The sequence below is a fragment of the Oryzias latipes genome, chromosome 1 (assembly GCF_053564925.1).
Source record: "Oryzias latipes strain Hd-rR chromosome 1, Olatipes_Hd-rR_3.1".
Lineage (NCBI taxonomy): Eukaryota > Metazoa > Chordata > Actinopteri > Beloniformes > Adrianichthyidae > Oryzias > Oryzias latipes.
Genome location: NC_136237.1, coordinates 13506451 through 13632372, shown reverse-complemented (window position 1 = coordinate 13632372; position 125922 = coordinate 13506451). Strand labels below are relative to the sequence as shown.

The following is a 125922-nucleotide window of genomic DNA, read 5'->3' as shown; positions in this document are numbered from 1 at the left end:
TGAATGCAGAAACATTCTAGCAGCTCCAAGTGTTATAAATGTTCGTATTTGTTTAAAATTATTCAAATTAAATTTTTACTGTATTCGATATTTTTTTAATATGGCTCTTGAAGCTTAGAGTTGAATCAAGAGTCACACCAAGATACTTAAATTTAGAGACAATTTCCAGTTCCTGTCCTTCCAAAAATATACCTGATTGCTTGATGTCCAATGGTTGCTTAGTGAACATAATACAAACAGTTTTAGTTGTATTTAACAATAAGCAAGATTTAGAAAGCCATTCATTTACAGGAACCAGAGCTGAGGTAAGAATAGAGGCTGCTTCTTGAATATTTTTTGCGCTAGTGAAGATGACAGCATCATCAGCATACATTTGAAATTCAACATTACCTCATGTGTTTGGCAGATCATTAATATACATAGAAAACAATAAAGGGCCAAGTATTGATCCCTGTGGTAGACCAACAGGGACATCTAAGAGAGTTGATTTGACACTGTTAATACAAACACACTGTTTTCTGAATTCTAGATACGATTTTATCCACTGAATTGCATCCATAGAAAAGTTAAAGTATGGTAATTTAGACAAAAGAATCTCATGATTCACTGTGTCAAATGCCTTTTTTAGATCGAGAAATACAGCGCCGACGCAAGGATTAGAATCCAACATGTGTTTGATCTTTTCTATAAATAGACAGTTTGCAAACTTTGTTGAATGATGTTCACGAAAACCAAATTCAATGGATGTAAAAGAGAATGGCCTTCATTTAAATGCTCATTTATCAGTTTTGTTACCCACTTCCCAGCAACTTTAGAGACCACAGGAAGGATACTGATCGGCCGATAATTGCCTATGTTTGAACTATCACCAGATTTAAAAATTGGGGTGACAGTAGCCATTTTCCAAGACAATGGCACACATTTTTGTTTAAATGATAAATTGACCATATGTGTTATTGGTAGAAGTAAGGATTCTTTGCATAGTTTGATGATATTTGTATCCAGCCCATGGACATCCTTGGCTTTAGATTTTTTTAATGAGCCAATAATTTAAATAATTTAAAATTAATTTAATTTAAACATCCTTATTAACACAGTTCAGTTAACACTGTTGAATTACAACTATTAAACACAAAAGAAGACTTAGATTTTACAGTTCTGTAAATCTATCAATGGGTTCTTCTGAGCACAACTGCTCTTGTCTTCTTCTTACTGCTGGACACTTGGCAGAATTTCCTCCCACACAGCTGAGACCCTCAATCTGGCGTCAAGATGATTGTCACTAAATCTGGACTGTACTTGGACTTATTGAAATTTAAGGTGGAGAAGTCAGAGAGTATGTGCTCCCAATTTTAAGTCTGTGTTGAATGTTGTTGTTTTTTTAAGTTTACTTTTTAAACCACAAATCAGTAAAGGAGAAACAAAATGCAGTAACCATTTTGGTATTTTCTTTCTTATGACTTTTTCCACATTTAAACCCTGGTCACAAGTTTTTTTAGAGCAGCTGGTCAGCCACTCCTATATTTTCATAGTTTAATTCAAACTGTCGTTCGTAAAAGAACGGGCGCTGTTCACTGGAGATCAGAAAAATCGTTACAGAAACCAGAGATCAGAGAAAAGCTAAAAAACTGATGGAAATTCATGTTGGCGACACCAAATAAGTGCAGCCAAGATGCATAATAAGCGTGTTTGAGTTCACCCAGGTGGACTGCGCTGCGAAGATCACCTGGTTTGTGACGTATGTTTTTGCTCCAACATCACCTGTCAATCATCACAAAAATATCACAAGAAAGGGGCGGGAGCAAGGCGCCAACGTATGCGGACACAGCTGGAAATTTAGTACTGCGCTGACTGCAAGCCACAAAATGACTACAAAACATTGTATTATGGGAAATGTGTCATGACGGTTTTTGTAGTTGAGTGACCTGGTTCATGTCAAACACGTCAATCGTTGCATTTTACCCACGTATTTTAGGTGTGTCTAAGACTACATGTTGTTGCTCGCACGTGTTTAACGTTAAAGCCCCGTTAGCTGTCACGCATGTAGGTGGGGGACATTTATTCTCCTCAGTGACCCATCTTCTCCTGCGGGAGCAGTGTGCTGCGGTGACAGCCGCGCACGAGAACCGTTTGGTCGGGGTTGATACGCCGCCGCGCGCCTAACCGTAACCATAACCTTAACCCTCCTCCGGGTCTGTGCGGCCCAGAGAAAAGTTCAGCACGGACTCCATGTATTTAGAAAATTATGAGCGAATAAATACGTTCTAAAAAGGAAAGTAAGTAAGTGCTTAATGTGGTCCGGGGAGGTCAGGTTTCCTGTCTTAAATGTTCTCCTGCTTTCAAGCCCGGTCAATGTCACGCCCCCAAGAGTCATATACCCCACTGTGATTGGTTGGTTTGTCAGCTCCGCGCACAAGACTGAAAAAGTGTCATTCATACAAATTGATGGCACGCATTAACATCAAACTTTCATATTAAGGCGGGGGCCGCAATAACCCGCGGGCCGCGAGTTTAAGACCCCTGGTTTAAATGTATACATCTCATTGCTTCTTGTCAGCTTATGGATATGACCCAGCAGAACATTTTTGTGAGCCATTTTCAACCGTGTATTGCCTCAATGATTCCCCAAATTTGTGTGGTGAAGGCCATTCAGAATGATCTTCTGAGTAATGCCTTTGCCCAGCCTTCTTCCTGCCCCTCTCTGTTCTTCTCCCTCTTCATCATCAGCTGATTGTCTCTCTTTCTCTCTGTCATTATCTTTATCTCAACCTCTCTCCTCGTTCTTCTCTGTTGGGACTGACTGGTCATGTTTGTCTGCACTTGTTTTCTCAAAATAAGTGAACAGGTGGTCAGCAGAAGTTTAAACCAGAATGAACATCAAGGTTTTTGTGACTTTAATGGTTTAATTATTCCTACCTGAAGTCATCTCTGCTCTCTTTTCTATCAGATCACCAACCTCATGTCTGTCTGCTTCACCTCTTGCCTGTGTTCTTCTCCACTAAATCATATGGCCAAACGACACTTATTTCAAGTTATAAATAAATCAAACATCTTGCTTATGCATATTTTTTTAAATGCAGAATACTTTTTGAAAATGACTGACTTGGTATGAACTGGCTTTGCCCTGAATGTCCACCATAAGACCAACCTGTTTCTTTCCTCCATCTGTCCTGATTCTTTTTCTCTCTTGTCGTCTTTCACTCCATCCTCACAGCTGTATGATATAAACTTTGTGTTAGGAAGATTTTTAAAGAATACAGAGACTAAACTATATGTAAAAATAGAAAACATTTTTAATTTTAAATTATATTTGTGTTGGATATCAAGAAGTGATTTAATAGAATAGAATAGATTTCTTTATTGTTGTTAAACATCTCCAAATGTTCAACTAAAATCCAAAGTGGTGTTCACCCAAAGTGATATTAAAAGCAAAAGGCTGTAAACTAAATAGTCACTCAAAAAAAATATCCAAACTTTTAACAATGTAAAAATAAACAAAAACACCATCTAACCCACATCACAAATATTTCTCCCTTCTGCCCATAGAAGCAGCTTTTATCATCATTTAGTGCTGTTTTAGTCAAAGGATAAAAACGTTTTCAGTGTTTTGGTACAGCTAGTTAAAGACATTTTTTTTTTTAAATCACAAACAAGCTCCTTTTTTCTCTTCATGATTATGGATACTGTAAATCCTGCTCAGTATAGCTGCAAGACACTTGTGACCATTTTACTGGTAGCTTTAACCTGATTGTTTTTAAACCTGTTTTTATGACGGCTATAACGTACCTGCTGTCTCTCAATCATTTAGAGAAGCTTTTCTAAATTCACACCACATCTTTGTCCCTTTTGCGTTTTTTGTTTAGATACCCCAATTGTTTTATCTTTTGCTTTTCCATTTAATCCTGTCATCAGATGACCACACAATTCAAATAAAAACAATCAACAGCGCGCCCTTGCGCTCGTCTCCTTGAGAGCGCACTCAAGCACGGACACGTTTTGGCTTGCGCTCTCTAATCAAGACCTGAGGGAGGGAGGAGCAGCTGCAGCGGGGGCACCCAATCAGTTACGATGTGTTTCTGTTACTGATCATAATGATGTAAATATATGTGCAAAAACAGCTGTGAAATTAAAAAATACAGGCTATAAATAATTTTCACGACTTCGGTTCCTATGCGACGTATATACTGCATACCCACTTTTTGCGCCACTGACCAGGGGTCGGGAACCCATGGCATGCGAGCCATATCTGGCTCTTTTGATGGCCACATCTGGCTTGCAAACAAATCTTTAATTATTAAAAAACATGGTTTCATCAGACCAGTCCTTCATGGGCGCAATGCGATGCCAAGGGGGTGCGCAGTAATGGCGGTGCTTGGAGAAAATAAATCTGCTCCACTATTGGTTTACTATTATCTGTTATTTTGTTATATCACTGTGTTTGTAACAGTCTGAAACCTGTGAATCGCCGTCTCTGAAGCTGCGCCCTCCTGTCTCTGAGAAGGAGCACCGTGTGTGAAGGAAAAGGGGAGGGGTACTGGGTGCAGGCAGCGAGGTGAAATGGCGCACCGATTATCAAAACTTAGAACACGCTGCCCATCACGTACCACACACTGCAACGTGTGAGTATTGCTTACAATGTTTGGCTCCACGTAGGCTTTTCTCACATCTAAAGAACATTAAGACCAACCTACGATCACGTTTAACGGATGAATGTCTTAATGCCTGCATGAAGCTAACACACACCACGTATGAGAGAGGTGACATGGAATGTGTCTGGGAGGGAAGGAGCCTGAGCTGGTGCGAGAGGTTGAGAGATACTATTTAGACATAGTCGGTCTCACCTCCATACATAGCCTGTTCTCTGAAACTTTATCCTTAGAGAGGGGTTGGACTCTCTACCACTCTGGAGTTGCTCAAAGTGAGAGACGGCGGGCTGGTGTAGGCTTACCCGTGAGCCCCCAGCGCAGCCGGCAAGTGTTGGAGTTCACCCCGGCGGACGAGAGGGTCATGTCCCTCCGCCTTCGGGTGGGGGACAGGTCTCTTACTGTGGTTTCGGCTTATGGGCCGAACAGCAGTTCAGAGTACCAGGTCTTCTTGGTGGCTCTCGAAGGGGTACTGGAAAGTGCCCCAACGGGGAACTCCATTGTCCTCCTGTGGCACCTGGAGGGGTGTGATTGGTAGGAATGCCCCCTTGATCTGAACCCGAGTGGTGTTTTTTTATTGGACTTCTGTGCTCGTCACAGTTTGTCCATAACGGACACCATGTTCGAGCACAAGGGTGTCCATCATACTTCAAGAGGTCCTCACCATCACAGTCACCGGTGAACATCCAGGGTTCAGACATTGAGGTCGTGGACACATTTAAATATCTGGGTGTTCACCTGAACAACAGACTTGACTGGTCCAACAACACGGATGCTCTGTACAGGAGGGGCCAGAGTCGCCTTCACCTGCTGAGGAGACTGAGGTCCTTTGGCGTGTGCAGACAGCTGCTGAGGACCTTTTACGACACTGTGGTGGCCTCAGTGGTCCTTTATGGAAATGTGTGCTGGGCGGGGAGCAGTGCAGGCAGAGACTTGAAGAGGCTTAACAAACTGGTTAGGAGGGCCAGCTCTGTCCTGGGCTGCACACTTGAGTCCATCGAGGAGGTGGCGGACAGGAGGATGTTAGCTAAGCTGACATCCATCATGGATAACCCCTCCCACCCCCTACACCAAACTGTAGAGGCGCTGACCAGCTCCTTCAGCACAAGACTGTTGCACCCTCAGTGTAAGAAGGAGCGCTACCGCAGGTCATTCCTCCCCACAGCCATCAGACTGTACAACACCGTGTCAAAGTGACACTCCACGGTCCCAGGGGTGTTTTTCTGTTTAGTCATTGATTCATTTACTTTTGTTGTAGTTGTTGTTTTTCAATTTTAAATTGTTTTTTGTTCCTGAACAGTTGTTTGTTTTTGTTCTTGGTTTGAACTTCATTAGTTATTTCTGTATTTTGAAAAAATTTGTAATGTTTTTTTACAGTTTACATGTTTTGCAGACCGCATGTTTTTTACACTTTTGCAGCTGTATTTATTTAATATTTATTTCTTTATTTAATAAGAATCTCATTTTTGATAATAATTTTTCATAATAATTTTAGTAATATTTTTAATTATCTAATATAAATGTAATTTGTGATGTCCTTTATTGATGTTATATTATATAGATTATTTCTGAATGTCGTGTTGCTGCCACAGATAAATGAAATTTCCCCATTGTGGGATTAATAAAGTCATCTATCTATCTATCTATCTATCTATCTATCAATACACCTGGCATCAGGACACCCTAGGCAGGAGGACAATGATCGACTTTGTAGTTGTTTCAGGCGACCTTCGCCCCTGTGTTTTGGACACTTGGATCAAGAGAGGGGCAGAGCTGTCCACCGATCACTACCTGGTGGTGAGTTGGATTCGCTGGCGGGGAAGGAGGCCGGAAGGACTTGGAAGACCCAAAGGTACTGTGAGGGTCTGCTGGGAACATCTGGCTGAGCCCTCCGTCAGGGAAGTCTTTAACTCCCACATCCAGGAGAACTTCAAACAGGTACCGAGGGAGATTGGGGACATTGAGTCCGAGTGGACCATGTTTTCCACTTCCATTGTCTCTGCTGCTGCTGCTCGGAGCTGTGGTCGCAAGGTCTCTGGTGCCTGTTGCGGCCCCTGAACCCGGTGGTGGACACCGGAAGTAAGGGATGCCGTCAAGCTGAAGAAGGAGTCCTACCAGGCCTGGCTGGCTTGCGGGACAATAGAGGCAGCTGACAGGTATCGGCAGTCTAAGCGAGCTGTGGCCCGGACTGTTGTGGAGGCAAAAACTCGGTCCTGGGAGGAGTTCGGTAAGGCCATGGAGAAGGACTATCAGTTGGCCTCAAAGAAATTCTGGCAAACCATCCGGCGCCTCAGGAAGGGAAAGCAGTTCTCCACAGGCACCGTCTTCAGTGCAGGTGGGGGGCTGTTGACTTCAACTGGGGACATTGTTGGGCAGTGGAAGGAATACTTTGAGGATCTCCTCAATCCCACTGACACGCCTTCTTTTGAAAAAGCAGAGAATGAGGAGGGGTGAGGCTGTCTATTACCCGGGCTGAAGTCACTGAGGTAGTCAATGAGCTCCTCAGTGGCAAGGCCCCAGGAGTGGATGAAGTCCGCCCTGAGTACCTCAAGTCTCTGGATGCTGTGGGAGTGTCTTGGCTGACACGTCTCTGCAGCAAAGCGTGGTAGTGGGGAACTGTATCACTGGACTAGCAGACATGGGTGGTGGTTCCCCTCTTTAACCCTTGTGCTATCCTAGGCGCTTTTAACATTGGGAGTTGGGTCATCTAGACCCACTAGACAGTGCTCTGAACCTTTGATTTGTGATCTTCACTGGTGTCCATGGATTACATGAAATCTTTCCACCTTTATCCACCTTTGTCATGGTAGGGAGAACACGTCAATGCAAGGGTGGGGTCATCTAAGATAGCACAAGGGTTACGAAGGGGGACCGGAGGGTGTGTTCCAACTACAGGGGAATTACACTCCTCAGCCTCCCTGGGAAAGTCCATGCCAGCGTACTGGAGGCGAGAGTTCGTCCGATAGTCGAACCTCGGATTCAGGAACAACAGTGCGGTTTCGGTCCTGGTCGTAGAACAGTGGACTAGCTCTATACCCTATCTAGGGTGCTGGAGGGATTGTGGGAGTTCGCTCATCCAGTCCATTTGTCTTTTGTGGATTTGGAGAAGGCGTTCGACATTTGCCGTGGTATCCTGTGGAGGCTGCTCTGGGAGTATGGGGTCCGGGGAGCCTTACTGAGGGCTGTCTGGTCTCTGTATGACCGGAGTAGGAGTTTGGTTCGCATAGCCGGCAGCAAGACAGATCTGTTCCCGGTCCACGTTGAACTCCGGCAGGGCTGCCCTTCATCACCAGTTCTGTTCATAGTTTTTATGGACAGAATTTTTAGGCACAGCCAGGGGCCGGAAGGGATCTGGTTTGGAGACCACAGGATTTCCTCTCTGCTTTTTGCAGATGATGTTGTCCTGTTGGCTTCATCGAGCCAGGACTTCCAAATCGAATAAAATCAAACTTTATTTATAAAATAGCGCTTCTCATGCATTTTGTGCAGCTCGAAGCGCTTTAACATTAAAAACAGAAAACACTCAATATTACATTAAAAACCCAACCCACCCTCCACCCTTCCCACTCCCCTCCATTAAAACATATGCCCCATGGCCCCCAGGTACAAAGAATAATGACTATGTAAATTTAAATAAATAAATAAATAAATATAAAAAATATAAAAAATAAAAAAAACAACTAGTATGGCTTGGCTCTGCTGTGAGGAAAAATATTTGGGAATCCCTTCATACCAGGAGCCAGCCCGGCCATGGGAGCATATCCATGGCGCCCACCCAGACTGGGACAACAACGGTGTCCACTTCACAGCCGTGAAGCTGCAAAGTTAGACTCTATCCGCCCCAGCAAGGGTGACAACCGTGGCAACAACCAACGACCAAGCCGGCAAGCCCTGGCAGAAAAGATCCCCACAAGAAACACTGGGGCTAAAATCATGATAAGATACTAAAATTAAAGACATAAGATGTATATAAAAACATAAAATTGAGAATAAGATGCATAAAATAAAAATAAATACATAAAATAGCCTATACTAAAACTAATAGAATAAATTCGCAGACTAAATCAACTAAAAGCTCAATTAAAAAGGTGGGTATTGAGCCTCTTCTTAAAAACCTCTACAGTCTCTGCGGCCATGAGGTTTTCCTGCAGGCTGTTCCAGAGGCGAGGACCGTAATGGCAGAACGAAGCCTCAACCTAAGTTTTGGTCCTCATCTTAGGAACAACTAAAAGGCCCGCATCGGAGGACCTCAGGGTCCGCGAGGGCTCATATTTTAAAAGAATATCATTTAAATAAGAAGGCCCAGGACCATAAAAACATTTATAAACCATTTAAAGAATCTTAAAATCAATCTTAAAACGCACAGGGAGCCAATGCAGCGATTTTAAAACCGGTGTAATGTGTTCCCGCCCTCTGGTCCTTGTCAGAACTCGTGCCGCTGAGTTCTGCAATAGTTGTAGATTTGTAATTTTTGGGTAAACCAGAGAGCAGGGGATTACAATAATCTAAACGACTGAAACTAAAAGCATGCATCAGCACCTCTGTGCTGGCAAGAGAGAGGAACGAGCGGACTCTGGCAATGATTTTAAGATGAGAAAATCCTGTCTTTTTTTTTTATTATTTATTTATGTTTTCAGTTTTACAGTACAAAACAGTACAATAAACATTATAATTTGAATTTGCATAGAAGTTCTTAATACACAAACATAGAAAAGTTTTTTTTTTAACAAAATATAAGAACATTGAACTATAGGGAGTGACCAGTGATTATCCATTTGTTTGTATTTTTGAAAAAATATGTGACATATTTGAATTGGTACATTGGACCCATTTTTTCCAGCATAACATAAACCAGTTTTCTCTATTGTTCAAGTGTGCCGTTAGTTCTTCCGTTTTATATATTTCTAATGTTAATTCCCACCATATCGTTAAAGTTGGTACATAATGGGAAAGCCAATTTTTAGTCAAGCACTTTTTGCTTGCAACCAACAGGGCTCCCATCAAGCATTTATCTTGTTTAGACCATTCCTGTGGCATACATCCAAAATAAACAGTCTTAATTTCAAAAGGAAATGTACATTTGAAAATCTTTTTCAGTGTTTTATGAACCTCAATCCAATATGATTTGATGGGAGGGCAGTCCCACATGATGTGAACATGATGTGCTCTTTGGTTTCCACATTTTCTCCAACATAACGGAGGGTTTCCATCGTAATGAGTCTTCTGAAGTGGTGTGATAAAGAATCTGATCAGACTTTTCCATCCATATTCTCTCCATCTTTGTGAAGCGGTACATTTCCATTGTTGTTTCCATATTGATGTCCATTCGTCCCGTGTTATGTTCACTCCGGCCTCTTTCTCCCACAATGTCTTCACATGTTCAGTCGAGTGAGGATTCTTGCTTATCAAAAACGCATACAGAGCAGAAATATGTTTTCTAATAACATCACCTTTATATGCCTTTGTAATTATGTCAACCAGATCTCCTTTGGTTTCAACCTTTACTCCAATCTTTGTGTTTATATAATGCCTTATCTGTAGGTATCTATAAAAGTCCTGCTTTTCCAAACTGTATTTTTCTTTCAACGTTTCAAAACTGATTACCTTGCCATCCTTAATCAAGCTTCCAAATGTTGATAGCCCTTTGGTGGACCAATATTTAAAACGTGAATCCAATTTGTTTGGGGCAAAATCAGAATCATAGGCATACCATTTGAATATTGAGAGGTCGTTTTCTAGTTTTAATTCTTTAACTACGTTTTTCCATATAGAGAGTGTACACTTAACCCACGGATTGCTAATATTGTCAATATGTTTTTGGATATTTGAGTCCACCAGAACTGCTTGTATGGGAATAGTGATCAAATTTTCCTCCATGTCTTTCCACTTAGCGTTACAGTTCACATCACACCAGTTAATCACCGTTTTCATTTGAGCTGCTCGAAAATAATCCTTTAGAGAAGGCAGGCCCCACCCTCCTTCATTTTTATGCAATTGTAGCGTTTTAAGGCGAACTCTGGGTCTTTTACCTCCCCATATGAAACGTGATATTATTTTATCCCATTCATGAAATTGGTTTTGAGGGATATTTATAGGTAGTGTCTGGAAAAGATAGAGTAATCTCGGTAAAATATTCATTTTGATGGATTCAATTCTTGAATATAAAGAAAGAAAAGGAATCAAGTTCCAACGTTTTACATCCTCCGCTATCTTCTTATGTAGTGGGATGTAATTTTCCTCATATAATTTATTCAGGTCTTTAGGTATGTTTACACCTAAATATTTTATTGATTTTGTCTGCCATCTCAGTGGGTATTGCGCCGCCAAAACGTCTGGAGGGCTGTAGTTGTGAGCAAGTATTTGAGTTTTGTCCATATTAATTTTATACCCTGATAAGTTTCCAAAATGTTTGCACAGATTCATCAACACGCGAGTTTGTGTTCCTTTCCTTGGATGTTTATTCCTTTAATGTCCTTGTTTTGTCTAATTGATTGTGCCAGTGGCTCTAAATATAAGGCAAATAAAAGTGGAGAGCAGGCGCAACCTTGTTTGTTTCCTCTCTGGATAGTAAAGCTATTTGAGAGGTAACCATTAACTTTAACTCTTGCCGTGGAATTGGCTTACAGAGCCTTCACTGTTTCAATAATTATGTTATGAAACCCAAATTTAGTCAATACTCTATACAGAAAGTCCCAATTTACTGAATCAAATGCTTTTTCCACATCTATACTCATGAGCATAGCTTTATTTTTAGATATTTGTATCTGCTCTATTATATGCAGGGTTCTGCGTATATTATCTTGTGTCTGCCGGTTTCTTATAAATCCAGTCTGGTCGTTACTTATCATATTGGGTAAGAATTCCTCCATTCGCCTGGCCATAATTGAGCTAAACAGTCTGTAGTCTATATTAAGGACGGAGATTGGTCTATATGAGCCACACTCAAATTTATCTTTACCGTCTTTGGTAATGGCAGAAATAATGGTATCGTTCCAACTTGGTGGTATTTGGGATTTCTTTAACACCCAGTTGAATGTCTGAAGCATTATAGGGATCAACTCGTCCTTAAATTCCTTGTACCACTCTGCGGTAAAGCCATCAGAGCCTGGCGATTTATTGGTTCTTAGACGACTTATGGCTTTCCTAAGTTCCATTTCTGTGACCTCTGCTGTCATTCTCTCATTTTGCTCTTCGTTCAGAGTTGGTAGGTTTATGGAGTTAAGAAAATGATCAATCTCGTCCTCCGTCCCACCAGTTACTTTGGACTATAAGTTTTTATAAAATGCTTCAAACGCCCCATCCATTTCACTTAATTTGGTCATGATATTTCCGGTTTCTGGATGTTTGATTATGCTTACAGTGCTGTCAGCGATTTTCTTTTTTAGTTTCCATGCTAAAATTTTCATTGATTTGGATCCACCTTCATAGTATTTCTGTTTCAGATACATTAATTTTTTCTTTATCTCTTGTGTACTCAGATTATTTATTTCGTTTCTAACTTCTTTTAACTGTTGCAGTGTGCTTGTTAAAGGGTTCTTTTTATGTTTGCTTTCTATTTGTGTTAATTTCTTTGTAATTCTTCAGCCTTTCTATTACACATTTTCTTCCTATAAGAGGCGATTGAGATAATTTTCCCTCTTATGACCGCCTTTAATGAGTCCCATAGAATTGGAAATGACACTTCTCCATTATCATTTATTTTAAGAAAATCGCTCATTTCTTTTGTTATTTCTTTTTTAATATTTGTGTCTTTAAGAAGGAGTGAATTTAATTTCCAAGAGAATAGTTTTGGACATGTGTTTAGATGAATAGTTAGATATAATGGTGCATGGTCGCTTATATCTATTGACCCCATTTCACATCTTTGGATTGTATCATTATCTTTACCAAAAGTTAGGAAATAATCTATTCTGGTATAAATTGAGTGTGGAGCCGAGTAGTGGGAGAAGTCTCTCCTTGTAGGGAAAAGTTCTCTCCATATGTCTATCAAACCCACCTCCTCCATGAGTGTATAGACTTTTTTATATAAAGTATTTGGCTCTTGTATTCTCCCACTAGAACTATCCAAGTCTGGCCTCAGTCTGATGTTTAGGTCTCCACCACAAATCAATAGACCTCGGGTTTCTGTTACCATTATATTAATAATTTTTTTGAAGAAACTCAAGTCGCTTCCTGGTGGTGCATATATATTCATGAATGTAATTAGATTACCATCTATCATTCCCCGGACTAAAACAAACCTACCTTCTTTATCCTTAATCTCAAAAGACTTTTCAAAATTCACATTTTTGGAGATTAAAATTGCCACGCCTCGCCTACGGCCAGATTTGTATGAGGAGAAAAACATATTTGTGAAGCCCATTTTCTTTAATTTTTCATGTTCCTCATCATTAAGATGAGTTTCTTGTAAGTACACCACTTGTGCTTGCTCTTTCTTCATCTTAGTCAAAACTCTGCTACGCTTAATAGGAGTTGTGAGTCCATTGACATTAAAAGAAATAACTTTAATACCTTTCGTCAATCTGGAAAAAAATTGCACATTTCAAAATATAGATAGATACCTTTTTGACTGGTCAACTCCCTTAATGAACAAGAACAAAGAACTGTAGTAACAAAAAAAACAAAAAAGTAAAAAACGTGATTCCAAGGTTGGGGTCGTTTCTGTCAGACCCTGACACGGATGTAGTTCAAGTACCAACAGGGGAAAACCCTTCTTCCTGGGAAAAGGGCCCCTGATTATGTTTTTAATACTCGTTTCTCCGTTGTCTCTCTTCTTGCATACATTCAGCTGTTAGGGGAAAAGTACTCACAGACTTTAACAGGAGGACTGTTCGTCCTCACTGATCCTCTGCACACTCTAAAGAAAAATACACTGGGCCAACTTAAAAAAATTGAGGTAACAATTTGCATTGATCTTTTTGAGTTATCCCAACTCTAGTCAGTATTGAGTAAATTAAATTTGACTTTTTGAGTTTGATTAACTCAATTTTATTTTGTACCACAAACACAAATTATTTTTTTATTTTTAAGTAAAAGCTTCTGGTGAATTTAAGTTAGCAAGTTATTGAATTTAAGCTAATTCAACTTATTTGTTTTCTTTTACTTTGACTCAAAAAAGTCCATGCAAATTGTTACCTTAATTCTTTCAGCATTGTAAACTTAATTCAATCAGTTGAGACAACTCCACCATTCTCGTTTTTGCTTCAATTGTTTATTATGAAAAGAAACAGTATTTTTCAAACATACACCATCCAATACTTCACAAAATTAAGAAACGATAATCCGCCTTTAATACTCATTTCTCGTTGCTTTTCAAAAATTAAAGATTCAAAAGAATGTAAAGATTGGTAGTGACTAACAATATTTAATCTCCTGCATTTTGTACAAAGTAAAAGAAATACTTCAGTGACAAACAAAACCTTCAAAAGTCAAACATAAAACATTTTTGTTAGGCTTACAATTGAAACTGCTTAAAGGTGTAGCTGCTACATGCATCTGCAAAAAAAAATTAGCAGCACAATAACAGATTTCAAAGCACAGGTGTAAATATTCCAGGCAAAAGGGCTGATGCCCTGCTGGTTTTCCAGGTTTCCTTGTTGTACTTCCTTTTAATCACCTGGTCACATGTGTTCAGCCAATCAGAGGCAGAAAAGAGGACGTTGGTGGAAACAAAGAAACTGAGGCTCTCACTTCCTCCAAATGTCCTCTTTTTTTCTCATTCTTGCTGGACACACCAGACTAGGTGAAAATGATGCAGAAAGATCTGTAAAACCAGCAGGACGTCGGCCCTCCAGGCATGAAGTTTGACACCACTGTTTTAGAACACTTACTGCCAAGTAGTTCTTCACCCTTTCAGGGCATTAAGCTCAAAGAAAACTTTCTGAAAGACCTGCAAAGTGTTCTTTAGACTTTTTGATTTACTGATGTTCAGGGCATATATCAGTCCCATAAGCAAGGCACAGGCTCTGGGTACATCCAGGTCTCCAAGGACTTCTGTTTCTTCGATCACCACTCCTGCATGAACTGGTGTAGTCCCTCTTGCGATGGAAATTTTCAAGACTTCCCTGGTGATGTCAGCATCTTCATCCTAAAAATAATTTTAAAATAAAAACAATGTTTGAAGTCCAAAGAAAAAGGGATCAAGTGTCTTATAAGTCCTCTACCTACCACCAGTTCTTTGAAAAGATCTCCTTCTTTTTCATTTAGGTAGACAACCAAGGAATGAATAGCAGCCCCCCTTTTCCTTTCAATGGAATGATCCTGTAGAGAGAAGAGGAAGACTTAATGTGTATGAACTGATTAAAACTTACAGTGTCAAGTGGCAACTAACATGTTTTTACCTCTTCCACCATAGTCTTAATATGCTGAAAGTCCATTTTTGTGGCTCCTCCTCTTGTAGAAACCAGGGACATTATTTTTGAAGAGTTATGGTCTACTTTTGACATGGATGTTGCCCCAATAGTGGTGATGCGTTTAAATCCTTCATTAATCTGTTTAGAAATAAGTAAAACATGAAAAGTTACAATTCACTTTTGTACATTCATCTACACAGTAAATGCTTTAAGTAAAATATTTCCATGAGCAGCACTAAAAAGAGCATGCCATATGTGTCTGACATCACTGACTGGTGGTTCTTATTCTTAAATTAATTTACATAAACAGCACTGTTGATAATTAGGATTACAGGTTAGACCTGAAAAACTATAAGAAAACTGTTTACAAAAATAAAAACGGTTAACATTTTATTTAAACTGGTTTACAAAGGAGACAAAAAACCTTAAAATAAAACTTGGAGCAGCTTTTTAAATGCTAAACTATAAGGTAAAAAATGTATTTCCAACTAAAGCTGGGGTGAAGAGTAAAAACAGAACAACAATTTTCCAACTGTTCAAGAATGATCCTTCCTTATTTTTCCTTTTTTCAAGTGAGTTAAGACCATAAACTTTCTTGCCAAATATATTCGTCTATGTTTTAAGATAAAATTAGGGTTTGCAGGAAAGGTGCGGATAAGGGATGAGCTGGACTTTCTCGATAAACGTTTTCTATCTGCTAAAAATGTATAATGTATCACTGATATAGCTGCCTTAGTTGGAGAACAAATAAACTGTAAATATTTAACCTACAGAAAAGCAATGTTCCAGATATGACTCATTATGCAGTTAATCTTAAGAGGAAACTAATTAACAGAGTGAAGTAAAACATTCAAACTTACAAAATGTCTCTCTCATACAGGCAAATAACACCAGAACTGGATAAATAACCCCACCGAGCTGTATTTGCGACACCTGACGCAGACAAAGCTGTTAGTGTTTCTCCCGCCAGGAATATTCAAATGCTAACGTTGTGTGTTTGCAACAGTGAGACATGTCAGAAAAACTCTGCGAGAAGGCAGTTTATTCTTGCCGTTTATTCAGTTGAACTTGAGACCAAAATGACACCGAATGCTTGGTTCTAGTCTTGTTAAAATATAACATAGTCCCCCCCCCCCAGCACCCTATGAATTCAGTTGCTAGCTAAAAGTCGACGTTTGCAAGAAAACAACATCATGGCAGGTGTAGTAAGGTGTTTTCTTCCTGCACCTCTCGCGACACAGTTGAAAGATAATATTTTATTTGAATTAGATTGGCCAAAAACAAATTTTAAAAATGAGAACTTACCAGAGAGGACAGTCCTTCATTGAGCTGCTTCGTGCTTGCTCCGTTTCTCCTCGAAGGCGTGGCCTGTCTTTCCGGTGTTGTTGCACTAGCTTTTTTAAGAATGCTCAACATAAAATCAAGTTTCACCAACTTAATATTTTGTTGTTGTTGAGTGAACACAAAATTGATGGTTAAAAATGTGCAATATATTAAGTTCTGACCACTTTAATACAATTTGAGTTCAACTCACTTCTTTAAATAAGTTAACAACTTACTATTATAACTTTATCGAGCAAACTTAAATATTTGTGCTTAAAATTTTGTTTTTTTTAAGTTCTACATACTAACCCCATGAATCATTTGTTAGAGTGCAGAAGCGGGGGAATGCCTCCTAAAAACTCGAAGCTTCTTGCGGATGATTTCCTCTCGGTGCTCCTCTGTGTCTCGCTGCTGCTGCTGCTGTGTTCCCATCATCTCCCAGGCTGTTCGGGACAGCTGCTCCGTCAGGGTTTCCCTTGGTGTAACATCGCTGACCTGTAAGCCTCTGGTTCTCATGTCTGTGGCCGCCTCCTCCGCAGTAGAGTAGAGCACAGTTCCATCCTGGTAGAAGACCCTAAGGTTTGGCTGGATATGGCGTCTGGACTCTGATGTTTTTTTGTTTTAAAGCCTTTTTTGCTTCTGCATAGTCCTTCCGTTTCCATAGAATGGCTTGGGCATAATCCTGGTCAAAATATATTTTTCTTCCGTTCAGAAGAACAGTCTTTTTTCCCCAGGCTTTGCGTAAAACATCTTCTTTGGTTGTGAAGCTGGCAAACCGTATCAGAATCGAGCGGGGAGTTTCTGTTCCGCTCCTCTTTGCACCGAGGGCCCGATGTGATCTTTCAATGCCCAGATTGGTGTCTTGAGAGAGATTTAAACAATCTTTTAAGGTTTTTTCCACAAATTCCTGCATGGAGGATCCCTCTGCTCCCTTAGGAACATTGTAGAGTCTTAAATTCTTTCTCCTGGCCCGACTCTCCTGGTCCACAATTTTCTCTTCCTGTTCGCTGACAATCTTTAGCATCTTTAACATTACATGCTCCATGTTTTGTACCCGGTCTTCCACTTTATCAATTTGTGTCTCCGCTTCAGCTATTTTGTTACTGATACTTGCCAAATCCGACTTGAAGTCTTGGAATTCTCTGCGGAAATCGCGTATTTCCCCGAGTATTGTGGCTAACACTGAGTGAGTCGGGCCCTTTCTACGGGTTAGCCATAGCATAAGCTTCTTGTTGTTGTTGTGTTGGTGGCGCCGCCGCGGCGTTTTCCTCATTTGTGCGTTCCCCTGTCGGCCCTTTCTGCTTTTCTTTTTTCCCCATGTTCACCCTGCTTATTCCTATGCTATTTTCCGACCTTTTCTTAGAAGAATCTGATGTTTTTACGGGGTGAAGACGATAAAATAGAGAGACCTACTGCGTTAAGCTGCCATTCGGTAGAGTGACGTCACCGGAACCCGAGAAAATCCTGTCTTAACGACGTTTTTAATGTGTTGGATAAAATTTAGCTCAGAGTCAAAAAGTACGCCCAGGTTTCTCACACATTGAGAAGGTTTAAAATTATGAAGATGTGGTAAAATCATCTCTCTCTTGTCTTCAGAACCGATGATTAAAACTTCTGTTTTGTCCTGGTTGAGCTGTAAGAAGTTTTCTGCCATCCATGAATTTATATTTAAAATACAGTTTAGATGAGTGTTAACAGGTTCAAGGTCATCAGGAGACACGGCGATGTAAAACTGTGTATCATCAGTATAGCTGTGAAAGTCAACGCCATGTCTTCTGATGACCTCACCAAGAGGCAACATATGTAAATTAAACAGTACTGGCCATAAAATCGACCCTTGAGGAAACCCACAACTTATTTCATGGATTCATGAAGAGCACGTATCCATACTTACATAAAAGTGTCGATCTATAAGGTAAGAGTAAAACCACAGAACATTTTCAGAGAGGCCTACCAGACTCCTAAGTCTTTTTAATAAAATCTGGTGATCTACTGTATCAAAAGCGGCACTAAGATCCAGTAGCACCAGAACAGAAAGTTTCTGTGAGGCCTAGGTTATTCTAAGATCATAAACGATCTTTAAAAGAGCCGTCTCTATACTATGGTTTGTCCTAAAACCAGACTGATATTTTTCTAAAATTGTGGCATTTAAAAACTCTTTTTATTTTATTTTACTTTTTTACTTTTTTTTTTTTTATTTTACTTAAAAATGGTAAATTGGATACGGGTCTATAGTTATCCAGATTTTTTGGATCTACACTGACCAAAAATATAAACAACACTTTTGTTATTGCTTCCATTTTTTATGGTATGAACTCAAAGATGTGAAACATTTTCAACACACAGAAAATAACCAGTTCTTTGAAATATTGTTCACAAATCTGTCTAAATCTGTGATAGTGAGCACTTCTCCTTTGCCAAGACAATCAATCCCACCTCGCAGGTGTGCCATATCAAGATGCTGATTAGACAGCATGATTATTGCACAGGTGTGCTTTAGACTGGCCACAAGAAAAGGCCGCTCTGAAATCTTCAGTTTTGTTTTACTGAGGGGGTCAAGGGACTAAGACAACCAGTCAGTATCTGGTCTGACCACCATTTGCCTTATGAAGTGCGACACATCTCCTTCGCATAGAGTTGATAAGGTTGTCTATTGTAGCCTGTGGAATGTTGGTCCACTCTTCTTAAATGGCTGTGCGAAGTTACTGGATATTGGCAGGAACTGGAACACGCTGTCGTATACGCCGATCCAGAGCATCCCAAACACGCTCAATGTCCATAAAAAATGGGAGCAATAACAAAAGTGTTGTGTTTATATTTTTGGTCAGTGTCATTGACTCTTCTTCAGAAGGGAAGTCTTACTGGCAGAGGGGAAGACCCCTGTCTGAAGAGAGCAGTTAACTGTGTCTAAAAGTTCTGACTCAAAGAATCCATAAAATGTTTTAAAAAGTGAAGTAGGAATGGGATCTAAAAGGCAGGTTGTAGTGTTTGCTTGGGATACAACTCGACCAAGCATCTCCGCAATAACCATGACGAAACTCCCCAGTGTTTCTTCTGGTAAAAACAATGCTGGTGGTCTGTTAAGATCAGTGTATTGCATAGATGAAATGTTTGATCTTATAGCATTGATTTTACCCATGAAGTGGTCTGCGAAGTCCTCACATGCAGCATTAGATGATGGCATGGAGGACTTATTGAAGTCTTTGTTTATTAAAATATAAATTGTTTTAAAAAGAAATTGGGGGTTGTTTTTATTTTCTGAAATGATTTTTGAAAAATAAGAGGTTCTGGCCTGTTTAACTGAGTTATTGTAGATTTTGAGTTGTTCTTTTAAAATGTCTTTATGGATTATTAATTTCGTCTTCCTGTATCTCCTCTCTGCTCTCCTGCAGTTCTGCTTCAGACCCTTAATGTCATCAGTTTTCCATGGGATTTTAGGAGTGGTTCTTAATGTTTTTGTTTTGAATGGAGCCACTGCGTCTATGGAAGACTGAAGTCGGTTATTAAAATGATCAACAATAAAATCACAGGGTGCAGGATAGATCTGAGCAAGAGTTTGCTTAAAAATATCAATAAAACTTCCAGCCACTTCAGGAGTTAATTACCGTTTCCTCACAGTTCTCACTGAGGCTTCCTGCTGGATTTCACTGGTGACATTAAAAAACACACAACCATGGTCTGATATGGCCAAGTCAACAACAGAGGACACCCCGGTGGACAGACCGTAGGTAATGACAAGGTCCAGGGTGTGTCCCCTGTTGTGAGTTGGCTGTGTGACATGCAGCTGAAAATCCATGCTGTTAAGAAGATTTTAAATTCACAGGTTTAGATATCGTCATTTTTGTCAACATGCAAATTAAAATCACCAGTTATTAAAATCTGATTGTACCTAATATGAAGAGATGATAAAATTCAGAAAATTCTTCGCTAAAACAGGAAGGAGGGGTTGGTGGTCTGTATACTGTGACAGTTAAAACAGGTGGGTCTCCAAAGAGAAAAGCATGATGCTCAAATGAACAATACTTACTAAGTAAAATATTTTCAGATAATATTGTTTTGTGAGCAATCGATGCAGTACCTCCACCTTTCTTTTCTCCCCTGATTGAAAATAAAAAGTTAAAATTAGGTGGAGAAGCCTCAGTGAGCCAGGTTTCAGTTAAAAACAAACAGGTTGAATCATGGTCTAAAATCAGATCATTCACGATAAAAGAATTATTGAAAAGTGATCTGACAGTTAAAAGAGCCATCTTCATCGTTGTGGGTAAAATCTGTTGTGAGCATGACATGGGTTTTGTGACTGATGTTTGAATTAGGCGGAGACATCTAACATGCGAGGCACGTGGATATGAATGGAAATTATTTGAATGTCTGTTGGTGATGTGGACTGGTATATGATGCTGTATGGCAGAAAATGATGAGTCAGGGGTGTGGGTGTCCTGGTTCAACCGTCAGCTTGGAGTAGTATTGAAAGAACAGAGGGTGAGATCAATGTTCATGCTGGGAAGACACTATTGCTAGGGTGTAAACCGTCTGATTTGAAGAGGTATGGTCTATTGTAAAAAGTTGTGAAATTATCAATGTATGGAATGCTCATGGAATGACAGTATGTTTTTAACCAAATGTGAAGCTGACAGATGCGTGAGAACATGATGTCTCCATAACGGGGTGCAGGTAGGTGTCCAGATATGATGCAGTTTATGTTTAACTGTTGGATGGTATGAATCAGATGGATGAAGTCCGTTTTCAGAGTCTCCGATTGCTGTAGTTTCAGGTTGTTGGTGCATGCATGTATGATGAAAGTCTCCGCACAGGGGGGGTGTTTAACAGAGAGTTGGTGGGCAGAGTTTTTAATGTCATTGACGACCGCTCCAGAGAGAGAGAGTGTGTGGCATCTTCTGACCCCATCACCCCGTGACAGCAGCGGGGTGATGAGCAGCGGCCTCCGCTCCACCAGGCTCAGGTGGAGAAAGGGGAGCTCCACAGCGATTTTACCGGGCAGACAGTACTCCAGCGTAAAGACCCGTTTTTTTTGTGGAGAGTGGATCCCCTGAAGCTGATGAAACTCAGGATGCGGCGCGCGAGCCCCGGGGAAGTTCGGCTGAGCGTCGGGCCACCGCATCTTTCAGCAGACGGCGGCATTTCCCTCTCGTGGCGGGCGCCAGCGGAACAGGAGGATCCGGGCGGCTGGGCCAGTGCCGCTGCTCCAGGAAGAAGCGTGAGCAGGTCAGGTTTCAGCAAAGCGGGCCCCGAAGCAGCAGACGCCATTGGACCCGTAGAGGTGGAAGCTGTCGCCTGGCTGAGACCAGCAGCAGAGTCGGATGCCACGGTAGGATGCCACGGTAGGAGATCCACCCGATGTCGGTCCCGGTGAGCCCGCTCAGGTCGTTGACGCCGCAGTGAGGTCTTCAGCCAGCGGGGCAAAGCACTTGGTCAGGGCTAGGTTCCCCGAGCTGGCAGTGTCGGGTCCACAGATCCTCCGGCCGCGACGTGTCACCTCAGCCCACGACTGCTTGGGCGTAGAGCAGAGGGCTGGAGCCCTGGGCCCAGCATCGGCCTGGTCTTCATGGAGGTCCTGTCAACTCCTGGGCCTCCACTGCAGAGCTTGGGTTGGTGGTGCCTGGAGCCCCGTCCGTCCGCTCCCACCCGTTGTTTTTACAGCCACACATTGGAATGATGTTGCTGTCCGTGGCGGTGGAATGGGCTTAAGCCGGAATTTCTCCAAACCACACAAGAGTTTGAGACAGGGAGCGGTTGGTGCTGATGGAATGCTGTAGCTGCTGGATGTACTTAGACTGGGATGTCGATACTGAGAGAATTGTCTCTATTAGAATAGATTTTTCTCTGAGCTCCAGTCTAAGCTTTTGAACGGTTTCCTTAAGTTGGCAATGTGAATGTCCTGGGTTACAGTCATCGGGAGTGCATGAAACTCCATCTGAACAAGCGGCAGCCATCTTGACAACGTGATACTGTGCATTGGGGCAGTTTGCAGCCGAGTGTGAAGCAGCTGGGATGAGGGTCAGCACCGCTAAATCTGGGGCCATGGTCCTCGACCGGAGAAGGGTAGTTTGCCATCTCTCGGTGGGTGGAGTGTCCCTGCCGCAGGTGGAGGAGTTTAAATACCTTGGGGTCTTGTTCACGAGCGAGGGAAGACCGGAGCATGAGATTGACAGGCGGATCAGAGGGGCGTCCCTAGTTATGCGGTCGCTGTATCTGTCCGTCGTGGTGAAGAGAGAGCTGAGCCAAAAAGCAAATCTCAATTTACTGGTCGATCTTCGTTCCATTACTCACCCATGGTTATGAGCTATGGGTCATGACCGAAAGAATGAGGTCCCGAATACAAGCGGCTGAAATGAGCTTCCTCAGTCCGCAGGGTGGCTGGGCGCTCCCTTAGAGATAGGGTGAGAAGCTTCTCCTCCACATCGAAAGGAGCCAGTTGAGGTGGCTCGGGCATTTAGTCCAGATGCCTCCTGGACGCCTCCCAGGAGAGGTGTTCCGGGCATGTCCCACTGGGCGGAGGCCCCGGGGAAGACCCAGGACACGCTGGAGAGACTACGTCTCTCGGCTGGCCTGGGAACACCTCGGGGTCCCCCCAGAGGAGCTGGAGGAAGTGCGAGGGAAGTCTGTGCATCTCTGCTTAGACTGCTGCCCCCACGACCCGGCCCCGGATAAGCAGTGGAAGATGGGTGGATGGTAAAAGACGTACTCAGAGACTTCCTCAATCGCTTTGTCTTCGTTTACCTGGATGATATTCTCATTTATTCCCAAAACCAAACATAACATGAAAACCATGTCTGTCAGGTTCTGGAAAGGCTTTTGGAAAACCAATTATTCGTCAAGTATGAAAAATGTGAATTCCACGTCAACACTGTTCAATTTCACTGGCTGGAGGGAGCGAAGCAACCCTTTACCGTATGGACCGACCAAAAGAACTCTGCCTATCTGCGGATGGCCAAAAGAATTAACTCCCGGCAAGCCCGTTGGTGCCTCTTCTTCGATCGTTTCCGCTTCACCATCACATACAGACCCGGGAGTCGCAATGTCAAGCCTGATGCCCTCTCCCGCAAGTACTGCCCCATAGAACGCACCACCACCACTGTCCTGCCTACTACCTGTATTGTGGGCAACCTCACCTGGGACATTGAAACCAGGGTACTCCAAGCTGAAGGTGAGGAACCCGATCACGCACCCTGTCCCAGGGATACTCTTTTTGTCCCATCCTCTCTCAGGTCAGATGTAATCTCTTGGGGACACGCCTCCCGGGTGTCCTGTCACGGCGAAGTGCACCAGACCCTTGACCTCATCCGTAGGCGGATCTTCTGACCCTCAATGGAATAAGACATCCGTGAGTATGTTGCTACCTGCACCAACTGTGCCCGCTCCAAATCATCTAACTCAGCCCCTGCTGGACTCCACCATCCCCTATCCACTCCCAGCCGACTCTGGTCACACCTCGCCGTTGATTTTGTTACCGGCCTGCCTCTCTCACAGGGTAATTCGGTCATATTCACTATTGTCGACCGATTCTCTAAAATGCCTCATTTCATCCCCTTACCTCAGTTACCCACCGCCTCTGAAACTTCTGACGTCCTAGTCAATTATTAGTTCCCGCTTAATGGGATACCCTCGGATATAGTGTCTGACCGTGGTCCTCAGTTTGTCTCTCAGGTTTGGAGGGCATTCTGTTCCGCCTTAGGTGCCATGGTCAGCCTCACCTTTTGGTACCACCCCAGTCTAATGGCCAAGCAGAGAGGGCCAACCAGGAATTGGAAGCGGCCCTCCGTTGCCTGGCGGCACAGAACGATAAGGACTGGTCTCAATTTCTTGTCTGGATCGAGTATGCTCATAATACTCATCCTTCTTCCGCTGCTGGGGTGTCTCCGTTCGAGGCCGCCCTTAGGTACTCACCACCTCTGTCTCCGTCCCAGGAATTCGATTTGGTGGTGCCCTCAGTCCAACACGTCTGGCGTCAAACCAGGGCTGCTCTCCTCCGCACCAAGGAGAGCAACTGCCACATCGGCAATCAACACAGGGTGGTGAGACCCACTTACCAGCCTGGGGGTACCAGAGGGTCTGGCTCTTGGCACGGAACATACTCATCCAAGTTACTTCCCGGAAACTGGCTCCCCGATATATTATATCTTACTTTATTGAAATGGTCATTAATCCCACCTGTTTCCTGCCACCGACTAACGGCTGCCCTCATGACCAGAGTTCTCCCAGGGGCAGCCCTTGGGGCAGGGGCCTGGGTTTACTCCGTGGAGCGGCGCTTCCTGGCTCCTCTCTCTTTGTGTGGGGTAGGGGGTGTGCTGCCGGGGGCGTCAGCGCTTCAGGGGATGGGACCCCTGGGCTGAGGAGACCCAGGCTGGGGTCCTGGGGGATGGCTGTTTCACCAACCGGGGGCCAGTCTACCAGCTTTCCCCGACTTACTCTCCTTCCTCTTACAACCACTTATTAAGGTGACTTGGGGGGGGGGGGGGGGGGGCAGCCTGCGATGCACCTTGGGGGGAAGAGATACTTGGCAGTGGCCCCCTTCCCATGGTTGCCGTGTGGTAACAGGCATATCCCCTCTCGGTTTTAATTGCACCATAGATATTTAGGACCCTTGGTAGGAGGGGTGCTTGGACATCACTGCTGGCAAGCAGAAGATGTCCTCTCAGTGCCCCACCCGCCAATTTTAACTGCACCGTAGACATTTGGAGCCCCTTGGTGGGGAGGGAGTTTGGACATCACCATGAGTATTCAGGATATGTCCTCCCAGTGCCCTACCCACCAATTTGAACTGCACCCTTTAGTACACACACCCTTTACCCCACAAACATACACACTCCAACACACACACATACACGCACACAAACATGCACACTCACAAACACACGCACATACATTGCACAAGGAAGGTGGGACCTCTGATCATCTGTCCCCTACCCCATCCCTGGCGGGGGGTACCAGGCCCTCGCCCCTTGGCAATGGGGGCCGTGTCCCTTGGGTGCCGGCTTCCGGGGCTGGGAAAAAGCCCCTGGCTGCAGCTTGTGGAACGACGGGGAGCTCAATGTTCAGTACGCTCTGTACAATGTTATGGGGGCCAAATGCGTTTTCAGTGAAGTGCGTCAACTGTGATCAGTTTGTGCCGAGTGAATTCATGGCACTTTTAGGTGCTGGCCAAACTGACCTACTGTGTATTTATTTCTTCAAAGAAAAACAGGCAGCAAATAAGAAGATAGTGGTGTCCTCTTTTGATAACCAGCTTTCCAATGCCGTAAGTGCTCTTTATATGATCACACTTCAAAAAGTCTTACATCCTACATGTTTTACTGAAACCTCTATGGATTGACTTTTACTAAAGTTTTAAAAGTGAACATTTATTGTCATTGATTCACCAAGGTCTGAAGAAGACAAAATCCAGGCGTCGGGAGGAGTGGAAACTACAGGTGAGAGGAGGTCATTGAATTAATTACGCACATATTTAACCACTTCTTTGAAGTATTGTTACTCCTTCTGCCACTTTTAGGAGGAAGAAGATGCTTCACTGAAAAAGATGTGTTTTGAATCCATCTCATCAGGTACTATTGAAGGTGGAGGTGTTGTACACATACATAAATAGTTTTTTCCTGCATGCTTTCATTCTCTGTTAGATTAGTTTGGTTGACCTGAGATGCCCCTTCAAACATAATATAAACTTGCATTTACTATAAAAGTTTAAGAGGTGGGATGTACAGGATCTTTTTTTAGTGTAATATATTTTCATTGTCATTCAATTCCCTTTGTAGGGGAAGATAACATGAAGACCAGCCGTGGGACAGGAAGGAATGTATGTAGCCATCTTAACTCACTCTTTTGTGGCACCTCCAGTATCTACTTTATATAATTACCATTTTTTTCTATGGAGGAAGAAGATGCTTTACTGCATGACACCATTGAGGCAGCCACATGGTGCCGAACTCAGTAATTTCAAGGAAGATATTCTCTGCCTGATGTTGTAAAGATGGACGAAAGAGAACAAAAGTAAACACTGAAAGAACTCCAAAACTTTGACCTGTGTTAAGGGCCCCTGCCCCCTGTGTTAAGAAATGACATTTTGTGCAGAAATTATGGATGTTCAGAAATGAAAGGTGTATGTGTGTTTTGAGGAGCAATAAATCCTAGTGTTTGTCGTTTCTTTCTTGAAATGTTTTTTGTCTATATTTGTAATGCTATATGACTGTAGCATCACAGAGCCTTTGTATTGTGCCTGTGGGACCATGGTTAGATGTATAGCATGGAGTAAGAGGTTTGACTTTTCACGTTTACCTGACCTGAGAAAAGCACAGCTTAAGTTATGTGTGAACTGAGCTGAAATACACAACAGTTATTACATACAAAATATCTTGGTGGAACCTGGGTGTAATATATTTCATATTGTGATATAATTTTACATATACCAGTAAACCATTGATCAATACATGACAGGTACATTTCATAAGTTAAACTTTATTTCCAAGAGACAACTAATGTCACAGTCAGCAGCTTGGTTCAGTCTGTCTTTTTTTTTTACTGTAGCCATATATCAAAGGGGGCATTTTTCTAAACAAAAAAGATAAATCTTAAAACACGATTGTATTTATCCTAAAGGCTGTTAATTACATTTATTTAGGTACAATCAACACAAAAACCGATGGAAATTCACATTGGCCAACGTACTAGATGCTGTAGCGGCTTCAAAACCAAACAGTCGCTGAGAGGCTGATGCTGGGTCATTGAATGACGCGCTCAAGCTAAAAAAAAATGGACCATGCATGATGAAGTTCGTTTCCTGAACTTTTAATCGTGAACAAAAAAAAGGGGAATTAAAGGTAAAATAAATAAAAATATATTCAAAGCGTGGAATGCGGTCAACAAAAAATAAGGCAATCCAGCTCAACCCCTCTTCCATCTTGCACAGGTAAAGCACCACAGGTGAGATAAAGTCAATTAAGGTCACTACCCACAACCATGTGACCCACAAGCTGAACACCAAGTCACCAGGGGTGGCGAACACGCGGCTCTCGAGCCGCATGGGGCTCTTAGCCAATGAGCGTGCGGCTTTCTGCGTCTCATCATATTGTAACGACCCTACCGGGACGTCACTTTAGTGGGGAAGCGTAAGCCAAGCTGCTAGCGCAGTGGCTTCATTAGAGAGCTGTCAGTGCCCCATACACCGCACAACCCCAAACAATCTCAGGTTGGAAGAAACAGGCAGAGAAGTCAAGTAGCCTTTTCAGCATCTTCTTCTTTCTCTTTCGGCTTTTCCCATCAGGGGTCGCCACAGCGAATCATCCTTTTCCACCTCACTCTATCATGGACATCTTCTACCCTAACATTAGCCAACTTCATGTCCTCTGTTAAGACATCCATGTATCTCCTCTTTGGCCGTCCTCTTGCCCTCCTGCCAGGCAGCTCCATCTCCAACATCCTTCTACCAATATATCCACTATCCCTCCTCTGAACATGTCCAAACCATCTCAGTCTGGCTTCTCTGACTTTGTCGCTAACACAGGCAACATGAGCCGTCCCTCTGATGTACTCGTTCCTTATCCTGTCTAACCTGGTCACTCCTAAGGAGAACCTCAACATCTTCATCTCCGCTACCTCCATCTCAGCCTCTTGTCTCTGTCTCACTGCTACCGTCTCTAACCCATAGAGCAGAGCTGGTCTCACCACTGTCTTGTACACCTTTCCTTTGAGTCTTGCTGACACTCTTCTGTCACACAACACTCCTGACACTTTCCTCCAACCGCTCCAACCTGCCTGCACTCGCCTCTTCACCTCTTTTCCACACTCCCCATCACACTGAACTGTTGACCCCAAGTACTTAAACTCCTGCACCTTCTTCACCTCAGCCCCCTGTAACCTAACGCTTCTACCTTGATCCCTCTCGTTCAGACACATGTATTCTGTCTTACTACGACTGACCTTCATGCCTCTTCTTTCCAGAGCAAACCTCCACCTCTCTAGCTGTTCCTCCACCTGCTCTCTACTCTCACTGCAAATTACAATGTCATCCGCAAACATCATTGTCCAGGGAGATTCAGCATCAAGCCCGTTTATTCAAGCACACATACAAGCCAAACAGCATGGAGGTCATTTCAGTTGCCAGTTCTCTCACCCTTGGTTTTCACCCCAAAACTCCCCACTTCCCATGAGCCTTAGGGGCTAAAGGCGGGGCTAGCCCCCAGGTCGCTACACTACCACCACCTAAGAGGGTTAAGTGTCCCCACAACCCTCACATAGCTGCAAAACACAACAACACTAATAGCAAAACACATGAACACACTGGCTGAAGACTGCTTCGCACAATCCTGGGTTCCAACCACCACCGTGTACAGTCTTCCTCCCAACTAGCCGGGTTAGCACATCTGCAACTGACACAGTCCCATGTCAGTATGTGCCCAGCCAGGAGAATCAGTCCCCGCCTCTGTGGAAGCACCACCATCAGGGTACACGTCACCTTGGGGGAGCAGACTCTCTCCGAGCGAAGAGCTGCACATCAGTAGCGAAAGTCCCCAGGCATTCCCAGGCGTTCGTCGTCATCCCTACTGCGACAAGACTCCAGCTGCTGTCAGTTCCGTCGAACCCTGCTCCCCAAAGAGTCTCTCTAATGCTGCTGTCCACGCCGACAGGTCTCGCAGCTCCGCAGAGGAGAGGTCCAGCAATGCCTGGAGTGTAGCGCCCTCCAACGCTAGGCCTGGGTGTGATACAAGTCTCCTTGGGACTCCAGCCCTCATGGCCGGTTGCCAGGTTGACCTGAGCCAGGTCTGGTTCCAGCGGTGTGAAGGCAGTGTGTCGTGAAGTTCAGCTGGGCTGCGCACCGTCATCACAGCCTGCTCCGGACGATCCATCGCTGGCGTGAAGACCTGACTCCAAAAGACAGGCTGCAGATGAAGGCGGGTGCTTCAACCGTCAGGAAGATGATTTCGCTTTTGCTCCTCCCTTGTCCCGATCTGCCTGCAGGATCTGTTGCTCCATCTCTCCATCCACGGCGTAGTTCTCAATGGCGTAGCAGCGGCTAAGCATCCCACTTCTGACACCATTGTAACGACCCCGCTGAAACGTCACTTTAGTGGAAAAGTGAAAGCCGTGCTGCTAAAGTAGTGGCTTCATTGGAGAACTGTCAGTCCCCCACACACCGCACGACCCCAGACAATCTCAGGTTGGAAGAAACAGGCAAAGCCGTCAAGTAACCTTTTCACCATGAAGCCTGTTTATTAAAGCACACATATAGCCCAAACAGCATGGATGTCAATTCAGTTGCCAGTTCTCTCACTCATGGTTTTGACCCCAAAACTCCCCACTTCCCATGAGCCTTAGGGGCTGAAGGCGGGGCTAACCCCCAGGTCGCTAAAATATTTTCTATATACTGCACTTTATTTCATAGTTTTTTCCCTCTCTAACCACACTCAAATCCATCAGAGGGTATTAAAATTAAATGATAACAAAGTAATTTGGCAGTGTGTGTGTTTGATGCTGCTACCGACACATACGTGATCCTTTACTGCAGAGACTGACTGGCTGAAATCCCCGCTTGTCACTGATGAGGCAGCAAGGGAACCGGACATGATTGAGCTGAAATCTCTTTTGAAAGAAGGCCTGTTGAGTTTTGGAGAACAGACAAATATCCGTCTGTAAAAGAGCTGCTCTCAATCTGCTGTTGATGTTCTCCTCAACATATCTGCCAGTTTATTACCTTGAAACACGTGAAATCAAGGCATTGGTCCGTTCTGACCGACACTCACGTAAAGGAACTGATCGGAGAGGAAACAACTGGCCCGAGGGTTAGCCCCGCCTTCAGCCCCTAAGGCTCATGGGAAGTGGAAATCTTGGGTGTAAAACCATGAGCCAGGGGGCTGTCAGCAGAAGTCAAATGCATGCTGTTTGGGTGTGTTCAAGTGAATGGGTTCTGAATTTGATCAGGAGGTGTCCAAATAGGTCAATAACGCAGCCAGTAAATCGGCGTATTGCTTCTTATCCTGCTACATTGATAAATAAGCAGAGTCTCTGCAATGTATAAATATTTAATCAATTATAAGTGTTTCATGCAAAAAAGTCAGTCATTAAATTTTAAATAAAAAAATTATAAAAGCAAGATTTTCTAATGATGGTTGAAATTAATTTATGCTGCACACAACTGAAATGTAATATATCAAAGGTGATTATTGTGAATATGAATGACTCAGACACCAGAAGGATGCTCTGTCCAGATGTTTGAGTATCTGTTGATGTAAGGGTCATTGAAAGAGAAATGTTGAGATACAAAGAATTACCAGTTAAATACTGTTGGATGAACGGTGAAAATATTCAATTGTTACAATCGTAAATCTGACTTCAGAGGAGTCAGTGGCTCACCAGCATCAACCTCACCACCCGTCACTGAGTAGTTGTGTGTGTCAGAGAGAGGCAGAGAAAAGAGTGAGAGAGAGAGAGAGAGTGTGGGTGTGTGTATGAGATGAGAGAGAGGTGCCTGTGTGTGTGGAGGGGGTATCTGACCTTTCAGGGTAGTCTCTGTGTTAACTCTGGCTAAGCTGCATTTGATGTGTGTGTTGAGGGTGGACACTTTCCTTGAAATAAACACAAGTACAATACTTGCTGTTGTGTTGTAGGGAGAGGAGTGTGTTATGGGAAATAATACAGCATTAATTGCGTGTTAGTGTGTGTACATCTTGGCAGGTCAGTGTGTGGTGTGGCTCTTTGACTCTCACAGTGAAAATATTCGGCTCTTGGTGACAAACTTGTTCACCACCCCTGGCCTATATTGAAAACATAAATAGAAGTTATATTCATTCATCATAACAAAAAACAAAAGTAAATCATGGCACCTACACACCAGCCCCTAATTATTAAGTAAAGATACATAATAATTACATACATTTAAATTACTAGGGGACATGAATCATTAAAAAAACTTAGCATATAAAGTCCATAATTGATGTCCCATCTTCTTTTCTTCTCATAAAGATGACCTATCAGTCCTTAAGTCACACTCAAGTCCATCAGTCAAAATGTTGCAGTGTGAAGCAGTTGCTCCTCATCCAGCTTCGTCTTCTTGTAGTAGGCAGATCTTTTTTATTGGGCGATCCAGTCAGCCGCTCTTGGTTTTAATCTTCACTTGAAGCACAAATCCTCTTCTGTCTGGAAAAGTCTGTAAAACCCTTTCCATGATCCAGGAATTTCTAGATGCTGTGCTGTCCATGATGATGAGAATGTCTCCTGGCATTATATTCCGCTTCACTCCAGACCATTTCTGACGCTCCTGTAGTAGAGGTAGATATTCTCTAATCCATCTTTTCCAAAATAAATCCGACCTTTTTTGCACTTGCTTCCATCTACGTCGAGCATATACATCAGCTTCCTGAAAGTTACCTGGTGGTAAGCATGGTATAGTTTTCATCAGCAGTAGGTGGTTTGGTGTTAGTGCTTCCAGGTCATTAGGATCTGTGGATGCTTTAGTTATTGGCCGGCTGTTGATTATTGATTCCACTTCACAAAGGACTGTGTTACGTCCATCTTAATCTAAATTTTGAACCTTCAAGGTGGAGTTCAAGACCTTCCATACAGATCTTATTAATCTCTCCCAGGAACCTCCATGATGTGAGCCAGCTGGTGGTTCGAAACTCCATTTGATTCCCTTTTGCAGAAGCACGTTGTTAACCCTTGTGCTATCCTAGGCACTTTAACATTGGGAGTTGGGTCATCTAGACCCACTAGACAGTGCGCTGAACCTTTTTTCTTCAATGATTTGTGATCTTCACTGGTGTCCATGGATTACATGAAATCTTTCCACCTTCATCCACCTTTGTCATGGTAGGAATAACACGTCAATGTAAGGGTGGCGTCATCTAAAATAGCACAAGGGTTAATCTAAAAATGGTTCCAATGTTCTATAGCATTTTTCAGCTCACGTTCTGCTCCAACAAAGTTTGTTCCGTTATCAGAGCAGAGTTCCAGTCCTTGACCTCGTCTTGCTATGAAGCGCCTGAGAGTATTTATAAAGGAGTCTGTGTCTAGTGAAGCTGCAACTTCAATATGTATTGCACGAATGGCCAAGCAGTTAAATATTACTCCATATCTCTTCACAACACTCCTCCTGCTCTTCACTTCAAATGGCCCAAAACAATCAACCCCAACTCGAGTAAATGGGTTCATCTGAAGTAACTCTTCCGATTGGTAAGTCTGCCATCTGTTGAGACACTGGCTGAGCATTCAGTTTACGACAGATGAGACACTTTGACAAAATTCTTCTTATTGCTGTACAAGCACCGGTAATCCAGTACTTCTCTCTTAGTCTGGCTAGCATATGGTTACGGCCACCATGCCCTACTTCATGATGAACATGCCTTAGAAGAATAACTGAGATGTGGTAACCGTTTGCCAATATCATGGGATGTTTAGACTCTGCTGGCAAACATGACCTACTTAGTCGACCTCCGACTCTCAGAACACCATCTTTGAATAGTGGGCACAGTTTATAAAGGGGACTGCAACCTTTCGCAGCTTTGCCACTTTGAAGCCTGGAGATTTCTTCTGGGAACATTTTCTTTTAGCAAAACTTGATTTCTAGCTCAGCCTTTTCAAGTTCTTTCACTTACAAACAACTTGAAACCGTCTTCTCTTTGAAAGCCTCTGTATCCTTTTCTGATGAACATGCTTGCTGCAAATTCAGACTAGACTGTATTGCATCCAGTTTTAACTCTCTCCACTTCTTACAGCGCTGCAAAAGCAATCTTTTCCATCTTAAGATCCAACCCATCGACCTTCTCAATCTTATTTGACAACGCCTTGGCCGCAGGTTTAATCAGTCTTTTATCACACTCCATTTTAATCAGTCCTGCAGTCCTTGTTCCTTTGGAACAAGAACAGTGGAGCGGCAACTTCACCAATAGAGCGCATTCACCCATCACAGCATTATATCAGTCAGCACAAAGTCACTCGGCATCAGAGCTCAAAAAATGGACCATGCATGATGAAGTTCGTTTCCTGAACTTTTAATCGTGACAAAAAAAATGGTAATCAAAGGTAAAATAAATAAATATATTCAAAGTGTAGAAAACGTAGAAACCGGTCAACAAAAAATACGGCAACCCAGCTCACCCCCCCTTCCATCTTTCACAGGTAAAGCACCACAGGTGAGATAAAGTCAACGGCCTATATTGAAAACATAAATAAAACTTACATTCATTCATCTTAACAAAAAACAAAATTAATTCATGGCACCTACAGATGCATTCAAGATGCACATTGATCCATTGGCCGCACGTATTTTAAGTGCGTACAAGGCTAAATGTTGTTGGCCACACATACTTTGTCCGGGTCCGTGTGACCAAGCTAAAAGTACAAAATTGCCAACATGTATTTAGAAAATTAATTGTGAATAGTCAATTTAACTTTTAACTTACCTCCCAAATAACAATGAAAAAAACGTACGTTGAGCCACAATTTAATTTACTCCCTGATCTGGTAGGGGGCAATATTGCACATGGACACTTTCTCCAAATTCTAATTGTGGGTGAGTCTGGTTGGGCCATGTTTACAACACTCCTTGTGGGCCCCCACTTCTCTTGGGCGTCCTCCGTTGCAGGGGTAGCTGGCGCCCACCTTGCTCTCTTCTGGACCAACTGTGGACTGGGTGAGTGGCTGCCTGGAGCATGGGGCAGCTGTCCCTTGGGGGGTCCTGGCTCGTGCCTGGGGTTGGGGGGGGGGGGGTGCTTAGAACTCCTGGGTGGTGGTGGGTTGCTCATCTGGGGCTGGGGGTGCTCTCCTCCTCTCTGCCCCCCTATGCCTCCCTGCTCTCTGGCATTGGCGACCTGTGGCGGTCCTACTGGCCCTTGTCCGGGTGGCGGATGTGATTACCCGGCAGGCAAAAAAACACTTTACAAATATAATTACAGTAATTTCCGGACTATAAGCCGCTACTTTTTTCCTGCGCTTACAGCCCTGCGGCTTATTCAGTGACGCGGTTAATTTATGGATTTAATTGGCGGCCGCCATGCACGTATTTTGAGTAAGCCCTGGTTGCAGCCTGCAGAACTGCACAACATAGTGGAATGCTGGAACGCTGAGGAATGTGAACACGCTGTGGAATGTTAACCCCGCCCACATTGAGCCCGTGCATTTGATTCACCTTCGTCAGTAAAGTTGTGATTGCAGGAAAGGGGAAGAATCAGTGGAGCACATTTTGTGTCATTGTGAATTGTATGAGGAAGAAAGAGAACAGAGGGGAGGAAAATTGTAATGGTGCAATGTTTTTTTTATCACTCAAAAAAATGATTCGAGCCCCTCTTTCATGTAACACAATAAAATTCTTTTTGTTTTATTTAAAAATATTTATTTTAAAAGAATGTATCTACATTTAATTGACCTAACACAAAATGTATTAATAGTTTCCCCTATAACTCCATTAATCCAAAATAATTGAGTTCAAGTAAGGGGCATGCTGTTGAATGCCGTTTTCCTGTTTCTCTTTGTTCTGTTTGCCGTCTCACGGCTACAATTTTTCACCTATAACAATTCAACTAATAAAATGTTCAACTCTTTCGTCTAATGCCTGGTATGACTTTTGGTCAAATCCTTCGACTTTTCAAAAATGAAAACTTTCGTCGTTTTTTCCACGTAAAAAACGAACTGTGGCATGAAATCGTTTCAGCTCGGCTTCTCCCAATAGGACGATACACGAGGAGCCTCATTTATGTAAATAATGAATCTATTTATTTATACCAGCGGCCCCACTTTGTCACAGGAATATTAGCTCAGTGGATTAGTTAGTGGGCTTCACATACAAAGGTCCTGAGTTTGAATCTTGCTGTAGACTTCTGCTGTGTGTTTTTTTTCCTTTGCCTTTCTTGATAAAATTGAGTTTGACTAACTCAATTATATTTCGTTACATGGAAGAATTTTCTTTGAGGTGGGGTTACTCATATTTATTGGATGGAAATCCTGCCCACAATTAAATTGAGTTCATCCAATGAGTTATTTTTTGAGTCTGTGAGGCCAGACTAAATGTATTTATTCCCTAATACATGCACATGGAAACTTGTAAAAGGCATAAGAAGACAGGAATCACTGTATTAATTTTTCTAATTCAATTAAATTTTTTTTTTTTATTTAGCGCAATGAAAAACAATGAAAAAGGGATCATGAATACAAAGAATGCATTAGGATAATACTAAACTTTAACAAAACAGACTAAACTAAACTGATATTCCTGCCCTTAGAACCCCCCTTCACGGTGAGGAAAAACTCCTTAAAAACCGGTAGGTGGCAATATTGCACATGGAAACTTGTAAAACCAAAGAAGAAGACAGGCTCAATGTGGGCGGGGTTAACATTCCACAGCGTGTTCACATTCCTCAGCGTTCCAGCATTCCACTATGTTTTGCAGTTCTGCAGGCTGCAGCCAGGGGTAGTTGCATATTTTTGGAGACAGTGAATGATTTTAATTCTCTAGCTAACACCAACAACAAGTCATTTGTTTTTCAACACACCTCTAAGCAGCCAAACAGCATGGACTTGACTTCAGGTCTTAGACACTTCAGTCATGGTTCAACAAAACGAAACACGCATTCCCGGCCGCATCCCAGAATCCTTTGGTGCCATTAGACCCAACGTGCACGTGATCGCCGCTACAATATGATGAAGCTTTCAAGTTAAAAGCAATCGTTAAAAGCAGCGTGAAAAAATCCACCATCACCAATGGGTTTGGAAAAGCCGGTCAGCTGCGTGACGGAGAGAACAGCACATGCTCAGGAGTGAATTTACCTCAGAGTCATAGTGACTCGGCTGGCTGCACGTAAATATGTGGGAATAACATCAGCCTTATTTTGTCGGGACACGACTGGAAACACAAATTGACGTGATCATTTGGACTGAGCAGAATTTTGCATTGAAAAGCTCACAGCCTCCGTGTGAGTTGGAGACATGTTCTCCTGCTACTCGTTCACATAGAGCTGCAGGGCCGATGGCAGTCCGATGGCTCCCACACGTAACAACGCATCCGCCCCTCATCCACAAAGCGTACAGTATTAAGTCCGATTGCTCTGCACAGACACGATTTGCTCCGTCCACCGGCGCAATGGGGACGAAGCGCTCCTCCTTGGAGGCCAGAGCTGTCGGAGAAGATAGGAAGGGGAGACAAGGAGCGCGCGGGAGCACAGAGCGCAGAGGCTGCTTTATTTTACTGGTGTTTTTTTAACCAGCCCTGTTACTCCCATAACGCTGCCGCGACACAAGCGGAAGGAGAGCTGTTCCCGTTCACTCCTCCATGCACTGCTGATACTTGCTCATTCTTAAACACGTACAACAGTGTGTCGAGCCGGGCGTTGGCCCCGCCTTTAGCCCCTAAGACTCATGGGAAATGGGGAATCGCAGATGTAAATTTCCTCATGATAACTGAGGGATGTAATGTTGATTATATGGTTACTGTTTGTAATTTTATGTATGATACCTAGATTGTCAATAAGTAAAAAAAACTAAAAAAAATTAAATAAAATAAAAAAAAACATAACTGAGGAACTTGTGAACAGAATAGAGGTCCATGCTGTTTGGCAAATGGTTGTGTACTCAAATACATGAGCCTGAGTCAAAGCTGACTCCACCCACTGAGTGCAAATGAATTACACTTACTCTGGGAGTCAGGATGGGATTTGTCTATGAGGTTCCATTTGTGCCAAAAATCTGTTTTTGTGTCCACTGTCTATGTCTTTGGTCGTCTCACTTTGTCGTCAGGACTTAGCAACCGTTGCTACTGTCGATAGCTACTGTCGATAGCTACTGTCGATAGCTACTGTCGATAGCTACTGTCGTTAGCTACTGTCGTTAGCTAGGGTGTTTGCTACTGTCGTTAGCTACGACGTTTCCCCGTGTTTTGTCGTTAGATGTTCTCGTTTTTCAAATTTTGCCAAAGTCGTCAGAAAAGTCCTTTGTAAGGCCGGTAAATTTTTTCCTGTACTACCACGGAACGAAAAAGAAATGTTTATCAAAGCAGACGTCAGGGTTAACCATGACAACACGTTTTTAAGATGAACTTTATTTTGATATTCCCTCAAACGCGTATTGCCAGAAAGGGGGGGGGGGGGCATGCATACAACGCTTGAAACGAAAACAAAGTGGCGCATTACCGCCACCACCTGATCTGGAGGCGAACTACTTCTATTTAACGCGGAGAATGACACATAATAAATATGAACATTTTACGAAGACTATTTATGAATGTGCTGTGTTCTGATCATGAAAAACGTGGTTGATTTATTAATAATAAAATTACAAACACATTGGTGTTGATTTAATGTATTTGTTCAGAAATAAACCCTCAAGTCATTAGTCCATGGCAATATTTATTTTTTTTGCCGCTGAACGATTTACGGGGGCCTTGCAAGGAGGCCTTTAAAATATCTTTGATGAGTTACCTTCTCAAATTTTAGTGGGTCGAGTCACTAATTATGAATATAACAGTCGAAAACTGACTGGTTTTTGAGCTTTTCTTTTTAATCTATTTATGTGACCATGAGATGGCGCACTCGGGACCACATAAGGCTCTTATTAGTCCGTCTGATCCTCGTTTATCCATCAGATTTGTAACAACATATTTTATAAAGATCAGTCATTTTTCAAAATAATTTGAAATAATAGTTTCATCACAAGATTAAATTAAAGCCATACTCTAAATAACTTTAAACGGGAACGTGAAACCGTTGTACGCTGTACCCCCCCCCCCCCCCTTTCTGGCAGTGCGCGTTTGCAGGATTGTCAATAAAGGTTTTTTTTTTTTTTTAAAGTGTTTTGTTCCGTGATAATACGGGAAACAATTTATCGACCGTACAAAAGACTTCTCTGACGACCTTTGCAAAATTTGAAATACAGCAAGATCTAAGGACACGACATGGTGAAAGAACGTAGCAAACGACACTAGCAACGGTTGCTAAGGATCTTCCTGACGACACGTGAAACGACGTAGCAGACGACACTAGCAACGGTTGCTAAGGATCTTCCTGACGACATGGCGAGACGACGTAGCAAACGACACTAGCAACGGTTGCTAAGGATCTTCCTGACGCCGTAGTTAGACGACATGGGATAAGGACAATGACAAAGATAAAGTTTAAGGATAAAGCAAGCATATACATCACAAAGTTAATACAAAGTAATAATCAAAGAATCATGGGCATGCAGAAGATATTGCTTAGTAATACATAGACATGAACCAATGTAAAATGAACTCGTTCAATAGACATAGACAATGAGCCCAAAGCATAGACAGTGGACGCAAAAACACGATCAGTGGACATAGACAATGGACCAAAGACATAACAGTAGACGCAAAAACACATTTTGATATTTTTGGCACAAATGGAACCTCATATTTGTCAGGACTAAAATGTTGCCTAATACATGCGGCTTGTGCTCTGATGTGGTTTGTGTATGTATGAAAGTAGTTCCTCACGTGAAAATGGGTGGGTGCAGCTTGTAATCAGGTGCGCTTTATAGTCTGGAATTTACGGTAATAAGAATAAACTTTGGTATAAATTAGAAAAGAGGTTTATTTAAATATACATCTTGTGTTTCAGAGGACTCATAATCCCCTGTTGTAAAAGTAACATATGTCCAACACAAAAGGCCTTCAGCTCTCATCTGTTTGCTCAGCTGTTGGAAAGGACAATTTAAAAAAAAAAGATGTCTTGAGTAGATTTTAGGTCAGGGAATTGGATTGTTCGAAATAAACCAATATCAACTATGAATCGTATCCTATCAGTAACCACAAACTATTATATAAATCCAATCTTTGTAAAAATGTTCCATTACACCTGCTAGTAAAATATGTTCGGGAAAAAAGCCTGTGGGGCAGCACTGAGTGCAATACCTATGAGGACGTTTAAGTGATTGACACAGCGGTATGACTCCTCCTCCTCCTCCTCCTCCTCCTCCTCCTCCTCCTCCTCCTCCTCCTCCTCCTCCTCCTCCTCCTCCTCCTCCTCACTAAAACTCAATCGAGATTTGTAAAGAGTCATTTCATGAGTGGAATCACACAAATGCGAAAGGCTCTCCGCCAGAATGGCTGTGGCGAACATCTCCGTGGCTGAAAGTCAGTTCAAGTGTCCTATCTGCCTGGACCTCCTGCAGGAGCCGGTGTCGATCCTGTGTGGACACACCTACTGCATGTTGTGCATCAACAACTACTGGGACCAGTCGGAACCTACCCGGTACCAGTGCCCCCAGTGCCGGGAGACCTTCAGCCCCCGGCCAGTGCTGCGGAGGAACACAGTGCTGGCGGAGGTTCTCGAGAAACTTAAGGCGCAGAGCGACTCGCCGGGAGCGCCGGAGCTCTTCCTGGGAGGAGCCGGAGAAGTTCCGTGCGACTTCTGCCCGCCGGAAAGCAAGGTGAGGGCCCGTGTGTCGTGCCTGGTCTGCCTGGCGTCCTTCTGCAACCTCCATGCGCTACCGCACCACCAGCTCGGTACTCTACGGCGGCACAAGCTCGTGGCCGCGGTGGAGAGTCTGGCGGACAGACTGTGCGCTGAACACCGGCTGGGTCTGGAGCCTCCGGGGAGAGGAACCGAGGAAAAACCCGCGGCTGCGTGGAGCGGGAGCTGCCCACTGTGTGAGGCAGACCAGGAGGAGGAACGCAGCGGCGAGGCGCTGAAGGCCCGGAGACAGGTACCGAGGACTTCGTTTGTTTACAAATAAATAACTTCAAAGAGTGACGGAAACCAATTCCCGCAATAGAAAACCCCCAAGATTTCAAAATTACTTCACATAAATGCGTACATGCATCAGTACTATATTAGTGACTAAAAGTTAAGGGCATTGGCTACTAAAACGTATCTCATTTTAAAATCTTAAAGACCAACTCAGACTAACATTGTGTTTTGATGATTTTAACATGTTCTTGTACCATTTCCACATGATGGAGAAGACATATAAAAACTTAATCCTAAAATTGCTTTTCTGGGTATCAGGAGCAAACGAAAAAACGCAGTTGGAAAAAGCTTTTTGTTTGTAATGTAGAAACTACAATCAGCAGACTAGATGTTTCCTGTTCTGCTCCATTCTGATGCATCTACTTGCAGACAAATAGATCAAAGTAGGTCTTTGTTTTTTTCCATCTGAGCTGGAATCTGGATCAAAACTGTGTGGCTGAATAGCTCCAGTATTGCTCCTTGCACCTTGGGTTGGGGGCTGTAAGCCAGTGGAGATTTTAAACCTTGTGTTATCCTAAGACCCCACCCTTACATTGACGTGTTCTCCCTACCACGACAAGGTGAAGAGGATTTCATGTAATCCATGGACACCAGTGAAGATCACAAATCATTGAAGAAAAAAGGTTCAGGGCACTGTCTAGTGGGTCTAGATGACCCAACTCCCAATGTTAAAGTGCCTAGGATAGCACAAGGGTTACACAGATGGATGAAGAGATCCAGGGCAGGCTTATTCAACGCCAACAGTCCCAACCATAACTCAAGGCTCCTTCAAGGTGCATTCGTCTTTCTCACGCACACACACAAACATCAAGACGATCACCAACCTTCTTTGTTAATTCAGTGGTTCTTTGAACCCACTATGTCATTGGGGAAAGGTTTCAAAGAACTCCCAATTCCTTTCACAGTGAGAAAGTTCCAGGAAGAAGATTTTGAAACCATTGTTTGTCTAATTAATGAGTCTGAGAAATCAACAAGTACACAAGGAATTTACCTGGAAAACAATTATCAAGGACCTTCATCAAACATCTTCACCCCCAGGAAAGAAGGAAACTCTGCCTCTGTTATGGTTTTGGCTGAGCTGACATGCAGCAGGTTTTATTATGAAACATTTGGTGAATGAGAAAAACAATAATTCCAAATCATTAATTTAATTTGAATAATTTATCCTTATTTGGCATAAGAAGTCATTCACCAATTTTGTTCACTAACTTTTGTCCTTATTTACGATCAAGATTGCAATTTATCATTTTTGTCATTTTGAGTTGGATTTAGGGCATCTAAAGTGCTGGCAGGCTGTTTTATGAAAACAAAATTATAAAGTGAATTCATAAAACAACATTTAAAAAGCTGGAGCATAAAGAGTTTCACCAAAGCTTTCCTTCTAGCAGCCTTTTACTTTATAAGAAAACTGGACTGAGTGACACCCCCCCACCACCACCACGTTCCAAATAGGGAGGACTGTATTTTATGGAGTATAAATCGCAGGAGCCAAAAGATGCATAATAAAGACAAAAAAACATGCAAGTCGCTCTGGAGTGTAAATTGACAGGTACCAAGGGCTTCGTTTGTTTACAAATAAATTCCTTTAAAGAGTGACGGAAACCATTTCCCGCAAAAAACCTCTGAAGATTTCGAAATTACTTCACATTAATACGTACATCAGTATATTAGTGACTAACAGTTAAGGGACCTTAAATGTTGTTGGGTTTTTTTTTTGCCGACATTGGCTGCTAAAGCTTTTATCTCCTTATTTTAAAATCTTAAAAACCCACTCAGACTAAAATTGTGTTTTGATGATTGTAAAGGCCCGTACACACCGGGACGAATTTCGCGTGCGATATTCGCTAACGTTTAACGCCTTGTGACTAAACAAAGGGCACCAATGTGAGTGTGCACACCGACGCGAAAAACGCCACGCGTCAAAGCGTCATTTTTTAGAAAACGCTTCGGGTTCGCTTTTTTGGTTTGACGCGCTGCGTCAAAAACTATACGACCAATGAGAATGGCGCTTTTGCACACGTGTCTGGAGCTTTTGAAGTTACAGTAAAACACAACTTGGGGGTGCTCAAACACAAACTGTCTTACTGAGCACACATACGTCACGGCGAAGAAGATATACGCCAAGTAGCGTCTACACTGCCGCGAAGAAATAAGACGAAGAAGATGCACTCACTGACGGAAAATCTAAAATATCCCCGAAAACGCTCATGACACATTTTCAACTCTTGTACCAGTCGATAAAACTCCCCCTGTTCTTCTCTTCTCGTAACTATGGGATGTACCCAAAATCGACGTCTTTTCCGGCGTCTTTCATCATTCAACAAAACAATAATTTCTTCATCGCTGGAACTGGAGCTAGAGCTACTGGTGCTGGAAATATTCATGTTTTCTTTTTTTGATTCTGACAAGCGTGTAAATACTTGCTCTCTCCTTCTGAGTGAAAAGTGACTTTAAGAAGCATAAAGTTGCGCAGCGCCACCTTGCGTACAGGGGGTATTTCTGATTTACTTACATTAAGCGCCATCCAATGTCAGGGAATGAAATTGCATGTTCGCTCGGCTCATCGTCAGCGAAAATCGCCTGGGTGTGAACACAAAAAACGTGGCGAAAAACGGCTGGCGAATATTCGTCCCAGTGTGTACGGGCCTTAACATGTTTTTGTATAATTTTTTTCATGATGGAGGAGACCTATAAAAAACTTAATCCTAAAATTGCATTTCTGGGTATCAGGATCAAACGAAAAAATGCAGTTGGAAAAGTTTGGCTGTAAGCCAGTGGAGAGAATGTAAACAGATGGATGAAGAGATCCAGGGCAAGCTTATTCAACGCAAACAGTCCCACCCATAACTCAAAGGCAAATTTCTAATGAACTACTGCTGCTCTTTAGAAACCATGTCCTAGAAAACAACCCTTTTTAATTTTAGCTACAAAAGATTATATGTATAGGAGCCTGGAAACACTTTTAAAATAGATCAAAAGATGATAGGAGTAAGACTTGAGTCATAACTTTGCTAGGAATCTAAATGGAAAAAAAAATTAAAGTCTTTGTCAGCATATGGTCAAACAAATATACTTTTTAATTGTTCCACTTCAAATAGTTAATTTAGATTCGGAATTCCCTCCCTCTTCCATTTTTTTAAATGTAAATCATAGGAATGGCTGATGTCAACATTTTCTGTTTGTCAGCTGCAGCTGCAGGAGAGTCAGAGGACGGTCAAAGGCCAGATCCGGACTGTGGAGAGAGAGCTGGAAGAGACTCAGCAGAGCTTGGACTCCTTTAAGGTGCATCTGTCCTCCATACACACACACACACACACACACACACACAAACATCAAGACGATCACCAACCTTCTTTGTTAATTGAGTGGTTCTTTGAACCCACTATGTCATTGGGGAAAGGTTTCCAAGAACTCCCAATTCCTTTCAAAGTGAGAAAGTTCCAGGAAGAAGATCATCTATTTTGTAACCATTGTTTGTCTAATTAATGAGTCTGAGAAATCAACAGGTACACAAGGAATTTACCTGGAAAACAATCATCAAGGACCTTCACCAAACATCTTCTCCCCCAGGAAAGAAGGAAACTCTGCCTCTGTTATGGTTTTGGCTGAGCTGACATGCAGCAGGTTTTATTATGAAAAATTTGGTGAATGAGAAAATCAATAATTCCAAATCATTAATTTGATTTGAATAATTTATCCTTATTTGGCATAAGAAGTCATTCACCAATTTTGTTCACTAACTTTTTTCCTTATTTACGATCAAGATTGCAATTTATCATTTTTGTCATTTTGAGTTGGATTTAGGGCATCTAAAGTGCTTGCAGGCTGTTTTATGAAAACAAAATTATAAAGTGAATTCATTAACAACATTTATAAAGCTGGAGCATAAAGAGTTTCACCAAAGCTTTCCTTCTAGCAGCCATTTACGTTATAAGAGAACTGGACTGAGTGACACCTCCCCCCTCATTTTCTAAATAGGGAGGACTGTATTTTCTGGAGTATAAATCGCAGGAGCCAAAAGATGCATATTAAAGACGAAAAAACATGCAAGTCGCTCTGGAGTATAGGTCGAACTTTTGGGGGAAAAGTGCAATGCTTATGAAATCATCCACCAAGCTTGGTGTAATGCTGTGTTTACACCAAACCAGATTCAGCTCTTTTGACGGTTGTCAAATTTGATGCTCAATGCTTGTCCAAAAATCTGTTCATAAACTTGACGCTCCAGACGGGTGTGGGAGAAGCTGTCGTCAAGTTTTTAGCCTTTATAGGCACATGGAAGCATGGACTCCGTTTTTCATTAACAATGCATGGAAGTCACAGATGGCATTGAGAGATCATGTAAAAAAAATTTTTGAAGAGCTCTTTAAAAGCATTGGTAAGCATGTCTCCATGTCTGGTTTGATGAGATCATTCAGTATTATATATTTTTTACTACGGTCTTTACCTTGTACTGCAGGAGCCAGCATCTGATTGACTGCACTTTCGGCTGTACTTCTGTGTCTTTGTAATCCCAGTTTTATGACTGAATAAGTCTGAGGACGGAGTATGTATGTATGTGTGTATGTATGTATGTATGGTATGTTATGGTATGTTATGGTATGTTATGGTATGTTATGTTATGTTATGAACGTTCGTTCGTTCAGAAGGAAAAAGATCAGGTGCTTCTTTGTTGCTGTCTGTAGCAGATACTGATACACACCCACAGTGCCCTGTAGTGGTGGTTAGCGGAAAACAACCACTAAAGGGCAACCAGTTAGTGGGAAAATATTTAATATATGAGCCAATATTTTTAAAAATCACATACAAGCCACTCCTGAGTACAAGTCACGCCCCCTGGCAAAACTAAGCAAAGAAACCACGACTTATAGTCTGAAAATACGGTACCGGCTGGCTCCAAGAAGCCAAAATCCAATTGTCTTCCATTGAGAAATAAACAGCTAGTTATTCAAGGTATAAACTGGCAAATCAGATGCCTCAATTAAAATTGTTCAATGTTTGAGAGATTTTCAAAGCCCGCTTTAAGTGATAGAGATGTGGACTAACAAGCTCACTCCTGACTGGCGAGAGTGGTTGCCATAGAATCAATGACTCAGACTGACTTGGAGCAATCACTGCTTACTGACATTGTCTGACTCCAACATGGTGATAACTGTATTGTAAAAAAAATGATGACAAAATTGACTTCATTTTGTTGAAACTGGAAGTAAGCCATTTTCTATTGGTGATGTCACATTTACTCTGTCCACTTCTTATATACAGTCAATGGTGGAAACATTAATGTATACATAGTTGTGTGTTTCATTGTTAAACAAAACACTCAATTTAACATGAAAATTCTGAATGCCGCCACACTGATGGATTTAATGAATTAAACATTTACATTTGACCTTTTAGGAGTTGTTATGGTCCCACTGTTAAAACTGCCATCAGTGCCCCCCTTTTTCTCCAAATCAGCCCATCTTTAATGAAAGCTTTACTTCTTTCCTGGATCATCATCTTCTTTGTTTCATCTAACCTGCAGCTCTTCTATTATATTAGAAATTCAGACTGACTTTTCCTTGTCCTTTGTAAATAAACCTTTTTTTATGTCTAGGAAATTATGCATCTATGCATGAATGAACCAAACTGAAATGACCTTGTTCTCATTCTCATACAATGAATACTAAAACACATCTAGAATAGGTTGTTGCACATGTCACACATGGGATCTGACTGTTTGGTTGATCATTGAAGGTGCTGCTCTTGGTTTAGTTGAACATTTGAATTTCTTTTTGTTGTGTTTAGGTGTCTGCGTCACTGGTTCTGGAGGACAGTGAAGCTCTGTTTTGTGAAATGGCTCTGCGCTTGGAGAAAACCAAAACTGAGGTACTAGTCCTGATTTTAAAAAAAAAATGTTGCCGTTGCAGCTATTACCGAGAAACAACCTTCTTAGTTTTTTTTTTATCCCATCTGTAGATATCGCAAAGGAAAAGGAAAAGCATTGAACAAAAGGAACCCATCTTACAGCCTTAAATAAATAAATTTTTTAATGCAGAGTTTTACAATAACCATGCCTGAAATAAAAAAGGTTACGATACAAACAGAATAAGTAAATTACATTCTATAGCTTTTTGTTATATTACGTTGGTTAAAAGATTTATCTCTTAGTGATGTGAATGAGTTTTTTTTTTTTTTTTTTTTTTTTTTTACTGTTTTGTGCTAAAAGCTATTCTAACAAGGGTCTTTAGTGTTTTATACATGTATGAAGTTGCACCTAACAGGGCCAACTCTTTTAGATGCTGTTTAAGGCAGGTTTAAAAACTAAAGAGTTGGGGCCAAGTCAGTTCACCAAACAACCACTAGGCGGATGCATACAGAAGAAAGTCGATCATCATGGTTGGAACAAACCGTTTTCCCTCTTTGTTTAAATGTATTATTTATATCATGTAATCCGCGTGTAATTATGCATAAGTTGACCTTATATCTGTGTTAAAAATGGTGTGGCCATTTTTTCAAGCAAGAGCTGACCATAGAATTCTGTTCCTACAACTCTTGTCCTCAGTAATGTCTTCTGGCAATAGCCAAAGAAAAATATCCCTAATGTTGTTCTGTGACTGAGAAATGTCCAGCAGCTGTCAGTCAGCATCAATTCTTTAGATAAACTTGCAAACTGGTTATCTGCATAAAAGGGAAAAAAGCTGGTTTTGCTCTCTGACGCATCTTTCTTAATATGTGCACATACAGCTAACAAATAAAAAATAAACTAACCTTCCAAGAAATAAAATTTTGGATACTCCAGAAATCTGAAGAAATGTAAGAAGACAAGAAGGCCTTTACTGTTGTTGCAAAAATGTTTTATTTGAACCTTTGTCTCAGGTAAAAGCAGTTTTGGAGGCAAAAGAGCGCCTGACCATAGGAAGAGCCAAACGGGACATAGAGCTGCTGGAGAAAGACCTTCTGGATCTTAAGAGAAGAAATGAGGAAATCGAGGAGCTGCTACAAACTGAGGACAACACACAGTACTTACAGGTAAGAAAAAAGAAGAAAGGAGGTGGAATATAAGGGATACAATTGGTTTAATAGAAAAGGCGGAATTACACTTGTAATTAACAGCTGCCTGAAGTTTAGATGCCGAAAAGGCATTTGATAGAGTTAATTGGGAATTTCTATATATAACATTGAAGAAATTTGTATTCAATGAAAAATCAATTAAGTGTATCAGTTCTCTTTATTACAAACATACTGGTAGAATTAAAATCAACGGCTCCCTCACAAATAGATTCAGTCTAGGAAGGGGAACTAGACATGGCTGTTGCTTTAGCCCTGTACTCTTTGCCCTTTATATTGAACCACTTGCCCAAATTGTGAAACAGGACACTTGGATAACAGGAAGGTACATCAGCGGACAGGTACATACCATTGGCTTGTTCGCCGAGGACATAATGGTATATTTATTGGATCCGGTCAAATCATTTGGTAATTTGATGACGATTTTTGATAGATTTGGTCAGTGCTCCGGATATAAAATAAATATAAATAAAACTCAGATACTCATGTTTAATTGCTTTGCAAATCAAGGCGTAAAGGAATGGAAAATAAAATGGAAAGCCAAAACACCAGTGTACTTGGGGGTGAATATACCTAAAGACCCAACAAAACCGTATCAAGATAACTATGAATGTACAAATGACAATATCAGGAAAGACATAGAAAGATAGTCCACATGTACACTAGGTTTAAGTGAAAGAATAAATATTATAAAAATGAATATACTGCCACACTTCCTTTACTTGTCTTTAGCTCTACCAGTAGACATCCCACAATCCCAATTCTAAAAATGGGATAAACTTGTATCAAGATTTATTTTAGATTTATTTTAGATCTAAATCCAATAACATTATATACCCACGAGAAATGGTATTCTGTTATAAAACAACTAAAATTGGGTAAAGAACTCGGATTGCTGAAATGGTTAGCATATGATGACGAATTTAGACCTGCACAAATTGACCACAGATTCAAACATGTGCAAAATAAAAAAGAAAGGCGAAATTAGAGAATTTTAGGCACTTATAGACATATGATCTAATAAACCAAGACCTTTTCAGATAAATGCAAATGCAAGACTACTATGAAAAGCGAATCAAAATAGAGTAACACAAAATATGCCCAATAATTAAGACATTTATATGGACTTGCAGTGAAAATATTCCTAAGGTTGTATCCGTTTTATATAAGCACCTAATGGAATCAAAAAGGGAGTCAGATATATATATGTCAGAGCAAAGTGAGAAAATGATTTGGAAAAAAAATTTCAGAGTAGATGTGGGAAGATACGTGGAAAGTTCACCAAATCACTATGCAGTCACTAAAATGGTGAGAATTTGCATGAAAAAACAAATTAGATATTGTATAACACCACAAATCAAGGGCAAGCTAATCAAAACACAGCAACTTTGCTGGAGAATTTGTACGGACAAGGATTCAAACCAAACACATATTTTTTGGAAATGTGAGATAATAATGCTCTTTTGGGACTCCATCCAATTATCTATATGTAAACGCTTAGGTACAAGATACCCCGAAATTGTCTGGTGACATATCTAGGTTACTTACTAGGAACTGTATATAAAACGGACTAAAAATCTAGTAAAAGCTTTTCTTGTGGTAGCAAACAAAGCCAGAACTAAGAACCGGCAGAAGGCTGAAGCACCAACACACAAACAATGGAGAAACTTACCTACAAACTAAAAATGAAGGAAGAACAATTTTTAAAGAACTAGGAAAAATGGGTAATGTACAAGACAAAAAATGGTTATGACGTATAGTGAACTTTGTATTCAGTTTCCTTGAAGGAGAAAAATCTCAACCTGACAGACTCTATGTACCTCCTTATATTGAGTTTTTCTTTTTCTGTGTCTTTCTATGTATAGTTTCAATGTTTCTAGCTTTGTTCATGTGTTAAAGAACAAAAAGATATTTAAAAAAAACATTTCAAACTGACAGCAAGTGTCTCTATTGGGTTGTGTTAATGTAAACAACAACCCACAATGGCTTTTTAACAGAAAAAAGACGTTTCTTTTTAATTAAAGCAGCACTCTCCTGCTGCCGACAGACGGAGACAGCTATGAGATGCTGCAGGAGGAATTTAACCCCTTAAGACCTGATTATTTTTCATTTCTCGACAGGGTCCCAGTTGAGCAGAAGTAACTACTGTGGTAATAAAACCAAAATGTCACGTCTGCATTTGTTGATGCCAGGTCTTAAAGGGCCTATAAATGCAAAATCAACTTTTAAGTGTATTATAATGTTCATTCCTGACTATAAACAACCCCAAAGCTGTATTTAGATTCATTCACCTATTTCTGAGTATTCCTCTAAAAACCTGCGCTTAAAGCACCAGTCCCTCCCAACCCACAAAAACAAGCGGGTTCTCACAAGCTTATGTAGACAAATGGGAACAGCCCCTTCTAGGAACAGTCTGCAGTGCCAGCAAAGGCCCCAGGCTAACACACACATCCACTTTCTCTGTGGAGCAAACAGTTGCCTGTCTCTAATAGTGTCTGGGCTACTTTAAGACACCCCCCTCCCCTCAGGTCGTGCACAGTTGTACAGACGCCGGATGTCTGTGGTATTTATATTGTGAGACAGTGCAGCGATGGCCAATAAGCACTCATTCGATTTAGCATTTAAACTTCGTTTGGTGGCAAACGCCAAAGAATATTCTGATGAAGAATCTGCATGACATTTAACGGTGGATCCTAAACATAGCCTAGAATGGCACAAGCAGATGGGTGGTACTGAGAAGATGGCTGCAGAAATGGGAGCAAACGATTTCCTGGTGGAGATGCAAAGAAAGTGTGAGACAAATTAGAAGAAATGCGTTTAACGTGGATTATTGAGCAAATACGGAAAGGTGCCCATGTCTCCAGGAAAATGATCCGCATGAAAGTGAAGAAAATTTTTGATACAAAGATTGATGCTTCAAAGAGAAAAGAAATGCTCTCAGCCAGTGCTAATCAGAACATAATAACGCAAAGCAGTGCTTCAGAGATCAAGATCATTTTACTTCCAAGTAGGAAAAGAGTTCATGAAAATAACTCCTTTTATACATAATTTGTTCTTTAATGTGCCAAATGTAATATATGATCATATATATGGATAGAGTTTACTCTGAAAGGCTTAAGAAAAGCATAGTATAGGCCCTTTAAGAGATTAAAATAAAGAATCCCAAATTTCTGAGTAAGTATCATCATATTTATGCTTTGCCCCACCCTGGTAATTCCTAGAGAGATCTTTAGTCATGTGCTTTTGTTTTAAAAGCTTTGGTTTGAAACAGAAACATTGGGTAAAAAGGCAGGCTGATTACAGACCAAGGGAAAAGGTTCAGAACTCGACCCGGACCAAATTAAGCAGACTTGGTCCAGAACAACGTCTGAATACACATTACATTTTAGGGGTGTGTATTCGCAAGAGTCTGGCGATACGATATGTGTCCCAACACATGGCTCACTATACGATACGTTTTACGATAATTTACCGGGACACATTTTCTTCTTCTTCTTTTTTTTAAAGAGTATGACTAAGAAAAAAACTGCTACCTAAATATTAATATGCCTTTCATTGTAATAAAATGGTAAAATTCATTTTATTTAATTATCGCAATGGTAACCACTGCAACTGTATCTAATATACAAGTTGCTTTTACCCAAGCAAATTCATAGTGCTTTTATTTTGGTAAATTAAGAAATATTTGTTCTTAAAGGGAACAGTCAACATTGTACAATTTCCACAACAAATATTTTTCAGTATAAGAAAAAAAATAGAATGAATGTGCCTTAACCAATAATGTTCTAAAAGTATGATTGAGGGAATAAAGTGCATTTGCCGCTGCGCAGCTGCAGTGCTTTACTCATTCTCATCTGAGCCCGCTACATAGCACAGCAATCCATGTTTTAATATGATACTGGCAGCAACATGGCACAGAGATCTGTTCGGTACCCATCCTAAGTAAAAACTAAGTAGTGCACATCTCATAACAACAAAACAAGCTTGTTCTAGCTGAAATCTTATAGTTGTTTGTGCGATGCAGTGCTGCTCAAAGAGGCTCAGTGTGCTGTGCTACCAACTAGTGGTCAGGGTTTAAGTAAAAAAAACAAGAGTCACACGCTGAAGGATGCCCATAAATAATTCAATAAATAAATCGTCCTGTCAGTACTTTGAATCGATGCAAATATTGCCATAGAAATATAGTGATATATCACAGAATTGATTTTTCCCTACACCCCTACTAAATTTGCACTGAAGGTGTTTGTTTTTTTGTTTTTATTCAAGATTGCAGTCTCTTCCTGAGGTCAGAGATAATAAAAACTTTAGTCGTGGTTGTAGACTTAACCTGGAAGTGTGTCTTTAAATTTTGCAAAGATGGTGGGAACAAGTGTTCTATTACCATTTTGCAAAAAATGTGAAAATCACCAAATTTCACACAGTGCCACAATATGGCCACCAAGCCGTAGGTCCTGTGGCCATCCCATAATAATTTCAAAACTTCCATTGGATATTCCAGACATGTGTATTTTGGCTCCATTAATGGATTTTGAAATAAAAAAATGTTAACCCCTTAAGAGATTTTGGACCCATTTGTTGCTTTTTGATGGCTTTTCCTTCTGTTATGTTGTCTTTTTATTTTGTTTGTTTGTTTGTTTGTTTTGGCTCACAATTCCTTTTCTCCGTATACTGGGTGCGTGCATAAGTGGTTTTAAGCATCATGTGCTTTAACATTTTCAAGTTTTTTTATTTCAAGTTTTTTTTCCAGCTTTTTTTATGTTTTTGATATTCTTATGATTTATTATTTCAAGTGACTCCATCATTTCAGACAATTAAATTCTCCTGGGAAGTTAAGACAGGTAGCACCTTAGCTAAACATTGGGGCTTTAGGAACTCACCAGAGAGTGTGCTCACAAAGATCCAGGAATGCTGATGAGTGGAGGATAGAGGGTCAGGAAGAGTGACTGATAGGAAATTATGAATCAGCAGTGGAAAATAGACAGAAGCTGTCCAAGTGCTTTTTTTTCAAATTCAGTTGTTCAAAGGATTGATGAGGGAGGCAGAGACCAGTTCATGATGCATTCTCCACCCTGTGTCTTAATGGGCTCAGATGGCTTCACTTCTCCGCGTCCCTCCCACCGCTGATCAGCCCTGCGCCGTCATCAGCCTCCCCACGGAAGCCTTTAGCGGAGCTAGAAGAGCACTGGGAAACTTGCGCAGCCGCGTAGAAGAGGTCTGCATGGAGGAGGTGGACAAGATCAGTTATGCAGGTACACAAACACAAAAGATTTGGGAATATTCCAAATTTTCTGACTAGTGCTATTAATTTGTACTCTGTAATTAATTAATTAAATGTATTTTTTAGTCTAACCTATTGATTGCTGTGAAAAGCTTAATTTTGAGGTATTTTCATTTAAAATTGTGACATTGTGGCACAGTAAAAGATCAAAATACAATTTTAAATGGGCTTTATGAACATTTTCTATTATAACAGACTTACAAATTGTACTTTTACATCACCAAGGGGTGTTATTTTCAATCTCAAACAAATAAGAAAAATGGTCCAGAGAACTGTAATTTAACACCTAAAAATAATAGGAACCCTTCTGAGCAAACCAAAAATAGTTCTTCTTAATAATACCACAGTACATATATCAACATACAGTAGTTTATTTCACAGTTTACATCCAATGTGAGCAGCCCTCTACGTACCCCATTAATTTATGATAATGAACATCATTAATCATGATTAACACGATAATTTGACACCTAGTTCCGACACACAAGCTCATTTTCTGAACTCCAAATGCTGCCATTCTGACCGATGAAATACTGTTGGCTTTGAAACTCTTCAAATTAGCAGAACTGTTGCTCACTCAGATTTCCTTCTCATGTTTATACCCTGTAGTTAGTGAGAACTGGGTCTCCGGCAGAGAATGTGTAAAAGGTAAGAAAGACGATACACAACAGCACACCAACCTTCTGCCAGAGTCTTGTATGAGCTCCTGACATCTCTTCTAACACTGAAGGACTGCAGATGGTTAATTATTAATGACACCACTGACAGTGCGTTGACTGACACAACACTGTGCGCCTCACTGCAACCCACTCGACCTACAGATTTTCCAACCTCTCTGGTTAAAATACTTGTGTCATGTAGACTTTTGAAGACTACAGACGTTTGTCATCTGAAGTAATGATGAAAATGGCCACATTCCTGAAAAGTTTGATCCCCATTGGTCACACCAAAGAAATGGAACAAGCTGTTGTTTTCTCCAAAGATAACACTTTACTGGGGAAAACCTTAATGCTAACATTCAACCCAGATGTTTTTGCAATTTTATTTGTTTGAAAGTAGGAACCTGAAGCAGGGAGCCGAGAGCTACATTTGCCAAATTTTCTTCTCTGCTTTTTCTGCCACTAATTTTTGTTTGATGGATTGAATATAAAAATAATATAAAACGTATTGTTCTTTTAAGCTTGAGTCACAGAAAGGGGGGCCTTGGAGGTTTGCCGGCCCGGTTGGTTGTGGGATAGCATCTGATTCTTCAACCAGCATTTGTGGCTGTTTTGGTGACTATGGCTGGAACACCAGCTGGAAGCTTTCCTGTCATGCTACGTTTACTCCAGGCATGTGATGCACATTCAACAAGACGTTGAGCATGGGTTTATGATCGCGGTTTTAGAATATGTTGTTCACGCTGGACTTTCGTCACCCGATACTAGCAGATATGCTTACAGTTGGACGAGTCTTGGTGTAAAATGTAGAAGCAGTGCAAATCTCGCTCCAGGCATTTTCTTTTTCACAGCTCTATTCCGATATATGAAATACTTGGTGTCATAAAATTAACTGCAGGTATTAATTTCTCTTTCATAACCCCTCTTCAAATGATTGATACTTCCATGGTTTAATAATTACGCTACCCTTACGTCACTACTACATCCACGTCCCCAATTGGTCAAAGTTCAACTGGTTTAACTTTCAACAGTCGTTCAGTGGCTGTGCGTTTTATACGAATTAAAACTGACTTAAAAACTTGTGTAGTTGCATGTGAACACTAAAGTTTTACATGCGGAAGCCTGAAATTGGCGTTTAAATACACTTTTAAATGAAAGTGTTCGCTTTGACCCGCATTGCCGAGGGCGGTGTGAACGTAGCATCAGACAGACCTTATCCAGATCAAACATGGAGCAGGGTGTAGTTGACCACTGCAGCCGGGGCTCTGCTCAAACCAGGCGCTGTTTCTTACCACCCTTGGGTTGCAAAAGATCAGAAATATTGTTAATAGCTTTAATGGCATAAAGTCAAATGTACCTGTACAGGGGTTGGCCTGTAAGGGGAGGTGTTTCATACAGGTGACGGTACTCATTAGTAAAGCCTTAGCCACAACTGCCCTCACTGCCACATACTGCAGGCAAAAAATAGGCAAACCCCATACAAGTTTGCCTATTTATTCTCTCATTAATCCATTAAATGATTATTTTACAAATCCCTTGCATAGCTCAAAGGATTTGGGGACATTTGCGACGCCTGCATCTCACCTTCTTCACCATTATTTATCCTTAAGTGTTGTTTAGGTGTTCGCTTTGACTTGGCACTCCCACCATACCCGTAGAAACACCTGAACCTCTTGGCCATACAGACTCACCGATCTGTCTGCGACCTTACCATTTCGGGCCCTGTACAGGTTTACCCATTTTTCAACTGTAGGCCTATAAGGGCAGTTGTGACTAAAGCATGAACAATGGCAAAGAAGATTTGGAAAATGTTCTAATTGCATGTACCTCCATACATCCATGTACCTCATCTTACAAATTCATAATCCTTTTTAAATGTGGCATCATTTAAAAGGAAAGGGGAGGGCATGGTGCTTGGAGCCTTATAGCAAAGCGCTAAATCAGTACACTGCTTTGTCTTGTTCTGGAAAGGTGGCCACAGAGGGGAAAACTTAAAGCCTCAGCAACTGCAGTTTCACCCCCCAGGTCCACTCAGCAGCGGAGGTGAGTGAAGCAGGTCTTTGTAATTTCCCCTGAAGTGGCGCTTTGAGATGAAGCATCGGAAAACTCACTATCATTTATTTTAGGGCTGGGTTGATAAAATCGATTAATCGTTCTAAATCGATCCAAGCTTAATAAATCAATAATTGATCCATTAAGGTAGAGATCAATTTTTTGTGGCTTTCCTTTTCCGGTGACCAAATGCAGTGTTTTTTAACTTTTTTAGAGCCAAGGTCCTCTTTTTCATTGACAAAAATCACAAGGCACACTAGCAACCAGAAATTTGTACAAAAGCGAAACTCTGTACTCTATCAATGTACTGTCTCTCCACAATCTTGCATGCATTTTTTGTAATAATTGAAGCAGAAAAACTTTTAAGGTGAAGTTGTCTTTCCATCCAGTTTATTAAAATGCAATTTCATTAAACCTCACAAAAAAATTAATTAAAAAAAAGTTTTTTTTATAAACTTTCATTCATAAAAAAACATTTTTTTGTTTTTGCAAGAGCAATTTTAAACAAATTTATATTCACAATTTTCTGCAATAATATTAGAGATTAAGTATTTGAAACTTTAAAGGAAAGTATATTGAATAATTCACTTCTGACAACTATGAAACAAATACTAATATTATTAATACCTAAACCAAACAAAGACAAATCTGTTATTGACAGTTTGAATCAAATTACTTTATTGAATGTTGGTCATAAGTTATTCACTCATGTCTTAGCCAACAGACTGAAAAAACAGATTAAGTAAGGAATAATGGCAGACGAAGTGAGCATTATCAGAAATTAACGCACGCCGTGGAAGCCTGAACAATCCGACACAAAGCGGATTTTTGTTGAAGCTTCTCCTTTTGAAACCATGTAGCACTGTATGGTGTTAACAATCTCAGTAGTTTATAATTTCACAAATACATTTTATGGTATGTGAACTGTATCAGATTAATATAAATATCTTCAAAACATATAGATTATTATTATATTTTGATACAAATATGTCTAAATGTGTAAACCGTGTAAATTCAAAATTGTACTGAATTGAATCGACTGGATCCAAGGAATAAAAAAATTGTGAATCGAATCGATCCATGCTCTGGTGAATAAAACTGAATCGCTTCTGGAAATTATTGGTGAAACCCAGCCCTATATAATTCAGGTTTTCTTTTTCACTCACAAACAGTTCTGCATGTTGTAAAAAAAAGACTACATGTGTGAAATTTTCCCCTACACTTTTTTGTGTTGTTATTCTTTCACAGCGGGACCGCTCTCGTTTCCTTTGTCTACTTTGTTCCTGCAGCCGTCAGATCAGAGAATGAGGGTTTCATTACTCAGATGTAAGTACATTTACTCAAACATGGCCAATAAAAAACGATTTGCTATTTCACCTGATCTGATTTATGTTTGTGTGTATTTTCTTTTTTTTTCTTTTATTTATTTATTTATTTTTACTGGTGTTAGAGTTCTGTCCATTGACTATATAAGAGAACTGGACTGAGCGACCACATGCTCCTTTACATTCCAAATGGGAAAGGCCCACTGGTTTCAAAAAGCCAAAATCCCAAAGACCTCTATTGTTGTTGGTTTAAGTAGTCATGACTGTACTTAAATTCAATTTTCAATTTAATTTTATGTGTATAGCCCAAATTAACAACAACAGTCGTCTCAATGGGCTTCGTACCGGTAATTGTAAAGTCAAACATATTTACTGGTAAATATGGGCTGTCTGCAGGTGTAAAATAGGTAAGCCTGTACGGGCCACGCAGGTGGACCGTAGACTTCCAGTGAGCCTGTAGAGCAGGGGTTAGCAACGTTTACAGCATGAAGGGCCAATTTGAAGTTTTCTTCTTAACAACTGTGCCATCATGAACTATAACGCGAACTCTATTGCAAAGAAATGCAAAAACATTTCCAATATATCTGAAATGTTATTTAGTTCACAAACAGCAGGTCAAATAGCTTTTTAAACATATTTTGACATTAACTCAAAAAAGTGCTTTCATAAAAATATGGCACAAGAAAACTAGGCCAAAGTTGAAATGGTATTGTAACTATGTTTGTTTAAAAGCAAAATACTGCATTTGTGGTATGTCGTACCTACAGCAATAAGATTGAATATGTCAAAACAAAATACCATCAATATTTCTAAGAACTTCACATCCATTAACATGAGAAAAGTGTATTTTGGCCAATTCTTCTTTCGTTACATTATGAGACAGGTCCTGAGTAACTTGATGTGAATTACTTTTATGATGGTGCTCTTATTGCATGTTAAATTAAATGTTTTTACTTTTTCCTTAGTATGCTATTCATAGTAATATAAATTTTCCACAATTGGACAATTTTTTTTCACTTCCGGAGTGGTGATCCTCTGTAGTTTTATTTTAAACCTTGTTCACATTTATAAGGGCTGGTTATTAAATGTTGTTTTTTGTTTTTTTTGCATATGGTGCGTGATGGAACTATAATAAACACATTAAACACATTCATCTTTGCCGATAATTTACTTTTTCTGCTAGTCCTGTGTTTAGACTTCAAGGCTTTCTGGGGCAAACCTTTTATCACTCTTCTCCTTCACTCCCTGCGCCACGCCTGCGCCACGCCTATGCCACGCGCGGCTGTCACTGCCTCTTAGAGCTGCACGCGGCACGCGCTCCCTCTTCTCACACACACACACTTGTGCGGTTTCAGAAACACAAACACATCCTCATTCTACAACAGAAGTTTCTGTCTTGCGAGGAAATACGACACATTTACTGCGTTCTAATTATTAATTTTCATTGTATTCATTTCCATTACAAGTTGCGTGCGTTCTTGAGTGCGCGACACGGCCGCCCGCCGGAGGATTTTGTGTTGGGGGGGTTATTACTGTTCTCCTTCACTCCGTAACACCAAACATGAACGTGCGCTGTTAGATTTCAATCAATATCTCTACATGTTTTGTTTGGGAACTATTTTGTCCAGCGCGAAATTACGTGTCTGTATAAACAAAGGCGGAACCTCCTGCCCCGCATTCTGGGTGTCAGGCTTCATGGCTACCGGGCCACTGGGCAATATATAATATTCTGAGAAGATGTCTATACCAGAGAGCACAGGTGAAGCCTCGCGCGTGCACCTCGAGAATCAACACGCACCCCCAACACACGTGTGTGCGCTCCTTCCTCCTAGTCCTAGACATGACACAGCGCAGAATAGTACGTTGTAATTGTATTTATTTCCGATGCGGCCGCCGGGGGATTTTGTGTTTTTATTTTATTTTTATTTGGGGGGGGCAGCGGTTAATCGCGACACCGCTTCCCCTGCTGGTTCATCACCAAAAATCCCACACGTCACAGCTCTAGTTCAAAGATCAAAACCAGCCAACATTAGTATGAACAAGATCACGGGATGATCGCTCTGAATTAAAACCCGCGATTATTGGACTTTGCTTGGTTATGATGCGACAAACTGAAGTTATAAATTCATAAATGTCAGTCACTGCACTGCCAAAATCCTCACTAAGAAAAAACAACTGTGCAGTCATAGTTTCGCTGTTTCCACTCACTCAAGCGCTCACGTTTCATCCACAAAAACACGCTCATGTCATCACCGCAGACAGTTTGAAAACACAGGGGAATTATTACATTTTCATGTCTCTGTGGTAAACTTTGTTTTTTTTTTATTTGCTACTGCGCGCATTAGTTTAAATTGCCCGTTCCATTAGGAAGGGGGTAGAATCAAAAACCAAAAAGTTGCTGGAGGTGTAGAAGTTAGTACAAAGACCAGGGCTTGTCCACAGACACACTCAAATGTTACAAACATACCTGTTGGCTCCATAGATCTTCACACACATACAAGTCAACATGTAGACAATTCAGATATAACACACACACATACCTATGCAAACGAACAAATACTGTATGTGTCATTCCATCATGCATACTATTTGTACAAAGGTGAGCTAACACCTTTCTACTGTTCTACTGTGGTGGATGATGGAATATAAAAAGAGGTCCAGTGCCCGGTCACCTCTGTCAAAGGCAAGGACCCCCCAGACACTCACACAGGATAGCAGATTGAGGAAATCCGCCCGCCGGCCAACCCATATCAGCCACCCAGACCAGGGCCAGCAGGACCGCTACAGGGGCCCCCAACACCAAGGAGCACGGAGAATGCAAGCTCCAGCCCACCAGAAGAATAGCCGTACCTTGGGGCCCAAGGACAGGGCCCCACCCCTGGAAAGCCCCTTCGGGCCCAGACAAGCAGCCCACCACGCAGGAGTTGGCAAGGAAAGCTATATATATATATGTGTGTGTAACATTAGGCTAAATAAAGAATAAGTTCAGAGAGAGATTTCCCCTCTTATTGCTTGTTTTTGTCTAAATGATGAAGCAAAACATTTCAAAGAAGCCACTACAGTGATAGAACATTTGGGCTATGTTACTGAAACTTCTTTTTTAGGTGTAGATTATCACTGTTCATTATCCTATTGTTATTCCATACCCAACAATCATGTGAAAGTGCTTTTAACTCATCCTAACAAATAATTCATGATACACTTCCACACGCTCAACAATGGTGCGTTCCATTTTCATGACGTTCCTTAAGGTTGCAGCACAAGCCACAATAGAAGTGCAAGACACTCCTGCGGTCTTCTTAAGATGCAGCCTACGATCCTTTACAGCCACTCTTAGTTTTCATTTCAGTTGCTATTTTCAAGCAAAATGTAAATATGGTATCATAAAGAGAAACAACAAAAATGTTTCAGCTTGTTTAACAGTTTAAAACAAATAAATTCCTCTTTTCTTGTCTTTGATGCTGTACAAGTAAAAACAATCAAGAACCAGTTCTCCATTAATCATAATGATGTTCTTTTTCTGCTCTTTAAATGTTTTGTCAGATTCATGTCACCTGTCACTGAACCCAGATACAGCGTACCCAACTCTGGTCCTTCTGGAGAATCCTCAAGGTGTGCACTGTGGTGAGGACACACAGCCATACCCCTATCACCCTTCCCGCTTTGACTCGATGGCCCAGGTGTTGTGCAGGGAAGGACAGTTTGGTGAAGCCAGCTACTGGGAGGTGGAGTGGAGGGGCGGAGGTTGGGTCGACATCGGCGTCACCTACCAAGCAATCGGGCGCAAAGGCGGTGGAAAGCCCTGCCTTCTTGGACGCAACAAAAACTCCTGGCGCCTAAGGTGTTCGCATGCGGGATATGCGGCGTGGCACGACAACCGCAAGACCACAGTGGCAGCACCTCCCTGTCCCAGGATTGGCGTGTTTCTGGAGCGCCAGAGAGGGGCCTTGTCCTTCTACAGTTTGTCAGACACAGTGTTGCTGCTGCACACATTTCAGTCCACCTTCTCTCAGCCATTGTACCCAGCTTTCCGGCTGGATCTGGACTCTACCCTGCTGATCTGCCCTCGTGAGGCAGCCACTGCAAAATGAACCAAAGCCACCAGTTTTCCTGTGAGCTCGCATCAATTTGCAGAAGGACTAATCATGTCAGTAGCAGATGCAAGGAAAAAAAGAGGAAATAAGATATATTTTGTTCTTTCCCAAACTAATTTTTATTCATAAATCTGTGGCCCAGATTTATTGCCGCTTTTTCAAACCACAAAATAGCCTATAAATATATAATGGATATATACAGGTGTTTGATGGGGTTAAAGTGGTCTCTGGTCAACTATAGTGCACTTATCTTTGTTTCTCCTTATGACGGTAACGTTTCAGAGCATTTCAGCTGTGATGAACTGCAGCATCTAAGTGCCTGAAAGGACGTGCTAAATTTCATTTTGCTTTGACTCGTTTGTGCTGTTTTCATGTCTTGAAATATAGAAAATGTCCATATGCAGCCTATTACTAGTACATTGTGGCTATGCATCTAAGGCTTGCCTTAATCATTGAATACACTAAGATGAATGACGGATCACTTAACCAGTATGAAATGTTACAAAAGGCTTTAGATCAATAACTTGAGAATGAGAATTGTGATGCAACTTTTCATTGGTCCTGATTCTTCTAAACAGTTTAACAAGTGCTCTTTTTTTGTTCATGTTGTTAACCTTTCTACACATCTATGTAGGGGTGGCCATAGGTTGTTTGGCAAAGATTTCTATGCCGGATGCCCTTCCTGGCCCTGTAATTTTATGCGGGATGGGGACCGGCACGGGGTAGTTACAGTGAGGTCAATAAGTATTTGATCACCCTGTGATTCAGCTAGTTTTCCCACTTAGAAAACATGGAGGGTTCTAAAATTTTCATCATATGTGCATTTCCACAGTGAGAGACAGAATATGAAGAAACATTCAGAAATCACGTTGTACAATTTTCTAAACAATTTATTTGTATATTACTGTGACAAATAAGTATTTGATCACTTGGGTTAAACAACTTTAATATTTGGTACACCTTTGTTAACAATTACAGAGGTCAAACGGTTCCTGTAGTTTCTTCACTAGGTTTCTACACACTGCAGCAGGGATTTTGGCCCACTCCTCCAAACAGATCTTCTCTAGATCTTTCAGGGTTCTGGGCTGTCGCTGAGCAACACGGAGTTTCAGCTCCCTCCAAAGATTCTCTATTGGATTTAGGTCTGGAGACTGGCTAGGCCACTTCAGAACCTTGATATGCTTCTTACGGAACCACATCTTGGTTTTCTTGGCTGTGTGCTTCGGGTCAATGTCATGCTGAAAGACCCAGCCACGACCCATCTTCAACGCTCTGACTGAGGTTAGGAGGATTTTGCCCAATATCTCACAATACAGAGTCCCGTTCATCCTCTGCTTAATACAGTGCAGTCGTCCTGTCCCCTGTGCAGAAAAGCCCCCCCAGAGCATGATGCTTCCACCCCCGTGCTTCACTGTGGGTGTGGTGTTCTTGGGATGATGCTCCTCCAAACACGCCGAATGGACCAAAAAGTTCAATTTTTCTCCCATGATTCCTCTGGATCATCAAGATGGTCATTGGCAAACTCTTTAAATCTTTAAAACTGACAGACGATCTGAAAAAAAACAGACTTAAAGAAAAAATGTCTAGAAAAAGAAATAGAAAAACTGAAGTCTTTAAGCTGATGGAAGGCCATTATTTGGATGGAAATCAGGGGATCTATGAAGTTCAGGAATTCCTGGGAGACAAAAGAAAGAGAAGAGAAAAGTGGCCAAATGTATTAAATTGGGGAGTCCTGAATGTTATGCTGTTAAAATCCTGAAAGCTTCCAGGGCAAGACAGAAAGAGTGTGAAATGATGAAACTGATGAGAACAACCTGATTAAGATGTATAAATGCTTCACATTTCAAAATATGACATGCATAGTGTACGAACTCTTAGACATAAGCTTGTTTGATAGGTACAACCAGGTTTCGTGTACTCTGACCCACCTGTGTGTAATCAGACCTATTGCTCAGCAATTGCTTAAGGCTCTCAAAGTGCTCAAAAGTATCGGTGTGGCACACTGTGACATAAAATTGGACAACATTATGTTTGCGGATCCAGATTCAGTTTATGTAAAACTCATAGACTTTGGTCTGGCTGTAGAGACAAAGAAACTTACAACGCGAATCGAAATCCAAGTAACTCCATTCAGACCACCTAAGGGTCATCCTGGGTCTCCCTTTGGATGAAAACCTTGACATGTGGGCACTTGGAATGGTGTTGGCCTGTGTTTACTTTGGAGATTATCCCTTTCCATCAAATACAGAATATGAAACAATACGAGCTATGGTGCAGATATTTGGTTTACCAGAAGCTGAAGTTCTCCATAAGGCAAAGTACAAAGCAGCCTTTTTCAGTAGGGACAACGGCGCCTGGAGACTCTGCACACCAGATGAATACACAGAAACAACAGGGGAACGAGTGGAAAAAGATCATGTGACAAAGCTTAATGCAATGATTCATGAATCATCGGGATATGTTTGAAGACCATGATGTTGATGACCGCAAAGCTTTCATTGACCTTCTCAAGAGCATGCTGGAAGTCAATCCTCAAAACAGAATCACGCCAAGTCAAGCCCTTGAACACGACTTAATCACCATGAAGCACCTTGGAGGAAAAAGTAAGACCATGTATGTTACCAAAGCTGAAGACCTCATGGTAAAGACCCCACAGTCAGAAACACAAGTAAATCCCTCAGCCTCTTCTAGTTCAAACATGAGTGGATCCTCTAAGAAAAGCCTAAAATCCTCAATGTCAGATGGTGAAATTGTAGACATGAGGAAAGTCTGTACTGCTGGAAGTGAAAATGAACATTTGATGGAAATCAGGGGATCTACGGAGTTCATGAATTCCTGGCACGTTTTGGAAATGTGGTTAAATGTAATAAAATGGAGAGTCATGAATGTTATGCTGTTAAAATCATGGCCAAAGTTAAAAACCTCATGGGACAGATCCAGGTGGAGGAAAATAAAAAAATAAAAGTGTCTTTATTAGTGTGATTTTTTGGGGGGGTTAAATGTTCTGAAGGGAGGGAGGTACAAATGACTTAGCTACAATGTAGGAATCTCTTAAGTTAAGAATGTGGTGTGTTCTGTGTTAGTGCTAAATTTTTGGGTTGCATTGTGGATTCTCCACACTAGTGATGAACCCTTCTCTGTAAACAGGGGCATTGCAGTGGGATCTTCCCGGTCTGGCTCTTTGCTTTGATCGGGGGGTCCACTGTGATAATGAGTGGAGGGGTCACTGGTGTGGACAAGTCCTTATATCGTTTGTGTGTTTGTTTTTCCTTTTTATGTGTGTGAAGATCTTTATTTTGCCTTTAACTCTAAATAAAAACATTTTTTTACTATGTAAAGAAGTTTGAGTTAAAGAAGTATGAAAAGTGCTTAATAAATTAAATTAGATATTATGAAATAAATGGAAATGGAAACATGTTTGGGTTTTGTCTGGGGGCTCCAGTTTTCCCACAATCCAACAGGAAAGAGCTGGGTTACAAAAAAATGTAGTTTATAATCCCTTGAAGACGCTTTACTTGAAATCTAAAATTTTAAAATGTTGAACAATCTATATTTTTATTTGACTTTGTTTTGGACATGTATTATAAGTTGTTAATCTGCTGACAAATTGTTACAAAAACCTATTTTTCAAATTTCTTGGAAAAATTATTTAGTTAAATATAATAAACTATCTTGTAAACAAACATAACATAAATGCAACCAAAACGTTTAATTCATAAAGTCATATTATATATATGGGATTTTTAATTGATACATTTTTTTAAACAGATGTAATACTAATGCAGCTGCAACATATACAAATAAAGAAAATCATTTATAATCTTAAAGAAATATATTTATTTTATGGAAACACAAATAGTAATGCAACCACAAGGGGGCACAATCCAGTGCTTCTTTGTGCCGGTCCCAAGTCCGAGTAAGTGCAGAGGGTTTTCAAAAAGATAATTCAATATAAAATAAAGCCAAAATAATTAATGAACAGACCCTGCGACAGACTGGCGAACTGTCCAGGGTGTCCCCTGCCTTTGCCCACAAGTGGCAGGGATTGGCTCCGGCAGCCCCGTGACCCCGAAAGGGAAAAACGGAATAGAAAATGAATGAATTAATGAACAGAACTTTTTTACAGGATCCATCGTGGCCTGAGGTAAGAACTGATCCAGGAAGGAGAGGTGGAAGGCATGTTGTAGGAAGAGACAGGAAAGGAAGGAGTGAAGGACATAGTAGGTACGGTACATTGAATGGAGTAGCTTAGAATGCAAGGAGTAGAGACTTGTCAGACAGGATGGAAAGAAGACTCCTGCACCACAAGTTGTTGGCGAGGAAATCAACCTACTTCCACTGACTCACAGATTGGAGAAACAGCATCTGAGAAATTTACTAGACGAATAGGATGCAGTGGGGCTAATGCGCCTAAGCAGAGGATGGCTGTTTGGAATGGCTCTAAATTCTTTTAGAAATGTTGTCAGAACGTCATAGCTGAGCAGGGCATCGCCAGCTTGAAGGGGCATCTTTCATGACTCCACCTTGGCCGCTCATCTCAGCAGTGCAATCAACTGATTTACTCCACCTGTGTGCCTGCCTTCATGAGGAGCTGCAGCGCTTTAGTCAGGGTCAGGTCGTCTTAGCCTCTGTCCTGTTGCCAAGCTCTGAAAGTCTTGTGCTTCTGAACTGCCTTCCCCTTCCAAGTTTGCTTTCCACCTGAGAGAGACCCGTTGTCTCTCTCAGGAGTGTTTGGGGATGTAAATCTGGTTTGTTCCCCACAAATTATCTAGAGGACAGATTTGCTGTTGTCAAGCTAAACCCCAGCAACATGATCCTTCTCAGTCTGTGGTCTGGCCTATCGCAGTCCTTCAGTTTCTCTCGCCTTGGACTCCTGCTGCCATGAGCATCCCTTGCGTAAGAAAGAAAGCCCCCCTGTCATTTTCCACCATAGTGGTTAAAGATTTTATAGGGTTAGCCACCAGCTAATGGATGGGGTATGAGCATCGCACATCAAGTGCCCATGTGTTGGGCTAAACTAATTTTGTACCCCTCCCAGGTAATCAGGGTGATCAGGGGATTGATTGCTGCTGTGCAGCATCATCCTGCTACAACAAAACCCTCACCAATTGCATCGTCACCCTGAACCATGAACCAACTTAGTTCCATGGCCTGAAAATTGTTTGCGCCAAACTGGATGTTAATTGCTCACCACCTCTCACTGGAGATGGTGAACATTGGAGTGATGGCCAGCAAGGGTACGTAAGGTCCTATGTACTGGCACAACACCAGGCCTGGGGCCAACAACTAAGGGGGCAGGTTCTACTTGCAGGTGTCTCACTAGTGGTAGGGGAGCTCACCTCAGATAGCGGACGTCTTTCAGGCTACTTCACCCTTCGTGGGTGCTACAAAGAGATTGCTCTTTAAAACAAAGGTCACCATCACCCAACTCATTGTCCACTGGAGGGTGAGCAGGGGACAAGCCAGGTGGAGGGGCTACTGTAAGAGCTGTCAGCTCAGATTTAACCTCAACCTTCAACAGGGAACGATGAACCTGCTTGGTCTTACTGTCCCCTTATACAGGTGCCGCAGTATAAACAGACCCACCAGGCTTTGGTGCTCTCAGTTGTGGTGATGGGCGATTTTAATGAAGACATCCTGAAGTCCTCTTCCATTTGTAACTTGACGACGGACACAGGTTTCAGTCAGCATGTCACTTCTCCCACAACAGAGAGGGGGGAAACAATTATAGATCATGTTTATGTCAAAACTATATTCACTGTCAAGGCTGTGGTCAAATTTTTTTCAGTGACGACGAGGGGATCATTCAGTGCATCCTAGAAGGGTGAAGTTTTCTGCTGGAGACAGCCTGGTGTTTATTGCAAGGTAGGGAATTATAGTTAGATTTGTTTATAGTCAAAATTAGGAAATGCGCGTGGGGTGGGGGCGTGAAGTGTAGGAGTAACTTTTCAGGAAAAAAACGGGTTTTTAATAGCTTTCTTTCATATCATGAAGTATTTTATTTACCAAAGGTAAGTTGTTGAGTTTTTCTCTTCTTTCCTTGTAATGTTCATTTTTTGTTATAAATTGTTAGGTTTCTTTTACTGTATTTCAACAAGCATGTGACACATAAAGATGTTGCAATGTGCAACAGTTTCTAAATTTAATAGATTAACAATCAGTTTAACTGTATTTGAGCATTTAAAGTCGCATGCTGGTTGGAATACAGGTTTTGCTTCCATGTTCAGTCAAAAAAAAGCAAAAGGCACTGGCAGATGGTACTCTGGCTTCGGCTAGACGGGGTTCAACTCCCCGCAGTGTCCTTGAAAATCCTTTGACGTTGACGTGAAACAATAAAGTAAGTAGTCTTCGAAAAAAAGGAGGTTCGAGATTTGATAAGGTTTTATGTTGATAAAGAATTGTTTAGGAATTGATGAATATAGTAAAATTAAATGTTATATTAAATATATCGTGTAGATGTATTATATTTTACTAAATTGTTTGCATTGGTTTGTACTGTGATGGTATCAACCCTTTTTTTCTCACTCAAGTTTCAGACATGAGTAGGCAGCCGCTGTTCCTGCAATAACCTGTTCATGTGAAACCAGAGATTATGCTCCAGTTGAAAAATGCTTTAACCTCTTCTGTTCCAGAATGGTTTAACTTGCCATCTGATAATCCCTGGGCACAGAAGGAATGCACATGCATGCTGAAGACATAAAGGCCCTCTCAATTGATCACAGAAGTCTTGTTCCACCATGGAAAGTGAAGGAGAGAGGAAACATGTGGCATATTTTTCAGAGGCAACGTTGGAGGTCTTAAGCTTACTAAGAATACAAGCCTGTCTTCGCTTAGAAAAGCAACACTACTGCATCACTCAAGGAAAGAGGGTCAGCTTGGAAATAACTGACAAGAGTAAATGCGTGACTTCCTAAAGATCATTCACACTTTAATTCTGTAATAATGGACAGGCAATTAAGAGCATTTAAAATGTCTATTCAACTGCCATTTCAATCTATAGCTAATCATGCGTGAATTTATTTCCTGCTCCCAATTTCTCATGAGGTAAAGTAATGTTAGAAATTGACTGGGAAATATTTTGTGTTCCAATTTGAGATGTAATCCTTCTGGAGCCCAAAGAACTGAGCCAAGTAAAGATGAAACATCAAATAATTTTCCAAAAATGTGATTGTGAAATCAAGTAATCACTGTAGCCATGAAGAACTTTTAAGTAATATTTAGTAATTTTGCCTGTCTAAACCTTATAGAAAGAAGCCTAAGGCTCGTCTGACCGGTGGGGTCCACCACAACTCCTGGGGGTACCTCATTACAGTGTACCGCTCATGACCAAAGTGTGATTTGTAAGTTTACCATTGGATAATTGACTTTAAACAAATGTCGCTAAAACTGCGAGCATTGCAGTCAGCGTCATGAACTGTGTCAGAAAAACACATTGCTTAACATGCTAACTATGCTAGTTTACTAATGTTGCTAAAAGTGCTAGCATTGCGATCAGCATCATCAACTCTCTCAGAAAAACACATTGCTTAAGATGCTAACTATGCTAACTATACTAGCTATGCTAGTACAGTTAGCACCTCTACAACCAAAGGTGGTTGTAGACTTAAGCTTGCGGCATGTGTGTAAAATTTCGTTAAAATCGCTCGAAAAAAAAATTCATTTTCTAATATTGTGTATCGTCGCGAAATTGTAGATTTCAAAATGGCTGCCAAACCGTAGATCGTGTCGCCATCCCGCAATATTTCAAAACTGTATATATATCTGTTGCATTAGCCGATTCTTAAAAAAATGTCTGAATATTTTTTTTAGCTGTCAGCACATTTTTTGCAACGTTTTTTGTTTACCACGCCCACATTCCTTTACCGATCTTGTCGTATGTTGTATTGTTTTGTTCAGCGTGGACCAAGAAATCGCATATTCATTTTTTTTACGACGTTCCAATAAAAAAATGTGCGAGCTAGCTAAGATTGCAACAGTTGCAAATTCGCCACGCGCACGTCGTTAAAAATCTACAACATGTAATTGCAACATGGAGACGATTGATAATAATCCCTAGGACAAGTTTTAGATTGTATCTGGTACTAAAGGTGCTTTAGGGCTCATAACTGTATTTTGAAAAAAAAAATTGTGGTCCCATAAGCAATTTTCAGCCCATACATTTTTTTTACGGGATCACTCGCAGTGATGTCATCGTCTTGGGGGTGACGTTCTCTATTCCAAAAATTCATTTTCAATTTATCCTAGGTGTGTGCCATTAAAGTCAGCTTCATAAAAGTCCTTCATCATAAAAAATGCCAGAAGAACATGTTAAAACACCAGAAATAAAAGTGGGTCTTTAAAAACGCTACCTATCAGTCACAACTCAGGGTCTAGTTGCCCATAATGTCTTCGTGGTGGTGGGTTGTCACGTGACTTTGCTTGATATAAACACAGTGTCACATGACTTTGTGCTGCTTTTCCAACATGACGCTGATATATCAGCTCATCGTGGCTGCTCTGGTATTAACCCTAGGCGAGGTTCTAAGTTTTCCTCTCGGCTTGGAGAAAAGGGACAGCGTTGCCTGCGGATACCAGGTCGTCTTCCGACTCAGGGGGCTTTTTAAACGGGCTTGGGTTCATGTTCCAGTTGTCAGTGTTAGCTAAGCTAACAGCACTTCCGCGTTGTTTTGGTTTTGTTTTAGAACGTAACGGAGCTTCTCATGTTAATAAAAATTGTGTCTTTTCCCCCTTAAGCTGTGCCTGTACTAGTTCTGCCCTGTCTGTTAGAGTGTTGTAAAAAACAATGGGGGGGAAACATTTATGTTCGTGTATTTGTTTAATTGCAGTCATGTCACCCCACCGTGCCCGGCATGCTGAACGTCCACCTGGTGCCCCACACACACGACGATGTGGGCTGGCTGAAGACTGTGGACCAGTACTTCTATGGAGGTAAAAAATGGATTTCCGCCTTTTATGGAAAAAAGAAAGGGGGGAATGGCACTGACATTTGTAATCAAAAATATTTTAATTAAGTTAGTCTCTTAAATCCAATTTCTGTTCTGTTTTGTAGAACTGCTCACTGAAAGTTTAACCCTTGTGCACTTTACTATTGGGAGTTGGGTCATCTAGACCCACTAGACAGTTCTCTGAACCATTTTTCTCAATGATTTGTGATCTTCACTGGTGTCCATGGATTACATGAAATCTTTCCACCTTTATCCACCTTTGTCATGGTAGGGAGAACACGTCAGATCTTCTAATATAGCACAAGGGTTAAAGCAACTTTGAACTTTTTTGTCTTAATCCAAAATCTATAGTGTGAGATTCTATAATTTCTAAACATATTTTTTAACTTCTGAAGCACCTTGTGACTTCTCTTCTGTGAGCGGTGCTATATAACAAAAATGTGCTAGCATCAGTTATTCAGCGTAGTTATGCCAGCAGTAAGGTTATCACAATTTTTAGGGTGATGTAACAACATCAGTACCTAAAGCCACACATGATCAGAGATTCAGGATCCTGATGGGTGTACCTGATGAACCATGTAGAGGATCCACTGCAAAGCTCTTACCGGCTATGACAAGAACTATCAACTATTAAAAGTAATTTTGTCCGTGGTCAACATATGCCTTAGTCACAACTGTGCCTATGGGGGATACTGGGTGTCTGCAAGTGAAAAATGGGCAAATCTTTAAGGGACCCACAGATCCTAGGCTGCCCAATGAGCCCGTAGAGCCAAAATGTTCATGCACGTATTTTTATATGGTCATGCAAATATCAAAGTTTAATTCACTTCTGGGAATTAAACTGGATGTCATCAATACATCACTACCAAATCTGACTCCATGATTTGTGAAAGTTCAACCTGGTTTAACTTTCATGGCGTGTTCAATGTAGAAACCACCTGATTTTCAATTCTGTAAGTAGTGTAGAGTAAGCAAAAGAGAAAAAAAAGACAGCATCTTTGTGATCAACCAAAAAAAAAAAATAGATAAGATAATAATAATCTGTATGGATGTTACTCTAGCCGTAAAAAAACACACAACAAAATTCAATCAGAAGGCAGATTTTATAATCCAATAGTCAGAAATATGTCTCAAGGCAGAGTTTTGCTTTCTAAATAAATCATTTTACTTTCACTTATTAAAACCTGAAATTTGACAGAATCTTAAATGATTAGCCAATAGTTTGAGGAATGAGCCTACACTTTCTTCCTGAAATAAATTTATTTAGAGAATCTTAACTTTAAGAACGTATCTTAAATATTGATAATTGATCATTTCTTTGAACAATGCTTTGCAGATGTGCTTAACTGCTGCTTTGGAATTTTTAAAATCTGGTGTCTTCTAAATGTCTAGCAATACTTAAGTCCACAGTCCAGACAAATAGTCAGTGGGTTGTTTTTAAACTCCAATCATTGAAGATTTCCAAGAACAGATTATTCTTCTCCTTGTGGAAGAAAGGTTTTTATTGAGTTTTCCCTGTTGGGACCTCTGCTGATTGATTCTTTTCTTAAAAACACTGCATCAAAAATGTGCAGATGTGCAGTTTTGTCCTGATAACATGTCGCTCTGTTTTGCACTATTCTTGCTGAAGGTTTGTGGTCAAGTCAGCCGATTAGTTTACAAGGCTGTTGTTCTGCTGACTAGAGCGTCACAGCTCATACATGACTTTTTTAATATGTTCTCTCCGGTCTTGTCAGCTTTTTCTAGTAATAAAAAAAAACAGGAACGTCAAGTTTCCAGGCCTTGATGTTGTTGTTTTGTCCTCCAGTTAGTTTGATTCAACTGTTGCAGAATTAGCTGCTCGTACAACCAAACATATTTTTGAAAAATATTTTCATTTTTGAAAAATTATTTTCGTTTTTGAAGAAATACAAAGCACAAAAAGTATTTTTTACTACTAAATTAAAACCAAAAGATGTCAACGTTTGTGATACACTGTAAATGATTAAGGCTGTGTTGAGTATCCAACAACACAGAGGTGATATGTTTCAGAAAAAACGAGAACAGCCTTCTCTCGCTATATCGCTGTTCACTTTTAGCCTTCACACTTTCTCACAGATTTTTTTTCTGCAAAGTTATACAACATCCGGAGCGGCTGTTCTCTTCTGTGCTGTATCTTCTGTACAGAGACGCTGCACATGCAGAGCTTGTTGTAAATACTCATCGTATTTTTTCTACAACAATAATTTTGGAAGGTCATCTTCAATTTTTTTGCAGTTTTTTGATCAAATGTTTGAAGCAACTAATGAATATGAAAATGATCAAAAATGTTCAATAGTGCTGAAGATACTAAGGCTACAATCACCAAACCTTTTCACATAGTTAATTATCACTTATTTTTAGTATCTATTTAATTTTTTTCTAGCTGAAGAAATGATGAAGTGTGAAATGGCAAAAGAAGCTCAATAAAATAAAAACCGTAGAAAACCTGTTTATTAAATATATTAATTTTTACACACGTTGCAAAAGTATTGGATCGGGACTTGGTATTAGCAGATACTCAAAATCAAATGACTGAATTGAATCAGGGCCAAAAAAAATCTTGTTTGGACATCTATACTTCAAAGTACAGTGTTGGTGGAGGTACCAATTTTCAAAAGTCCTTTTCATAGATGGAAAAAAATGAGAGTGCAGTTCAGTTTACTAAAATAAGTTCTGAAAAAGCAAATACTATTGTTATAAACATAGTTGACTATTTGAATTATATATATATATATATATAATATATATATATATATATATATATATATAACTGTAGAGAACATTTTCAGGATTAGTTGTAAAATCATAAAAATGACCTACATTAACATGGACAGTGCAAAGGTATTCACCCCCCTTGAACTTTTTAAATTTTTCCACATTTCTGGCTGTAAACATAAAGATATAAAACTGTAATTTTTGTGAAGAATTGACTACAAGTGGGACACGATCATGAAGTGGAACGAAATTTATTGGATATTTTAAACTTGTTTAAGAAATAAAAAACTGAAATATTGAGCGTGTAAAATTATTCAGCCCCCTTGAGTTGATACTTTGGAGTGCCACCCTTTGCTGTGATTACAGCTGTAATGGGGTATGTTTCCATCAGTTTTGACTGCATTTTTGCCCATTCCTCCTTGCAAAACAACTCGAGGTCAGTGAGGTTGGATGGAGAGTGTCTGTGAACAGCAGTTTTCAGTTCTTTCCACAGATTCTTGATTGGATTCAGGTCTGGACTTTGACTTGGCCATTCTAACACCTGGATATGTTTATTTTTGAAGCATTCCATTGGAGATTTTGCTTTGCTTTATGTTTTGGATCATTGTCTCAGGTCTTTTGCAGACTCCATCAGGTTTTCTTCCAGAATGGTGCTGTAGGTGGCTCAATTCATCTTCCTATCAATTCTAACCATCCTCCCTGTCCCTGCTGAAGAAACGTAGGCCCAAACCATGATGCTGCCACCACCATGTTTGACAGTGGGGATGGTGTGTTCAGGGTGATGAGCTGTGTTGCTTTTACACCAAACATAATGTTTAGCATTGTTGCCAAAAAGTTCGATTTTGGTTTCATCTGACAAGAGCACCTTCTTCCACGTTTGGTTTGCCTTCCAGGTCCCTTGTGGCAAACTTTAAACGACACTTTTTATGGATATCTTTAAGAAATGGCTTTCTTATTTCCTATCTTCCATAAAGGCAAGATTCATGCGGTATTCGACTGATTGTTGTCCCATGGACAGACTCTCCCACCTCAGCTGTAGACCTCTGCAGTTCATCCAGAGTAATCATGGGCCTCTTGGCTGCATCTTTGATCAGTCTTCTCTTTGTTTAAGCTGAAAGTTTAGACGGATGCCCGGGTCTTTGTAGATTTGCAGTGGTCTGATACTCCTTCCATTTTCATATTAATTCTGGCACAGTGCTCCTTGGGATGTTTAAAGCTTGGGAAATCTTTTTGTATCTAAATCTGGCTTTAAACCTCTCCACAACAGAATCTCTGTCCTGTCTGGTGTGTTCCTTGTTTTTCATGATGCTCTCTGCCCTTTAAACGGACCTCTGAGACTATCACAGAGCAGGTGCATTTATACGGAGACTAGACTACATGCAGGTGGATTCTATTTATCATCATTAGTCATTTAGGTCAACATCGAATCATTAAGAGATCCTCACTGAACATCTGGAGAGTTTGCTGCACTGAAAGCAAAGGGGCTGAATAATTTTGCACGCCCAATATTTCAGTTTTTTATTTGTCAAAAAAGTTTGAAATATCTAATAAATATCGTTCCACTTCATGATTGTGTCCCACTTGTTGATTCTTTACAAAAAATAACAGTTTTACATCTTTGTTTGAAGCCTGAAATGTGGCAAAAGGTTGAAAAGTTCAAGGGGGGCAAATACTTTCGTAAGGCACTGTATTTCATTTAGCTAATTCTAAACTCCTGTTCTAAACAAAGGTATGAATAATGCTGTTAAAATACATCTTATTTTAATTTTAATACATCCAGTAAAAAGGTATACATATATCAACCATTCAAGTATAAATATCAACCATTTTACACCAGAGTTTTAGCTCTTTCTTTGGATTCTGAGCATCTTTGTGCTGATATGTAACCTTTTATAAAAGTGTAAAACAGCTGACTCTGTTGTGGATTTGTGCAAAGCTGCATAAAAATTGGCGTAAAAAGCCAAAGGTTTTTGGCATAAAAAAAGCATATTGTTTAGTTGTCGCCAAAAACGTCTCTGTTTATTAAAGGGTTAAATGGGAAGAGTCGTGGTTTGACCTTTGAATTGTCGAATTTGATTCATGAATTGAATCGCCACCTAGGTAATGATCCACAACTTGGGGTGTAAGTATTCATTTTTGTTGTCGATTCAATTTGCTTACAATTTTGGTTTATTTTGAACGGTCTGATTCGATTCACTGACATAATATCGATCCAGAACATCTTTAGCCGAAATTACAACCAGTGTCACTTAGAGATAAATACATGGGTACTAACCAGTGCAGGCGACGTTTTCCAGGCTCCCTGTAAAGTGGCGCAAAACAATATTTAGTCAGCCGCCAATTCCACGTAAAAAGAGCGACCTGTAATTTTCATCATAGGTATACCTCAACTATGAGAAACAAAATGACAAAAGAAAATCCAGAAAACATAGTCTGATTTTTAAAGTATATAATTATAAAATATGTTGGAAAATAAGTATTTGGTCAGTAACAAAAGTTCAAATCAATACTTTGTTTTATACACGTTATATATACTGTTATATATACTTTGTCATATATATTGCCAACTTTGTTGGCAATGACGGCAGTCAAATGTTTTTTGTAAATCTTCACAAGATTTTGGTGGTATTTTGGCCCATTTCTCCATGCTGATCTCCTCTAGAGCAGTGATGTTTTGGGACTGTTGCTTGGCAACACAGACTTTCAACTCCCTGCAAAGATTCTCTATGAGGTTGAGATCTGGAGACTCCAGGACCTTGAAATCATTCTTACGAAGCCACTACTTCACTACCTGGGCACTAAATCGATGAGAAACCCAGCCACGTTTCATCTTCAATGCCCTTGCTGATGGAAAGACATTTCACTCAAAATCTGAGGATAAATGGCTCCATTCATTCTTTCCTTTACACCAATCAGTCGTCCTGGTCTCTTTGCTAAAAAACAGCCCCAAAGCATGATGTTTCCACCCCCATGCTGTACAGTAGGTGTGGTGTAATTTAGATGCAAATTGGCATCCAAACAAAAGAAGTAGAATTCTTACTAAAATGTTCTATTTTGGTTTCATCTGACCATAGGACATTCTCCCAATCCTCTTCTGGATCGTCCAAATGCTCTCTAGCAAACTTTAGACGGGCCTGAAAATGTACTGCCTTTAGGGGACAGACACTTAGCGCTGCAGGGTTTGAGTCCCTGACGGCATAGTAATGATGGTAGCCTTTGTTACTTTGGTCCCAGCTCTTCAGGTCATTCAGTGTAACTGTTTGAGGCTGTGGACAGGTATCTTTTCTGTACTGTATGTTTTGCAAGATAATCAAGCAGAAAAATATCTATATATATGTACAAACAAGCAAGAATTAATGGCAAATCCATTTACATTTTGGGTTCATAAAGTTCAGGCAACTGTTTTTCCCCGCCAAATCAAAATAATGCAAAAGAAACATTATTAGAAGATTATACCACACTGTATAGTCACATGCCTTTGCAAAATTCAAAGTGTTTCCACGCAGTGGACTGTAATGAGGGTTTGATCAGGTTTCGATACCATCACAAGTGTGTCGTCCGCTGTGACGACACTTGGTCATTTTTATGTTATAGTAAAGTAAACCTACCATGTATCACTCCCAATTGTATTTTTTTTAAGATCAATTTGATTATCAATTTATTTAACTTTGAGATTTTTTTTTTTTAATGATATAGGTTCATTAGATTTGATTCTGTCTCAGACAGATCCGTCAGGTTGATTCGTAGGAATGGAAATCTATTCATTGATTAATCATTACATCCCTATCCACAACCCAGTAAATGATCACTTGCTTTTATCCTTCTTGAATTTGTGTGCACCGGCAGACCGAAATGACATCCAGCACGCTGGTGTTCAGTACATACTGGACTCTGTGGTGGACCAGCTCCTGAAGAATCCAGACAGGAGGTTCATCTACGTGGAGACAGCTTTTTTCTACCGCTGGTGGAAGCAGCAGAGCTCCAGCATGCAGCAGACAGTCAAACAGCTGGTCAATGAAGGTATGTGAAGCTCTTTGGTGCGTTGAGCAGCTTCAGCTCGTTCTGACCACACATTCTGTCCTCCAGGCCGACTGGAGTTTGTGAACGGTGGCTGGTGCATGAGTGACGAGGCCGCCACCCACTACAGCGCCGTCATTGACCAGATGACCCTGGGTTTGAGGTTCCTTAACGAGACGTTTGGAGCTTGTGGTCGACCCCGGGTTGCTTGGCACATTGACCCTTTTGGCCACGCTCGTGAACACGCCTCCCTGTTTTCACAAGTATTCAGCTTTCTCAAAACCTCTATCGAGTTATTCAAAAGTCAAACTGGAACATGGACATTTGAATTTAATTAACAAATATTATAGTGTCAAATATAATACTTCATACACTTAAGTCTGTACATTGGTCTGTTCTGTTAATAAAGCAGTTAGAGCAGGGCTGAATGTGGTTAAAAAAAAAAAAGGGAAAACCGCTGCCTCCCAGGACTGGGACTTTTGAAAACTTTTACATGTATGTAGATCTGCAACCATAAGGCTTAAAGGTCTATGGACTCAATAACTGCAGTTCCCCATAATTTACAGTCATGTAGAACAGGAAGTGTTGTTTTTAAACATGGAACTGCTAAATTTAAAGACGCATACTAGTTTATTATTGAATTAGAAAGCATAAGTGTTGTTTTTTTGTTGCTGTAAATGTCTCATAGAAAACTAAAAAACTTACTGAGGAAAGGTCACCACAGTACAGACAGGAAAAGGGGTCAGTTCTATACTTTTGACCTGATAGAAGTCACTATGATAAAATTACTAGGTCACCTTGAATTTTTAAGAGTATTTATTTTTTACACATTTTACTTAAAAACTTGATAAACTTTTTTCACTTGAAATTGTTCCAATTAAAAAATGTCACAACTTGGGTGAGCAGATGAGTTAAATCTGGGCACTTTAAAGTACTGACTGGGAGTTGGAGCAGTTTAGTCTAATTGGTGCCAATTATGACTTCATATTTATAATCTATGTAATTTTCAAAACTGAGGCATTAGGGCTGTGGATTGTTACTTAGGTGACGATACGGTTCTTAAAACACTGTAAATGATTCACGGATCAAACCACTTTACCCAATGCCACACTCAAAAACCTTTTTGTCAACTTTCTTGTAAACTTCAGCAGTACACAAAACATAAACGTTGCTTTGAATCAATTAACAACAAATTCCTCATAATGTTACTATTCCATATTGACAAGGAATCCGCAATCTTGGATGTCACAAATATTCATACTCAATATTTTGGGAACAGATTGGAAATATTCTGGTGCTCGGACACTTGTTGCCGCCCTTTGATGGATCCACAGACTATTTTGGACATTAAAAAAACAACGTATGTCTGGTTTCGGTAACGTCAGCCATTTTTGTTGCTGCAGATGGGATACGACGGCTTCTTCTTCGGCCGTTTGGATTACCAGGATCGAGATTCCAGAAGGTCAAAAAAGGAGCAGGAGCTGCTGTGGAGAGCCTCTGACAGTCTCCCAGCACCAATGGCGGATCTCTTCACTGGTGACAAGACTTGTGTGTTAAGCCTTTTAGGGAACCTGACACTTTAAAGTAACTTCTTTACCTTTGCCGTCCTCTCTTACAGGAATCCTTCCCAACGGCTACAACCCTCCTACAGGTTTCTGCTGGGACCAACTCTGCAACGACCCCCCCATCAGAGATGACCCAGAACTGGAAGACTATAATGTCGATGATGTGGTGCAGCGTTTTCTTCAGATTGCCAACAAGCAGGTGAAAAAAACACTTTGGTTTTTCTTAGACTTTAGACTTTTATATATTCACAAAAATTTTTGTTATAGTGAGAAAATGCAGCTTCAAACCCTGGTAGAATATGAGAGCTCAGGAAGAAAAATAAAAGCACAAACATCCCTTCTTGTTTTTCTGTAAAAAAAAAAAAAAGAAATTAGAAAACAATGCTTACACATGAAGCTTTGCTTTAAAATGTAAATGTGCTCCTGTCGCAGAACACAGCACACTATGGGGGCAAATCAGAATCTGCTTAAAGTGAATAAATAAAAAAATGATACATTAAAAAAAAAGCATCTAAAAAAAAGAAAACCACTTTTAAACTTAAAAGTCCACATTTTAAAAGTAAGAAAAATACGGAAAATTACGGAGCCCGTGTCCTGACATGATGAAATAAAAAATATCTCGTTTCCACAAACTAATATCTCGTTCCCACCCATAAATTCATTAGTACGAACGAAATAATTTTTCACATCATAAGTCATTCATAAACACTGATACGCTCTCTGTCCTGCCGCAAAAGCCGCTTTCAGCAGTAACTTTCATTTCTCTGTGACCCACATTCGTTCAAGAAAGGAAAAATAAAAACAAGAATGATCAAATTATTATTGTCTCAATAAAAATAAGAAAAATATTATTATTAAAAATTTATATTTTATTAAAATACTCTTTAGCAGTCGCTTTACATCTGAAGGCTAGTAGGCTACATGCTAACTAGCCTATCATTTGTCCTGTTATTTGAATGCATCACAGTTACAGGACCACGGTGATTGGTCGAAATGCATTATGGGATCTGTGTGATGCATGGTGGGATACGTAGCATGTAGCCTACTAACCTTGTAAATTGACTGCTAAAGAGTATGTTAATACAAGGCAAGTCCTGAATATTATTATTCCTAATCGACCCTAAAGTAAAATATCCGCTGGCTGTCCAGCTACCGGCCAGCCAGCCGCCCGAATGCCTGAATGACAAGCAAAAGAGCGGGCCGGAGCTCGTAGCACATAGCTCATTCCTCGAGCGAGATTTTTCCGGGGAATCGCTTCGGTATGGGAAAGCAGCAAGCTTGAGCATCCTATACATTATGATATTTTTCTTATTTTCATCAACAATAATAAATCAATCATTCTTGTTTTTATTTTTCCCCTCTTGAACGAATGTGGGTCACAGAGACAGTGCTGCAGAAAGCGGCTTTTGCGGCAGGACGTAGACCGTACCGGGGTGTGAATGAATGCAGACATGGAGACATGATTACCGATGCTTTTGTGCTTTTTAAAATAAATAGATTTGATCTCTAAACATCCTGTGTCTTCCATGCAATGTAATGAGAGACACACAGACAGAAATGTGAACGTATCTGCTGTAAATCCAAGTATCGCTAACATCCGTGTTCATTCATGAATGACTAATCATGTGATTAGTCATTCATGAACTCTTTCGAGGAAACAAAATATTATTTCGAGGGAAAGGAAAGTTATTTTGCGAGAACGGAAGATTATTTTGTGGGAACGAGATATTTTTTATTTTATCCATATCAGGACACGGGCTTCGTAGAAAAATGTAAATTTAAAAAAAAGTCTTAAACTTGAAATACTGAAATTTTATTTAAAAAATAAAAAAGCTATAAACATAAAACTCTTATCAGATACAATCAACAGATGCTGTTAGGTATTTTTAACTTTTTTTTGGGGCCCTCGCCCATGTAAAATTTGACCCGGCAACAAAAACGAAAAGTCTGAATTGAAACTGTAAACTGAGGTTTTTTAATAAATATATTTATTCTATATTTTTTGTTTTCAATATTTGTTTTAAGTTTAACCCTTGTGCTATCTTAGATGACCCCACCCTTACATTGATGTGTTCTCCCTACCATGACAAAGGTGGATAAAGGTGGTAACATTTCATGTAATCCATGGACACCAGTGAAGATCACAAATCATTGAAGAAAAAAGATTCAGCGCACTGTCTGGTGGGTCTAGATGACCCAACTCCCAATGTTAATGTGCCTAGGATAGCACAAGGGTTACAGGGCCCATTGTATGCTATTCTTAAGCTTTTTTTGGTAAACTATATTCATGCATATAATAATATATTACCTTTGGCACACAAAAGAACACTTTTTTTTAATTAAATAGTCATTATTTGTTTTTTCCTACCTGGAAGTAAGACACCTCGGTCTCTGAGGCGCCAGCTTTCGCTCCGAATGGGTGCCGCCCATTTCAAGACGCCAATCTATAGTCTGCCTCTGCAGCATGGCTGCGTCATTCCCATGAAAACAAACATCCAAATTTGGATCAAATGCCGCTTTGTACAAAATTACACTACACTCGAAAGTTCCAATAATGTATTTTAAATGATATAGGCTCTTTTTTTTGAAAACATTTTTTTTTTCATTTTCAAATTGTCAATATTTCTGTCAGGTTTAAAAGGTAGAAAAAACTGTCGTCACATTTTTTTTTTAATTTACAAAATCAGTAAAAATGCTCCAAACTTACCACTTTAACATTGTACTGTTGTATGGAGGACCCAGGTAAGGACACTTTTTACTCCATTTACTGTAACATGCTATGTATTTTAAAAGGAAAGGCATTGTTGGAGTGGATGAATCAAATACAAAGTTATAGTGTCCGAATCAATGTGGTGCTCTTGTTTTTGGACTGAAGAACTACATTTATATATCTCTGACTCACATAGATACAGTTCTACTCCAATCATCTTTTGATCTATTATAAAAGTGGTCACAGTGGTCTTTTGATTATAATTATGCTGTTTTTAGCCCAAATAAAAAAAACTGTCATTTTCTAGGACAGTTTCTGAGGAGGGGAAGTTATTCCTTCAAAATTTGCCTCTGAGTTGTAAATGTCCTCCATAATCAGATGGATGCTTCAACAACATGTTACAAACACCCCAAAACACAATTTTCTTTGTAATGGGTCTTTAAACTGTATATCTCAAGTTTTCAATATTGCATCATGTACATCATGAGTCAATGGGGCCACAACACAGATAAAAAATTGGCCTCACTCTAGTCTGTCATGCTTATTGCGGTTTTTTCAGCATTGGCAGATTCTCTGTGAACGTTTCCTTTTTGTTAACGGGACTTCTCTCTTCTCTAAGGCTGAGGTGTATAAGACCAATCACATCATCATGACCATGGGCTCAGACTTCCAGTATGAAAATGCCAATCTGTGGTACAAGAACCTGGACAAACTCCTCCTCCATGTCAACTCCCAGCAGGCGAAGGGCAGCAAAGTGAATGTACTGTACTCCACTCCGTCCTGCTACCTGCAGGAGCTGCATCGAGCCAACCGCACTTGGTAGGGTGACTCATCTGCATGAAGAAGCAGACGCTGTAAACTGGCGACCACTTTCTGTCCTTTGACCTGAGACGTTTCCTCCTCTGTGCAGGCCCTTGAAGATGGACGATTTCTTCCCATATGCAGACGACGCTCATAATTTCTGGACAGGCTATTTCACAAGCCGCCCCGCGCTCAAGCGTTATGAGAGGATCAGCAACAGCAACCTGCAGGTGCTTTGAGCTTTAATGACAGTTTGGCTTAGTTTTTACAACAACCTGCTGACAAAGGCAGAAATCTTCTTAAGCAGCAAATTGAAATTAATTGAAAAGATTTATTTATCACCCAGCCAAACTCCAGCATGATCGTTATTTAAAAATAAATAGATAAAGCATTGTGTCAATAAATGTATTAATCAGTGGAAGTGGGTGGACGGTTATCTCATTAACTAATTGTTCAGTTCAAGCCACGGACCAGTTTAATGTTAGACAATATTTTAATATTTTCCCGGATCGGGTCTTCCAGTTTTTTTATAGCTTTCAAGAGTAAAGTTCATTTTCGTCCTCTGTAAAGTATCTGTAGCTAGTTTAAACTTTATTTGCAGCAGATTTCGTGTAGGAAGCATTAAAATGTGATAACAGATTTTCCCTAAACCCACAACTGTCAAAGTTATGACCTCAAGTATTTAAGAATAAGGTTTGGATTTGACTGTTCATTCATTTTCTTTCACTGTTTAACAGACGTGTAACCAGCTTGAAGTCCTTGGAGGGGCAGCGTCCAGGAAGGGTCCTTTTGGAGAAGGAGACAGCCAGACTTTGAGTGAGAGATTGTTCTAACTTCCTGAACACTGCTGATGTGATTTTCAGCATTTTGTGTAAAGCATCCTGTAGGACAACGTCTGACCACAGGGTGGCGCGTTTTCAGATGCATAGCTGGTCTGATGCTGTTCATTCTCATTCTGAAAATCCTAGCTCCTCTCTGTTCACTGCACATTCTTTATGGAAACGGATGTTTTAGCTGAGTTTTTAAGAATTCTTCTCCACATGTAGGAAAGGCGAACAGCATTTACCTTGGAGTGGAGCAGGGAGGCATTTATTATATCAGCTGAGACCTGACTGTGAAAATTGTTCCCACGATCTCCCAGTCTCGAGATGGAGACTTTACCATTAGAGTGGTGGTACATATGTAGTGAAGTATGCTGCTTTGGAACAATGATAATATGTCGGTTGTGAGTTTGATCAACTGCTGCTGATCCACACATTTTAAGGACAGTCTGGCCTTAAAGTCCTGGCAACAATCTTTCCCTCTCAAGCTACGTTAACGATGAATGCCATTTATGTGTCATCTTTACCTTCAATAATATAAGTGCAAGCAGGTTTTTTTGTTTAGTTCATGAGGTTGTGATGGTGGTCTGCAATTAACAAAATTACCGTACTTCTTCTGAAATTCTTGCTCTCTCTGTAGGGAAGGCGATGGCGGTGGCCCAGCACCATGACGCAGTGTCAGGAACAGCAAAGCAACACGTCACTAACGACTATGCCAGGAAGCTGGCTGACGGCTGGCAGCGCTGTCAGGTATTTCCCGTCTCAGGTGTTTAACACTGTGTCTTCTGCTTATGTTTATTTAATGCAACACCTGTTCATTGGTCCTTTTGGTTTGAATGCTCTACCAGGTGCTGGTCAGTAACAGTCTGGCCTCTCTCAGTGGCTCCTCTGCTCCACGAATCTACTGTGACCTCCTGAACGTTAGCGTTTGTCCTCTGACTGAGTCCAGCAAGAAGGTGCTCCAGAATCACACTATTGCTTTTGAGGGTCCACATAGAGTGATGCTTAACCTTCATGCGGATGTCCGCAATCCTCTTCTCTGCAGTTCTCCGTCACCGTGTACAACCCTCTGGCTCGGCCGGTCGTTTGGCCCGTCAGGCTTCCAGTTTACGGATCGGCTTACCTCATAAAAGATCCTAAAGGGAACTCCGTTGACTCTCAGGTCTGTACTTTCTGTCTTTGTACAACCAAAAAACAAAAGCCTGGATGCCAGATTACTGAGAAACTCCTGTGACTGCAGTCCTGCAGGAAGTGTCTGTGTTTTTGCTTTAAGCCTTATGTAGTTTTAACATTCTGTTTACTCCCCTTGACCTATGATTCAAAAATGATCCATCCAACCTAACACCCCCCCCCTCAAAAAAAAGTAGCTTAATTGAATAGAAAATCTCAACTCTATTGTGCAAGATGAACCATTGCCTTACATATGAATTAAACACAATTACATTCTTTTAATCATTTTATATTTTTTAGGAAGTGAAGTATAAAAGTACTTTTCACATAACACAACAAAACAAAAAAAGAATTGCTTTGGTTCAAGTTGGAAAAGGTTAGGTTAAGTTTTTGTTTCTACAACTAAACATGGTAATGGGTCACTTTTTACCTGCAAGAAAACACAAGGGTTAAAATTTTCTGTCAAACCATTGTTTAAAATATGCCTCATGTCTGGACTTGTGTTGAAGGTGCTTTCCGTGTCCAAAGCTACACGGGAGGTGAGGAGGAATCGAGGCCATGCTGCCAATGAGCTGGTGTTCCAGGTCCAAGCTCCACCTCTGGGCTACACCACTTACTCGGTGTCTAGTCTGCAGGGCAGGCCTTCATCAGCAGCCTCCCCAAAGAGAGGTGCCCCCACATCCATCCAGAACAAGGTTGTTACCCAGTTTTATTAAAAGTTCCTTTGGGTGTTTTCTCATTTTGGAGGATACAAGATTCTTTTAATTAAAAATCATTTAAAAAATCCGGGTTTCCCTTTGTTTGTGTTTTGCTTGTTTGTGTGTTGCAGTTCCTGCAGGTGAACTTTGACCCAGACACTGGCCTCATCAGTGGCCTTAGCAACCTGGAAACCAAACAGAGCATCAATCTGACTCAGAACTTCTACTGGTTAGTGGTTCACAAAGAAAGGCTCTGCTTTTTAGCTCAATTCTGCACACTTGCATATGATTGGTCCGTGTGCTTAGGTACAACGCCAGTGACGGTAAAAACTCTGAGAGCAAGCAGCCGTCTGGGGCCTACATCTTCAGGCCCAACTCTACCGTACCTTTCGTCATCAGTCGTGTAGCACAGACTGAGACCATTCAGGTAGAGGGCAAGCTCAGTTGCTCTTCTTGACCCTTTGTGCTTTCATCTTTCACATTTTCCTTCTGCATTCCTCTGGAACCGCAGACCTCGGTGGTGCAGGAGGTGAGGCAGTGGTTTTCCCCCTGGGTGTCTCAGGTGGTTCGTCTCTATGCCGACAGCAGAGCTCTTGAGCTGGAGTGGACAGTCGGACCTTTGCCGGTGAGGTGAGGGGGAGCTTTTATATCGCCTCAAAAGATGTTCATCTTTGATGTTTTTAACGTGGCATCTTTGTCTGTCAGTGACGGCCTGGGGAAGGAGGTGATCACCCGTCTGGATAGCAGCATCAAAACCTCTGAAATGTTTTACACCGACTCAAATGGCAGAGAAATCCTGCAGAGGAGGTGGGCTGTTGAACTTCTCTTTACGCCATTTTAAAGTCAGATTAGTATTTCCGCAAAGTGATTATCATCAAAAGCTCACCATTTTCATTCATAGCTAAATATTGTCTTAAACTTTATGCCACATTCACACTGGCCTTGGTAACGCACATTGAAGCGACCACTTTCATTGAAAAATCTATAGAAATATGTATAAATGTTTTGATAAATTTTGCATTTACTGAGGTTTTTTAGGCTAATTTGGAATTATGCTAATATTTTAGCAATGTGCGAACTTTTCTGGCTAATTTCAACCATTTCAAGTCTCTTAGTAACTTCAGTAGTAAATTTCTTCAGCATCTACAGCGACCATTTACATTAGCATTATCCCAGGTAATGCAACTGTTCTAATTTACCTTTAAAACTGTTTTTGTAGCAATGCTTTACACCTTTTTTGTATAACACCAGCTTCTTCTTTTTTAAAAATATGTTTTCAATTTATTTCACAATAATTTTTATTATGGACCTGAAGCTATTCAAAAACAGAATCCCCAAATTGACATTTTACTGCAAATGTACAAATATTGAGAACAACTTTTTTTCTGCGTTATAGCAAAAATCAAAAGTGAATGCAATAAAAATGCACAAATCCCCGTAGAACATCGAAAACGCACACAAGGTCAAACTTTGTAAAAAAAAATGTCTTTAAAAAACTCAGTCTTCGCCTGCACTTTGCTGTCCTCTTTCTTTTCACTACATGAACACCTTGTTGCGCCTACATGAACTGATATGCAACAATTTAGCTTTATTCTCAAATCTATCTAAAGTTGATACGTTATAGAAATATATCTGGATTTCTACATGACATGTTGTGTTAAAGGGCCTATATCAGGGGTCGGCAACCTTTTTTACTCAAAGAGCCATTTGGGACCGCCCCTAATAAAAAAGAAAGCACTCAGAGCCACAACCCGTTTTGACATCATTATATATATTATGCATGTATATATTATTCAAAGGTGCTCATTACGTCAATCGCGATCGATCTTCAATGACATGAGTGTAGATCGCGGGCCAGAAAAGATTTTAAAAAATATTACTTCTTTAAAATCCACCAGCCAATCAAAATCCTCACTGAGAAGTAAGGGACTTGATTGACATGTAGATTGGCCAATCGGACATCGTCTGAAGCATACGTCGCTGCAAATGCACATTGTGTTCTTTAAAGGATGATACCGCGGCCGCGTTGGGAGGAGTTACTGGTTCTGGTCTGATCGCTGCATGGAGCGATGTGTTTATCAATGCATGGTAGACACTGAGAATGTGGAGAGATCAGGTTTATTGTTTTGAAGAGTTCTGCATGGCAATCATGTTTCCATGTTTGAGTTCATAAAATCATCCCAGAGAAAGTCTCTGCTTCAACTCCCGCAGGGAAAGCTGCGTCTCAATCTGACGCCCGTGTTTGCATCTCTCTGACAGAGTTTGAAGCCAAAGCCCCTCCTCCGCCTCTCCACCTGCTTTTCCTCTCTACCTGTTCACCTGTTCACATCCTCTGCAGCTGAGAGTTGGTTTCCCCCGCGCTCCCGGTGTGTCCTACGGTAGTCAGGGCGCTCCAGCGCAGCACAAGGATGAAAGAGCCGGACGCAGGTTATAGCGGGGATAGAGCGGGTTAAGCAAATGAATGAAAGAAGGCGCTCCGCTGAAGAAATATTCAATATTGTACACATTTTATTATTAGTCTGAACTTTCTTTTATTTAGAAAAATCTTTTATTTTATCAGTCCAGTACGGAAAAAAAACATCAACAAAAGCTGTGCTGGGCGGTTTTTGGCTGGGTCTGGCGGTTTTCAGATGACTTTTGGGCTGGAAAACTGTGACTCTATCTGGCAACGCTGGCGCGAACTCTCAGTCTGTCATCAGTCTCTGCCCCGCGGTACGTCAAGTTCCCGGCAGAAGATCGGAGTGTTTATTGAAGCAGCCCCGCGTGCCTCTCCCTGTTATCAGCTCTGCAGGTCTCGCCCGATAAATACGAGCTCATGACGAAGCTGTTTTTTACGTGGCACTCGCTTCGTGCGGAGCCAGCAGCGCCTTTGAAATGCCATGAAAAATGAAAAAACTAAAATAAAATTTAATTATTATAAAATACTAATTATTTTCCAAAGTCACAGGGAGCCACAAGAGATGGATGAAAGAGCCACATGTGGCTCCGAAACCATGGGTTGCCGACCCCTGGCCTATATCATGCTTTTCCTAAGCCTTTTTATAGTAAACTATATCCATATATACTGTACATGATGATCTATTTCCTTTGGCACGCTAAAGAACAATTTTTTTATGAAATATCAGTTATTTTCACAGCAATTTCCTACCCATAAGTAAGACAACTCGATCTCAGAGGCGCCGACTTTTGATCCTTGTGGGGGCTGCCCATTTCATGACGTCATGCTAGACCTCAGAACATTCTGATATTCATTGTTTATTAACGACTCCACATTCTGCTGGCTCACGTATGCGCACACTTGCATAAATGCACAGGAAAAACTGAAAAATTACGCAGCGCTTTCTCACCAATATTACAAGGATATGATCAGTGTTTTTTCCTGTTTGAATTCTTTGGTTCCTATTGGCTCATTATCAACTACTTCAGTGGCACAAACGAGGACAGCAGGGTCTTCTGCAGCCTGTAAAGTTAAAGGAAACATTAGGCTCATTTTCGGACATTTAAATTTGAAGGACATTGTTAGTTACACGTCATAACTCTTATGTTTTGTATTAAACCCCAAATTCTAACCTCTTGAGACCCGAGCTGCACGGTGGTGCAGTGGTTAGCGCTCTTGCTTCACAGCAAGAAGGCCCCTTGGGCCCTCAGTCCCGACCGGGGGACCTGAAACAGAAAACCATTGGGGGACCTTTCTTTGTGGAGTTTGAATGTTCTCCCTGTGATGAATGAATGAGTTTGATGTGCGTTTTTTTATTTTTTATTTTTTTTAATTTCGTAGGCACAGGGCCCAAGTAATCAAAATGAACTACAGTGGTAATAAAACCCACAATGTGACGTCCTTGTATGTGGACGCCAGGTCTCGAGAGGTCAAAGCTAAAAGCCTTTATGAAACATTCATGTTATATTTTGAATAAAAACTTTTAATGGCAGGTTGTTGTCATTCCTACACCACTGGAAACAGTGATGTGGTTGACAAACACACCGCTGCGTTCGACAACTTGTAAGGGTTCAGCTTCCTTCCGACTTTTGCCTTTTTTTCTAACAGGAAAGACTTCAGGCCAACTTGGCAGTTGAAGCAGTCTGAGCCCATTGCTGGAAACTACTATCCCATCAACACTCGAGCTTTTATTAAGGTGTGATTGCTTTTTCCTAATAAACAGTCGTGTAGGTTTTCACTCAGCTTAACTTGTTTATTAAGACAACAATCCTTGTTTTCTTTGTGTCTCCAGGATGATGTGGACCAGCTCACTGTGGTAACTGATCGCTCTCAGGGAGGAGGCAGCATCCAAAATGGTTCTCTGGAGATCATGGTAAGACTCAAAGGTGGTTCCTTTGGAAGAAACCTTTTAACTATGGAACTTTAGCTCTGATGTTTACATTCTTTTGACTATCAGAATTCTTCAACCGTTTACGCAATTAACGAAAATCAGCTGATTCTGTCGCAGACAGAAGAGCATGTAGGCAACGCTGGCGACATCTCCAGTGTTCAAAGGTTAACCCTTGTGCTATCCTAGGCACTTTGACATTGGGAGTTGGGTCATCTAGACCCACTAGACAGTGCACTGAACCTTTTTTCTTCAATGAGTTGTGATCTTCACTGGTGTCCATGGATTACATGAAATCCTCTCCACCTTTGTCATGGTAGGGAGAACACATCAATGTAATTGTGGAGTCATCTAAGATAGCACAAGGGTTAAACAGATTTTGAACGCTTGTCAAAGTTGATTACAGATCGCATAAAAACTAGCAACAAGAAATTAAGCAAACGCATTTGTTGCTGCCTGGTGAAAAATCCAAATTAAAAGTTGTGCTGTTTTTTTGGGGGGCAGTACACAACAGTACATTAGCCTGATGGCTCCAGCGTCCTTCAGCAGTTCATCGCATTTTGATCTGAAATTTTAGAAATACCTTCTTCTATTTCTTCAAACTGTGGGGAAGACAAAGTATTTGGTAGCATCAGATTCTCCAAAAAAGCAGCTATAGTGTGTTCAAAGCCAAAGACGACTACTGGAAACCATTGCAATGTGTCCTTAGTTGGTGATGACAGAGGTCCAAGTATTAAGGTGAACATTTGTTATTGAACAAATCCTTATTTTCTGAACCATTATACATCTAAATTCTTTAAAAAAAAAAAGATAATTTTTTTAAATTCTCTGTCTCACAGTTGAAATGCATCTATGATGAACATTACAGACCTCGTCATCTTTTTAAATGGGATGACTTGTGGAATCTGTGACTGACAGATACTTTTTGCCCCACCGTAACTTTAATACTGCAGAAATCTAAAACGTTCTAAAACTAACACTGCCAAAATGAGGAACAGCCAATCCATGGACACCAGTGAAGATCCCAAATCATTGAAGAAAAACGGTTCAGAGCACTGTCTAGTGGGTCTAGATGACCCAACTCCCAATGTTAGTGCCTAGGATAGCACAAGGGTTACGGTGGAATAAACCACTGATGCAGTAGTGAATGGAAAGCTGCATCACTGCCAGCATACAAAAAAAACATGAAGCCCCTTTTGATGTTTGAGAGCTGGAGGCCATTCCTCATGGTTTCATATGGATTTTCCCGCCTTTCCTCTGCAGCTCCATCGCCGGCTGCTGTACGATGATTATCGTGGAGTCGGAGAGCCTCTCAATGAGGTCTCCAACATCTTCCCTGAAGGTCTGGTGGTCCGTGGACGCTTCATGCTCTCTCTTGATCGCCCTGACAGTGCAGCAGATATTTACCGCCCCCTGGGGCAGGAGGAAGTACTGCAGCCTCTGCTTTCATTCACTGACGGAGATCTGAATGGAAACACTCAGCTGGAGGTGGGTGTGTTTGTGTGAGGACTTCAGAAAATCTTTACAGATGCAGATTTATGTTTACATTCAAAGTGCAATGCCACTGATGTCCTCTAGAATCTGAACCATATTTGAAAACAAAAATCCCACTTCATCACTGACATACGAGAAGTACTAAAAGAAAAGTGCTTTTTTTCTGTAAACTCTTTCCACTTAGTTTACAGGGCTCAAAGCTGCACTGCCCCCTGCTGTCCATCTCCTGACACTGAGTCAGTGGGACGCTGACTCTGTGCTGCTGAGGCTGGAGCATCAGTTCCAAATCTCGGAAAGCAAACTAAACTCTCAGCCAGTCACTGTCAACCTCCAGGTGGGGCAACATGATACACCTTCTGCTGAATGAAATGATGACCTGAAACATTAATCGTATGTTCACCCTGTCTGTGCAGAAGCTGTTTTCCACTCTAAATGTTCTTGGTATCTCTGAGCTAAACCTGTCAGCCAATCAGTGGAAGGATGAAATGACACGCCTGAGCTGGACCCCTGAGAAAGGTGTGGAACAGATTAAATGAAGACGTTGCTGCCATCAATTTTGGTCCAAAGGGAACCAAATTTGTCCTTGCAGAACAGACTTTTATTTTGATAAGTTCTTAAAATTACATGAACAATTGAAGTATGCATTTCTCTTTAGATGTTTTACTGTGATTTCCTCTACTGTTTGCGTTTCAGAAGAGAAGCCGTACCTGAAGATCTTGGAGGACCCTTCTGCATGGGAGGTGACCCTAAGACCTATGGAAATCCGAACTTTCTTAGTCAGGGTCAGCTTTAAATGAGCCAAACTAGGGTGGCCCAGAAACGGTCAGCTGCTTGAGAAGAGGAAATGTGCAAAGAGACAATTTAAAGAAAAAAATTGTACAAGTAAATATTTTAAATCCCAATTTTAAACGTATGATTTTAATCGATTTTACATTGATTCAAACTTTTCACTTCCTCTCATGGAGAAAGCGAAAAGAAGAAGAAAAAAGTGGGCAATGCTAAAAATTCTCAGGATTTTATACCCCGTTTGTCTACTTTAAGCAACAGTAACTTGATTTTTAGTGCGAGCATCCATGTCTCATATCACTGGAGAAAATGTTCTTGATTATAATTGTTTTGATTTACTGATCATGTTTATGTGAAGCTCTGCACAGCAGCTAATGAACATTATGTAATGAGCAAATTCTCTGGAGCAGTCTCTTTTAACCCTTGTTCTATCTTAGATGACCCCACCCTTACATTGACGTGTTCTCCCTACCATGACAAAGGTAGATAAAGGTGGAAAGATTTCATGTAATCCATGGACACCAGTGAAGATCACAAATCATTGAAGAAAAAAGGTTCAGAGCACTGTCTAGTGGGTCTAGATGACCCAATTCCCAATGTTAAAGTGCCTTACCCCCATATAGCTATTGGATGCAAATATATGTCGAACTACTTCAGACAAAATTACCTCAATTTAGCATCTATGTAACCCTTGTGCTATCCTAGGCACTTTAACATTGGAAGTTGGGTCATCTAGACCCACTAGACAGTGCCCTGAACCTTTTTTCTTCAATGATGTGTGATCTTCACTGGTGTCCATGGATTACAAGAAATCTTTCCACCTTTATCCACCTTTGTCATGGTAGGGAGAACACGTCAATGTAAGGGTGGGGTCATCTAAGATAGCACAAGGGTTAAAGGCAAAAACTTTCATAGCTGGAAAAATATTCAGGTGGCAAAGGGTCATGACAGTAGTTGAATATCACTGGGTTTTGCCCATTTTAAATCGGGTGTCATTACTGTGACATCTGAAAAAAGTCAGTAGGGAAATTTAGCCTACTTGAGTCTTTTCTTAAACTCATAGTAAGGAGGAATAAAACTCAACATATATGTGCCAACAACAGAAACTTTTATCTTCCTGCATTTTAATAAATGCTAAACATTTATACTCTGGTATTTTGCACTTTTATACATTAAGGACACAAGGTAAAAAAAAAATTAAGATTGTTTGATCTGTGCCAACGTGATCTAATTTTTGTATTATGTTTTCTTTATCAATAAAAATTGTCGGATTTGAAAGCAGCAAAGAATTTTTTTTTCCTCCATTCAATGATTTGTAAATCAAATGCAGGAATACAATAGTTGACTTGTTTCTATAGTAAACAAAAGAATAACACACCCATACTATGTTTTTAAATAGGGAAAAAGCTTTATGATTTGGCGTCATCAATGCAGTTTAAGAGTCACATGACCACAGCCACAACTCCAGACCTGCTGTTTCCAACAAAAATATGAAGTCTTGGTTGACTTTAAAAATGAAATCCAAACAAAGAAAACTGCTCTGCCTTCAAAGCAAATATGTGGAGTAGCAGATTCTGGACATTCAAACTAAGGAAAGCAAAAGGATTTATAAACAAAGGAAGTATCATTCAGTTTTGTCTTCACTCGTCTCCATTTCTTCATGTGCGTAGCAGCACTGGTCTCCATGATCACACGTTCCCTAAAGGGAAAAAAAAGTATGACAATCAGAAAGTTGCTGATCTTTACGTAGTCACTAAGTAGAATAAGAGTAAAAAGATCAGAAACTTTTAGTATATTGAAATCTAAGATATTTTTCACACTTCAAATGTTTATATATGAACTTATTGTTGATTTGCTGAGTTAGTTTCCAAACTGAATTTAAAAGAAATAAAAATTAGTGTTTAAAATCCAGCAATGCTATAAATCCGTTATCCCTCACCTTTTTTAGGCCACGCACTGCTTTCATGTCTGACAATATTTTCAGGGACCAGACTGAACAGAGCCAAAGTTGGCGTTTTTACTTTTGTTTGGTTTTTTTAAGCTTCCTGTTACCGAAAAAGCTATTTTTCAATGAAAGAAAGAGGATACAAGTTGTTTCTGATTTGTAAACGTGTAATAAAGGCGACATTGCAGGGCCATATTCATAGAATAAAGGTTCAAATGATCTTTACTCTTGATTCACTGTATTTCTTTTGAACACAGGAGTCATTTCTGTGCTAAAGTTTCTTACAGGGGCCAATATGATTTAGTTTAGTGGTAGAAAAATTCTTAAATGTCCTCTTGACAAGTTTCCACAAACCAGCAACTTTATTTTATTGAATCTTTCTTCTCAGTAAAATACCTGCAGCTGGTTTACACTTTCTTTTTTAATCCAGGTTTGGTGTTGGACCCATAAAAATGGGTGTATTGGCTAAAAATCTGACGCCAACTTTAGCCTCATTCCATGATCAAATGACACAACCAACATAAAAAGTGCTATTTACTACAATGACAATAGTAAAGGGTAAACCGACTGTCAATGCAACTTTACTAGCAGTGTTTTGTAACAGAGGGACAGTTGCATATTGTACATTGTGTGGGAAAAACGGTTACAATAAATCCATATTTTAAGTAAGATTCATGTTGAATCCGGATTTTTTTCTTCAGTTTCCCCACTAGCTTTTTACTCCCCAAAGAAATGTTGTTTTTTTTAGTCACTTTATTCGCTAAGGGGGTTTTTAATTAAGCAGTCTGAGCAGTCGCTTTAAGAAGCTAGCAGATGTATTTATAAAATGTGTCCAAGCGACTGAAGTTATAGTTGGTTATGTGGTGGGAAGAATTAGATGGTTTTTCAAAATAAAAGTTCTCTCAGAATCAGAAAATAAACAAAACATAAATAATCAAAGTTAGAGTAGATGTATTTTTCTTATCCCAGGGGTTGGGGACCACTGCTTGAGACAGAGGTCTCCAACACAGAGTTCGATCAGATGTAACCCTTGTGCTATCCTAGGCACTTTACCATTGGGAGTTGAGTCATCTAGACCAGTGTTTTTCAACCAGTGTGCCGCGGCACACTAGTGTGCCGTGGGAGATGGTCAAGTGTGCCGTGGGAAATTGTCCTCATTAACTGATCTAAAAACATTTCCCATCTCCAGGATTTCAGCTCTCTGTTCATCCAAACAGGCCCTGATAAAACACTGAGGAGTTAGGAATATAAAAGATGTAAAATACATTTTCTTTACGTTTATTTTATTTTATTAAAGACATTTTGATAAGAATGACTGTACAGTACCGCGATTCAGCTGCACCTTCGGCTGTATTTTGGAAAAGTCCCGTCCCTTTAACTGTCTCCACCAATCATTCTTGGGGAGCTTAATCACATGTCATCAGTCTGACCAATCAGACGTGGTTAAAGTCTTCACTTCCTTGTCCCGATTTAGCTCGTAAAGTCGCTCAGTTCTAACAAAAATAGCAGCTAAAGCTCGTCTTTAGCGGTGTAGCTTTGCACAAAATCCGGTATCAGACCGTGGAACAAGTGAACAAAACACTGAAGCTCCGAAAACCGATCTCCAGCCGTTTTATGCACTACATCTCCCATGATGCATTGGGTCATGAGATTGACAGCGCACAAGGAGATCTGTTGTTAAACGTCTTGAAAAAACGAACACACATCAATCGGTTTTTAAATCTTCTAACTTAACTTTTATTGCATTTTTTAGAAAAGAAAACAGCTGCAGTTTCCAGCTTTTTCTGACACAATTTTCTCAAAAATGCATGTGAGATTGCGGAGGGACTGTAGATCAATACAGACCATGAGTTTCTCCTTTTTTTTTTTTTGGATGCTGGTGTGCCGCGGGATTTTTTTTAAGGTTAAAGTGTGCCGTGGCTCAGAAAAGGTTGAAAAACACTGATCTAGACCCACTAGACAGTGCTCTGAACCTTTTTTCTTCAATGATTTGTGAACCTCACTGGTGTCCATGGATGACATGAAATCTTTCCACCTTCGACCCCATAGGATAGCACAAGGGTTATGAGTTAGAGAAATACAACAAGTTGACTACCTTATGTGGACTTTGTGACCCAAACACATAAATAAAGCATCACAGTAGATAAGGCAGTAGCTTTGGTAAACCTGTACCTTTTTGAACTTTTTGCAGGGAAAGTTCTTGAGCTGAGAAGAGTCTGTTATTTGTCCCTTTCTCTTGTTCTGGCATTTTTTCCTTTTGTCCTGTAGGTCCATACTGATGCCACCCCTACACAGGGCATAAAGAGGGTGCAGAGAGTTATAGAAAAGCTGCGACTACCCCAAAAGAAAGAGAAACAAACGTCATTCTTCAACACAAAATCAGTTTCCCAAAAGTCCCACATTAAAACTGTTCAAATGTTACTATGACAACTGGAAGCATGTATTTGTGAATGCAGGTAATGGCCCAAACCATCACACCACCATTGCCATGTTTAACACTCACTATGCAGGCTTAAAAACGGATCATTTACTCCAGAAATACGATGCTCAGCCTTTACAATATTTGTCCAAAGTTTGTGCTTCCTAATTCTTGAATTTGATTAAATGCCAACTTGTTGCTGGATTAGGTTGTGACCCTGAATGGCAAATCACATGACCAAATTACTTTCTCCAAAAAGACATTCAAAACAAAATTTCCAGAAACCAAAACTTTAAAAAAAAAAAGTTATGGAAAAAAACATTTCCAGAGATCATAAATTAAATGTTGAAACATGACAAACAAAAACTGGGAACCCAAGAACTGCTTATTTTTTCCCCCAAAAAATTTGAATACCATTAAAAAGTGTATTCATTTCTATAATTCCATTTAAAAATTAGAATTTTTAACATTTAGAGTCAGGGTCCTCTGTTTAATGGATTTCAAGTATGTTTTTTTTCTACATAAATTGGGGTTCTAGCTTAAAAAACCTCATTTCTGGGAATTACTTTTTTTTTTTACAATTTATTTTTTGTTTAATTTTTTGGGAAATCTATTTCGTTGTGATGTTTTCTTTTTTAATTGTCTTTGCATCAAGTGATTTGTTGATGTTGGAGATGAATCCGCTGTGGGAATGTGTGTCTGTTTGCTTCATTTACCCGGCTTTGGCTCGAGCTTTGGGTCCCCAGAAGGCCTGAGGGTTCTCCTGGAACCGGGTCAAATGGCGTTTACGGGACTGAGGGTTGGCATCTTCTCTTACCCTGAAACAGGCCTCAAAGCTACACAAACACACACACACTGTTAGCCAACATTTTAGGCTAAAACAAACATCTTTGGAGCTCCAACTCTCAGAAACAGATGTTCTCACGGATCTCACCTGGGCTCACAGGACAAAATCTTGAATGCGGGGCTGGTGGGAGACAGCTTCTCCCTCTTCACAGGGTTTGTCTTCTCCTACAGCAGACAACCAAATCACAACTGCGTGTTTACAGCCCTTCCTTTCCAGTTGCACAGGTCTCTGGAACACGGTTTGAATCCTCTTTTTCTGTGTTTTACTCAACAGCAAGAGGAATCTTCAAATAAAGAAATAGCATTTAATTATTTACCCAACATCGCATGATGTCCCAGATAGCAGCGGGAGGAGCGTCTGTCTTGATGGCATTTTTACAGGCGTGAGACATAGAAACCCTGTGACCAGCATGAAGCAGAGCAGACCTGCAGACAGGAGATCCGCCTTTACGTCTGGGTGCAAGCAGACACATGTCCTGCTCATAAATGCATCTTTATCTGAGCTGAATCAACCAAAGCAGCACTGCATACACTTTGATGTAAATATTATTTGGTAGACATTGAATCATATAGTTTATTTGGAGCAAATTACAAAATGCAAAGTGAGCGAACAACAGAGAAATCCAAGTCAAATCCATCTCTGGTGTTTCAGCCTTCAAATCTGCATCGGTTCTGATAGATCCACTAGAATCAAGTCAGTGATTTTGTAGGATCATAATGCAGTGTTTGATCAACCACTTCTACCAAACGGATGCTAATGATCATCAGTGTCACACATAGGTTGAAACCCAGTCCTGAACTGATGCATAAACTGGGTTAGAAAAAAAACAAACTACCAACATGAAGTTAAGGATGATGGGTCCATTTCATGGAAAGATGGAACACGGCATCAGCAAGGTCTCTTCCAGACAAAGATGGCAAAACAGACGGAGGTTTCAAGACCTTAAAGTACTTCGAAAGGAGCTCAAAAGACAGGAAACGATGAAGATCAGTAGATCAGTGGTCGGACACAGAAACCTGGTTAAGCTTAATACCCTTAAAAAATCAGACAATGTTTAAGAATCAATGGGACCCAGGTACACCCGTTCACACATGAGCCTGTGCGATATGTGGATCGCAAAAGACAGCGTAAACTGCGATAAAAAGTTACACTAAATGTTTACACACATGCTAAAAGAATTTCACGGCAGCTTGAAGCATTTAAAGTCCCCTATTAGAATACATTTTTTAAATAAAACTTTCTTAGTGGTGATTTAACTATGATTTTGAAGTTTTTAACGAAAATCCAACAACCTTAATGTCTTAAAAAGCCATATTTCATGTTTATCTGAAGCCTTTGTTTCCAACAGAAAAGCTGCCATTTTGACAAAAGTGGAATTCTGTCATGTGTAGCTCTGACCAAGGTGCAGAGGGGGACAATGGGACATGTAGTGGCAGTTCAGCCAGGAGGTAGGGTCAAAGAGGAGCGTTGAGAGCAAGAGAGGGTAGTGCCTGCCTGCGGGCCGTTCAACACCGCTCACGGCTTTAATGAAATTGTTACTGTTGCATCTCACCTGCTTATTATCATTTATCAGTGTCATTTATTTGACCTGCTTTGAATGTTTTGGATAAATTCAAAATAAGAATGTTATCTAGTGCGAATATGGGTTGTGTTTATACCTAAACTGGAGCAGAGGTGGAGTATTGCAGTGCAGGGTGCTGCTCAGGTTGTCAATAGTGTAGTAAAGAGGCACATCCTCCAACTCCTGAAAAAAGCCAAAGAATCAAAGTTGTGGTGATGCGTTTGAAAGCACAGAAGCCCCTTTGCTTTAGGAATAAAAAGGAGGTACCTCCGTCACCATGCTGAGCACGCCCTCGATACGCTTCGACGTCCCAAATCTGGAGGGGTTCCCCGACACAGCAGACAACACCTTTTGGACAAACCTCAAGTCGTGGATGGGCTCGGCCCAGATGGGTCCCCCCAGCTAGAGGAAGGTTATAAAAAACATTCTTCAAAAGAGTCAACAATTGAGCACATTGTATGTGTTTGTGTGCTGCATCTACAGGGTGGTGTGTTAGTGCGCCACCTGATGTCTGTGTCCGCAGTGCTGACACTCGGGGCCCACAGGCGGCCCTGTGGCAGCGGAATACTTCACACTGAAATGGAGAAAACATTGAAGGAGGAGCCTCTGTCATACTGCTGTCCTGCAGCTCTCATGCGTGACCCACACAACAAACTTAGATCCACCTTCCCAAAATTTAAGTCCCAACAGGAACAATGTCTTACTTCTTTCCGTTGATTGTTTTCCGGCCCATTCTCTGCAAATGGAAAGACCCGCAGCCAATGCAGTTGTACAGCAGAGCCTGTTTACTGAAACACAAAATATAAAGTCAACATTCAGGCACAGGCCGCCGGCTCACGTCCTAGCTCACCAGAAAGAGCAGAAAGTGAAGTAGTGAGTGAGAAGAAAGATAAAAACTCCTGAGCAGCTCAGGACTTTATGCCTCAAAATAAGCCACCCTTAAGGCAATGCTTTTGTTAGTCTAGGCCAGGAGTGGGCAAAGTACGGCCCGCCTCCATGTTTGGTTCTGCCTCCGGAACAATATCAGAGACTCATAATCTTTTCCCCTCATAAGTCTGGCCATGCGATGGAGACCTACATAGAACAGGACATTTTATTCCCCCCTTCTGCAGTCTATGCCCTGATCTGAAACTAAGTCTTTTTCAAATAGAACAGAAGACAGTCTTCCATTTCTATGTTGCAGTTCATCTTTCACGATTTTGTTTAATGTTTTAGAGCAATTATGCGGCTATTGTTTTTTTCAAACAGCGCACCCTGTCCTGTGTCCTGATTGGCTGGATACCTTGTCAATCAATCTCCTCTATGCCGTGCCTCCGGTAGAGAAACACACAGCTCTTCAGATCTACATAAATCTTTGATCGCGATCAGATCTTTTGTTTTATACTGGACTTAATTTAGATAAAAATTGAACTTGAACAACATTCAACGATTTGCAAAGATGGATGTGCAGATTGTCCATATAAAATAAAAGCGTTTTTGCCGATTAGGGATAGATTCATGGATAAAGTGTGTGTGCGTTTGCCTGGGGGCGGTTCTGGCAGCAAAGACTTCCTGGAAGAGGCTGTTCCTAACTTTGTTAAGTCCCAATTTTCATGGATTGGGAGGGGCTGGTGCTCAGAGCGCAGGTTTTTAGAAGAAAACTCATTAATGTGTGAATTAATCAAAATACTACTTTGGGGTTTCATTTTGAGATAAATAAACATTATAATACACTTAAAAGCTCAAAAAATATATCATGACAATCAGAAATGTAAAGGGTCTACAGCAGTGGCGGTTCTACACTAACTTACTCCCTGGGCGAGTAACCCCACCAGCGCCCCCCCCCCCCCCCCCCCCCCCCCCCGCACACATACAAAATTTGACAACATCCTGTTGTGTTCCCTATCTTCTATTTAGCCATTTTACTCAAAAAATGCATGAATTTTCTAGACTCGTATTACAGGGGGGTCAAACTCAGTCACACAGGGACCTAAGTTAAAAACACGCTTAAGGTTTTGGGCCGAAGAAGATAAACATTTACTGAACACACTAAAGCTAAGCTTTTAAACCTTTTAAACTAAACTTTTTGAACATAAATATGAATAAAAACAGGAACATTAATCCATAGAAATATATTCTGTCAAAATTATCCAAATATGAACATGCTGCAGGACAAAACAAAGAAAGCCTGGAAATATTAATAAGAAATTACAAATCAAATAATTCCATTTTTTTGCTCTTTTATCATTTTTTAGAGCATTTTTTTTAGAGCTGGACTCCTGCTTCATTTTTAGCAATAATTTCTTAATGTGAGACGTCCTGTGTGTGTCTTTGTGAAATATATCAGAGGGATTAGATCTAAAAAATAAAACTTATTGTGATTAATATGTTTAGGTCTTACAAAACATTAAAGACTAAATCTTAGAACTCATCAGTGGGATTACTCCAAAAATATTTGGCATTTCCCTAAATTTGTGCAACACCAACAGTAGAAATCCTCCAAAAAAACTCAATCCATAAAAAATGGTCTGCGCTCATCCCCCCTCCCCCTCCCCTTTCCTCTGACACATGCGGCTCCGTCTCTATGACGGGAGGCGCAGCTGCGGCTCAGAGTTGATTGTCAGATAGAAAAAGACTCCCAATCACCTGTTAGTGTGATTCAGCCAGCCACCGGAGAATTGCGCTCCCCTCTCGAGTTTTTTGACTTACGTTCCAAACACCACCGCAAAGAGGTGTGGCCGCAAGCGTCTTACAGCAGAGGGCGGTGGTCACGTGCGCATCGGGTCTGCTGTGTCGGAGCAAAGAATTGTGGGAAATAATCCCCATTGCCTGCTTTTGTCGAAATTGGGTTGAGCACGGGTGTTTGTTCTGCCTAATTCCCTTTCATGTGCCTGTTTTACATTGATTATCCTTTTTTTTTTTTTTTTTTTTTTTTTTTTTTTGCACCTTAAGTGTGAAGAGGACATAGGACGAAGACATTCTTAACAGTCTGATGTGTCAAAACAAAAGCATTAAGTGTCGGCTGCTGAAGCAACTTCAAGTTAAAAGCTCCAAGCTGCCTCTTTGAATATAACAAGTTAGCACATTTTATACCATGGTCCGGTTGAATACTTGATTCTGATTGGCTGCTGGGTATGCGTTAAAACCTGATAACCGCACGGTGAAAAAAGAAGTTCCGGTCGGCTAGCTTAAATGATTTGTATCACTGCGCCGGCTTCTGTAAAACAACCTTTTGCTTCATCATCGGGGCAAAAACAAGCGGTAAGCGATTAACTTTCCCTCTGAATTGATGCTTTATTCAACCCATCGGGACGATCAGCATATATATATCGCTGAATCTTGACTGCAGCGGTGGTGCTGCGCGACGCGGACTATATGTTACGTGATGCGGCGCGATGCGCCGCATCACGTAACATATAGTCCGCTGTTTATGAGAAAAGTGATACAAATCGAAAAAAAAAACAAGAATTAAGGACTAAAACCTGGTTAATATGTATTGCTTTTGTAAGTGACCATGGTATAAGCGGGTTAATGGCCTTCGAAGTGTGCGGTTACTACTTTTTAACGCACTTCGCGGAAGCAACCGTCCTCCGCTTCGCGTCGGACGGTTCAGGCTTCCACGGCGTGCGTTAAAAAGTAGTAACCGCACACTTCGTCGGCCATTAACCCTTACATGTGTAACGCATCAGGCACGGCAAATGCCGCCCCCTGAAAAGTGCCGCCCTAGGCGACCGCCCACATCGCCCATATCAAAAACCGCCACTGGTCTACAGGATTTCTGATTTAAATTAGCATTGACGCGCAGACACCCATGAGCTGCGCTCGTGTGCATGCACTCTGAGATCGTAGCCCACCCTCAGCCATACTCGGCCTTCAGAGGCCCCAAGGTAAATTGAGTTTGAGACCCCTGAACTAGAACTACTAAATGCTTAAGTTCCTTTAAAAGACCACTCAGTCTGTCTTAAAAGGTTTAACGTTGACTAATATGTTAAAAAGTCCAAGTATGGAGGGTCACGTGATGATGGCTGACTGAGGGACGTGTTTTTGTCGTGCTCCCGCTCCCACTTCTACCTTGGATCACTCTTTTTTGCCTCAGCTTATTGGATAAGCCAGATACATCTAATCCACACCGGTTACCTGAGGAGCAGTTTCAATTCAAAAATGTCGAAACAAACGAAAATACAGACGCGGAAAACGATGCTAACACCCTCTGCTAGCACATCGCTAAATGCAGCAGATAACTCGCCTGCGGACAACACTCAGTCTCCACCAATTATGGAAACCTCCGCCTTGATACGGGAGGTCTCTCAAAACTTTTGTGAAATAATGGAGGACAAATTTTCTAAACTCTCCGAAACCTTGGATAGGTTCTCGGCGACCCTGGAGAGCCACTCTAAGCGTATTACGGAGGCAGAGCAGCGCGTGTCATGCGTAGAGGACACGCTGTCTGTCCTGCAAGAAAAAGTCACCAAACTGAAAAGAAAATCAAAGAACTGGAAGCTGGCATGGTCGAAATGGAAAACCGGAGCAGACGTGACAATATCCGCATCCTTAATCTAAAGGAGGGCACGGAGGGAAACCAACCCTTGCAGTTTTTCGAGTCGTGGCTGCCGACCCTGCTCGGGCTTGACGCGAACCCCGCGATCAAGTGCGCACCGCGGCTTGGGACCGCGGAATGCACGTCCTCGCCCGGTGAATATTAAACTCCACAACTTGAGGGACAAATCGAGGATACTCACAGCGCTCCGAAAAAAAACTCACGCTGGAACACGACGGTCAGCGGATCTACATCCAGCAGGATCTCTCTGCGGCTGTCAGAGAGGAACGCCGGGTGTTCAACGGAGTATGCCAGGCGTTGATCAGTAAAGGGATCCGCTTCAACATGCGCTATCCAGCCACACTGGTGGTGCACCACAACGAATCGGATCACAAGTTTGAAACAAAAAGTGCTGCTGAAGACTTTCTCAACGCATTGGTCTAGATGCTACAGAAGAGGATCCAACAAGTTTGTAAAGCTGTTCTTTTTTTTTTCTTCCTCCTTTTTTTTTCTCTTGCATTATGTGGTAAATATTCATCCACAACTGAGAAATACTACAAACTGATGGAAAAATAATCTCCTGTCAGGATTATTTTTGAAGTATATCTTAAATGCCATAGAAATGCTCATGCGCAATTTAACATTTTAATATAACTTTTTTTTTTTTCAATTTTTTTATTTTATTATTTATCTATTTTTGAAGCCCTTTACGTTTAGAATCTAGATAAGACTAAAAGAGTATTTCTGTTATTAGAAGAGTGAGGTTGACGCATAGTGGGGGCGGGGGTGGGATTGCTTCGGGGGACTTTCTTTTTTTTTCTTCTTCCTTCTCTCCTTCTCCAGGGACAATAACAAACCTCAGCAGCACGTGGCCATATTTTCTTCTTTTTGTCATAGGACGTTTGTAGTTTTTGAGTTTTTTTTTTGTTGTTTTTTCCTATTACCCAACTTTCCAGGCTCCTGAAAGCCACATGTTACAATGGGTGTTTTTGTTTGGGTTTTCTGTAGACTTAACTGTTCTGTTTGATCTCCTGATGTTCAGAATAGGTTTGTTTATGACAGCACAACTCTTTAATCAATCCAATATAGTTCATGCATATGGGGTCATCTTGTATCACTCTGTTACATTTCTCAAACTAAATCACCTTTATCTGATAGCTAAAGGTTACTTACCTTATGAGTGATATAAAAATTAATGTCAAAGGTAAGGTGACTTAATGTCAAAGGTATCAACCACGTGGTGAAGAGGCGTAAATTACTCTCCATGCTTAAAAAAGATAAGGTGCAGGTAGCACTTCTACAGGAAACCCACCTAACTGACCCAGAACATTTGAAACTCAGACGTGATTGGGTTGGCCAAATCTTCTTTGCCTCATATACCTCAAAAAGTAGAGGAGTGGCAATACTCATTCACAAACACTTGCCATTCACAATTGATAAAATTGTACAGGACAAAGAGGGACGATTTGTCTTGATCACTGGATTTTTGTATGGGGAACAAATTATGATAGGAAGTGTTTATGCTCCAAATAGCTATGAAGGCTCATTTTACTCAAAATTATTAGTTAGCTGAAGTTTCGGCAATATGTCCTGGCCACATCATACTTGGAGGCGACTTTAATTGTGGCTTAAACCCTAATTTAGATCACAAACCAGCAAAAAAAAGTCCCCCTTCCAAAATATCTCATGCTACAACAGATTTGTGTACAGCTCTTGGATTATTAGATGCATGGAGGGTCATCAACCCTCAAGGAAAAAATTTTACATTCTTCTCTCATCCTCACCATTCCTTCTCAAGAATTGATTATATCTTTGTTTCCAGACCAATTATCGATCGGACTAAATCATGCTCTATTAACACTTGTCCCCTCTCTGATCACTCTTCTGTCACAGTTGAACTCATGCCCCCTTACTATGACCCACAGGCTAGACAATGGCACCTGAATTCGCTTTTACTTAGCAACCCTGCTTTTAGATCCTACTTGGAAGCAGAGTGGAAACTTTACATTTCCAAAAATGATACATCTGATACCTCAGCTTCCATCTTATGGGAGGCTGGAAAAGCCTTTATGAGGGGTTCTATTATCTCCTATACAGCAGCGAGGAAAAAATTGTCTTATCAAAACAACTAGACTTAGAACAACAAATTAAAAATTTGGACAGAGAGCTCAAAATGTCTTTTTCTACCACTGGTTTTAAAAACTGGAAGCTGCCCGATCTGCGCTGGATCACTTACTAACTCAAAAGGCTGAATCTGCTGTATTTTTTGCCAAACATCGTTTATTCACATCTGGTAACAAACCTGGTAGACTACTGGCCCGACTGGCGAGAGGTCGGACTGCCCCTACCATAATATCATCTCTCAAAGACTATACTAATACTCACCATTTCAAATCCAAAAACATTTGTAATATAATGAAAGAATTCTTTCGAAATCTGTACACTTCAGAGTGTCAAAACACATCAATTAAAAGGAAGCATTTCCTGAATGGAGTTGTCTTTCCCTATCTGTCAGAGGAAAAATGCCGTAATCTGGGTAGACCAATTACAGAGAATGAGGTCATGGAGACCATCAATTCCCTACCCAATGGAAAAGCTCCAGGCCCCGATGGATTCGGTCCCGAATATTATAAAAAAAATGGCTAAATTGGTTGTAGGACCTCTAACAAATATGTTTGGCGAGTCGGGTATGAGGGGATGTCTTCCACCTACCCTGAATCTGGCCCACATCTCTTTAATTCTGAAAAAAGACAAACCTGCAGATAATTGTGCCTCTTACAGACCAATCAGTTTACTTGGTACTGACATTAAAATACTTGCAAAACTACTCGCCAGAAGGCTGGAGTTAGTACTGCCTACTCTAATAAATCCGGATCAGACTGGCTTTATTAAGAATAGATACTCTCACTCTAATGTTCGCAGGTTACTTAATATTATCCACTTTTCCCAATATTCCAGAACTAGAGCCCTGATACTATCGTTAGACGCTGAAAAAGCATTCGACCGTGTTGAGTGGGAGTATCTATTTGATACGCTAGACAAGTTTGGACTTGGTCCAGATTTTATAAATTGGATTTATCTTTTATATAGATCTCCAACTGCCAGGATTCGCGTAAACGGGTCAACATCTGATATCATTCCCCTATCTAGAGGTACTCGCCAGGGATGTCCCCTATCTCCGTTACTATTCGCCCTTGCATTGGAGCCACTGGCAGAAACCATCAGACATCACAAAAATCTGTCTGGTGTCACCTTAGGAAAAACTGAGCATAAAATCTCACTCTATGCTGATGACGTCCTTTTGTTTATTACGAACCCGGAGGATTCCATACCTAACCTAATCTCAATTATTAATCAATTTGGTGAGATACCTGGCTATAAAATCAATTTTGAGAAGTCGGAAGCGCTGCCTCTAGGCAACTTTGGAGACCACACCACACTAGTTGACTTCCCATTCAAATGGTCACTCTCCGGTTTTATTTACCTGGGGATTAGAGTATCGACTTCAATTAAGGATCTGTATAAACAAAATTTTACAACTACTGTAAAATCAGTCAAAAATGACTTGAATAGATGGTTTGATCTTCCTTTGTCATGCATGGGTAGGATCAGCTTAATTAAAATGAACGCTCTTCCCAGACTCCTATACCCGATGCAAATGCTACCACTTAGGATTAACAGATTGGCTATATTAGATATCCAAAGATCTATATCCCGGTTTATATGGTATGGTAAAAGACCACGACTAAAAATGAGGACTCTACAGTTGCCGTTAAACAAGGGAGGCCAAGCGCTCCCCAACTTCTTATACTACAACTGGGCCCGTCATGCCAGGGTAGTGTATGGCTGGCTCAAACATTTCCTCAACCCGGAAGAACCTCATGTGGATGCTTGGAGCTGTGCCCCCCACTCTCTATTAAGTTTGCTTTCAATAAATCTTAATGAGCTCCCAGGAGAGGTTGCAAACAATCTCATCCTTAAAAACACACTCAAAATCTGGCGAAACATCACCAAGCAGGCCAGCCAACAAGGCTCCTCACTGGCATTAAAGCCTTTGATACATAACAAAGCTTTCCCCCCTGGCTGGGGAGTAAGCAGCTTCAATGATTGGCACTCAAAAGGGTTAAAATTTGTGGGTGATTTATTTGATGGAGGAAACATCGCCTCGTTCTCACAAATTCAAATCAAATACGGGATCCCACGCTACCAATTCTTTGGTTTTCTTCAAGCTAGGCATTTTGCGGAATCATTATGCTCTCTCCCACTAAATCAACCTATCAAAAATCCAATAGAAAGCTTCTTGTTGGACCTTACTTCCTCAGCTATTAACAAGAAGTTCATCTCCCTCTTTTATAGAAAAGTTATTTTATGCGATAACTTTGAAGACTCTAGATCTAAAGGGCTGTGGGAAAACGATCTTGGGATTGACTTAGATGACGGAAGGTGGTACAAGGCCTTTGAATCTGTAAATAAATTATCGTTGTGCAACAGGCTGAGAGAAAACCAGTACAGAATATTACACAGACTACAATGCACCCCTTACCTTTTACATAAAATCAACCCCCAGGTCCCCAAAATATGCATCAAATGTAAAAAACGGACAGGAACCTACTATCATTGTTTTTGGCTATGTCCATTAATATCCAAATTCTGGAGAAACGTTGCAAAAGAACTCACCTCAATACTACTCAAAACAATAAAACTAGATCCAGCCCTCTTCCTTTTGAATATATCTTCAAAGAAACTTCCTGTAACTGCTGCAGAGTTGATTTTGTTGAAAAAACTCCTGCTCCTGGCGAGACGATGTGTTCTTTTGCAGTGGATCAGGGAGAAACCTCCCACAGTTACCCAATGGTACAAAGAAATGTTTCAGATTTTTCCAATGGAGCATCTTAGTGCCTCCTTAAGGGGGAATGATGATGATTTTTATCGGATCTGGCAACCACTTCTTAACTATCTTCCTGATGACCTTATCGGTCTACTACAAAAGGGATGCTCTTCCTTTGTCTTCTCAAGAAACTGGTGAGGAGAGGTGAAGCAGTTTTGGTCAGATAAAACATATAGTGTTAAGTAATGTCCATGTGTAATCCCTATTTTTCTCATTACTACAACTTGTGTAACTGACTGAGTTTACCCTGTGCTGACTTGTTCATTGTTTTGTTATGTAAAAATATAATAAAATACTGTTCTCAAAAAAAAAAAAAAAAAAAAAAAAAGTCCAAGTAGAGCTTTTAAGGAGCCTGATGTCTGCTGTCGGTTCAAGACTTTGGAACTCCGCTGCGTCTCCTGTTCACAGACGCTACATGTGTAGCATCAGTTTGCCAGAGTTTCGTAAATAAAACATTTTTCTACAAAAGTTTGAACTTTAAAAGTTTAAACAGGAGGGGAAAAATGTGAAAATGTTCATGTCTGTCAACACTAACTGTACTGTGGAAAGTATCTCCCACAATAAATAAGGGATCAATGTAAACATTTTATTTCAAATTTTCAATTTCTTCTTTTTCGTATTTACAATCTGTTTTTTTTATTTAGTTTAAAACCATTCTGATTTGATCCCATACATACAGTGAGGTCAATAAGTATTTGATCACCCTGTGATTTAGCAAGTTCTCCCACTTAGAAAACATGGAGGGGTCTAAAATTTGCATCATATGTGCATTTCCACAATGAGAGACAGAATCTGGAGAAACATTCAGAAATCACGTTGTACAATTTTTTATAACAATGTATTTGTATATTACTGTGACAAATAAGTATTTGATCACTTGAGGTTAACAACTTTAATATCTGGTACAGAAGCCATTGTTAAGAATTACAGAGGTCAAACGGTTCCTGTAGTTTCTTTACTAGGTTTCTACACACTGCAGCAGGGATTTTGGCCCACTCCTCCATACAGATCTTCTCTAGATCTGTCAGGGTTTGGGGCTGTCGCTGAGCAACACGGACTTTCAGCTCCCTGCAAAGATTCTCTATTGGATTTAGGTCTGGAGACTGGCTAGGCCACTCCAGAACCTTGATATGCTTCTTACGGAGCCACTTCTTGGTTTTCTTGGCTGTGTGCTTCGGGTCATTGTCATTGTCAAAGACCCAGCCACCACACCAATTTCAACGCTCTGACTGAGGTAAGGAGGATTTTGCCCAATATCTCACAATACAGAGCCCCGTTCATCCTCTCCTTAATACAGTGCAGTCGTCCTGTCCCCTGTGCAGAAAAACACCCCCAGAGCATGATGCTTCCACCTCCGTGCTTCACTGTAGGTATGGTGTTCTTGGGATGATGCTCCTCCTTCTTTCTCCTCCAAACACGCCGATTGGAGTTAAGACCAAAAAGTTCTATTTTGGTCTCATTTGACCACAAGACTTTCTCCCATGGCTCCTCTGGATCATCAAGATGGTGATTGGCAAACTTCAGACGGGCCTTGACATCGGCTGACTTCAGCAGGGGAACCTTACATGCGATACATGATTTTAAACCATGACGTTTTAATGGATTACTTATAGTAGCCTTGGAAACGGTGGTCCCAGCTCTCTTCAGGTCATTGACCAGCTCCTCCCGTGTAGTCCTGGGCTGATTCTTCACCTTCCTTAGCATCATCGATACCCCACAAGGTGAGAGCTTGCAAGGGGCCCCAGTCCGAGGGACATTGACAGGCATCATTAGCCTCTTCCATTTTCTGACAATTGCTCCAACAGTTGTTCTTTTCTCACCAAGCTGCTTGGTAAACGCCCCGTAGCCACTTCCACCTTTGTGAAGGTCTACAATTTTGTCTCTTGTGTCTTTTGACAGCTCTTTGGTTTTATCCATGTTGGTAGTTAGACTTCTGACTGCTTGTGGGGAGCACAGGTGCTTTTATGCAAGCTAACGACCTCAAACAGGTGCAACTAATTTAGAATCATGAGCAGAGTGGAGTTGGACTATTTAAAAGCAGAACAGCAGGTCTTTGCTGGTCAGAATCCTATCTGATAATCAAGTGATCAAATACTTATTTGTCACAGTAATATACAAATAAATTGTTTTAAAACAAAAAAAATGGTACAACGTGATTTCTGAATGTTTCTTCAGATTTTGTCTCTCACTGTGGAAATGCACCTATGATGAAAATTTTAGAACCCCCCATGCTTTTAAGTGGGAAAACTTGCTAAATCACAGGGTGGTCAAATACTTATTGACCTCACTGCATAGGAGCCTAGGACTACCTTTGCAATTTGCTTCTACACTGTGTTATCAGACAAAGTTGTTGGGACATGAACTTAAAATAAAAGAATTCTCACTTCGTTGTTTTTCTTTTTCAATATTTCTATGTAAAATAGATTTTTTAGCAGGTATTTTTGAATTTTCTTGACCCCTTTCTCCAGCACTGACAAGATGTCCTGCCAATGTCATATTTACCAAAAGATTATCCGTAAATCTAGAGTAACTAATCACAAAAAACATGAAATCAAGAAGTATTCCTTGTGCTTTTTTGCATACGTGTGTGTGTGTGCGTGTGTGTGTGTGCACATAAACACCTGGCTGAGTTTTTGACGGTAGCCTGGCCGGTAAAGACGCGAACAAAGACCCGAATATAAAAATCCACACTGACAGACAGGAGAGGTTGGATGTACCGCTGGTACACAGCTGCTCTCTGATCCAAACTGTGGAGGATTATACGAAGAGCCTGAAAAAACAAACAAATGAGCAAAAACACAGTTAAAACTTCATTTTAAAAGGCCTACACTATGCAAAATGTTTATTCTTTTTAGTGTATTATAATGTTCATTCCTCACAGAAACAACCCCAAAGTGGTCATTTGATCTGTTCACGCATTTCTGAGCATTCCTTTAAAAACCTGCGCTCTGAGCACCAGTCGCCCCCAATCCATGAAAACGAGTAGGTTCTCACATTGTGACGTAGACCAGTGAGAACAGCCCCTTCCAAGAAGAGTCTGCACTGCCAGCCCCGCCCCCAGGCTAACACAAACACCCCCTTTTTCTGCGGAGCTAGTGGTGATTAGCTGAACGCTTTACTTTTATATGCACAATATTCACATCCATCTTTAAAAAAATTCGGTTGTTTGTTTTTGTGGGCGAGACACAGACACGCTGCAGAGGCCGGCTCTGGGTTGGCGCCGTGAAATGAGGAGTGAAAGCTGGTGCCTCAGAGATTGAATCGTCTCACTTTCGGGTAGGAAAAGAGCTCAGGAAAATAACTAATATTTAATTCTTTAGTCTTCCAAAGGTAATATATTATAATATACATGGATACTGTTTACACTAAAAGGCTTAAGAATTGCATGTCATAGGCACACTGGTTGAAAAACACTGTTCTAGGACATAGTTTCTGCAGAGCGGCCGGAGCGCACCCCCAACCTAACATAACCACTGCAACAAAAACAGCGAGCAATATTGGAGCTATCCAGCCGTACAGTAACCCATATGTCAGCTCAGGAGAGGAAAACAGAGACATACATGGATGTAGTCGTCTGCAAATGGATGCATCAGAATGGAGCAGGGCAGGGAGCTTGGAGTGGATCTTAAAAGCATAGTGACAGAAAAACATGAGGGCATCTCTGTGCGTGAGAACATGAGGCCTCACCATTTCATGACAGTATTTGGCTTTGATGGAAATGGAACCATATTTGCTGTAGCAGGTCTCTCCACTGTTTCCTGCCATCACAGCCATGTCTGTGCACGTTATACACAGCAGACCTGCAGGGCAGAGAAGGGCGAACAACAGCATACACCTCTGATGAAACAGGAAACTTCAAAAATACACAATTAGCTTCATAAATTAATAACGATTCTTAACTAGTTAAAAGTTGATTTCTAACAAACACAAACATCTATAAAAGACTTCGTTGAAGTTTGTTAAAGCTCGTGTTGAAGCTCTGGAATGTCACACTGAAAGACCCACCTCCTTCACTCACAGACTGCACAGCAGCATCCAGAAAGGTGACTGGGCTGCCATAGGGATCCAGGTCGATCACGTCGTACCGGTCCTTTTTTTTACGCATCTCATACATCAGCATGCTGGACGGTGAAAAGTTCAGGCAGTTTAGAAAAATGGCTTTTATGAATATACTGGAGCATTTATGAGCATTTAAAGAACCACTCTGAAGAAAATCCTGTTTTTGGTGTTTTTAACATATTCTTGCAGAATTTTTCTAATGATGGAGGACACATCTAAATAAAAATTAAGCTCAAAATTGCATACTACTTCACTTGAGCAGACGAAAAATGCAGTTAGAAAAAGATCGTATTTGTTACATAGAAAATTAAAATACGCTGAGTGGGCCACAAGCTCCCTGCTCCGAAATATCAGCATTACGAAGGGAAAGGGGGGTGGGGTTGCTCTGTGCCAATGGTTCTGCCAACAACTCAGCGGTGCATTTCTGATGAACTACTGCCGCTCTGCAGAAACTATGTCCTGTTATAAAGCCCCAGTTTTTCCCTCTTCCAGGTCTGTGTGTCTTGGAAGGACGCAGCTCCACCTAAGAATCTCACTGATTTTGTTAATGGGTTCTGGCATTACTGGTTGGACATTTACTGATTTTTTCTTTCTGTCTGTTTATCATTATTCTTCTTATTTTTATTTTTGCTTAACTTTTGCTCTTTTTAAGAACTTGGTTGATTCTTCCTTTTATGGGGGTGGGTGTTATGGCCCCAGTTTTCCCTTCATCAAGCGGCCGGTCAAGACAGTCCAAGACAAGGACAGGTTTTTTGATGTTGGCTAAAATGGCATAATCATAATCAAAAGACCACTGGGAACACTTTTAAAATAGATTGAAACATGATCAGAGTGAGACTTTAAAGTGCAAAGAGTTGTTGCAACCAAGGGGGGTTAAGGTGGCGTCACCTGGCGTCCCTACAGCTAGCCTGCAGCAGGTGACCAACTCCGTTGTACTGGGCATTCCGGGCGATGAGGGCTGCCGCCTTGGAGGAGAAGTCATTTGCAGTGATGCTGTGCAGGCCAGGCACCTCCAGGGCGAAACGCACCGACCGCAAACCAGACGCTGCCAGGCCCTCCAAGACACGAAGACCTTGCTGAAGGAAACGATGGCAAACAAGAAGGCATGAAACTAAGAACATTTTTGTGGAAAAACAAAAATTGAGTTCATTTCAAAAAGAGCACCAGGAAAGAGTACAGCTTTTTTTGGGAGTTTTCCTCTCATTTCTAGTGATACTGAAAAAGCTGCAAACACACACAAAATAAAAATTCCAAAGGTACCAGATATGAATTGTGAAACAACAAACCAGAGGTCAGAATCAGAGATCAGCCAGAGATCAACAGTACAATCTGGTGTTACCAAGAAAAACATGGCTGAAGCGCCCTCTATCTGTGGATGTTACGTTTTACACAGTTGAACCAGAAAAACCTCATTTAAATCTTAAATAAAATAAATATAGTTATAAAAACTATAAATAGATTCAAATTTCACCAGATGAATAAAAATCATCTGACCAAGCAGTAAGTGTTGCCAGGTACCATGAAGGAGAAAAAGCTTCTCAGTTTAAAACTGGAATACAATTTTTATGTTTGTATTAAAGACCTATTCCAATCATCTATCAACGTATTTTAAAAGCGTTCCCAGTGGTCTTTTAATTCTGATTATGCCGTTGCACCAGCAACAAAAGTGGCGAGCAATATTGGAGCAATGCAGTTATGAGCCAGATACCAGCTTGGACAAGGAGAATGAAGACGTTCATGGATCTGTTTGTCTGCAAGTGGATGCATCAGAATGGAGCAGAGCAGGGAGCTTGTGGCCTGCTCAGTGTATTTTCACAAATATTCACAATGTATTCGCAAATACAATCTGTTTCAAACTGCATTTTTTATAATGCTCCTGACTCACAAGAATTTGAATGAAGAAATACTCAGAAATGCAGTTTTGAGAATTCATTAGAAAAATGCCACTCTAATGCCATTCTTCTTCTTCAGCAATAATCTAGTGATATAATATTTATTTGGGCATAAAGTGAGGAGCATTAAAACTGCTCCATTAAAATCAGCTGAAGTCAAACTAATCAGCCTTACTTTGCTAGCATACTGATACTGTGAGCCGTCAAAAGCACAGAACATCCTGTTCTCCCTTCGCCAGGTCTATGTACCTCTGAGCAGAACAGCAGAAACCAGAGAGGAATGTTATGAAGTGATGTCCAAACCCCTCCACCCCTCCGCATGAGCAGCAGAAACAAAGAGCGGAGATTATTCACATAAATTTTGATTGTCAGGTCAGAAGAATGTATCAAGTCTTCCCAGGTCACTAGTAAGTGGAGCCAAAGTCTACAGTGAGTTTCAGGCCTTTTAGTATTTTATATGTTTTTTCAATCTGCAATTTTAGACTAAACACCAGTAGGGTTCAAGTTTAGTGCCCTTAGACACTTAGAATTGCAGTTTGAGACAGTCTTCCATTTAAGGTTTTGGCTTGAGCCTTAGTCACTTGACCTGTGTGGAAGAGTTGACCCGTACAGGCACTGATGGTTTTTGGGTTCTCCCTTGCATTTTGTATACAGTCCCTGACAAAAGTCTTGTCGCTTATCCATTTTGTATAAAAAAAAAGCGTATAACCTCACTTTTAATGAATCCATTGGTTTTAGAAATGTCTCATGAAAGCTAAAACCCTCCCAAATTATGTTCAATATACTAAAATAAAATTGCTTCACTGAAGAAAGATTGATCATTTAATGAACAGAGAAAGGTCACATTTTGGCAAGACAAAAGTTTTGTCGCCCTGTCATATGATGCACCCAATCCTAGATTACAGCCTCACCTGTGATCAATTACTGATCAATCAATTAGTGGGTGTGTAAAAAAAGAACCCTAGCACACCAGGCCTTCACATCAACTGCAACTTGACCTCTGACAACATGCCTACGATTCACCCTGAGACCAAAGCGTTGATTATCAAGAGGCTGAAGACCAGATCCACTGCTGAGGTGGCTGACACCTTCAATGTGTCTCAGCGTCAAGTACAAAGAATAAGAAAAAGATTTGAAGAGACTGGAGATGTTTTTGACAAGCCCAGGTCCGGCAGACCCCGCAAGACAACTGCTCGGGAGGACCGTTTGTGGGTTCGAAAATCCAAGGCCAGCCCCTTTTCCACTGCAGCAGAGCTCCACCAGGCCTGGTCACCTCAAGTCCCTGTGTCAACCACAACGGTTTGTAGAATTCTGTCTCAAAACCGAATCAGTGCCCAGAAACCAGCACTAAACAAAAGGCAATTGAAAAAACGTGTAGCATTTGCCAAGGCCCACAGCCTGCTAAAAGGATGGACGCTGGAAAAGTGGCAGAAGGTGGATTTCTCAGATGAGTCTTCACTTGAATTACATCACAGCCGCCGCAAATATTGCAGGAGACCAACTGGAGCCCGCATGGACCCAAGATTCACCCAGAAAACAGTTACGTTTGGTGGCGGAAAAATCATGGCCTGGGGTTACATCCAGTATGGGGGTGTGCGAAACATTTGCAGGGTGGAAGGCAATATCAATAGCCTAAAATATCAAGAAGTATTAGCTACCTCTCACAATCCCAACCATAAAAGGGGTCAAATTCTGCAGCAGGATGGTGCTCCATCGCATACTTCCATCTCTTCATCAAAGTTCCTCAAGGCGAAGGAGATCAAGGTGCTCCAGGACTGGGCAGCCCAGTCACCAGACATGAACATCATTGAGCATGTCTGGGGTAGAATGAAAGAGGAAGCATGGAAGAGGAAACCAAAGAATCTTGATGAACTCTGGGAGGCATGTAAGACTGCTTTCTTTGCTATGACTTGCGATGACTTCATCGATAAATTGTATGAATCATTGTCAAACCGCATGGATGCAGTCCTTCAAGCTCATGGAAGTCATACAAGATATTAAATATGGATCTCACAGTAGCACTACTTAATTCACTGATGTTATGCAACATTTTTGTTTTTGAAGTAAATTATTTGTTTATTTTTCTCATTACTCTCTGTAGGCGACAAAACTTTTTGTCTTGCCAAAATGTGACCTTTCTCTGTTCATTAAATGATCAATCTTTCTTCAGTGAAGCAATTTTATTTTAGTATATTGAACATAATTTGGGAGGGTTTTAGCTGTCATGTGAGACATTTCTAAAACCAATGGATTCATCAAAAGTGAGGTTATACGCTTTTGTTTCTACAAAATGGATTACCGACAAGACTTTTGTCAGGGACTGTACGTGTTTGCTAAACCTGTCATCCGCACCATGCCTGTAGAAAGAGATGTGCATGAACATTTTCGCTCTTCGGGCTCACTGAACAGTCTACAATCTTAAAATGTCCCGTGGGCCACGTTCAGGTTTGCCCATTTTTTGCCCGCAGACGGCCTGCATCTACTCGTAAGGCCAGTTGCATCTAAGGTATTAACTAAGTTTAACGAATCAAAGTGAGTTTTCTGACATCTGTCCCAGTCATAAAGGGATGGGTACTGAGCCCCAGTTCTGAACGAGCACCGGTGCAACATTCTTCAAGACCGCAGTATCGGTAAGATCTGACCTCAACGGTTCTCCTATCGGTACTGGACCAGTCGCACTTTTTGTGTCCCACAGGATATAAACTAGAGCTGTGACGGTGTGGGATTTTTAAGCACCCTGCTGATGAAGCAGCAAGAGTTGCGGTGTCGGAACTCTTGCCCCCCCCCCAAAAAACACAAAATCCCCCATCGGACGGCTGTGTCACACACTCAGCTTGTAATGAAGATGAATACAATGGAAATTCCCCAGAAGCCCTTGAAGTTTGAACACAGGACTCGCAGAAAAAGTAAATTATTAGCAAAGATGAATGTGTGTATTATAGTTCAAATCACGCACCATATGCAGAACTTTCAACAAAAAAAAAGAGGATTTCTGTAATCTACCTGCATACTCCACCATGCCCTATGCAACTGGATTATATTTTAGAGTGAAGAGTTTATTTAATTTTTTTTTTATTTACATCATGACAGCAATATGTCAAAACATTGCTGTTTCTTTTTCTTTAAATAACTTCTTATTTCATGTATTTTACTTTTCAAGTTGGAAAAATGTATAAAGTAAAATGTTTTGTTAAAAAAAATCAATATTGTTGCATAATGAGGAAATTAAAATCTTTATGTTCTTAATTTTGTTATTGATTTATTCATTTTTCGTCCTCAAAAAGTATCGATAAGAGTATCGTTAAAATACCGGAGCGATAAGCAGTATCAATAAGAGTAGCAGTACCGTTAAAACCTTGACGATACCCATTGCTAGTCATGTATGTTGCAAAGCATTATGGAACAGCACGCCTTGCATACCTCGCACTTCTCCCCCGCTGTTACAGAACACAGAGGCTCCGCCGCACCGTTGTCCTGCTCAGGCTGGACGTCAACCTCGTTGTTGTCGTCTGACAGGGAAACAACCACCCGCTCCTTATCTCCAGGTACCACCACCTTCACTCCACGCTGAGTCAGCAAATCTCTTGCAAACTCTGTGATCACAGCACATCTGGAAAAACAGGACAAGGGCGGTTGCACATGCGACTGACTTTTTTAAATTTGCGCCTAAAAATTCCAGGTAATCCAGGGTCGCCCCGGTGTGTTAAGCCGTTCTGTGGGGAGAAAAGAAACTAAACAAAACAACAACAACATTTCTGCTGCTCTGAAAGTCTCAAACCTGTATCTGTAGTCTAAATGTCTGTCAAAATTCTTTAACCTCGGAACTTCAGCTCCAGTGTTTACATTCTTTCGTCTACTGTAAATTATCAACCATAGCAGTTTTGCCAGCACACAGCTGCTGTGCAGCACTGCACAGTTAAGTGTTTACGTAATCAACATTTATCAGCTGATTTTGCTGCAGAGAAAAGCAGCTTTGCATCGTCGCTCTACGTTAGTAATGTGCTGCACAAACGCTGCAAAGTCAGAAAGAAAAGCCGCTTTTCTCTGCGTCAGAATCAGCTGATTCACCTGGATCATGTGAACGGTTGAAGATTTACGGTATGACAAAAAGCCGGTGTTGTATAGGTGTCACTGCGACATTATTGGTGTTAAAGGATTAACTGATCGGATGATGACATTTGTCCATCATGTTGACAGAAAGTTATTTGACATGAAGCGTCTTAAACCACAAACATGAATGTTACTGCTGACCCAAACATCCAGTAGCTGCTGCTAATAAATTATATTTTAATTAAGGACATACCTACAACGTGATACTGGATATGCTCTCTACTATTTACAAAACCTTTCAAAGTTTTTTTTTAGGTTAAATTCCAGCTCTATTTTTAAGTGTTTCCAGTATTCTTTTAATTATCAGTATGCCGTTTTTAGGCTAAATCAAAAGGTTTCTGCAGGGCAGCAGGAGGTTAGTAGAAATTCACCTCTGAGTTGTGTGTGTGTGTGTGTGTGGGGGGGGGGGGGTGCAGAAGTAACCCCACACTGATATCTCTCTCTCTCTCTCCCGCTAGCTGATAGCCCCTCACACCCATAAGGTAACATTACAGTGTAACAAAGATGGCGAGAAATTCTGGAGCCATCCAGCCGTACAGTTTTGATGTATTCGTCTACAAGTGGAGGCATCAGAATGGGGCAGAGCAGGGAGACTTTGGTCTGCCCATTTTTCTTGTGTCATAAATTTGAGTTTTTTTTAATGGCATGTTTTTATTTGCTCCAATTTGAATAAAAAATATAGTTTAAATCCCAAATTATTTTATGTATGTCTTCTATCATAAGAAGAAAATGATACTAGAACATGTTAAAAATACTAAAAACATACATTTCATTGGAGTGGGTCTTTAAAAATCAACTTTTTCATGTAATTAGTCATTATTGTAGAATTGTGTTTCAAATAAAGGACTTTATGTTTACCAGTTTGTAAGTTAATCATTTTCAAGTCCTTAATACCAATACTGACACAGATTAAAAAGGAAAGTGACCATGTAAAACTGCTGAGTTAAATACAATATGGCTGAGAAGGTGGATGCACCAAACTTCTGTGCTGGTGCACCTAAGAAAAAACGTTAGGCGCACCAATGTACTTAGTACTCAGTACATGCACTTGTTGACAGCAGCTAGACTGATATCAGAACGGGTAATCAGACTGAATGGCCAAGAAAAATATGAAATATGAAACATATTTTTAAAGACCCACTCCAATGAAAATTGTGTTTTTGGTGTTTCTCATAAATTCTTGTGGTATTTTTCTGATGGAGGACATTTATTAGAAAAATTCAGCTTAAATTTGCATTTCTAAGTATCTCTTTACCCAAATTGTTGTGACTCAGAAGCAGATGAAAAAATGCTGTTGGAAAAAGAGCAAATTTGTAACTTAAAAAACTACAATCTGCAGGCCAGAAGCTCCGTTTTGCTCCATTCTTATGGATCTAAACAACTAGTTTACTCCGTTTAGCTACCTCCACCAGTTCTTTGTAACTCCTTTTCATTAAAAGGTATAATGAGTTGTGGAGGACGAGTTATGAATAAAACCTAAATCACTAGTAAGATTTATTTTAATTGTATCAGATAATTCATAATTTTTTAGATTATCTAAGAAAAAACTGGTTATTTTAAAGTCTTATGTCGAGATTGAAGCTAAAACAATAAAGGACAAACAGCGTTTCTCCACATGCATCTAGAAAATCTTTGTATTTGCATTGATGCAGACCTGAATGCAGATTCTTGTTTTACACTAAAATTCCCAAATCTGCTCACTTTAAAGTCCTCATTTTTCTAGCATGTTTTCTTGTCATTCACTCACGTTAAATCCCTGTTAAACTCCTGGACTGGGTTGTAAAACACCTCATTGGCACTAGGAAACAAGATGGCCGCCTTCCCTTCCCTGACCACTGTCTCTCCAGATAACAGCTCCACAGCGGTGGTCTTCTCCTGAGTTCCTGCGGCGTCTGAACTCGTATCTGCAGCTGAACATGCAGCAGATGTTGGTGGAGGGTTGGCGGTTGTAACCTCGTCTTCCATGGAACTGAGCCTCCTGCTGGTAGCGACAGCACAACCAAAACTCCAAAGATCCAACCTTACGGATCGAGTGCAAGGAGAATACAAGCGGCAAGAGAAAAGCAGGAAAGGTCGCCCCAGCATGCAGAAACAAGCTGCAAAACAGAAATGCAGAAATGGAGGTTATTCTTCTGAGTATAGAAATACAGTCATGTTTTTTATGTTCAATCCAAACATTTGCATTTTTATCAAGAAGCTTATTACCAATTTAAAAGACTAACTACTATTTACAAAAACTGTATGCAGCACAAAATTTAAAATGTAAAGCAAAACTGATGAAATCGGAAAACAAAAATCTAGACATTTGCACAAAAATAATCTCTTGTGTTATTCTGTCCTGTTGTCTTTTTCCTGTTTAACCCCAAAGTTAAACAATAATCGTGTTTGGTTGCTGCTAAAAGACAAACTTCAATCATCTTTGGTGCAGTGCAACTCCGCCCCCATTCACCTCCCTGTTGCTGAGAGCACAGAGCAGGACGCTGGCGGCCCACAGTGTATTGTCTGCTCCTGATTCATAACAATTTAATGAAGAAATACTCAGAAGTGCCATTTTGAGCTGAATTGTCTTTATACATGTCACAACATGTCTTTCATTTATTGGGCTAAGCTTAGTTAAACTCAATCAATTGGGTTAAATTATGTGAAGTTAGTCTCCCTAAACCTAATGAACATCCGAAAATCAGAAAAATAAAAGATGTGAGAACAAAAAACTGTTTTTTGCACATCTTAACTACAAATTGTGATAATCATGTACCACAGTTTTCAGATTAAGATCAAAATATCTACTGTGATCTACCATATCCCAACTTTTACATCAAATCAAACAAATAGATTTTTTTAGGCTAATTAGGATTTTTTTTTATTAATGCTCAAACAACTTACCCTCTAATGACTAGCAGTTTTTTCTAAATAAAAGTTGGACAAAAACCTTATCGCAGTCCTACACTTCATAAACATGAGAAACAAGTTTCCAGAGACCCTGTGCTACATACGAGCAAGCCTCAACCTAGCTTGTTGCTAGCATGACAAAACAAGCGTCAGTTACGTGTTTATCGAATACTTTTCTACCCCAATAAACTATTTTTCCCACTTAACTCAGCCTTTACGGTCCCTCTAGTAGCCGTTTGCTGCAAAACAATAAATGTTCCTGTTAACTGGCGTTAGCACATGGACGCTGGAGTGTTAGCAGCGAATCTACGGAAGCCTGCATGGTCAGAAAAGATCAAGAAACTGTCGAAACTCCACCCCTCTGTCAGAGTGGCGTGACGTCAGACAGTTGCGTACAATCGAGTCAAGAAGTCAGTGACATTTCGCCTACTTCTGCTGCAGTGTGTTAAGCACTCATGCAGGGATTTAAAAAAGTAAAACCTTGGTGCCTAACATTAATAGAGCAAGACACTAACCCAGAAATAAACTCTTAGATTTATTTATTAATTTGCAAGGTCAATTCAGGTCAGTGCAGCGGTTCAGTTTAGTGTGCATGATCATCAAATCAGGTCTGTTAAAAGAAAGAAATGCTTTGAAGGAAGTAACCAACTTATTTTCCTTCTTTTGTCATGCACAAAGAGCTGTTTAATTAAAAGAAGTAAATCAACTAAGTTTATCCTTACTTTAATATACAACAATACTTTATTGTTGAAGCACCGCATTGTGAAGGAATTTGGGTGTAAACCAGTAAAAAAGGAAGAAAAAAATTATTTTTTATTTGAACTCTAACCTAAATTAAAATGCCACTTCAATACATTTGTGTTATAAAAGCATTCCCAAGGGTCTTTTAATTGTGACTGTGCAATTTTAGCCAAAGTAATAAAAACTCTGTCATTTTCTAGAGCATAGTTTCTATCAGAAATTTACCTCTGAGTTGAAGGTGGGACCGTTGGTGTGCAGCATCCCTGCCCCCCATTCTCCTCTCTGTTGTTGAGAGCTCTCTGTTTACATTTTCCCGCTAAAACTTAGTGCTCCTCACACCCCCAACCTAACATTACTGGCACAATAAAAATGGCAAGCAATTTTGGAGCTATCCAGGCGTAAAATTTAGATTCAGATGCCAGCTCAGACAAGGAAAACTAAGAAACATGGTCTACTGGTGAATGAAGAATGGAGCTTGTTGTCAAGTGTATTTTCTACAAAACGAATGTGCTCTTTTTCAACATATTTTCATTCACTACAATTTGAATAAAGAAAATACTCAGAAATGCAGTTTTAAGCTCAATCTTCTTTTTATATGTATTCCATCGTGAGAAAAATGCCACACAAACATATTAAAATCATAAGTTTCATCAATCTAGGGCTTTTAACCTGATGCACTAAAAGAAGATGCTAAACTTGTTCAGTACAGAAGTGTTTTGCACATTCTGGGGGGTCGTTCTCTTGTCCAATTTTACACTCCAATAACTAAACTGCAGTGGATTAAAGTAGGTTTTTCCTTGTATTTATCCTTAAAGTGAAGTAAACATTGGGGTTGTTTTTGTTGTAGAAAAAAGTAAACAAATCAATGAAAACATACATAAAAAACTGAAATGAGATGTTCCTTATGTTTAAGTGTTTTACTCACACAGAATTTCTTTCCGTATCTTTTAATTTCTTCCCACTGAGTTTTAATGTATTGCCTCCAACTCACTTTCAAGCAATTAAAATCAAGAACAAAAACATTCAATCAATTAATTAAACTACTTTTGACAAACTTCACATTTAATAAATCAAATATGTCATACACATTATGTATAAGCACAAGAGTAAAAAAAATGGCATCATTTACATGTGTCTGTGGATGTATGCATCACTTTTACCTTTATTTTTTTTATTTTCCTATCATCTATTAGCTTGAAATATTTATCTTTATATGTGTATCTCTTTTGTTTGTCTTTAGCATTCTTTGTTTTGATTGCTTGAAATAAATCAATTCCAATTTCAATAAACCTTTTCAATCAATAATGCTATTTCAAAGACCCATTCTGATGACAATTGTGTTTTTGGAGTTTTTAACAGGTTCTTGTGGCATTTTTCTGATCATTGTAATGGTAATGTTTATTAAAGAGGGACACTTTTAATAAATGAACATTTAAATTACACGTAAATATGCCAGATTTTAGCCACAGGCTAAGTCTGCAGTCCCCTGGCGGGTGGATGTTAGTATAGAAATAAAACAAGTATTAAGAAGAAGAAATAACACATTATACAAAGCAGAATATAAAACAGAGAATGAAACAGAATAAAAACATAATATAAAACAGAGGTACAATACAATATACAAAATAAAAAATAAAAATACAGAAATAAACTAAAACAAATATTTTAAAATCAGTGTCTGTTTAGTAATAAAATGGTCCTGGTCACATGTGATTACACATTTGAGATTTCAGAAGCCAACGCTTCAATTGTTTTTTAATGATGACTAAACTTGCACTTTGATGGAAAAAATAATAAGTTTAAAATTGCATTTCTGAGTATTTCTTCATTGAAATTGTTGTGAAACAAAAGCTGACAAAAAAAATCAGTTGGAAAAAGAATGTATGTTTTGTATAAAATGTTCTTCGCTCCATTCTCATGCATCCACTTGCAGACAAATATGTGGTTCTACGTTTTCCTCGTCCAAGCTTGGATCTGGTTCAAAACTGAACGGGGGGACAGCTCCAACAAAGCTCGCCATTTTTGTTGCACCGGTAGTGTTATGTTGGGGTTGTGAGGGGCTGGAAGCTAGGGGGAGAGTGTAAACAAAGGGCTGATGGGAAGCTTGGGTTGACTTACTCCCCGTCTGAGCAAAAACTCAGAGGTGAATTTACAATTACCGGTAACTACAGATTCTCGGCGGAAACTACTTCCTCCAAAACAATTTTTTTTGTTGCTAAAAACTACATAATCATAATTAAAAGAACACTCTTTGAAAATAGATCAAAGGATAATTAACGTGACTTTAAAAAGAGGAAAATAAGAGGTGACAGCAAATTCATATAATTATCTTGCACAACAAACATAGGATATTGCACATCTGTACAGACAATGTAAAAAAGCAATGCAACACTGTTGTTATGACATTTTGCATTTTTTAATGGAGAAAATAAGCACATCCAAAATAATCAGGATGCTATTCTGATAGGGGCTCTTTCTTATTATGTTTTTTTCTGTTAAATTGACAAAATTCATCCCATTCTGTTTCATTCATGCCTGGTTTCAGAAAAGGAGGAAGACATTCAGGTGAGCCCTGCAGTTCAAGCCATTGCTGTTTGCTGCCAGCCTGCACATCTGGATGGGGGCGCTGTGACAATGACGGCTCAGAGAGCGTGGCGCTATACATCTGACACAGGAGAATTATAGAGTTAATAGTATTTAGCATGACAGGGAGAGGGAGCGGGGAGCGCAGTGCCGTGCCTGAATGCAGTATCACCCTGTTTAGTATTCTGTGCATAGCTCCTGCAGGCCCCAGAGGGCTCACCTGCCCAGAGTCTAGACGCAGAAGCGCGCGGAGACAAGCGGGATCGAGCCGACAGCCCCTGGCGCATCGGTCAGTACCGCGTTGGACAGGAGGGAAAGGGTTCCACCGCCGAAGACGCCTCGGTGAGTGAGGGGGTGGACTGGTGGGTGGGGCTCAGGCGGCCGGGTCGGCTCAGGACGCAGCCTCATACCTGCTTCCTGCGCGTTATCCATCATATTCAATCCATCTGTCTTATGCTCTGCAGGAAAGACAATACTGTACTTTTTATGCGTCTTAAAGAAGTAGAAAAGAAAGTTGATATTTTTTTCAGTCGTAAACGAAACTCAATCGAATTTCTTCAGAAACAGTTAAAAAACCACCAATGGTGTGCTTTATCAAAAATGGTAATACTGATGAATAATATTGAAAGCCATTTTTAATCTACATATCAATCAGTCAGATCAGTAGCTCTGTGATCTGTCTGCGGCTCAAAAAAAAAAAAAGATTACAAAAAAAAATCCCCGCTCCGTGCACCCCCTCCTCGACCGCTCTGAGCTCTCATCCTCGCCTGGGTATAGGACTGCGTGCCCGCTCGCGCATGCAAGCACGCGGGGAGTGTGTTGGTTTGTATGAAGTGTGCGCGTGCTCCTGGCTCGCGGGATTCACAGTGGATGACTGTCTGTGGCGAGGCGGAGGGAGACACTAGTCCGCTTCTGTGCGTCGCTCCTCCATTGAAAGTGTTTTTTTTCTTCGCGGAACACCATCGAGGGGTGAGTTAAATGCGGCGAGTCACCGACGGTTCTGGTCCGTTTGGGCCTTGATGTACCGCTACTGTCTGAGTGTTTTGGTAGGTGTGTATGGTATGTGTTTTTTGTTGGGGGGGGCTTCATCATGTATATGGGCCGGTGACTAGAATGCGGCGCATGGTCCCTTTTTCATTTCTTTCGTGTGTTAAACTTCTGTTGGGTTTTATGGGGGATGGGCACATGGTGACAGACTAAACTTTAACCACTTCACACCGGCTTTATACCTCCTAGTGCCCACCCTCCACTCCGGTCTCCCCCCACAGTGACTTAGTGAGTCCTCGGCTCATCTCCCTCCGGCGTGCCTCAACTTGCGCCAAAAGCTCACTGGCGTGTGGAAGTCAAAACGTCCTCCTTTGCACGCTCCGCATCTGCTGAAGAGGCCCGCGCGGGCAGTGTGCGATTCGTCTCGCCGCGCGGTGTTCTGTCGGTAAACGGGTTAAGGGTTTTCCAGCCGGCCCCCTTTTAGTTTCGTCTCCCCCTCCTTTCTCTCCTCTCCTCCTCTCTTCTCTCCACTCGCCATGCCGAATCCATCCCTCCGTCTGGTCTACAGTTGCATCGTTTTTGTGTCCCGGAATGACCTGTTGATGTCGGTTAAAGACGAAGCGTCGGGATCATCCTCCACTGTAGAGTCCGCCCCATCTCCCGGTAAACGACGTAATGCCGGGAACGTAGTTCTGATAAGTCAAAACATGTGTCGATGCCATATTGAGGATTTTTTTAAAATAGAGATATACAATACAGCTTAGTGATTGGCTGGCCTGTACCGAACCAGCGGAGGCGGAGGGAATTCGGTCGAAACCGACAACGCGCTGAGCAGACAGGGAGAGTCCCGAACGTAATCTCTGGTCATTTTACGTCCTCGGCTTCTCATAGACAGCAGACGTCTCTGAATCGATACATGATTGTTAAAACATATATGCTTCTTTAGTTTGAGTTTTATCTGCTGTCGACCCTTACGTTACATTCCTGCTGGGCCAGCCGCGGACAACCCTACCGGGCATGGAGACTGGCACCCTCCACGGGGTTACCTAGCTCTCCCTGCCCGGCCGCCCTGCCTCTCCGTCGGCGCGGGTGTCTCCCCCCGGGTCGAGCCGTCGACTGTGATAGCGGCGCGCGGGGTTGATGGATGCATTGTTGATGCATATAAACCACTTTTAGATGTTTGAAGTTTCTGCTCCAGCAGAGCTCAGAGGAGGCTACGCTGAAGCCACGTTCTTGTCGTACCTGCACTCACGAGTGGGGACGAATGAATCCGCATCGATCTTCGAAGATAAATACTTACATTAGAGGTCGGAGTTTCTTCTTGGACATTTAAAACGTCTAAGGCTTCTATGTTGGTACGTTTTCAGGAAACACACATTAGCTTTAGCTTTTGCCTGCAGCTAGCTAACAGGTCATCTTTAACCTTCTTAGACCAGGAAATTTAACTTAAAAATGGATTGATTGATGTTTATATTAAAAGTTCACATGTCCACTGCTCTTTTTGTGCTGTCAAGTCTACTGCAGTAGGTTAGTTCATATCTAGTGTGGTAAATTTGCTTAAAACAGAGCAAGCTAAAACAGATCAAAGTTGGTCAAAATAACCCACAGATGCCTACCCAGAGTTTAGCGTTGTGTTAGAGCATGTAATGGAGCACATTTTGACTGCAGGGCAGGGGTCAAGTGGTGTGAATGACTTCCCTTTATGCATCGTGAAAGTTGTTTTGACCTCTGACCTGCAGCGAGGAAAAAGAGATGTTGGTAGGATGTCTACAAAACCACATGTCACACATATCACACACAGGGTGTTATAAAACATAATCAATCATAATGGGCACTTACCTAAAAATATATTACTGTATTTTTATGAAGAAGGAAACACACCCTAGTAAATAAATAGTCACAAAAAGTGGTTTGTTTTCATGAGTCACAGCGAATGCCCTAGTCA

At 40.8% G+C, this 125922-nt stretch overlaps 4 protein-coding genes and 1 long non-coding RNA gene across 17 annotated transcripts in view; 3 read left to right on the top strand and 2 right to left on the bottom strand.

Annotated features, from left to right (window-relative positions):
- Positions 1–13832: 13832 nt before the first annotated feature.
- Positions 13833–19852, bottom strand: LOC144994008 (uncharacterized). Of its 2 annotated transcripts, none has more exons than XR_013657347.1 (4): positions 16301–19852; positions 14984–15133; positions 14811–14903; positions 13833–14730 (listed from the first exon to the last, which is right to left on the bottom strand). It is a non-coding gene; the product is annotated as an uncharacterized LOC144994008 (long non-coding RNA). The 2 variants fall into 2 exon arrangements; XR_013657349.1 differs by lacking the exon at positions 16301–19852 and adding an exon at positions 15856–15949.
- A 19432-nt stretch (positions 19853–39284) lies between these two features.
- LOC105357445 (E3 ubiquitin/ISG15 ligase TRIM25) lies at positions 39285–63442 on the top strand. 4 transcript variants are annotated; one of them, XM_078941973.1, is made up of 10 exons: positions 39285–39973; positions 43204–43299; positions 45802–45882; positions 46873–47025; positions 52154–52313; positions 52952–52990; positions 54973–55044; positions 56302–56379; positions 59922–59990; positions 60070–60450. In XM_078941973.1, exons 1-10 carry the CDS (start codon positions 39371–39373, stop codon positions 60216–60218), a joined length of 1500 nt encoding a protein of 499 aa, XP_078798099.1. In that variant the 5' UTR covers positions 39285–39370; the 3' UTR covers positions 60219–60450. The 4 variants fall into 4 exon arrangements, with proteins under 4 accessions (XP_078798099.1, XP_020555292.1, XP_078798148.1 ...); XM_020699633.3 differs by having other exon boundaries at positions 39286–39973; positions 43210–43299; positions 59922–63442; XM_078942022.1 differs by lacking the exons at positions 59922–59990; positions 60070–60450 and adding an exon at positions 59032–59170 and having other exon boundaries at positions 39286–39973.
- A 5445-nt stretch (positions 63443–68887) lies between these two features.
- Positions 68888–91818, top strand: man2b1 (mannosidase, alpha, class 2B, member 1). The gene is made up of 23 exons (XM_004084213.5): positions 68888–69046; positions 69298–69400; positions 76000–76173; positions 76240–76433; positions 77574–77706; positions 77789–77934; positions 81065–81264; positions 81356–81476; positions 81984–82062; positions 82708–82817; positions 82916–83023; positions 83113–83229; positions 83747–83932; positions 84067–84164; positions 84242–84362; positions 84447–84565; positions 84641–84742; positions 87981–88068; positions 88165–88245; positions 89524–89748; positions 89939–90088; positions 90168–90270; positions 90448–91818. The coding sequence occupies exons 1-23, from the start codon at positions 68912–68914 to the stop codon at positions 90549–90551; spliced, it is 2997 nt and encodes a 998-aa protein (XP_004084261.3). The 5' UTR covers positions 68888–68911; the 3' UTR covers positions 90552–91818.
- A 110-nt stretch (positions 91819–91928) lies between these two features.
- On the bottom strand, positions 91929–120021 carry trmt1 (tRNA methyltransferase 1). Of its 4 annotated transcripts, none has more exons than XM_078941693.1 (16): positions 119661–120021; positions 118525–118873; positions 116088–116277; positions 111664–111851; positions 110722–110837; positions 110404–110516; positions 109338–109486; positions 98017–98100; positions 97817–97886; positions 97580–97714; positions 97410–97495; positions 96068–96203; positions 95839–95915; positions 95621–95740; positions 94658–94772; positions 91929–92239 (listed from the first exon to the last, which is right to left on the bottom strand). In XM_078941693.1, the coding sequence occupies exons 2-16, from the start codon at positions 118860–118862 to the stop codon at positions 92165–92167; spliced, it is 1992 nt and encodes a 663-aa protein (XP_078797819.1). In that variant the 5' UTR covers positions 118863–118873; positions 119661–120021; the 3' UTR covers positions 91929–92164. The 4 variants fall into 4 exon arrangements, with proteins under 4 accessions (XP_078797819.1, XP_004084262.1, XP_011490688.1 ...); XM_004084214.5 differs by having other exon boundaries at positions 96068–96176; XM_011492386.4 differs by having other exon boundaries at positions 96068–96176; positions 119874–120008.
- A 3093-nt stretch (positions 120022–123114) lies between these two features.
- Positions 123115–125922, top strand: part of nacc1b (nucleus accumbens associated 1, BEN and BTB (POZ) domain containing b) — a 24832-nt gene continuing 22024 nt past the window's right edge. Inside the window, exon 1 of one of the 6 annotated variants that reach the window (XM_020699626.3) lies at positions 123115–123332. The gene's annotated coding sequence lies outside the window, so the exon portion shown is untranslated. Of the gene's footprint in view, positions 123333–123818; positions 124037–124311; positions 125333–125922 lie in introns of those variants that run through there. The other 5 variants (XM_023959235.2, XM_023959234.2, XM_078941501.1 and 2 more) reach the window with 5 other exon arrangements.

What these genes read in the sequence shown, in the direction of transcription:
- LOC105357445 (XM_011492387.4), top strand. Translation starts at nt 39,371, where the DNA reads ATGGCTGTGGCGAACATCTCCGTGGCTGAAAGTCAGTTCAAGTGTCCT. An exon ending in GGACAAGATCAGTTATGCAG is followed by an intron (nt 52,314 to 52,951) that starts GTACACAAACAC and finishes TATACCCTGTAG; the next exon opens with TTAGTGAGAACTGGGTCTCC. An exon ending in GAGGGTTTCATTACTCAGAT is followed by an intron (nt 56,380 to 59,921) that starts GTAAGTACATTT and finishes ATGTTTTGTCAG; the next exon opens with ATTCATGTCACCTGTCACTG.
- man2b1 (XM_004084213.5), top strand. Translation starts at nt 68,912, where the DNA reads ATGACTTTGTGCTGCTTTTCCAACATGACGCTGATATATCAGCTCATC. An exon ending in GCGTTGCCTGCGGATACCAG is followed by an intron (nt 69,047 to 69,297) that starts GTCGTCTTCCGA and finishes GTTTAATTGCAG; the next exon opens with TCATGTCACCCCACCGTGCC. An exon ending in GGAACTCCGTTGACTCTCAG is followed by an intron (nt 83,230 to 83,746) that starts GTCTGTACTTTC and finishes CTTGTGTTGAAG; the next exon opens with GTGCTTTCCGTGTCCAAAGC.
- trmt1 (XM_078941693.1), bottom strand. Translation starts at nt 118,862, where the DNA reads ATGCTGGGGCGACCTTTCCTGCTTTTCTCTTGCCGCTTGTATTCTCCT. An exon ending in CCAAATACTGTCATGAAATG is followed by an intron (nt 109,487 to 110,403) that starts GTGAGGCCTCAT and finishes TTGTTTTTTCAG; the next exon opens with GCTCTTCGTATAATCCTCCA. An exon ending in ACCGTCAAAAACTCAGCCAG is followed by an intron (nt 98,101 to 109,337) that starts GTGTTTATGTGC and finishes TTTGTGTTTCAG; the next exon opens with TAAACAGGCTCTGCTGTACA.